Source organism: Chrysemys picta, chromosome 9, assembly GCF_011386835.1.
Source record: "Chrysemys picta bellii isolate R12L10 chromosome 9, ASM1138683v2, whole genome shotgun sequence".
NCBI lineage: Eukaryota > Metazoa > Chordata > Testudines > Emydidae > Chrysemys > Chrysemys picta.
Window position 1 is genome coordinate 27,490,840 of NC_088799.1, and position 123,369 is coordinate 27,614,208.

Consider the following 123,369-nt stretch of genomic DNA (forward strand, 5'->3'; position numbering starts at 1 on the left):
GAACGGGGGCAGGGGTGCTTGGGGGGACAGTCAGGAAGGAGAGGGGGGGTTGGATGGGGTGACGGGGGGGTCCGGGGGCGGTCAGGGGACAGAGAGCAGGGGGGGTTGTATGGGGTAGGAGTCCCAGGGGGGGCTGTCAGGGGGTGAGAAGCACGGGGGGTCAGATAGAGGTCGGGGGCTGGGCCACACCTGGCTGTTTGGGGAGGCACAGCCTCCCCTAACCGGCCCTCCATTCAATTTTGGAAACCCGATGTGGCCCTCAGGCCAAAAAGTTTGCCCGCCCCTGCCCTGGGCCCTGCTATAAAGCAAACGCCTGCTTACAAGATCACTATCCAGTACATGGACTTGGCAAGAACATGGCTGGTGTTGATAAAACACAGGCACTCCTAAGATGTGCTAGACACTAGGCATTCACATAAACACATTCTGGAAGGGTAGTACTAGATCAGCCCGATACAAAGTTATATAAACACACTGCCCAAAGATGGTACAAGGACACACTGACCCCTCCTAAAGATAAGGACAGGATGACAGGATAATGGATGGAGATGTTTTGTTTGAACCAACAGGTACAAGGTGTAGGGTGATCACTAACCACATCAGAAGGGTACTAATTAACTTGTTTGTATCAGTGTATAAAAGAAGGGGTCAAAGGAGGAGTGACTTTGTATGACCGAAGGGGCAGCGGAGGATCCTGCCACTGACTGAATTGGTCCACTGTCACGAGCATACATGTATTAGTCTCCCTGTAGAGTCTATGGGGTACTGGTACCATGCTTTGTCAGGAATAAACCTGGTCGAGGGCCTTCACCACTGAACCAAGTCTGTAATCTTTCTGGACAGTTCGATCGAGGACTGCTTGGCCAGCAACCTGGCCAGAGCCAGGACAGCACACAGAGAGAACACACAGGCAGCCAACTACTGACAACACTAACCTTTCCTCTCAGCTATTATTGATTACACTGTAAAATCCTAAAAGCCCTGGGGTGTCACACCTGAGTATCAAAACCTGCTAAAAACCTTTAAGAGTTACTTGCACAGAAGCTAAACTATGTTTTTACACTGCTGGCACTGCTGACAGTCTGCAGCTACAGCAGTATAGCAACACAGACCTTTTCAATTTATAAACTAACTAGGCAGTGTTTTGATTATGGAAGCACAGAAAAGCATTTAAAAGCCACAAAACTTGAGTCTCCTGCTATGGTTAATAGGCCCTAAATTATATATCACATACACACATTACAAATACACACACAAATCTGTGTCTTTTTAACAAATGAGAGTGTTTCCAAACAAATGTTCTATTCAAAATAAAAATAAATGAAGATGCAAACACCACAAACAAGCAAATACACATCAGTTCATTCAGGCACAACTCTACAACATCAATTCAGTGTGTGTACCCAAATGAGGAAAAATATTTTGGTAAGAAGAGAGATCCAACCACAAGCAAAAATACACTGTTTTGAAATAATGAAAAATATTTTGCAAGTGAATTCTTAAAAACAAGCAAACTTTAAAATGTTTTAATATATAACATTTTTCTGGATGGACACTTAAAATGTGAGGTTACAGCTAAAATTTAATTTGAGATATAAAATTAAAACCATCTGAACGCTGGGGTTTGTGGTGGAAACTGACAGCTCTCCATATAGCAGCATTCCCATGCTCTCCTATTATGCTGAAGTGTTATGCTTAATTTTAAAACACATTCCTGAGCAAAAGATATTCCAAAAAGGAACCTGATCCTTTCTTATTGAACTCTATGACATAAGAACATAAGAATGGCCATACTGGGTTAGACCAATGGTCCATCTACCCCAGGATCCTGTCTTCCAATAGTAGCCAATGCCAGATGCTTCACAGGGAATGAAAAGAACAGGACAATTTATCAAGTGATTTATCCCGTTGTCCAGTCCCAGGTTCTGGCATTCAGAGGTTAGGGACACCCAGAGCATAGGGTTGCATCCCTGACCATCTTGCCTAACAGCAATTGATGGACCTCTTCACCATGAACGCATCCAATTCTTTTTTGAGCCGTTATATTTTTGACCTTCACAACATCCCCTGGCAACGAATTGCACAGATTGACTGTATGTTGTGTGAAAAAGTATTTCCTTGTTTGTTTTAAACCTACTGCCTATTAATTTCATTGGCTGACCCAGTGGAGGATTAATGATTTTGCCGCCCCTAGGCCCTGAAATAACTGCCGCACCGCCCGCCCCTAACCCCGCCCCAATTCCACCCTTTTCCCGCCCCCATTCCAACCCCTTCCCCAAAGTCCCACCCCAACTTTGCCCCCTCCCTGCCCCTATTGGATCCCTTCCCCAAATCCCCGCCCTGGCCCCGACTCCTCCCCCGTCCCTCCCTGCCCCGCAAAACAGCTGTTTCACGGCGCAAGCACTAGGAGGGAGGGGAGAGAAACAGGACGCGGCGGCGAGCTCATGGAGGAGGTGAGCTAGAGCAGGGTAGCTTCTCCGTGGGTGCTCAAATTTGCCGCCCCTGCAAATTTGTCAGCCTAGGCGATAATATGCCGCTGGGCTGACCCCTGGTTCTTGTGTAATGTGAAGGGGTAATTAACACTTTCTTATTCACTTTCTCCACACCGATCATGATTTTATAGACCTCTATCCTATCCCCCCATAGATGTCTGTTTTCTAAGCTGAACAGTCCCAGTCTTTTTAATCTCTCCTCACATGGAAGCTGTTCTGTACCCCTTATAATTTTTGTTTCTGTTCTCTATACTTTTTCCACTTCTAATATATCTTTTTTGAGATGGGGCAACCAGAACTGCAAGCAGTATTAAAGGTGTGGACATACCGTAGATTTTTATACTGTAATTATGATATTTTGTCTTCTTATTTATCCCTGTCCTAATGGTTCCTACATTCTGCTAGCTTTTATGATTGCTGATGAACACTGAGCTGATGTTTTCAGAGAACTATCCACAATGACTCCAAGATCTCTTTCTTGAGTGGTAACAGCTAATTTAAACTCCATCATTTTGTATGTATAGTTGCGATTGTGTTTTCAATGTGCATTACTTTACATTTATCAACACTGAATTTTAGCTGCCATTGTGTTGCCCAGTCACCCAGTTTGGTGAGATCCCTTTGTAACTTTTGCAGTCAGGTTTGGACTTAACTATCTTGAGCAATTTAGTATCGTCTTTATACTTTGCCACCACACTGTTTACCCCTTTTTCCAGAACATTTCTGAATATGTTGATCAGCACTGGTCCCAATATAGATCCTTGGGGGACCCCATTATTTACTTCTCTTCATTGTGAAAACTGACAATTGATTCCCACCCTTTGTTACTTGTCTTTTAACCACTTACTGATCTATGAGAGGAACCTTCTCTTTTACCCCATCACTGCATACTTTGCTTAAGAGCCTTTGGTGAGGGGGACTTTGTCAGAGGCTGACAGTCCAAGTATATTATATGGGCACTGGATGACCCTGGTCCATGTCTGTTGGCCCCTCAAAGAATTCTAATAGATTGGTGACACATGATTTCCCTTTACAAATACTGTGTTGAGTCTTCCCCAACATACTAAGTTCATCTATGTATCTGATAATTCTATTCTTTATTACAGTTTCAACCATTTGCCTGGTACCAAAGTTAGGCTTTACTGGCCTGTAATTGCCAGGATTGCTTCTGGAGCCTTTTTAAAAAATTGGCATCACATTAGCTATCCTCCAGGCATCTGGTACAGAGACTGATTTAAGTGATAGGTTACATACCACGGATAGTAGTTCTGCAATTTTATTTTTGAGTTCCTTCAGAACTCTTGGGTGAATACCATCTGGTCCAGGTGACTTATTACTGTTTAATTTATCAATTTATTCCAAAACCTCCTCTAATGACACCTCAATCTGGGACAATTCCTCAGATCCATCAGCTAAAAAGAATGGCTCGGATGTGGGAATCTCCCTCACATCCTCTGCAGTGAAGAGCAATGCAAAAATTAATTTAGCTTCACCACAATGGCTGATTCACCACTGATTATTTGGCAGGCTTTCTGCTTCTGATGTACTTTCAAGAAATTGCTAGTTTCTGTGTCTTTTGCCAGTTATTCTTCAAATTATTGTTTGGCCTGCATGATTATACTTTTATTTTTGACTTGCCAGAGTTTATGTTCCTTTCTATTTTCATCAGTGAAATTTGATTTCCAATTTTTAAAGGATGACTTTTTGCCTCTAACCATCTCTTTTACTCTGTTGTTTAGCCATGGTGGCATTTTTTTTATCCTCTCTTTGTTTGGTTTTTGGGGGGAGGGGTATACATATCGTTTGAGCCTCTATTATGGTGTCTTTAAAAAGTTTCCATGCAGCTTGCAGGCATTTCACTCTTGCGACTGTTCCTTTTCATTTCCATTTAACTAGCCACCTCATTTTTGTGTAGCTCCCCTTTTGGAAGTTAAATGCTACTGCGGTGAGTTTCTTTGGTCCGTCCCCCTCGCCCCCATAAGAATGTTAAATGTAATTACATTATGGTTGCTATTACCAAGCGGTTCAGCTATTTCCACCTCTTGGACCAGATCTTGTGTGCCACTTAATTCTTTGAATTGCCTCTCCCCTTATGGACTAGTTTTACTAGAAGCAGTCATTAATGGTGTCTAGAAATTTTCTCTCTACATCCCATCCTGAGGTAATGCTCCCAATCAATATGGGGATAGTTGAAATCATCCATTATTATTGGGTTTTCTGTTTTTTTAGCCTCTCTAATCTCCCTAGGCATTTCAAAGTCACCATTACCATCCTGGTCAGGTGATTGGTAGAATATTCCTACAGCTATACTCTCTATTATTCAAGCATGGAATCTCTATCCATAAGGATTCAATAGTGCTTTTTGATTTATTTAAGATTTTTTACTGTATTTGACTCTGTACTTTCTTTCACTCCACCCATCAGCATGACCTACTCTATCGTTCCTATATGTTTCGTACCCTGATATTACTGTGTACCATTGATTATCATCATTCCACCAAGTTTCTGTGATGCCTATTGTATCAATATCCTCATTTTACTACCAGGCACTCAAGTTCCCTCATCTTAGCATTTAGACTTCTTGCATTTGTATACAAGCACTTATAAAATTTATCAATATTTAGTTGCCTGCCTTCATGTGATGTAACTGAATGGGACTTTTTTTTTGTTTGGCTTTTTCTCTTCACTTCCTACCTGTACTTTATCAACTTCTATCCTGTCCTCTTTCATAGAATCATAGGACTGGAAGGGACCTCAAGAGATCATCTAGTGCAGTCCCCTGCACTCATGGCAGGACAAAGTATTACCTAGACCATCCCTGATAGGTGTTTGTCTAACCTGCTCTTAAAAATCTCCAATGATGGAGGGTCTAGAGTACTAGGGTATAGAGTATCCCCTTTAATAAATCTTCCCCTAAGGGATGTGCCTGTCCAAACTGTGTGCTACTCCACTCCTGTTAGCTTATCCCCAGCCCTTAGTTTAAAAACTCCTCTACAACCTTTCTAATTTTACATGCCAGCAATCTGGTTCCATTTTGGTTTAGGTGGAGCCCATCCTTCCGGTATAGATTCCTCCTTTCCCCAAAGGTTCCCCATTTCCAAATGAATCTAAATCCCTCCTCCACCATCTCATCCACACGTTGAGTCCCAGGAGTTCTGCCTAACTGACCTTGCATATGGAGTTGGAAGCATTTTGGAAAATGCTACCATGGAGGTCCTGGACTTTAATCTCTCACCTAGCAGTTGAAATTTGGCCAAGATCTCTCGCCTTTCCCTATATCATTTATACCTACACATGCTACGACTACCGGCTCCTCCCCAGCACTGCCCATAAGTCAGTCTAGATGTCTCCAGAGGTCTGCAACCTTTACAGCCAGCAGGCAATTCACCATGTGGTTCTCCCAGTCATCACAAATCCAACTATCAATATTTCTAATAATTGAATCCCCCATTACTATATCCTGTCTCTTCCTAATAACTGGGGTTGCCTCCCTGAGAAGGGTATTCTCAGCACGAGAGGATACTATGTTATCATTTGGAAGAAGGGTCCCAATTATGGAATGATTTCCCTCTGCTCCACCTTGATGTTCTTCCCCAAAACTTCCATCCTCTCTTCAGCAGCACAGAGGCTGTCAGACTGGGGGTGGAACCTCTCTACTGTGTCCTGGAAAGCCTCATCTATGTGCCTCTCTTCTAGGCTCAGCACACAGCCCCACAAACGGACCACACTAGAAACTTCCATCAACCAGGCACATAGCAAGCAAGCACACAACAACAAACCAACTGACAGATAACAAACTCACCCCAGGTGTCACATAGTTGTGCCTCCTTCATCTAGAAAACACCCTTGCAAAACTCAGGTTTGCTGCTCCTATTTACTAGCCAATGGCAATGTTGTCTTCAATGAAAGCAAGCTCTCCCTCAACAATTGCTTAGGGCACTTAATTCACTGAAATTAGGGAAAGTTTTAAGTATTCAAAGAATTCAGGAGAGTGAGGATGGTATTGAAATGAGAGTGTAGAGTGACCTAACACTTCAGTCTTTGCTCCCCCTGACCTCAGTGGGAGCTTTGGCTGTGCAATGAATGCAGGCTTGGGCCCTGTAATTGTAAAGTTGTAGAGTTTTAAATTGATTGAAAAATTCAGAGAAGGAATACTAGTGTAGTCGCAGACATGAAACTGCAAGATCTGAACTATCCACAGTCTTTTTTACTGTTACAGCAATGGCAAGCAATGGCAGCAATGGCTTGCAGTGAAGGGACCTCTCATCTGATGGAGTCAAGGACAGTGAACTTTCAAAAGCCTCAGCCACGTATTTCAAAAACTACCTTATTTCAATTTAAATCTCACTGATCCTGTGTAGTGTGTGGTTGAGTGACATTTTGAGAACATACAGACCATGATCCTTGTAAAAGGCAAAGCCTCTTGACTAAAAAAAGAGAATGAATAATTGCTACTGCCTACCTTGCCCTCTTTGCATTCTTGAGATGATTTCACTAAAAGTATGTCTACACTATGAAGACTATACCAGAAAAACTATGCCAGCCTGGCCCTGCAGCCTACACCAACGGAAGGGGTTTTACTGTCAGTATAGCAACACCTGCATGACGTCAGCTACATCGACAAGGCATTCTTCCACCAACATTACCGTGTCTACACTGGGAGTTATGGTGACATATTTATGTCAGTCAGGGGTGTGATTTTTTCCCCACCCCAGACCGCCATAGCTTTGCCAATATAGCTTTCAAACGAAGACCAAGCCTGAGAAAACATACATCAGAGAAAGTCTGTGATGATCTGAGAATGTCCTGTGGCGATTCTAGCAACCACTGACACCAAGATTAAGGCCATGTCTACACTACCACTTATGTCGTCAAAACTTATGTTGCTGAGGGGTGTGAAAAAGCACCCCACTAAGCGACATTTGTTTTGCCAGCATCGGTGCTTCGCTCCAGTTATTTTACTTGTAGTACTTCAGTTTCTGAACTTTCTGTGCTGACTGCCTTTTATTTGTCTTGCCATGCAGTAATTATCTATTCCTGATACTGTTTAAATGAGAGTTTTATAATTATCTAAATTATTGTAATATTTGGTCAGTCTTTTCTATATTTCTAATAATCAGTGGCTCACCTTAGAGTCATCTGTGACTATAATATAATATTAGCTATCTAATAATATGTTGATTATTTCAGAGTTTTATCATCACAGAAGCACAGGACAGACAGAGGACAAAATACAGTAGTAAGAAAGACATTTTGTTCTTTCTTCACATACCTGGTTATTTTCCTCTATTGCTAGCTACTGTATGGGAAGCTATGAATTTAGCCTATAAAGGCCTCAGAATCAAATCCATGACTTCTTTAGTCACTTTACCAGCCACACTTAAGAATATTCTTCAGGCTATTATACTTCTTAGAAGTTTGATTTGACTCTTTTGAGGAAAAAAATGACTAAAAAACTGTTCAAAAAATCAACTGTTCAGAAAATCAAACAATCAGGGAAAAGTTGGGAAAAGATTTGCAAAGGCACAAATGGGAATTGGGTGGATGGATACCCAATTCCCATTTGTGCTTTTGAAAATTTCCCCCTACATGGTTTTCCCCTATGATATTGCTAATGAATGTCAGATGAAATGCAAGCTCTTTTCACTATGTATTACTGAATTATGCATTATTGAACAGTTTACTGAAATGTTAAAAAAGTAGTAAAGTGCTGTATTGACATTAGAAATGCACGTACTAATGCCAAAAACATGTTTTCTTCTTATCAATTATATGATGTTGTGATTTTACAGGGCAGCTCAGGATTCTCTACGAACATGGCAAAAAAAATGATCTCCAATGCTTGGAACTATGACAATTTCCTTTTAATCTAAATTCTGAACTGATAGTAACTTAATTAAGAATCTTGCTAGTGGCTAAAGTCAAGAATGAGTCATGCAGCTGCTCATACCATAGCAACCTTTCTAATTATACCATTACAGGTGTGGAAGTAGAGAAAGAACTGACAGGGATTTGAAGGGGATTTCAAATCCACGCAGTCCCCTTATGTGAGCAAGAGTCAGGCTAGCTGTAACCCTAATAACGAGAGATTTGTAGAAACGAGGATTGTGTGAGGCGAGTGGGAAAGAACTGTATGAGAAGTTGTTGCGACCTTGTGTTAGATAAGTATGGAATGCAGACTATAGTCTAAATAGAGGTGAGGAAAATAAGATATCAGGAGGACATATGTATAAACAAAATGCAGCTGTTGCCCATTATTGTATGTAACAAAAGGTATAAATGCTTGCTGTAATTGTTTACCTGAAGACCTGTTCTGCTCTCTCCCTCCACGCAATTGCTAGAGAAATAAAGTATCTGACTTGCTGCATCCAACCTGAGAGTGAGAACTCTGTTTTTCTCCGACACACTGAAGGCCTAACAAAAAAAAACCCCAAAAAACAAACAAAACAAAACAACCATGTAAGCTTCCATGAGGTAAGGAACTGTTCCTTTAAGCACAGGTAATCTCAGAGTCAAGTTACAACTCCTCTTTGGAAGCTAGTCTCATTTTGCTGACAAGGCAATGCACACTTGTTATACCACTCCTTCAAGACTAACTGATCGTTATGATGGGTTATGCTGAACATGGGCGCTTGTACATAGGAAGTAGTTCAGTCTTATTTTTAACCTCTACACATGGTCATCAAACAAAAAGACAAACAGACCCATCCTTAAATTTGACTCTTTACTATCATCAAATGTATTCCTTCTTTTTCCTCCATTTCACTCAAATTTTAAAGAGGCACTGTAAGATTATTTTTCCCTACAACCAATGTTTCCTCACTTTCGTAATATTATTAAAACTGAAGGAATTTTGAAAATATCAAATTTGATTTTCTAACTTCACTAGCGTGGACAATGAAAACAACCAAATCAGTTCCACTTTCTGATTCTCATGCACTATAGGAAAATATTAAACGTAAAGCAAAACAACAAAACATTCCACCACCACAAAACTCTGTTTTGTCATTAGTTCTTTTTAGATTTCATGAAAACAGGCCCCAATCCTGCAAACACTAATGTATATAAACAATCCTGTTTACATTTAAACATGAGTAATCCCATTGAAATTTGGGTTACATCCTCATTTGATATATTTTTAATTTATTCATACATGTTGGCAGTTTTTGCTGCATCCACTCCTGAGAATGGATTTCATACAAACAATTTAATTTCAAGCACCAAAATCACAGAGATAACAGTAACAAACTGCCTACTATATTCTTCTACTGGTGTCACAAGGTGTTCCATGCTACAGTCAATACTATACTGCATTTTTCATTCTGGTGTGCAGATGATACAAGTCTATTCTTTTTCTATCCTTCCAGGAACTGCAGCTATTGACTTTCAGAACTGGACTATAACAGACTGGTTCATTATCAGCTGATGCATTACATGGTTAATCAGAGTATATAATGGAAGGATTTTAAGGTAGCTCTTGCTGAATCGGGGCTTAGAGAACCAATTGATGTAGCTGCAATGGCTAAATGGATACAGGAGAAAATGCAGGAGTTTGCAGCTCTCAAAATAATGGGATCAGAGCCTTAGCTTGCAGACAGGGAAATTTTGAGACAATCCAAAAACATAAGCAAAAGTCAATTTCTAAAAAGTACCAAAGATGCATTTCGTCCTTTTTAGTATTACCGTGGCTAAGTGCTTTTAGGTCTTTACCCAGAGTTCCACGGCAACAATAGTCCATAGCCCAGGGAATACTTAAGAGTCACTCTCCTTTAGGCAAGTAAGATCCTTTGATCCCATTTTAATGAGAGGAGATATGCTCTGAAAGGATGCCGTGTAAACAAGATGCAATCAAATAAAATATGAGTAATTTCATTAGGCAGTCTTCTTTAATGCAGATTCAGTAATGTCAGAGTCAATTGGTTTCATGTTCACTGGTTGGACAGAACAAGCAATCTTCCAGCATTTACCTCACCAAATGAAGAACCACTGGATAATACTTAATTACACTTGCTTTGGCCCTGGTCCTGCAAACTCGTAGGCATGTGCATAACTTTAGTCAAGTGATTAGTATCAAAATTATGTATATACGTTAGTGTTTGCAAAACAAGGCTTTCTAACTTTCACATCCCCGATGTTAACTGCAGAAAATATTGAAAAAGCACTCTGAATTTTACATTATCTTAAAATCTGCAAAAGGAATTTTTGAAGTGATTATGTCATGTGTTCATGTAAACTTAGAATATATGGTGTGACTGCTATTCATAAAAGACATATGTAACATGATTTGAGATTAACTTAAATTTTAAGTGTGTTAAATATGCCAGGGGGCATAGCACCAATAATCCATTATGCGGGGAGGATGCCTTTACTCTATTTGCCCTCTCACTCTCTCTCTCTCATACACACACACACTTCCAGCAGACCCAGAATCACAGAACTATAGGTTAGAAGGGACTGCAAGGGTCATCCAGTCTAACCCCCGCCCTTGTCAAGATACAGGATTTGTTGTGTCTAAAGCCCCATCCCACACACACAGTCGTCATCTACGAGCGAAGGGAATGCATGGGAAACATTAGCCTCCGCCCCCCACCTACGTATGCAGTGTGCACTCCAGCAAAGCAGTAAGACGTGGCTTTTACATCAAGCCTCCAGTTGATGAGTCACACATGAGTGAATCTGTTGAACTGCAACCACATTTCACCTAAAAATGAATGAGGTCTCCCACAACGTGCGCTCCTTATCAGGATCAGTCTCTCGCTCACGCACATAGTACACGTGTGTCAAATCAGCAACATACATGTTTCAACGCAAAACATGGGTGGGTGACAGCATTAAAATATGCTGTTGGACTAAATGCATCCCACGGCATGCACGAAATTCCGAAGAGACGGAGACTCGTCACAAAGAAGCCCCCTTTATGCAGCAGGAGCCTTGGTGTAGCCTTACTCTCACAGCCACAGGACATTTTTAGATTAACTACCATAACCGTGCGGTGCAAAAACACTAGCTCCGCCTGCCACCGTGTATCGCAATTAGTCACCCTACCCATGAACATCACCCGCGTGGCAGCCCCTCCACCACCCTTTATTCCTGCAAAGTGCTATAGTGATGGATGCATAATAGATCACAGCTCCCTTGGTGAAAACTCGGTGCTTTCTGTGCCGTTTCACCCACTGGATTGCGCCAGCCATGTTAGCAGTCACGCAGTCCCATGGAGACAGGCAGAGGCGGCCCTCACCCCACCACCCCCGGGCGGTGGAAGGGGGCTCCTACACGTCAGACACGCCAGTGTGGGCCTGCCTCCCCCGGTGGAGTGTTAGCAAATGCCTTCCTCTTCTGCTCGTGCAACTCCTACCCCATTTCCTCGCCCACCCCCGTGTCTCCTCTTCCTTCGCCGCCTCGCCGGGCTGATCCGAGAGCACTGCAGCCTGGGCGGCTGGGGCATGCTCAGTAAGAGCCAGGCACTGGGAGCAGAACCCGCCGGGGAGCAGGCTTCGGCGCTACACCCTCTTCCTGCCTCTCTCGCTTGCGTCAGATCAATGTTGCAGACGCTGAGCTGAAGACCCGCGCGTGGCGCGCTCGGCGGTTGGCGGGGCCCCTCTCGGGCTGGTGGCCAAAGCTCCCCTCGGAACGCTGGGACATCTCTCTGGAACGCTGATACACTTTGGAACGTCCGCGGCGTCCAATCGGCTGGTGGCGGCGGCCAGCTCCCGAGAACGGCCCCGGAGCCGGTTTGTTGCGCGGGTCCCGCCGGGTTTCGGTGAGTGGCCACCCAGGTGCCCGCAGTTCGATGGTTGGTTCGGACCGCGATGAGCCGCCCGTCCTCCGCCGGACCCAGTGCTAACAAACCCTGCGGCAAGCAGCAGCACGCCCCGTCCCCCGCTGCTGCCCCCACTGCCGCCGCCACCATCTCGGCTGCCGGCCCCGGCTCCTCCGCGCTACCCGCCGCGGCCGCCGTGATCTCAGGCCCGGGAGGAGGCGGCGGCGGCGGCGGGCCGGTCTCGCCTCAGCACCACGAGCTGACCTCGCTGTTCGAGTGTCCCGTCTGCTTCGACTATGTGCTGCCCCCGATCCTGCAGTGCCAGGCCGGGCATCTGGTGTGCAATCAATGCCGGCAGAAACTGAGCTGCTGCCCCACGTGCCGGGGATCCCTGACCCCAAGCATCAGGAACCTGGCCATGGAGAAAGTGGCCTCGGCTGTCCTCTTCCCCTGTAAGGTAAGAGCATCCTCCAAGCCCCTTTCCTGCTCTGGACGACACGGCCCCAGGGGTGACCGGATGGAGCTAAACTCCTTGCGCCTCTCTTCATCCCCGGACCGGAATGCTGCTGTCACTTCTGTAGCGCGACAAACCAAAGGCTCCTCCAAGAGCTGCCAGTAGGGAGCCCTTAGGGGATCTGCCCTCTCAACTCCCGAGATGTCACAGATTTTTTCGGAGAGGCGAGATCGTGAAAGTTTCGCTTCTCTTTCCAGATTCCAGTCAACAGGAACATTCTGCACCTCCTCGCCATACCAGAGGGAGGCTCCTGTCCTAGTTATTTATATGGCTATTAAACAAATCCCTGCCCCCTTTTCCCAGCAGAAGCAGGAGAAGCTCCCCACATCAGTATGAGCCCGAGGAACCCCAGTAATAGCCTATCACCCCATTCCAGCAGAAACACAGGGGGCTTCCACTCCCAGCTCTGTCAATACTCTTATGGCCTCGTGCTAGGAGCACAGTTCCTTGCAGGAGAAGGGTGGGGGGAACATGAGCAATAAGAGTACAGAGAATATATATCCTATTGTTCTTTGTCTTAAAGATACCGACAGCGTGGCTCTTCTACATACCTGTTTACAAATTAGTGCTGCTGCCTTGCCTTAATCCTGTTTGATAGCCCTGCTGCTACACAGTGGCATTATGCGTAACTACACCATTAAGGCTTAAACAAGCAACTATGAAAAATTACATAAGCATCTAATTTTTAAAAGTAATATCTCACACGCTTAGATTCTTGCAGAGACCTCTTTCACATTGCAGAGGGTTTAGACCATCCTACTGCATATTCTTCATGCAAGATACTGCTTCTTTTGTTGGACAAATGCCCATCTCTAATTAAATCACTGGAAAGAAGTAGGGGGTTAAGGTTTATATAAGTAGGCCTGTGATTTAATTTGGTGACTAAGAGGGACACAATATATTTTAAAAGTCATGATCACTGAATACATTTTATCTTTTTGTTTAGAACACTATTATAATTCCAAGAGAACAGAGAGAAAAAAATCTGTCCTCTCATTTTCAGTTTGCTTACTTTATGCCTATAGACAGCACTTTGGTATTTAATCAGTTTCACATCTTTCCCTGGGCATGGTCCTCTGTAGTTTGTGTGGGTCTCTCTTACAGTAACAAGGGACAGAAAAATATATTTTAAAAAATAGGTAATTTGATAGACCAAGGGAATCGGACAGACGTAGTACCTGAGACTACTGTTCACTCACTTCTATAATTGATTAGATTTCAAATTGACAGTGCCCTTTTAAATAAAGTGTTGATCACTCCTCCAAGCACAATAAGCCCCAAAGAATACACCTACCCCGATATAACGCGACCCGATATAACATGAATTCGGATATAACGTGGTAAAGCAGCGCTCTGGAGGGGCGGGGCTGCGCACTCCGGCGGATCAAAGCAAGTTCGATATAACGCAGTTTCACCTATAACGCGGTAAGACTTTTTGGCTCCCGAGGACAGCGTTCTATCGGGGTAGAGATGTATTTAGAGAAGTTTCATTTGAATTTAAGAGCTTTGATTTTCTTTGATGTGGCTGTTCATTGAAAGTAGATTGTGTGAAATATATCTTAAAATATTTCCTTATGGAAATAAGCACACAAGGCATACGATATAGATTCTTGCTACACCTAGCAGAACTTTGATTTTTACAAACAACCCCAGATCCTGCCGTTAGGCTGCACGCAAGCTCAGGAGTTCATATTATCACATCTACGTGAAGAACTGGGGCAATAGGAAATATTACAAAAGGAATAGATTGTTTTACTCCATTGTGTTAATCTAGAGGCTTGACTGGAGTTGATGCTTATAGTGAATTTTCCTTCTGGTTGGAAAAAGTGACAGCAGGTCATAATGGCTGTTCATTTTCCACCACCTTGTATGTCCTGTGGTCTACAGCTAAGAGTATTTTTGTTCACTCCGATTTTCCAAATTGAGGCTTGTCCTTAAAACTCCAGTTTGTTTTACATATTCCTTTGTAAGTATTTTTTTTTCTCATGCCCTGCCACTATTTAAGGTTCTGTAGTTTTAGTTTGCAGGGTCACATGACACTACCAGCCAACAGCAGCACTCCAGAAGTGATATTTACCCCAGTTCCTAGTGTCTGTCATCATCTGTTTTTTAAAACATTTTATTCTTACCTAGAATTCTTACTCATTGTGCTCAAATTCTAATGCATAATATGTCCAATCTAAAGTATCCCACCCACCCTTCAAAAAAGTGAGAGCTCTTTTAGACAAGGACCTGGGACTTGATAGCAAGGTACATAAATAAGTGTTACTGATGATGTTTTCTTTCACTAGAGGAGTTAAGTCAATGCTGGGTGGAAAGTCACTAATTCCTGTTCCACCTATGCACTGGTCTCAGTGTAAAATCTAAGGTGGATTCTATGATCACACTCTGTTAGGGTATTCTTAAATCCTGGTTGGGAACATTGAGGGGATATCGCCAGAACATTAGCTGTTACAGCATAAAAGTTGCCTTGTGCTGAGAAGTCTTTCAGGCCAGGTCAGACCCTTCTCTTGGCCAGTGTCTTGCCAGTCAATTCCAAAAAGCTATTAACCAGCTAGAGAAGCTGTGAGGAAGTTGGGATTTTCTGTAATATTTTTATGAAACACATGTGTACTTTGCATTGCTACCCAGAGGAGGAAAAAGAGTTAAGCCAGCTCTTGGGAGCAGCACACAGGACATGAGGTGTGGGTGTTACCTCTCTGTCTGGGCTGCAATGAATAGAGTTGTTGAGGAACTGGTTGGAACCTGCTGAAAGCAACCCCTATTAATGCAGAGTCCAAAAGAGACAATGGAAAGCCTCAGGGGCTGGAACATTGACACCTAGGAAACAATGACCAAGAGGAAGGTGGTTTTCTCCCCACCTCTCAGCAGGGAAGCTGAGCAGAGACCCCAGCTTGAGAACAAAGAACTGATCTGGGACAGGCAGGAGTTAAAGGATTGGCTTCTGGAAGAGGCTGGCTGCTCTCACCTGGGTGAACAAAGAGAGAGAGAGCCTGAGGCCTGGTCCCCACTAAGCCCCCACTTCGGACTAAGGTACGCAAATTCAGCTACGTTAATAACGTAGCTGAATTCGAAGTACCTTAGTCCGAACTTACCGCGGGTCCAGACGCGGCAGGGAGGCTCCCCTGTCGATGCCGCATACTCCTCTCGCCGACCTGGAGTACCGGCGTCGACGGCGAGCACTTCTGGGATCGATCCGGGATCGATTTATCGCGTCTAAACCAGACTCGATAAATCGATCCCAGAACATCGATTGCCTGCTGCCGGACCCTCCAGTAAGTGTAGTCGTACCCTGAGATGGAATCCATTAGATTAGAGCTTGGCTTTCTCATAGCACTTGTTTGACCAGAATTGACAGAACTTTTCTCTCTCTTTGCTAGCCCAAGCACGTTCAGGTTCTGTGTGTCAAGTGACTAATAAATTGTTACCTTCTTTAGAAATGGGTGCCCATATCACAGCAAATGCTCACTGAGACCATTCCGCCCATAGGGTACAAGCCTCCTGCAGGAGTCTGGCTTGACTAGATTCGTTAAAGGGAGCGACAGAGAGAGACAAATACTCAGTCTTGGAGACCAGGGCCTGTCTCTGTGGAACTGTGTGACCCCGGGGGATTTGGTATGCTTAAGAGTCACTCCCAAGGGACTGGTCATAGGCTAGAGAGCAAAGACCAGACCCTATGAATCCGTGAATGAAGCAAGAATGAATGCATGAGTATTTGATTGTGTGACTGTCTCAGCCAACTGCATTTTTTGGAAATCTAAAGTTGTAATAAACATTACTATTGTTGGATTTCCTTAAAGAATGATTTTAAATTGCCAAGGGGAGATTGATGCGCAAGAGGTATGATAATCAGCACTTAATTGAACTATAGTATAAGTGAATTTACATTAAATTTCATTGCTAGCAACACCCAGAGACATGATGGTTTGCAGTTACGGGGGAATTTCCAGGATTTTTCTGAGATTAATCAAAAACAAACAATGGCAGGTTTGTTTGGCAGTTTGTAGAGGTAGATGCTTTGTTGGTTTTCAATTTAAATAATATTTACTGTGAGCTTTTCTTTCTTTCAAGGCCTCCTGAAGTTGTGGGTCTCTGACTGCTGCTCCATGCAATGCCCCAGTGTACACTAAAGAGGTGACATAATTCTCACAGTGGAACTCCACTGCTGGTAAATGCCCTTTGTAGTACAGTGTATGTACGGCTCTGCTAAGTCTCCAGTTCATATTTTTAAAGCTTTGCAAACAGAACACGCACTGTACTAAGAAGAGAGCACTTACCTGACACTCGATAGGCCAGCTACATGCTTCAGCAGTGTGGAGCGTCATCCATCACCAGCATTAAACGAATTTCACTGAATTTTTTTTAAAATATTGATTATTATCATTCTAGTTTGCAGTAAATTGGATGCAGAATGTGTCTCTCGTTCTTAATATTTGGCACAGTCATCCTACAGTTATGAAGTTAGAGTGTTTTCCGAGGTATCTTAATTCTGTTTTTAAAAGAACTATTTAACCATGGGAATGGGGCATCAGTCACATCTCCTCAGCCAATTTTCTGCAGTCCTTGAGAGAGAGTGGGGGGGGAAGGGGAGAGGGGATGAACAAGCTGTCCTGTCACTAATTATAGTTGACATCTTTAGATTAATTCGGAACTTCACAGTTTTTCATGTAGGCAGATTAAATATTCAAATCTTACTGCATTTTTAAACTTTTTTTTTTTTAAACTTAGTGAACTGTGCTGAAGTACATATCTTTTCCAATATAGGTTTTGGAGATGCAATTCTAATTCAATTATTCTTAAACGTTTAGCTAGAGATCCTTTAACCCTTTACACTTTCAAAGTACCTGACAGACAGCTAAGCCTCACAACAATACAAAAAAGGCTGAAGCCAATAGTGGTTGTGACACCGAATGGTGTTGATTCTCTTCGCTGTTGAAGGTAACTTGATAACAAGACGTGAGAGAGAATGCTTGATAACAGAAGCAGGCCGAACATAATGACCCAGGTTGAACAGAACACTTGTTAAGATCGGTGCTCTGATGAAGGGTGCCATGGGATATTTATGGTCATTAATCTGTATAACCTCTGAAAGCCAGGTCCATAGCTGTATAGTGCCCCATAACAATCTACAAGATTCATTACTGACTCAGAGGGAAGAATGACACCTCCTGAATGAATCATCAGTGCCACTTACTGCAGCATTTCAAGTTCAGTGACAGTCAGTCATTGGTTGGGACACCTATTTAGCTTGTGAACTAGATCACAGGACAAGGTGGGATGAGTTTAGGTGTTTTATTGAGTTTTTAAGAATTTAGGAGTTTGTTTCTCTCTGTTCAGTTTTCAAATGAGAATTAATCTCATGATTGTAATAACATGGACTGTAGAACTAAAACACAGCTTTTCTTTTTAAATCCAATATAGGAAGAAGTTCAGAGAGTCAGATGCCTCGCTGTGATGCATTCTTGGCCTAAAAAGAACAAAACATTCCATGCATTCTTTTCAGATATGCTTGCTTGCCTAGTTTTCATTTTTTTTAAAGTGTCCTGTCTTAATCTTCCATGACAGTATTTCCTAGTTGCCCTTAACGAAATCAGTGCATCACCCCCAAAGCAACTATTCTGATCACAATATTACAGTTCATTTTGTATTGAAACTGACTAGAGGTCCCCATCTAGGTTGAAAACCTGTCTGACAGTAGCCATTGCCAGGTTGGACTTATGCTTTATTATTATTGTATCTAATTTATTTATTGCTGCTTTATGATGATTAAAGGAGGCCTGAAAGGGGTGCGTGAATGTAGGTGTTAAATACTGGAAATGTCAAGGCTTGTCTTTTGTTGTTGGAGAGCATCTTGGATGACTCGGAAATGGGCACAGAAAGCTTTCTGAGACCTTAACTGAAAGTATGACACACACCCCCCCCCCCCCATTTCAAAAATACTTACATGTCTCCTAGCCTCACTGCTAGTGGTAGGAAATACTGATAAGCAATTACAAATCTTGATGAAAACAGCTCCCTCTACTCAGGCTTTCCTTTAATCAAGCCATTTTCTCTATTTTATAGTGATATTTTTAGCAAAGCAAATACATTTAACCAGTTCACTTTACAGGATAAAACAAAAGATGGGCTTGTTGATTCTTTAACCAAGTTCTTTTCTCTCCTGTTCTTTAAATAAAAAGGTGTAACCAATAAAACCTAACAAGATTTAAACAGTCTGAATAAAAAGCACCTCATCTCTTTGAGTCAAGTTTCTCCTCTTTGGTATATCTGTTATTAACCTATCAGTTCTCCAGTTGGCCAGAAGCTCTCAGCAGAGACAAACCCTGACTGACTAATGTAAATAAAACCAAGCAGAATTTTTTTTTTTTTTTGCACCATCTTTAAACATCGTAAAGAAGCAAGAAAATATACACACATGCCCTTCCCCACCCCACTCCGTTTGGCAGCTCAGTTATCTTGCTTTGGATAGGATAACTGGAAACATTAAGTACATGGACTTTAATAGTTTAATTGAAAAAAAAACTTTCCTGCAAACTACTACTAATTGTGAGACAGAGACCATATAAAATAAGGAGTGGAAGGAAACAAGCAGAAATCATCTTACTCTCTGTTGGGCACTTATATCCTTCCCCTCTTCTCTAGAATTGTCTCTGACTTTCACTTTGGTCTATTTCTGGGCAATGAGTCCCAGCAGATCCACTGTTGATCTTCAGTGCAGATGCAGGGCAATTCAATTCACAGGAAGTTTCAACCTAATAGTTTAAGTGCTGTGTCAGTATAAATTTGGGAAGGATGCTAGCTATAGTGATTTGAGTCCACATATTCTGTAAAGTGTTCAATCCTTGCTTGAAACATATATGGATGTGTAGATAGCACAAAGTTAATTACAAAGCTTAACTTTGCATTTTGCATTTCCTCAACTGCAACAGAAGTAAACCATTTTTCCAAAATTCTTCCCAATATTACCTTTGCAATTAACTTATCTTGCTTGGTATGTTCTGACCTGCAGGGCTGCTCTGATACCATTGACACTGACTGGGAAAAGGGAAGGGATGTAGCTTAGATTGGAAGATGAAATAATTGAGGGGAAAAAAGGCATGGGGACTGGATAGGTCAGAGACTTATTTGGTGATGGGATTTGGAGCTTTTCATCTCTGGCTTATGAGTTCAAATGTAGTCTGAGTGACTGAACGCTGTTAAAGCTGATAGTTCAGTTGCCTGTGGGAAATAGGCTGGGACCTGATTCTGCATTTCTTTATGCATCCAAATCTCCTGCAGGAGGCCTGCAGGAAACATAGAATTGGGTCATTGCCATATATATATGCACCAGTTAGTACAGGGTCTGAAGAGCATGCCAGAGGTGGATACAAAAGATGGAGTAGCAAGTAACTACTCCTCTATCTTCCCTAACTGTTGGATAATGGGGAGAGTGCTGGGGTTTTCCCAGGCTGATGTTTCTGCTCTTTGCGTAGGAGCTCCATCCTTCGTCCCAGCCTCTGGCTGGTAGGAATCTGCTAAATTGGAAATCCTACTTCCTACTAGCTGTTGGAAAATAGAAGGAGCTTTCTGCCTCTCACTGATAGAAAAGGGGTGGAAATAGTAAGAATCTCTCTTACTTTCGACTCCTCTCTCAACCTCTCTTTTTTATGTGGGAGAGGGGGTTTCTTTCTTTACCATGAGTAATTTCTGTGCTGCTGCACATAGGTCTCCCAAACAGCAACAAAGTGAAATTAACCGGAGTATTTTCCACTGGCATTTGTCTTCCATGCTTAGAAAGCATCTATTTATTGTTTTTGCAGTGCCCCAAAGTGTACAATAGAGAAAACAGCAAGGTTTATAGGAATAGGGTCATGTGGTTTCTTAGTTATGGCCTTAGTTATGTGCCCATCCGGATGGGTTACAAAGGCTTTTTGAAAATATATATAACATATAATTATCTACTTGCTTCTTATGGACATTATGAAAGAAGTAAGTCTTACAGGACTTAGTGTTAAGTCATTGAAATTTTAAAATACTTACGGAATGCTCTAGGCACGCTTTTCACAACTTGAAAAGCACATCATCCTCTGACTCAAAATCCTCGTTAAAGACATACTAAAATATCCTCTTGCTATCTTTCCTCTTTTAAATAAATATGGAATTGAAATGGTTAGTTGGAGAAAAGTGCTGGTTAGTCAGCGAGGCTTTTTTTTATATGGAGTTAGCTTCTCTTGTGGTCTCAGGTGACTTTGTAATGATGCTGTAGACTGGAGAAAATAAACCTTGTGAACTCACAGCTGTGTGAATGGCTATTAAAATCTAATTAATTACACAGTACTTGTGTGAGATTGCAGTAGTTCAGTTGCTTAGGAAGCTGAAACTTGGCAATGTGGCCTAGCTAACTGAGCAGTGCAATGTGCTTTTTTAGATGAACTCTTTATTCAAAAATTTGCAGTGAAATAATTAGAGTTTTAAATGCTGCTGTTTACTTTGAGCTATAAAACCGCAGTGACTTCATATAATTACACATCAACCAATATTTGTGTCTTCTACAATATTTGAGCATTACCTTTCATAGTATTTCCCAAACAGAACCATTCATTCATGCCTGAGTGATCATTGCTGTGGCCACAGAAATGACACAACCCTGCACTCCTGATAGTGTTAAAACTCACGCTACTCCCTGCTTGTGCTTTAGTTTATGATAGAATTTGCTTCAGATTTATACAGCCACAAACTTAGTCCCCTTGTATTAGCTTTGAGGACTCCACTGGAGGGAATGTCTTGTATACATTTGTAGCAAACTTGCTAATGGGCAACTACATGGAATGGGCCCAGTTACATTTAATACGAATATATATTTGAAAACATTTTAGGATTTCCCCCCCATTGCCACATGAATGGGTTCTTAGCGATGTGAGTAATTTGATTTAAGAATACATTTTGCAAATTAGGAAGGAAATAGATTTCTGTATTTTTCATTATTGCATACTTCCCTGAGACTCCTGGAATATAAGTGGCTTGATTTTTTTTTTTCAGGGATTTTAAACCCACATTTCCCAACATCACTGGGAATGGTGGTGCTTGGCACTTTATGAATTTAGACCACAAGTCCATTAGACATAGAGATGTTGTTTCAAGAAATATGCCAGTTGCAGATGTTGCCTTCCAGCTAACTCTACCACCAGATAATCAGATGCTTCTAAGCCCTCTAAAGACAAGTGTACTCATTACAATAAAACCTGATAAACTCACAGTATTGTGTAATTAACTTTTGACTGGAGAAAAAATTTGAATTTCCCTCTGTGCTTCATGGTTACCTCGCAACTTTGTCAGAAGTTTACATAAACAAGGCAAACTAAGTCTGACTGTTAACATACATAGAAAAAATAATCTTTCATTGGTAGACAAATATGCGACCCTTAATTTTAATTGTCCATACCCAAATAACACATCACATAGGGAGGTAGAATGACAGCTTTCCTAGTCAGGTAAATATGCCAGCTGTTTGGCATTTCATATTTATGTGATGTATATTATTTACTCTCTACCCGGTGATCTAGCACTGATTCTGTGTCCCATGACTTCAAACCTTATTTTAAATCTTTCAAAACTAGAAAGGTAAAACAAGCATTCTCTCACTCTCACGTGTATGGTTGGCTGGTTCTTGCTCACATGCTCAGGGTCTAACTGATAGGCATATGTGGGTGAGGTCAGACAGGAATTTCCACCAGGTCAGATTGGCAGGGATGGGGAGGGGGAGGTTTGCCTTCCTCTGCAGCATGTGGGTATGGGGCACTTGCCAGGATTATCTCAATCATTTTACTGCCATTGTAGGCGTCTCAGGCAGTAGTGCATGTCAGTCCCTTCTATTTTCTCACTGTGGTGCATAGTACTTTAGTGTCCTGTAGGCTGTAATACTTAGGTCTAATTTCAGTTGTTGAGGTAGTGTGGGAGTACGGGGTGGTGTTGGTGGCCTATGATATAGATGACTTGGTGGTCTCTTCTGCCCTTACACTTTATGATTCTGATTTGAATTACTTATTACATTTGCCCAAGAGTCTAACATCAGATTATACTTTCTAATTGTAAGGCACAACAGGTTCTTTTAAGGCTTGCAGGTCACAAGGCTGTGAAAGAAGTAGATGATGTTTTGACATTTTTATTAATAGTTCCAATTCCGCTTTCATTCTTTATCTTTTCCTGAAGGATGTTTATTTTCCTAGTATTTACCCTTCTGATATTTTATTGTTCTCATGTTTTGTTTTTTAATGTGTAGACCTCCCTCCTGTAGTGGCGCCCCTCTGCATTGTTTGCACTGGGCTGAATCGACGTTGATCGTTCTGAATGAAGTTACTCGCTCGGTTTTACATAAAATTGTTTGGCGGCTGCCTAGTTTAACAGTAGCAGAAAATGCAGCTTTGCTAGAGAAGCGGAGGTTTGCCAAGGGTGCTGTAGAGCTAAATGCGTCTAACCTAAGAAGCCTGCTAATTAAGGAAATCATCTGCAAACACTTGGAAGGTGGTAAGGTGATAGGGAACAGCCAGCATGGATTTGTGAAAAACAAATCATGTCAAACCAATCTGATAGCTTTCTTTGATAGGATAACGAGCCTTGTGGATAAGGGTGAAGCGGTGGATGTGGTATACCTAGACTTTAGTAAGGCATTTGATACGGTCTCGCATGATATTCTTATCGATAAACTAGGCAAATACAAATTAGATGGGGCTACTATAAGGTGGGTGCATAACTGGCTGGATAACCGTACTCAGAGAGTTGTTGTTAATGGTTCCCAATCCTGCTGGAAAGGCGTAACGAGTGGGGTACCGCAGGGGTCTGTTTTGGGACCGGCTCTGTTCAATATCTTCATCAACGACTTAGATATTGGCATAGAAAGTACGCTTATTAAGTTTGCGGATGATACCAAACTGGGAGGGATTGCAACTACTTTGGAGGACAGGGTCATAATTCAAAATGATCTGGACAAATTGGAGAAATGGTCTGAGTTAAACAGGATGAAGTTTAACAAAGACAAATGCAAAGTGCTCCACTTAGGAAGGAAAAATCAATTTCACACATACAGAATAGGAAAAGACTGTCTAGGAAGGAGTACGGCAGAAAGGGATCTAGGGGTTATAGTGGACCACAAGCTAAATATGAGTCAACAGTTTGATGCTGTTGCAAAAAAAGCAAACATGATTCTGGGATGCATTAACAGGTGTGTTGTGAGCAAGACACGAGAAGTCATTCTTCCGCTCTACTCTGCTCTGGTTAGGCCTCAGCTGGAGTATTGTGTCCAGTTCTGGGCGCCGCATTTTAAAAAAGATGTGGAGAAATTGGAAAGGGTCCAAAGAAGAGCAACAAGAATGATTAAAGGTCTTGAGAACATGACCTATGAAGGAAGGCTGAAAGAACTGGGTTTGTTTAGTTTGGAAAAGAGAAGACTGAGAGGGGACATGATAGCAGTTTTCAGGTATCTAAAAGGGTGTCATAAGGAGGAGGGAGAGAACTTATTCACCTTATCCTCTAAGGATAGAACCAGAAACAATGGGTTTAAAGTGCAGCAAGGGAGGTCTAGGTTGGACATTAGGAAAAAGTTCCTAACTGTCAGGGTGGTTAAACACTGGAACAAATTGCCTAGGGAGGTTGTGGAATCTCCATCTCTGGAGATATTTAAGAGTAGGTTAGATAAATGTCTATCAGGGATGGTCTAGACAGTATTTGGTCCTGCCATGCGGGCAGGGGACTGGACTCGATGACCTCTCGAGGTCCCTTCCAGTCCTATAATCTATGAATCTATGAAAACAAATGGAAGGTACTGGAGTATACAAGAGACTTTTGGGATTCAGGGCTGTGACACCCTATTTAACAGGCTTTACTCACCTACGGTGAGAAAAATATCATTGTGGGTTGGGCATCGAAATCTATATTTAACTGAATGCTTCACGTGGCAGGGATGAGGTCAGAAGCTAAAGCAGCACTCTCACATACCATATAATTTTGGGCAAGGCTTATCCACATCACCAGAGCTCACACTTTTCAAATACCAACATTCATCAGGAAACTCCTATTTAACCCTTTGGGGGACTGTCCTTAAATGACAAGTAAGAGTGTTATGCCACGAGAGCAGCTTTCCAGCAACAAAGCACAGTGGTTGGGGGCTGTTCAAAGTTGGTTTTTAAAAAACATGGTAAGTGATAGGCTATGTTTTTTAAAAGAAATGTAAAGTACTTACAGCGATGGTTCTTCTAACAAAACCACTGCCCCTTCACTGGTCTTTCTCTAAAATACTGCCTTTTCTGTGCCATGAGCACAAATATAACTGAACTTTAGTTCTCTCTCGCATTCTGTTTTGTTTTAACTTCCAAACAAGTGTGTCACTATCATAAAGACTTATTTGCACCATGAGCCGCAATCAGGTTAAAATCTTTTCCTGGGAAGAATGCTTAGGCTAAAGACTGACTTGTTTCATGTCTGCCTGCACCTATCACTGTGTGTCTGGAACAATCTGCTGTTGTATGCATGCGTGTGCAAACAGCAGTGCAGCAATCCTGACAAATTGCAGCATTTGGCCTCAATTGTGGCTGTGCCCTTTGACGCAAGGACCCCTTCTTTCTGCTGTCACTGTGGTGGTGCAGAACTCATGGCTTGTCTGCTCACTGGGCACACCTAAACAAATCTCTTAGCAGAGGATTAAACAGTGGGGGGAGGGGCGGATACAGTAAATGCAGAGCTTCATTAACTCTTTAGTGACATCTGAAACAGAAGTCTGTGCTCTGGTGTTCTTCCATTATACATGTTAGCAGCATGATAGGTAGAATAACTGAGATGACATTGAATCTAAGCCCTTGTTTCTCAGGCATTTAACCCTCGGAACTGAAATTCCTTTTGCTTGTTCTGACTGAGAAATAGCTGTTTAAAAATAAACATTTGGGAAAATTGCATTTAACCTTGATTTTTTAAAAATTGGTCAGATAATTATTAAGAAACAACCCCTTTTTTACTTGTTTATATCACCAGAAACTCTCTCCAGACTTGTTGGTATTTTTGTATTTGGTATTTAATTCAGCTTCTAGATGACTGAGTTTGCCATTCTTACACCTAAAGCTGGTAGCTTAGTCCTAGGTCCCATTCCTTGGGAAAGAGACCATGTTTTTTTGTTTTAGTTTGGGTTTTTTGTGCTTCATTTTGGTATCACCTCTTAACTCCAATGATTAGGAAACATTTTGGATAAAGGGTATTGTGTTAAAGATTCAATTCACCTGTCCTGTTAGCATGTAAGATCTTGTAATAAACATCTAAGGTCCTCCATCAAATCTTGACATTCCTGATACTGCTAATAAATAAAAATACCCTTTGGGACCTTCTTTGTATAATGTATAAACAAAGGGTGTAAACCCAATTTAAAAAACAAAACAAATTTTTGCAGGTCCGCATTGACCTTGTTCATTGTGAATCTTCCCTGATCAGCTATTTCTATTCCTTATGCGAAGTTCCTCTTACCATGTGTCTTTGAATGTATGATTTCTAGAGTTCTGATTGCACAGCCAAGTATATTTTTCTCTTCCTTCTGAAGAAAGTGTAACCATTCCCCCTCCACACACACACAAAAACCACCACACGGCACATCAGTGGAAACACTTGATGATACAAAGTCAGGAAACTCCAAGTTGCACTTTTCATGAGGCCCTTACACAAGGGCCAAGTACTGGTTGCTATGAAAACGGTCACCTGACATTTCCTGTGTTGCATATAAACTTAATATATAACATTGTGTATCCCAGCAAAATGACTCAGCTTATTTGGTAGTGGTTGTTTTGGGCTGGTCCCTAAATAGAGACTGGGAATAAAATGATTGTAAATAAATCAGTGCATGAAAAAGATAAGGGATGAGGTTGAGAAAGGAAGTTTGCCTCCCCTGTTATGCTCCCGTCTGAGACATATTAATTAGCCAGGTGGAGAGTGAAAACTCTTGCTTAATCCATTTTCTTTTGAATTATAGATATACATATTGTGGAGGGCTTATAGCTGTCAGTGTAGAAAGTGCTCTGGCTTGTCTCACAGCTGTGACAATGGTGATATTCAGGTTCTTGGCTGAAAGGGAAAAGCTTTCCCATTAAGGGACTGTTGCTGTGTAAGGGTGAAGAAATATGTGCTTTGTTTAAGGAATGTTGAATTTGCTATAAGAATGTAAAGGTGCACTTTCTGGTTTAAAACAAATAAATACATGTCCTTACCTGTGTGGCTCAGGGACTATTAAAACAGAGAGTTTTAAACAAAAATCTCACTTATTAGGCTTTCGCCTTACTTGTATGGTGAAAATAGTCAGTTTCACTCTCTTTGATTCTCATGCAGTGGCTGAGTGAGACTGCAAACATTTAAATTAAAATAAAATCTTTCATTGAATGGGACACAAATTCTAGTAAGGCTGCACTTCCTAAGAGTGTGTTCTAATAGAATATTGGTGTTTATCTAAGGGCTTGCAATTCCCATTGAAAAGCATATGAAGCAGGAATCGATTTGGGAGTAAAATAAAGCTCAGCTCTGAATCCAGAGCACTTAAAAATATATAATGTAAAATTTAGAATGAAATGAGGGCTCTTACTGATTCTGCATTTTGCAGTTCACAGCTGGGAGCTTTAGAACATTAACTCTGGATGTATATCTTGATGGCCTGTGTTTTGTCTCCTTCCAGTACGCCACTACAGGCTGTTCCCTGACACTCCACCATACAGAAAAGCCAGAGCATGAAGACATCTGTGAATACCGTCCCTACTCCTGTCCATGTCCTGGCGCCTCCTGTAAATGGCAGGGCTCTTTGGAAGCCGTGATGTCCCACCTCATGCACGCCCACAAAAGCATTACCACCCTTCAGGGAGAAGACATAGTCTTTCTCGCCACGGACATTAACCTGCCAGGAGCTGTCGACTGGGTCATGATGCAGTCTTGCTTTGGTCACCATTTCATGCTGGTGTTGGAGAAACAGGAGAAGTACGAGGGTCACCAGCAGTTTTTTGCTATTGTGTTGCTCATTGGCACTCGCAAACAAGCAGAGAACTTTGCATACCGACTAGAGCTGAATGGTAACCGGCGCAGGCTGACCTGGGAGGCAACGCCCCGCTCTATTCACGATGGGGTGGCTGCTGCCATCATGAACAGCGACTGTCTAGTTTTCGATACAGCTATAGCACATCTTTTTGCAGACAATGGAAATCTTGGCATCAATGTGACTATTTCTACGTGTTGTCCGTGATTATATCCGTGTCGTAAGTGAAACCGAGGGTTGTCTGGGCATAGTGCTTTACATTCTTAAGGGTTTTTTAAAATGATCTTCAACTATGTCTTCATATATATCTCTTAGGATTCCTAATTTAGCCAACATTTTGTAACAACTTTCTCTGTGGTTTTAAGTCCTGGCTAACCAGACAAGATGAGCGAGTGTCCTGTCAATAATCTGAACAGGAAAAGGGTTTTTTTAGAATTCTTGGATGCTTTTTGAAGATTTTTTACCACTTTTTAAAAACAACAGAGCTTCCATTAGACATATGTCTTTAATAGACTTAAGGGTCTATTTTTCTCTTTGAAGTGCACCCAAAGCTTCCCTTAAGAGGAGTTATCCAAGGGGAAAACAGGCACCTCTTGACTTACTCCCCTGTTGGGCTTTTAAAAAGAGAATAAACAAATAGCTTCAAGTGTGGTACCCATGAGAAGTTATTGTGACTCAGAGAGGAACAAAAGGTACTTTGCTATAGGTTCCCTTGCTGCTCTGATTCCCTCTTCTTTATTTAAAAAAAAAAAAAAGGAAAGAAAAGAAAAAAAAACAGTTATATTGGCTCATTTGCTGTTTCTTTAAAAATGAACCAGGCCTGATCCTGCAAAACGTTGAGCATCTTCTGCTCCCATTCACTTTGTTTAAAGTTGAGTATGTCTGGAACATTTTACAAGGGCCCTGGATCAGGTGCTAATAAAGCAAGAGGCGCATATCTAATAGTTCTCAAACAGCTAGAAGTTGATCATATAGCGGTGCATTCAGGTTGTTTACATATGGCTTCCCCTGGAGACATACTTGATTATTGATATTGTCAGAGACTGATTAGAATAATATAGTGAAAGCTTTATGGCCAGTGTCATGTCATTTGCTATTTAAGTTTTTGTTGCCATATTTACTTTAGTTTTTTAATAAATATTTTGCAAAAACAACATTGTGTGGCATGTTTCATTGATGGAGGTGCCCACATATCATTAAAGTTTAATTGTGTGAATTTATGGTGGCAGCTGTTGTTTTCAAGATGTTTTACTCTCTGTGTATGTAAATTTTCCCTCGTGCTACTGTGAATTGAGACTACATCCTCGCTCTTAACTGTCATTTACATCAACTTTTAATCTGAATCAAATCAAAGGAAAGGATACCACATTATGGCCTGATTCTGTAAGCTCTCCACAGGCAGAACTTCCATAGACATCAGTGAGAGTTCCACATGTAAAAGGTTTGTAGGATTGGGACTACAGTTTTATTATCCAGTTAGGTTATCTAGAGAAAAAACAGAAAATAAGCAGATTTAGGTCTTTACACATGCTGCTTCTTCCTCCAGAAAGGGTCTGAGCTCTAGCAAATCACCTTCTTAGAGAATAGTAGAAATCTGGCTTCCCTCTAATAGCATAGCAGTGTCTGTGACCATATAGGACAATATACTCTGTGCTCCAAAATGGAAGAAGAATCTGATATTCCAGGCCAAATGTTTCCTTCCTTTCGGTGATCTAGTTCATATGGGGAGGGGGGCCCCTGTACAACTTCTTGAGAATGCAAGATTGTACTCCCAAATACTTGCCCGCATTATAATCCACCAGAACCAATAGTAGGAAATGGATTAGTTTGTTTTGTGGTTGAGGGTTTGTGAGATCATGCAAAGAACTCCCTGGAACTATTATCTAATGACACGCTATAGTTCAAGATCCTGTTGGTGGATCTCACTAGCAGAACTCCAATGACTTCCACTGAGTGAAGACCTGATTAACGCTGGTGTCGCAAGATCAGACTTAGGCTTTGGGTCTTCAGAAGGTAATGCCTATGCTCTGCATAGGACCAGTTAATCAAGAATTGTCAAGAGCAATTCACATTCCAATAGCCTAGCAATGCTTACAATGAAAAATGACAAGTTTTCCGAATTTTGCTGCAGAAGGCCTTTCAGTTAAGCATGACAGAATCACAACATTAATTTAACCAGAACTAAAATGTACAGTGAAAACGAAGTCCTGGTTCGTAACAGTATTCATGAATCCTGATTACATTTCCCTAACACTGTAAGTCGCACTGCACAATTCATGTTAGATGATTTAACACCTCTGAAGGAGAAATTAAGGTTCACTGGAATTAAGTTTATTTTATTCAGACTTGGTATACCAATTTACTCACATAGTTAAGACCTGAGACAACATTTAGTTCTTGTTAAATTAGTTGTGGGGGAGGTCCTTTCACTCTGGATTTTACAGTGCCTGGTTTTGCTGTATCTATTGCTTTGAATACAGAATATGTAACCCCTGCTGCCAAGAAGTTAGAAGTGTAATCCATTTAGACAAACTCGGGTAGTTGATACTTGATCCAAAAATCAGATTAACTTCTTAAGGAAGCAAACCTGAAACATATTCTTGGAGACCGTTTTACCAGTGTGACTCTCTGATGGCTATAGCTCAGGGTTACAAAAAGAACACCCTAGCCATGCAGTAGTGCATCAAGGAAAAAGAAAGTAGCACAGGTGCAAGGTCATGTCCTGTTCTGGAGTATACTGGATAACCCCACGGAAGCCAAGTGAACTTTTTATTAAAGAAGTGACTGATAAGAAGAGAAGCCATGTAGTATGGAATTGGAAACAAGTCCTAGAACCACATCTTAGGGACGTCTCTGATCATACTTCTTGTTTATCCAGTATTTTGACAACTGACAGAGAAATACTTTACAGACCAACAAAACTGGTCACACTTGCTTCTCTGCTATGGCATATTCTTAAAGAGTTAGTTAATTCCAGCAACAGAAGATAAATACTCTGTTACCAGTATTATCTGCTTATGAAGTTTTTTTTTTTTTTTTTTTTTTTTTTTAGTTTCTTAACCCCTATCCTGCTGGCAACTCCCCCTGAAATGGAATTATTTCCATTTTAAAGACAAAATGAGTTGAAAAGACTTGTAGGGATTGACTTCCCACTACAAACTTGTAGAGGCTAAAGCAGTAAACAGGGAGCCAGAATTCTATGGTCCATTCTTGGTTGTGCCATGGATGTGCTGTGTGCACACAGGCAAGTCATTTAGCCTCCCTATGCCTCGGTTTCCCCATCTTTAAATAGGAATAATGCTTGCATATTTTTGTTATGGGGCTTAAGTAGTGTTTGTAAAGCAATTAATAATCATATGAAAGGTGCTTCCTAAAAACAAATAATGGTTACTTTTATAAATATTTAAACGCGGGGTGGCCAACCTGAGCCTGAGAAGGAGCCAGAATTTACCAATGTACATTGCTAAAGAGCCACAGTAATACATCAGCAGCTTCTGCTCCCAGCGCCTCCCACCCACCAGCAGCCCCGCCAATCAGTGCCTCCCCCTCTCTCCCCGCACCTCCCAATCAGCTGTTCTGTGGCGTGCGGGAGGCTCTAGTCGGAAGGGGGGAGGAGCAAGCGCAGGGGAGGGGGCGGGAATGGGTGGAGTGGGGGCGGGGCCTGTGGCAGAGCCAGGGGTTGAGCAGTGAGCACCCCCTGGCACATTGGAAAGTTGGTGCCTGTAGCTCCAGCCCTGGAGTCAGTGCCTATATAAGGAGCCGCATGTGGCTCCAGAGCCACAAGTTGGCCACCCCGATTTAAACAGTCTTAAATTACTAATACACTTACATTTCAAAACCCTATAATTTTAAAAGTAGTTTTCATTCACTTACTTGCCAAGTTCTGAATTCAGTTTCTTTGGTATCTCCTGTTGGAGCTGATCCTATCGCAGCCACCTAAAACAATAGATAAAGAGATGTCAGATAGCTGTAACCAGTCAGCTTTTAGAGGATGAATAACAGTTAAATTCATGTAAAACTTTTCATACCGTGTTTTTATTTGTAACAAGTCAACATATATAATGTGTCTAATATTTAGCATATATATGGGCTTGTCTTCACTGCATTGTTAGCTTGAGCTATAAATCAAGTTTTGTAGCAACCCATTTCCCATCCACACACAAATCTCTAGTTCAAGAGATTTAAGATCCAGCTATCTGGCCTGTGGAAGAGGGGAGATTGAAACTCAAGTACTGCTGACACTAGATAGAGTGACTGTGCATCCCCATTGCATTACTGTGTAGGCTAAGTGTTGTTTTGCAGTCTGATCATTCACTCCAGCGAGGCTAGTTCAAGTGGAGTAAGTCGAGTTAACTGACAACTGTTGCAATGAAACTCATCATGCTGTACAAACCTCTAATCCTCAACTCTTCTCGGTGTTGTATTCTGTTACTGAAGAGTTCATGAACAGTTTATTTTTTAAAGCATGGTCTTCTAAGTGCTTTTTCAGCTTGGTTAGTGGCCATTTCCATATCCAGGAGACTGATTATTTTGTGAGAAAATGCATGTTCCATTTATATTGAACCTAACAATACATTATCTGAACATGGAATTTGGCATCATTAGCAGAATGCATATTGATAATAGTGAATTTAAGGCATTGCAGTGATTCAATAATTATCAAATTGATCAAAATAATGACCCTAAGGCCATGAAGGCATCCCTAATTAGGCTGAATAAAAAGTAACTGCTGGTAATTGTTACTACTTCACTACTGTAACCATTGCTTCCAAGGAAGGAGCTCTAAATGAGCAGTGGTTTTCTAGGCCGTGCCTCTCTAGGGAGAATCTCTTGCAGGTTTGATTCTATTTTACCCTTAAGGTTGCCTTAATGCCAATAAGGTATCAAAGTAAACTTTGCATTAGTGACTTTATTTATAGAACTTTTAGGCTCCCTAATGGGATTTCCTAGTGGAATTGTCTCTATTCAATACCCACCATAAGCAAGGGGTAAGTGTTACCTTTGCATGCACACATCAGAAAAGTACCTCCCCTCTGCTATCATAAATTCCCCTTGTAATCCATAATTCCCCCCCATAAATGTGTGCCATTTCCAAATTGCTAGCACAGCTGCCATGCCCCCTCCAATTTTCCTCATATTCCTCCATACTACCTCATCCCTCCCCCCCAATAGGTCTCCCCTACCCCATATCACAGTTCCTTCATCTTGAACCAATAAAATAGCCTTAATCCCAATTATAATTACCAATGTGTACTCCAGAACCTGTAATTTCTACATCTACCAAATTTACAACATGCATAGATCACCCGTTCACATAAGTTTTCCTAAACATTACAGGAAAACCACTGGCAACCGCTGTTTGCAATCTGACACCACAACATCGCTGTATAGAAGAGTACAGAACACAGTAATGTCTAACCAATACACATGGTCAGAGTTAAGGCTGCATGTCTGTTTATGATGAGGGTGGGCTGTGGTTGCAAGGGAGGTGTGGTGGAGGTTTAGAAGGGGAACAAATGAATGGAGTGCAGATGGAGTTTTAAATGATGTAACTGCTTGGACATCATACCTAATGTAAAAAGCAAAGAACTAACAACCTTAACTCTAAATAAGCACAATTTTGTGTATGGATACTGGTTTAAACTTACACGATTTAGCACTCTCAAATTGAAGCAATACTTAGATGTCACTTAGGGCCTGCCTACCTTGGGGACATTTTCTAAGTGGTTTAAAACTAGTTCTAGATACATTTGGATAAAAAAGAAGAGATCACTCAAAGAATACTAGACCTACATTCCACCTAACCCTGCCTCTTTTCCCCTCCTTATTCATGTATGCCTATTTTATTACTATTACCCCCACCCTAACATGTCTGTGTAGTGTTGTCTTACAACTTGTCAAAGCTGCAAGACCAAACTTTGTAATTCTATTAGCAACCCTGTGAAGCATGTGGTATTTGGAAACCTAGACAAGCTGTAGGTTATTTACAGTTTTGTGTTTTTCCATTATCTGTTTCCTTATGAAAAACCAATAAAAAAAAAAAATAAAAAAACCACCTGATTCAGCTACCCAGATCTCAAAGCTGGTTAGAATTGTTGTGTAGACCTTTTTATACTGAATTGGCTTTGAGACCCCTAGGTTCAGTAAAAACGTGATGCTGCCTTAAACCGCCCCTCCTAAAACTAGGGTGACCAGACAGCAAGTGTGAAAAATCGGGACGGGGGTCAGGGGTAATAGGAGCCTATATAAGAAAAAGACCCAAAAATCGGGACTGTCCCTATAAAATCGGGACATCTGATCACCCTACCTAAAACTGGGTCTACACTAACAGATTTTCAGAACCACATGGGAATTGGATGTCCAAATCTCCTATTGAAATTAATGGGAATTGGGCATCCTAGAGAGCTTTAAAAAAATCTCAGCCTATGCCCCTAACTGATTTTTAAATGAGTTTAGCTGAGCTAATTGCAAGTCAGGCCCTCAAGGGAAGACTGAATTTCTTTGTTTTGGTTACTCGGAGTCCAACCATTAAATGGTGCTGGGTTGTAGGGGACAAGGGGTTGGGATTTGTTTTAAGGTTTTTTGGCCTCTCAGAAGAAAATCCTTTTTTATTTAGTAGGCAACCATTCCCCTGCCCCATATTTCTAATTGTTATGTATTGTTTGTATTACAATAGTATCAAGAGACTTCAGCCAGGATCAAGGCCCCACTATACTAAGTGCAGCAAACAAAGTGCAGAACCTGCCCCAAGGTATTTACATAAGCAGAAAGAAATAGGGATCCAATTTATCTCTGACATTGCGCCAGCATCACTTGTATGGTCTGTGAAGCTGTGCATAGGCCTGAAACTAGCTTTTAGGGATATTAGTTGTTTTTGCTGTATTTACAAAAGTGGGCTTTATGGGCCTGAATTACTGGACAGGATCTTTGATCGCTATACTTAAACATACTTATTTTAATTAAGTCAAGAAGTTTTTTAATTCCGATGGTCTGGATTGTGTGAATTTTCTTTACTTGTCTTCCATCGTGGCTCTGGGGGAAGGCTTTATGCAGAGTTACTTTTCACAGCACTTCAGTCTCCAGGTGCCTCTCATCAAATCATTCTCACTGCCAACTCTGTACTCACAACCCAAATGCAGACCTCACATGAGGGGAGGGAAAGGGGGAGGGAAAATGACTGAGAAATGCCTGCTTACACCAACCCATCTAGACTATGACAGTTGAGTCCTTAGCAAGTCATTTATCTGATTTGATAAGCAGTGTGATTTTAAAACAGGAAAATGTGGATACACTTACATAATCTGACAACACTGCTCATGCTCTTAATGCTGTTCCGAATTGTTCACATGATACAAATAGCAGAGATTGAATAGCAACTGTGCACAGCCACTAATGATTCCAAAGCAGCTGCTGTCAACAGTCACACAGAATGTCCTAGCAAGTGGTCCCTCTGGATTGTACCTGTCCTTCTTAGTCAGTTCCCAGGATGGTGTTTCTACATCTCTCTGGGGACACTTACACTGAGGTGCCAATGGACATGCATTACCTTTTGATCATATCATGGAAGTTGCTCCTTTAATGACAACTGAGTGCAACCTACTACTTGGGCAAGGAATTTTGCAGCTTCCTCATCAATGACACATGTGGATGGGAATTTAAACTATCTGAGCAGAGGAGGAAAACAGCTAGGCCTACAGAGGGGTTCCAAACACTTTCCTCAGTGCAAGTTGTGAACCCAGGGTTAATAAAGTGTCTGTTCTTGGAATGGTATTTGGTTTCCCACTTGTGATTTTTCTGAAGTCCACTGTAATAAGATAGGTTATGAACTGCCCCCTCCAAACATAGTCTCTGGGACACTGTAGGAGACTGAACACTTCATTTCTCAGTGTTTATTTGGAAAAGCCTGGGGTGGTGGTCAGGGCCAGATTAAGGCAATCCAGAAGGGTCTTTCACACCATGAAATGCCCCCATGGCTCCACCTCCACTTGGAATGCCCACAACCTCCCAGAAAGGCAGAGATAGCACGATGGGGCCTCCTCTCTCCCTTGGAGAAATGGGGTAACAGGAGAGTAGCTTCCAAATACCCCAGCAGCTGTGGTGTAAGTATCTGCATGGGTAGGCTGTCCTGCTACACTGTCCTCCTGCTGCACAAAGTCCTGGGCTGGGGTGGTGTTGGTGGAACCTCCTGCTGCAGTGGGTCATGGAGTTAACTTACCCGAAGATGGTCCTGTTCATCTCTCTCAGTGCTGTTGTTTCATGCTATCTAGAACCATGCATCAGTTACATTTGGGTCACCTTTTCAAGCTTTTCTTCACAACCATGAGGGGTAGAGGTTAGGTTTCATTTTTCAAAATGAAAGCTAAGATTCTCATGTGATCACCTAATTCCAGGAGCTGACACCCTACACATGGGTCTATAGTTCTAATGTCTTATTCTGACCCTCGTAGTGATGGGGAATTACCGTCAGCTTCACTGGGCAAAGGGGTGGTGGTCATCAGATACATAGTGGCACTGTACCGAGGGTTCCTAAGCAACAGAGGGAGCCTGAGAAAGTGGGGAAATTGACAAGTGGGAGAAAGTGTGGCGAACTGGGGCAAGTGGAGGCAGCAGGTTGCCAAGGCCAAGCTTATGAGACATCAGCACGCAGAAAATGAGCAAGGGATTGAGAAGTGTGCTGGCCAGGAGAAAGTACAGCTGACCAAGGGAAGAGAGTAGCTTACAGAAGAGGAGTTGACTGGGGTGGAGTTGCACTGTGCCTGCTGTTATGAGAGTAACAGGAGGGGTACTGGAGTACTGCAAACTTGTGGGGACAATAGGTCATTAGATCTAGCCTTCTGATATTCCCAGTAAGGAATTCACCAGCATAAACTCTATTACTTGGGTCCAGCTAACTCATACACAGACTTGCTGGATTACCTTTGACGTCACTTGGTTAGGTTGCTATACTAATAAAGGTAATGAGGTAACCCCAAAATAGCACAGCTCCATTGAAGTTGCTCTTTTACGACAATGAGCTAATGTAGAGGAATACTGTGTGCCAGTGTTTAAATTCGCATTCATTTTCCAGCAGAAGCCAAAGGCTTTTAAATGAAAACTGATTACTTATATCTGTGTACCATATGCAAAGTGTTTGGCGTTAGTAAAGCTTTCTACAGAGCAAGTGGAGTGATCACACATGGATTTCAAGGGATAGCTCTGCCTCAGTAATGCATGTTGTGTAATCAATGCTGTAACTCAATTCCTAGGCCAGGGTTGACTGTGATAGAGAAGTGTTAATGGGATATATCCTGGACATTTTTTGCAGTGGCAGCAACAGCCCTTGGTAAACATTCAATTGCATTTTTAAAACTGCTCACCTCTGAATCTTTGATGTGACTAGTTATCTGGGTGCCTGTGCAAGAAAGACACACACATCCAATGCATATTGGTGAAAAAATGAACAAAAAATAAGCCATCTTTCAGATCAATGAATTGTGGGGGCTGAAACTAGGGGTGCTGTCAAACCCCCTGGCTTGAAGTGGTTTCCAATATATCCAGGGTTTACAGTTTGGTCCAATGTTTCTCAGCTCCCCCACTATAAAAATTGTTCCAGCAGCCCTGCAAGTGAACTGGAGTAGGATGACAGCAAGTCAATCAGATTGGGATCAGTGACCTACCCACAAACCATAAAACATGACTTGTGAAAAAACCAACCCTCATTGCCACTGAGTCTCCAATCAGGGCAGGATGTCAGAATGATTATCTTCCTCTCTGTAAGAATGCTGAGTGGTGTGGAGGCCCATCAAATTAGCCCATAAAACATTTCATAGGACAGGTCTACACTAGAAACTTGCTAGTATGATAGTGTCGGGGGCTGTTGGGGGGGTTTTTGGTTGTTGGTTTTTTAACGTTATAAAGCTTTTGTTGATATGCCTCCGCACTATCACTTACTTTGTTTAGGGAACTTGTATAAGCTATACAATTAAAAAAAAAAAAAAAAAAAAAAAAAAAGCATCTTTCTGCTGGTAGAAACTGTCTATATTAGCTACACCAGCAAATCTTTTCTAGTGTAGACTAAGCCTTAGTCTCCATAAACTGCAAACAGAGAAATTATTGGAGATGCATTCTAATGGTACTTGCTATTGCTGACCTAGTACATCATGACACCACCACTATAAACTGTTTTTCAGGGTTGCAAGAAAATGCAGCCTAGTGCATGCCAATAACTAAGGACATAATATACACCAAGGATCGGCAATGTTTGGCACGCGGCTCGCCAGGGTAAGCACCCTGGCGGGCCAGGCCAGTTTATTGACCTGCTGACGCAGCAGATTCGGCCGATCGCGGCCCCCACTGACCGCGGTTCGCCGTCCCGGGCCAACGGGGGCAGCAGGAAGCAGCGCGGGCGAGCGATGTGCTGGCTGCGGCTTCTCGCCGTCCCCATTGGCCCGGGACGGCGAACCGCAGCCAGTGGGGGCCGCGATCAGCTGAACCTGCCGCGTCAGCAAGTAAATAAACTGGCCCAGCCCGCCAGGGTGCTTACCCTGGCGAGCCGCGTGCCAAACGTTGCCGACCCCTGATATACACATTAACATTGTGACCCACCCACACGACACAGATTGGCAAAAGAGTTATGAAGTATAACATCTTCAAAGGACCCATTATTGTTTAGTAGGGGGAAGAGGTTACTTCTTTAAAATGACTTAATATAGATTTACATTTTAAACCTCAAAAGGACACCAACCAAACAAAATATCACCTTCCTAATCCAAAAATATGTTAATTTAAAAAAAAATGTAAAAAGCTGATCCTGCTAGGATATTTTAAATAAACATTGATATCCATAGCTAATGTCCATATTTAACCAAATAAGAGACTTAGCTATACATTTAAAAAAGAGGGGTTGGGATAGAAAGATAAGATAAACGAGAAACATGTTATATATAACAACATGCATGAATGTTCCTAATAATACTGAAGAGTCCACTATATAGTTCAATTATCCATCAGTCCGGAAGAAGACTGTTAGGTAATCACACGCACCAACACTCAGTGCCACAGATAAACTGGTGTCTAAGTGCTCCCTATACATACAGAGGACTAAGCAAGCAAAATGTACTTATAGATACAATAAATGTAATTTACTTTGCTTTCCAATCTATTCTTTAATATATAATATGTGTTTGTGCTCGCATATAAGAGAGAGAGAGAAGTTTCAAGAGTTCAACTTCACACAGTCAGTCCCAGTTATAGTATGCTGAGGAGTTATTACCTTAGTGTGGGAGAAAGAGAATGTTAGCCTTTCTATGAAGGGATTTCGCTCTTATGTACTTATAGTGCCCTATCACCATAGTCTCTGCAGTGCTCACAGTCTTTACAGTATTTATCCTCACAACACCCCCATAAAGAAAGGAAATGTTATTAGCCCCATTTTACAGAAAAACTGAGGCACAAAAAGACTAAAAGACACTGATTTTTAGAGGCACTTAGGCACTGCTCCAGTCTGCGTTGCAAGGCCTAACTGACAGAGGGTATGTTTACAGCAAGTCTCAAACCCCAGGACCAACAGATTCAAACTCATGTTATGGTGCTAAAAATAGGTATGTACAGGTTCAGGCTGAGGCTCTTACATGCCTAAATATCTTTAAAAATCTGGACCTAAATGACTTTCCCAGGGACAAACAAAAAGCGTGTGGCAGAGCGGGGAATTGAACTGGGGTCTCCCATAACCTGGCTAGTGTTTTAACCATTTGGAACATCCTTCCTCTAAGAGTGTTAACTAGAGCTGGTTGAAAACTTGTGGAATTTTTAGATTGGGAAAATGGGGGTGAATTTTTCACAAGAACATTTGAGACAAGTTTCATTTTTCAACCAGCTCTAGTTGTAAGACTGTAATGCACTCCCTTTGAGACTGTTTTTCCGCTCCCCTCAATCAGTATGGTATCTCCCTCTCCTTCAGAAGTTGCCTCCCACCCCAAGACTAACAATTAGGCAGCATTCTCAGAGACTGAGAGGGAGTGCAAAAGAGCAGTGCAGACCGCATTGTTGTCCACACCCAAGGAAGTTTAACAGCATTACCCAACAATGCCAGTCAGAGCAGAGTTCTGCATTACAGCATTCTCACACACAACTCCATTGACTTCTGTGGAGTTACACCAAGGATGAATTTAGTCCTAGAGGTTGAACAAAACAGTCTGACAAAAGATTATTCAACATCTCCCTCTAGTCACCACCTATAGCATGACATCCTATTGCAGACTAGAATTTCTGTATTTTTTTTATCTTCAAATTTGACAACCCAAAGCCATTTTAAGAAGCCGAGTTAGTGTAAACTGAAGTGAAATTATATCTGCTTAATTTTACCTGCCACATTAGATTGAGTACAGATTACAGTAGATTGTGTTGTACTGAACTGTTTTTAAACTCCCAGCTGAGTCTCTTAAAACAAAAACCCCTGCCTGTATCTCATGAGGCTAGAATATTGACTATTTAGATTTTTTCCCATACCTTTGGAGCTTTTCAAAATGAATATTGAAGTCATATGGCTCCAATTGCCAGAGAAAACCCTCAAGTAACCTTTCAAACACCCCCCCCCCAGATTACTAATCCATAACCCCCCCCCCCCCCGCAAAATGCTGGGCATACTGCAAAGCCCACAAATTTTATAAATCCGGGCTCTCGTGGACACTTTGAAGCACTTACAAACGTCACACACACTTGTACAGCACCACTGAGAAGCCGCCACTTCTAGGGGAAAGGGTGGTAAACAGGTGACAACAATCCAGAGATCTCTTACAGAAAATGCAAATATCAGAGGGGAAGCCGTGTTAGTCTGGATCTGTAAAAGCAGCATTCACCCACGAAAGCTCATGCTCCAATACGTCTGTTAGTCTATAAGGTGTCACAGGACTCTTTGCTGCTTTTACAGAAAATGCAAAGGGATCTTTAATGGCCTAAGACCTACTTCATTATTGGTTCTTTTGGCGGAAACACCGATGGGGCGGGTGCAGCGAAGCAGCTGGTTACCGGGTTAGGGAGCCGGTGGAAAACAGGGACTGCCACCGCTTTCAGAAATGCGAGATCACCTCGACCCCGCGCCATTGGGACAGCGAAGGAGGAGATACATCCCCTCGCCCCGCGACCAAACACCTCCACTGCCCAACCCCAGAATAAGTCAGACCCCTGTGCACGTGCATTCAGCCCAGGGGCTGTGCCCGATAGCCGGCCTGCGGGCACACGCGGCGTGGCGCTGCTCTCCAGTCGGGTGGGGAGTTTGCACCCCAAGGGCTGGGAGCGGCCGGCCCCTTTAAATCTCGGGGCGGGGCGGGCTCTGAGCGCCCCTTTCCGCCACGCCACGCCACGCCGTCTCCCTAGCGATTAGAACGCACAACAGTTGGCGTCACAAGGACCCGGGAAGGGGCGCCCCCGCGTGTTAAAGGGGCCGCAGCCCCGCAGGTAGCAGCGCACCATGGAGGGAGCCGGCAGTGCGGGGCGGGAGCGTGATGGGTGCGCCGAGCCCGGCGAGCAGCCAGCCTCGCGGGGAACAGGGAAGGGTACGTGGGCCCCGGGTCACGGGGATGATGTGGCCCAGCGTGACACTTCTCACTGGGACTGCCGGCGGGTTGTGTCTGGAGGTGGCCGTAGCGGAATTAGGGCGCTGGTCTCTGGGGCAGGCGTCACAAGCCAACAGGGCTTCCCAGCAGAAGCAGATTTTTAAAGGCGTTTAGTTACAGCTGCTCCTTGAGCTACTCTAGATCCAGTAACCTCTGCGCTTGACAACCCCGCCTGACGCAGTGTGGATTCCCTTGTTGAACCGGCAGAGGGGAGATTCGCTTTTCCCATTTTCTAGCTGCATCTCCCCTTTACCAACATCATCTCACTTGTAAGACTGAGACAGTTTCCCTTTGTTTACACCCTAGTCTCATAAAGAGCCTGGCTCATTCTTTCAGCTGCATCAGTTAGGCGGAAATGTAGCCGTGGGTGCCATCAGCCCACTGCAGCAATATCTCCTCATTAACACTTCCAATAGTCATAGAGACAGTGATATTTACAAAAAAAAACTCAGAGTACCCTGGCTCACAGAGAGTCCTGTGGCTGGAAGAGCGGTTTTGTAAAACTACCCCTTAGGACTTTCCCCAAAGATCCCTACTAGCAACTGCAGCGGTGCCAGGAAAACCTCATGGTCACAAGTTTCGAGGATTTTGAGAATTTAAGAGAGCACCGTGGATATTCAGTCTTTATCCATTGCTAGGAAAGCCACAGAAACAAGTGCAGAGAGTTGTAGATTTGGGCCTGTTACAGCATCAGCTGCCTCCTGAGCACCCCCTTGTGGTCAGGGGTGACTGTCACACCCTGTCTCTGCTTCCCTGTTTGGTTATCTCAATAACTTACAGAAAGACTTTTCTCTGTTCAGTAACTAGCTTAGGGACTAGTTTTATTGGCATAAAAATAAACACAAAAAAATCTTATCCTGGACACAGCCCTCCTCCCTGAGTATAGTCTCAAAACTCCTCTGGTTTCTCAGGATCTTCCCTGTAGGAGCCTTACTTCCAGGCCTTCCTGCTTAGGCCTTGGCTACACTTACCTGCTAGTTCGGCGGCTGGCAATCGAACTTCTGGGTTCGACTTATCGCGTCTAGTCTGGACGCGATAAGTCGAACCCGGAAGTGCTCACCGTCGACTGCGGTACTCCAGCTCGGCGAGAGGAGTACCGCGGAGTCGACGGGGGAGCCTGCCTGCCGAGTGTGGACCAAGGTAAGTTCGAACTAAGGTACTTCGAACTTCAGCTACGTTATTCACGTAGCTGAAGTTGCGTACCTTAGTTCGAATTAGGGGGGTAGTGTAGACCTGGCCTTAGAAACTTATCTGGTGTCTCAGCATCTTCCCTACTTTAGCAGGCCACTCTCAGCCCAGCCTAGCTGAAGCAACTCCTCTAGTTTGAGGGTCTGTCCCTGCAGGTTCTCTATAGCTTGCTCTGGCTTTCTGGTCCAAACACTTCCCCTTGGTCAACGGTATCCTGCATACTGATTTATACCTGCCTCTGGAGATTTCCATTACTTGCTTCTGAAGAAGTGAGGTTCTTACCCACGAAAGCTTATGCTCCCAATACTTCTGTTAGTCTCAAAGGTGCCACAGGACCCTCTGTTGCTTTTTACAGATTCAGACTAACACAGCTACCCCTCTGATACCAGTATCCTGCAGAAGCCTTCAACTCATTACAGCCTCTATCAGAGAGTCCTCGCTCCTCTGGCTCTTTACAGAGACCAGTTCCCCTCTGTCATACCCAATCAAGAGACTGTTAATGAGGCATAGGTGGGCTGGAGTAGTGTCCTCTTAAAAGGGCCCAGTCCAGTCTGTAACAGGGTCTAAAGTGTGATAGACTAAGATAATGAAATATGAGAACTGCAGAAAGTACCGGAGTTGCCCTGCCACCTCCTTTTCAATTATCTCCCCAAACAGAAAAATGAGATACAAGTCAATGGTTAGCAAAAGCCTCCTTAAGGACTCCTGGCACTCTGTATTCCTCTCCTTGTAGGAAAATGACAGTCTCAACCAACAAGCCCAGTACTTCCCATAGGCCTTCTGCCCAGCCAAGAAGAATGTGTACAGGTTGTGACCCAAAGCAAACCCTCGTCATCTGAAACTCAAGAAGAAAGCACTCAGCATTTGTCCCCTCAAGACACCACTCCGTCGCCACAGAAGCAGACCTCTCAGTCCAGAGCCAAGCTGTTACCTGCAAAGTAATTTGAAATTCCTTCACGGAGAAGAAAATCCTAACTCTGTAACTGAGTGGTGGCAGCTGAGATTAACAATATTATCATCTATCCTGATCAGTCCTGCTGTGTGATACTGTTGATGCCAGGGTGGAGAAAAATAAATGTTTTGCTTTTTGCACAGCAAAATCTTGGCACAAGATTTCTGCCACTGGTGCTCTAGCCATTTCCTCATTTGTTTTATCACTTATGACATCATCTAGAGGGGGAGCTGGTTGGAAATTTCACTTGTGATGAAATGTTCTGAGCACCTCTAGAGTATAGCATGGTGACTGGAGAGTGAATTGGGAGAAAGCACATGTTGGGGCCACGCTGTTGATAGCTGAAGCCAAAGAGTTATAAGAACCTGGCTTCTTGGCAAAACTTTGTCCCTCCGAGTCCTTTACATGGAGTAGCCTTTCCATTTACTGCTGTGGGGACAATAAAAATAATGGGAGACGCTGTATATACAGCCTTAATACCTTACCTTAAAATTCTTTACCTTTCCTCTAGTCCAGCTCACATACTAGGGGGGTTACGCTTGCATGTTCGGATGCATATCTTGCAGTCCAACTAGTCTGTATATATTTGTATTCAACAGATGCCAAGGAAAATAGAAAAGAAACTTCATCTTCATCCTACGAGGGACGAAGCAGGTAAGCAAATGGAAATATAACTTTGATTTGCTTTATTCTGGGCTGAGCAGTGTTATGCAGTTGCCATACATGATCTTAGAGCTAGCAATACAATATTCAGCCCAATATTCTACTTGGGAATCTTCTTTGCTTTCACTGTCTTCCCTCATCTCCCACCCATCCTTACTTATATCACCTTAGAAACATTGGGTATTTATGCGGTACTCCAGTGGGTCATCTAGTCCATCATTCCTTGCATCATGGCAATATTGAGGTTTTTCCCCCAAACCATCCTTGATAGGAAGATGTCTAGCATCTAATGTAGCCAAGATGATTTTGTAACCTATGTTGTACCTACCAAATGGCCTGTATAACTTTCTTAGCATAGCACTTTACATCTAGTATGACTTGTTCTGTCCTCATTGAGTATCTCCTTATCTTTAGTTACTGTCCTCCTCCCTCCAGTTCCCCACTCCCAGATTGAATAAACATAGCTGTATCCATTTTTCCTACGTTCGCCTTATTTCAGTCTTCATGCTTATTCAGTCCTTGAACCTCTGCTGAGAGGATCAGCAGAGGTGCCAGTGGAGGAGGAGGGACTGTATGAATATGTCTACTAGGAACTAGACAGAGTACAGTAATGTTCTTCCTAATGTGGCATTTTCTTTGTGCAAGGAGAGGGAAATTGAATTCCTTTAGACTGAGATAAGGCCATCTATTATAAACAGTGGTCATTAGTGAGACAATAATGCTATGCAGAGATGTGTCTTTCCCCTGTAAGCTGAACATACTGTCTTTTCAACTTGCTTAGCTCATCTGAAGACAGGAGTTCCTCAGAGGTGGAATCAGAGAGCAGCCTCCAGGATGGGGTCACAGAACAGCCAGCTCCAGGCCCAGGTACAACTATGATGTAATTCCATCCTTGCTAGAGTCTGGGGTTGTAGTGCATTGGGCGTACAGAGGAAAGGAAAAATCAGTGCACACAAAAAGGGAGGAGGCAGTGATCTGGAGCATGTAGGAAAAGGAAGTAAATACCTTGGGGCAAGAAGGAGAGGTGCACTGAAAAATGGGGTATAGGGTCAGAGCAATATTTTCAGTTTTAGATGCCTAAACTTTGACACCTAAATCTATATTTACGCTCCTAAATATGTAGCCTGATTTTCCAGAGGTGCTGAGCACACACATTCTCTATTAACTTCATTTAGGTACCTAGCTACAGATTTAGGTGCCTAGCTATAGACAGAGCCATCCCGTCCATAGGACAGACTGGAGCAACCGCCCCAGCCCTGCGCTTTAGGGGGCCCCATGCTTCGGGATGTGGGGTCCTGGGGAACTAGCGGGAGGCCTGGCGCCAGCGGCAGTGAGCAACCCACCCCACCCCACCAGCTCCCAGTGTCGCTCAGGGGAGGGGGCAGAAGCCAGAAAGAGGCGGGGCGGGGTTTGGGGGAAGAGGTGGAGCAGGGAAGAGAAGAGGCAGGAACTTGGGGGAAGGAGTGGAGTGGGGGCGGGGCCTGGGCCAGAGGGGTGGGGGTTGTCCTGGGCCCCGCACCCCACTATGGATGGCCCTGGCTATAGACACCCAAATTTGAGCACTTTTGCCTCAATAATCTGGACCATAAAATCACTGGTCAGGTGGGGAAGGGAAGGTGGTCACCCTTATCTGAAGCCAGGAAAAGGAGTTTACTCTCATTCTCATTTAAGACAGGGCATTTGCTCTGTTGGTTGTATTTAATTCAGTAAAGAACAAGTTTTGTTTTTAATTTACATTCGTGTCAACATACAATTCTTTAGTCTTCTAGGACAGGTCAGAATTATGCTTATTACTAGTTTACAGAAACAATCTAGTATAAATATTAGTGATTTTTGTATGTTACAGGTTCCAAAGTACTAGGAGGAATTAGAAGAGAAATTTCCACATCATTAGATACTTTAAGCCGGTAAGGAAGGACTCACTTCAATTCCCATTTGAACTTAGTGGAATTATTTGCATTGATTTCAATGGGAGTTAGAGTAGGCTGTAGCTGAATTATTACTTCAACATAAAAGTTAATTTGTTTGTATTATTGTCTGAGCTGTGGCATGCTGTAACCATTCCTGACATGGGGACTGTACAACCAGATAGTCAATACAATCAGTACAATTAACTGTCTTCTTTGCTCTCACTCTTCTCCAGATGTTGGCCCTTAGTTATATTATGATCATTTGGTTGGAAAGAACCATGATCCATTGTCATGTAGATTTCTCTAACCCTAATTTCACAGCAAAATTGGTTATTCATCAAGAGGGGTACCTACATCTTAATATTCCCAGTGATGATGATTCCATAGCTTTCCTTACTCACATATTCCATTGTGAAACTGAAATTCTGTCCCTGATAACTTATGTGCAACTCTCCTTGCCTTTAGTGAAAGTTCTGTACATGTATCACAGGGCAGAATTAGGCCCTTATACAAGAAATATTTTTCTAATATTTAACTGAAGTTTTCCCTGCTACAGTATAAGCCTATTACTGTGTGTTCTGTTCTTGTTGATTAATGAGGATAGTCATGGTGCTGTTATAATATGGGTACATATCCAGTAGGAACTACATTAAGAGTACCCATTTATTTCATATAAGCCAATAAACAGCCAGCTAAGTGTAGCATTTTGTCTTTGGCAACAGGGAATCTAAATTCCTTAGGAGATCGCAAGCCATGGGTATTAGTAAGGCACTATGGGTAAAAAGCCCTTCCCCTAAAGTCTGATCATATTGCCTTTCACCTGCTTAGGTCACCTCAAGACAAGAGTTCAGCAGGAAAATCTGATGGGACCACAGAACCCAGAACCGAGACCAGCCTCCAGAAGAGCACCACAAAGCAACCAGCTCCCAACACAGGTATTATAGAACCAAATAAAGATAGGACTGGAAGGGACCTCAAGAAATTAATGAGTCCAGCCCCCTGCACTGACGCAAGACCAAGTAAACTTAGACCATCCTGACAGCATTAGTGGCGCGTGAGCCCCCCCTTCGGGGAGGCTAGCCACACAGCCCTGCCCCTTCTTCCCAAGGCTCCGCCCCTACCCCATGTCCACAGGAGCCCTGAGCGCTTGCCCCACCCAGTCCACCAGAGCCCTAAGTGCTTCCTCTTCCCCCGCGGCCAGAGGAGCCCTGGCCGAACTGCCCCGGGCCACCAGGCTGCCCACTAGTGCCAGCCCGCTGGCCTCCGGCTGGTGGTGCAGCTGAGCTCCTGCTGGCTTGGGTACCGGCTTGGGGGAGAGGGCAGAGCATGAGCAGGGCCAGGGCTTGGTTTAGAGGAGGCTTAGGGGAGGCTTATGCCCACTGCCCATGCCTGACAGGTGTTTGTCCAAACTGTTTTTAAAAACCTCCAATGATGGGCATTCCACAACTTCCCCGGAAGCCTATTCCAGAGGATAACTCCAACTATCAGGGTAAAGTTTTTCCTGATATCTAACCTAAATCTCCCTTGCTACAGATTAAGACCATTACTACTTCTCCTACCTTCAATGGACATGGAGAACAATTGATCATAATCCTCTTTATTGCAACCCTTAACATATTTGAAGACTATTATTAGGTCTCCTGTCAGTCTTCTTTTCTCAAGACTAAACATACCCCATTTTTTAACCTTTCTACATAAGTCAGGTTTTCTAAACCTTTTATCATTTTTGTTGCTCTCCTCTGAACTCCAATTTCTCCACATCTTTCCTAAAGTGTGGTGCCCTTGAATTGAACACGGTGCTCCAGCTGAGGCCTCCTGAGTGCCAAATAGAGTGGGACACTTGCCTCCCATATCTTACATACTCTTGTTAATACACCCCAGAATGATATTAGCCTTTTTTGCAGCTGCATCACAGTGAAGACTCATATTCAGTATTATCCACTATAACCCCAGATCCTTTTCAGAAGTACTATCCTCTATCCAGTTATTCCCCATTCTATAGCTGTGCATTTGATTTTTTTCCTCCTACGTATAGTACTTAACACTTGTCTTTATTGAATTTCATCTTGTTGATTTCAGACCAATTCTGATTTGTCACAGTAATTTTGAATTCTAATCCTGTCCTCCAGAGTGCTTGCAACCCCTGCTAGTTTGATTTCATCTACAGATTTTATAAGCATACTCCCCACTCCATTATCCAAGTCACTAATGAAAATACAGTATTGACTAGTACTGGACCCAGGACTGACCTGTGCCCTCCCAGTTGGAAAGTGAAACATTGATAACTACTCTTTGAGTACAGTGTTTCAACTAGTTGTGCACCTACCTTTTAGTAATTTCATCTAGGCTACATATCCCTAATTTTCTTATGAGAATGTGGTGTGGAACTATGACAAAAGCAGGCCCACTGACAGCAATTCTGGCCCCAGGACAGAACAATCAATGGGTCCTCACGCATGCACAAGCCACACCTGCGCGGACGCAGACCACCTAACACTTGGGCGGTGCTGCACCTACGCTGGCTGGTGCCCAGCGAGTTTCTGGCTGCACTGCTGGGCGCACTCTTCCAGCAGGCCAGGGCTTCGGCAGGCCCGCCTGGTAGGGTTGCCAACTGTCTAATTGCGCAAACCCAAAGACCCTTGCCCCATCCCCTGCCCCTTCACTGAGACCATGCAGGCTCTGGGAGGGAGTTTGGGTGCAGGAAGGGGTGCAGGGTACGGAGTCTAGGTTGGGGCAGGGGGTTGGGGTACACGAGGGGGGCAGGGGATCGGCTCCCAAAAGCAACAGGCACGGCCCTTTAGCAGTGGCTCCGAGGTGGGGGGCCCAGGGGTCTCTGTGCACTGCTGCCCACAGGCACCGCCCCCACAGCTCCCGTTGGCCGCAGTTCCCGGCCAATGGGAGCTGCAGCGTCAGTGCTGGGGACAGTGCGCGGAGACCACCTTCCCTCCAGGGGCTGCAGGGATGTGCCAACTGCTTCCGGGAGCGGTGCGGAGTGAGGGTGGGCAGGAAGCTTGCCTTAGCCCCACTGTGCTGCCGCTGGCAGCGGCCAGGCCACCCTTTGTCCCCCCACCCCCTTTCAGCGGGCCTGATCCAAAAAGCCTTACTAAAAATCAAGATAGATCATATCTACTGCTTCCCTCCTATCCACTGTACCAATAACCCTCTCAGAAAAGGAAATTAAGTTGCTTTGGCATGATTTGTTCTTGACAAATCCATGTTGGCTATTCCTGCTAACCCTATTATCCTCCAGGTGCTTACAAATTCATTGTTTAATAATTTGTTTCAGTATCTTTCCAAGTATCAAATTTAGACTGACCGGTCTATAATTCATGGGGTCATCTTTGTTCCTCTTTTCAAAGCTAGGTACTATGTTTGCACTTTTCTAGTCTTCTGGGACATCACCCATCCTCCAGGAGTTCTCAAAGATAATTGCTAACGGTTCAGAGATTACTTCATTAAGTACCCTAAGATGAATTTCATCGGGCCTTGCCAACTTGACTATCCCTAATTTATCTAAATATTCTTTAATCTGTTCTTTCCCTGCTTTGAATTCCTTCCCCTTTGTTGTTAATATTAATTGTGTTGAGTAGCTGGTCACCATTAACCTTTTTAGTGAAGACTGAAGCAAAATAGGCATTAAACACCTCAGCTTTCTTCATGTCATCAGTTATTAGCTTTCTTTCTCCACTAAGTAGAGGACCGACACTTTCCTTTGTCTTTCTTTTGCTCCTAATGTACTTAAAGAACAACTTCTTATTGCCTTTTATTTCCCTTGCTAAATGTAACTCATTTTGTGCCTTAGCCTCTCTGATTTGTCCCTACGTGCTTTTCTATCCTTTTGTACTCCTTAGCAATTTGCCCAGGTTTCCCCTTTTTTTAGGATTGCTTTTTTATTTTCAGGTCATTAAAAAGCTCCTGCAGCCATATTTGACTCTTACTGTCCTTCCTATCTTTCCTTAGAATCAGGATAGTGTGCAGTTATGCCTTTAATATTGCCACCTTGAGAAACTGCCAGCTCTCCTGAACTCTTTTCCCGTAGATTTTCTTCCCATGGGACCTTAACCTATCAGTTCTCTGAATTTGTTAAAGTCTGCTTTTTTGAAGTCCACTGTCCTTATTCTAGTGCTCTCACTTCTTCCTTTCCTTAGAATCATACTGAAAGCTGGCACATCATCTTGAAAAAGCACAGTATGACCCAAAACTGGCAGTATCAAAGTGCATCATTTTTTCCTAGCATAGAAAGGATTAAGAATAAGCATTGCTCAGAGAATGAAAGCCAGACACATATTACATATGCACAGTGTAACTACTGGATTTCCCACCCTTCACAATCTGGTTCCAGAGAGAAGTGTCCTGCCTGTCTCGTTATCTGCCTTCTGAAAGGTGGTGTCTCATTAGATAGTTGGAAAATCTAATACAATTGCAACCTTAAAAAGAACAGTGTTCCTCTCTTCCACAGTGACTTCAGGTGGAACTAGGCTAGTCAGTTTAATAGTAACCCTATTTTATGTCGTTTATAAGGTCCCCTGCAAAGTATCTGCTCCCCACTTAGAACAAAAACACTTTCTAGTGTAGGCACAGCTTATACTAGCAAAAGAGCTTTTTTACTGCTATAGCTTATCATAGTTCCCCAAAGAAAACAAGCTATGCCAGCAAAAACATATTTTTCCCTAATATAAATCATGTCCAGACTAGGGCTTTTACTGATATAAAAATGTAATAAAAAACCGCAAATCCCTAAGTGACATTACTATACTGGAGAAAGTTTCTAGTGTCGACCAGGCCTAAACTAAAAGCCATCTGGATACAGCCCGATAGGAGATCAGATTAGATGATCACAGTGGTTTCTTCTGGCCTTGGAATCTATGAAAGTGGAGATCTAATAATCTTCAGGCAAGCACCCATCAACAAAAGGGATCAGTGTCCCACCTGTATAAATAAAGGGGATGTTGCATTAATTGTGATGTAGTATATGGGCCCAACAAGTTAAAGGCATTAGCATAACCTGTAATTGTTCCACATTAAACAGTTCTAAACAAGGTTTGGTATATGAGACCTTACCCAGCTTAGTACCATGGAAAACACACTAGGAAATTCATACCAAAGGTCAGAAATTTATTGATTTGAAACACAAAAAAAGGAAAAGAATTAAAAGACGGCAAAAAAACCCACTGAAACTGAGTGATTATGCAAAACAAAGTTAAAGTCTTTTTAGAGAGGGAATATGGGTTCGAATGCTGTTGCCTGGGATGTAGGCAGTCTGGTCTAGTAATCAGAGCAGGAATCAGGTCTAGTGGCCTAGCAGGGACCCAGGTTGGGGAAACAAAGCCAAGGGTCAGCACCAGGGTCAACTGCTAATTACCAGAGGCAGGGGTCAAGTCAGAGTCAGGAATCAAAGCTGAGGGTCAGAGCTGAGATCAGAAACCAAATGCCAGAGCTAGGGGTCAAGCCAGAGTCAGAAGTCAAAGACAGGACAGGTAAGTGATGGTGGAAGCAAGGTAAGGGCAGGAAATGGAGGAAAGGCAAGGATCAAACACAATGCATGAGCCTAGTGGGAACAGGAGCAAAGGCAGGGGTGAGGTAGAAGCCAGGAGCAAAGCAGGAATTGGGAACAGGGTTGGGTGCAAGAAGCCAGGTCCCAGGGAGCTGCAACAGGAAATCACCTTGTTGCTCATACAACTTCCTGTACCGCCGTCTGGCTTAAATAGTGGGGTTGGACCAATCGGTGGAGACTGGGTACTCCTCCAATCAGCTTCTTAGCCCACCAGGTTTCAGCAAACATGAGGTAGAGGCCAGGGTGCAACAGTTGTCTGGGAACTTCAAGGCCTGAGACACCACAGTGAGTCTTATTCCATCAAACAGTCCTCCTTGATGAGGAAGAAAGTGACTAGTTCTGTTTAACCCTGAGTCAGGAATGATGGTCTCTTTCCTGCTTTTGACAAAATAGATGGACCCAGAAGGGAGAGAAGAGAGATAAGATAGTAAAAATGGAGAAATACAGCTTTTGTTGATGTTCTCAGGAAACAGGGCTAGTCAGTCATAAATAGGTGCTTTGGGCTGGCACATCACGCACCTGTTGCTCTGGACCCTGGCTTGCCTCCCCGGTCAGGGACATCTGGTTTGGTCAGGTCCTTCTCAGGCTGAGCAGAACTGGGTGGGCTGTCTCATCTGATTGTGCTAGTGCTGTGCAGCACAGTATTTTTTAGGCTCAAGTGAAAAGCGACACGAGTGGGGGATGGAAAGAGAGACACAAGGGAGGGGAAGACAGAGCAGGATCTCTCATGTAGCAGGCAAGGGTCCTTGCTGGTGCAGCGGTGATGGTCACGTGTTCCCACTATGTGCCAACATCTGGGTGTCACGATGGAAAGTCCCATAGCAGTGGCTGTAGCAGTGGCGGTATTAGTCTTTCCCTGCCCTCCCAAAGGCTGTTTTTAAGGGCCCCCAAAAGGGGTGATTGGCTGAAATAGCTCCTCCCCTCATTATTTTGTCCAGCAATTAGGCCTAATTTCCAATTCCACATTCCCCTTGTTTACTAAGCATGATCTTAACATAGTCCTTCAGTTTTATCAATAGGCCTTCTTGTTTGGTTTAATTTAGTCTGTCTTCCTTTTGTACATTTCCCCACAAATAGATTGTTATAGGTTATTATAATATTTAATGACCTTTCAGTTACTTTTCCACAGGTAAGCTCACAAAGTTGTAGGCTCAATTATTACAAAAGAGAGCAAGAGGGGAAGGGTTAGTAAATCCAATAAACAAGCAGGGGGCAAACTATCAAGAACTAGCCAACCACAATGAATGTGTCTTACAATGTGTCCTAAGGCAGCTAAGGAAGAAATTTTGTCCACCTCTTCCAAGAGTTAGTTCCTCAACTAAGTCTTTCACTGAGAAACTTGTGCTCTATGATCAACCAGAAAGAACATGGGATGAGAGCAGGCCCAACACACCCAAGGAGGGGCTTAGGGCAAAAGCTGATCATTGAAGTATTTACGTCCTAGATTTGGATGGACTTTATAAACAGAAACATAGCATATTGGCAGGCAGGGCACTTCGAGAAGGGTGGGCATAAGTGACTCTTAGTGCTAGACAAAAGGAGCACCTGAGCAGCTGAATTCTGCTGGGATTGAAACCTCCAGGTCAATAGCCTGGGAAGCCTAGTGAGGATAGTGTTACTGTAGGTTAGTTAGTTAGACTCAGGGCTGGCTCCAAGCACCAGCGGAGGAAGCACGTGCCTGGGGTGGCGCATGCTAAGGGGTGGCATTTTTTTTTTCCCTTCGGCAGTTTGAGTGGCTTTTTGGGGAGGGGCTTGGGGGGGGCAAAAGTGGTAGCGCCGGCCCTGGTTAGACTGCATGCAGCAATAATAATCCCTCAAAAGAGATTCAGGAGTTAGTCCTGAACACGTCATCTTTTTGAACGAAGTAGAAAATTTCTGCTCTTAAGAAGCACCTTGCTATGGAACTACCATTTAAAAAGTAGCACGTATTTTAGTTTGGATTTTAACAAATACAGTTCTCTCTCATGAACCTAGACCAGCAGCTGCAGTGAAGAGTCTGTGTGTTTAATCATTTAGTATTGTTTGAATTGCATGCATAGACTAGTTTGTTGTGTTCAACAGGTACAAAAGGCCTTCCTACAATCTTAGGTGGAATTAGAAGAGAAACTTGCTCTCCCTCATTACACAAATTAAGCAGGTAAGCACATGCAAAATTACCACAAAACTTAATATGACTTGTCAAACAGGATCATAAGCTGGGAAACTTAGAACCAGTGAGGAAAGCTATTTACAAATCTCCATTGCTTTCATTGTTTTTCCTGAATATAGTTCAAGCTTGCTTTTAAGATATAGGCCTTGTCAAAGGTGTTTGACAGCCACAGAGACTGCTGTCTTCTATTTATCTACAAAGCTGGTACAGCATGGGCAATGGTAGCATGGGCTATTCTTTGAATAAACTTCAACCTGGATTTGGAGGGAAAGTATCTGTGAGTGAAAGGGTAGTTCATTCTCTATGTCCATCCTGTTTTGGCTTCTAGTTAAATAACCAACAGGGGTGCCGATTATTTGTGCTATGTCTGTCTGGTGGTTGTTTTTGCGATGCCTGTTCGCTAGGATCTGTACTAGGACCACCAACATATTTCATATACATTACTTGCTCATAGCTTTGAGCAAGCTAAAGCTTTCAACTCAACTGTTGAAGTCACCTCTCCAAGGTAGTAGGACAGCTGCACTGTGTAGTGGAAAAGGGAAGAGCTCTATGATGCTTTCAGTCTGTAAGGAACATCTACACTTAAAATGCTACAGTGGTGCAGCTGTGCCGCTATGGCACTTCAGTGTGGACCAGTGGTTCTCAACTCATGGCTCGTGGGCCTCTTGCAGCCCAATCAGTACACAGCTGGGGCCCATGTGACATCCTCAGGGCCATACAGGTAGTATATATATTGTGTGGATGCAGCCCATATACCGCATAGAGAGCTGCATATGCAGCCCACAATGGTAAATAGGCTGAGAATCACTGGTGTAGACACTTACTGCAGCAAGGAGTAAGTTCTCCCATCCCTGTAGTAAATCCATTTCCCTAAGAGGCGGTAACTAGGTTAATGGAAGAATTGTTCTATCAACCTAGCATGGCCTACATGGGGACTTAGGACAGTTTACCTATGTCACTCAGGGGATGGGAGGATGGATTTTTCACACCCGAGCAACGTTGCTGGGTCGATCTAATTTTCTAGTGTAGATCAGCCCTAATTTTAGATTTCATGTTATGCTTTAACTATAAATTGGATGATATAGCTGAGGTGGATTGTAATCTTCTGCATATGAAAGGTGTTGGAAATTAAGGAGATACGCAAGTGGATTTGCAAATTTTAACTCAGTGCTGTTTAAAATAGACTATACTTAAAGTTGATAACGTTTCACCTACTGAACATTTTTTCCTTCACCATGCCTGCATCTATTATTTTGTTGTTTTTTAAGTTTGCTCATGAGTCTTGGGCCCTTGGATTTGATTTATAAATCAAAAAGCCATAGATACTTAACAGGGTCTTTGTGATCAGACACAAGAAGAGAAAAGTCAAATATTAGAACAGTCAACCTTGATGGTTGAGCACAGGAATTTTAAATGCTGGTTTATTAATCCTGGTTTCCCAGACTTGACATCTTTCATCTCAGTTCTTACCATGGAAGACAAGAATTTTTGTTTTAAAGTATAAAACAAACCTAATGTTCATTTATTTGCTTCTTAATGCTTTGAGAGAGAAACCAATCTGAGATTTTCATAGTTTAATCTCAAATGTCACTTAAGGACATTTTCGTTGTCTAGTCCATTGGAGACCTTCAAAGACTGACTTGATTGAGCGTAAGTCTATAAATCTTACAGATAGCAAAAATAAGTTTCTAGGCCTTTAGTCCTACATACATGTGTTACTCTAAATTCTAATAGTGTATTAAACACTCAAGTTGGAAAAACCTCCTGCTTGAATAGATTTTCAAAAGCAACTTCTTTGCATCTACCATACATGATTAATTTGCAATTTGTGTTTTACATGTAGGGAAAGAAAAACATCTTATAATGTTGATTACTCAACTCAAGAGAAACCTTTAGGAATTTCAGTGTCAATGCAGACGGAAACAAGCTGGATTTATGAACATATGTACAGAAAAACCAGTAAGAAATGGCTTTGCTAGTTCAAGTATCTGTTGCTTACTGTATAAGAGCCAACTTGTGTAGTAGTAATTGCACATTTATAGCATTTTTCTTCTAAGGTGCCTAGTAACCAAGGGTTTGTGTAATTCCTTATTTTACACGAGGGTAAACTTGACACAGAAGTCAAGTGACTTTCCCCAAGGTTCTACCGCAAGTCAATGTCAGAGTTGGGAACAGAACCTAGGAGAGCTCCTTGTTATAACCACTTAGGGTGACCAGATGTCCCGATTGTATAGGGAGAGTCCCGATTTTGGGGTCTTTTTCTTATATAGACTCCTATTACTCCCCCACCCCCATCCTGATTTTTCACACTTGCTGTCTGGTCACCCTATAGCCACTAGATAGCACTTCTTCTAAATACAACTATTATTAAACATGTGACAGAATGTTCAGCTAGTAAGAAGAAAACCCAGCAGTCTGTGGGGGAATGCTCAGCAGATAAAAGACCTAGTTGTGTACCATATCCCTATGGAAAATAACTTTCAAAGCCTCTAAATAGAGTTGAAAATATATGGCCTCTTTGCTTCTGCTGCTCAACTGAGTCATCCAAATTGGACCAAATGTTAGAGAGGTGCATGACTGGGAGAATATCTTTTATTGGACCAACTCCTGTTGGTGAGAGAGACAAGTTCTTCTTCAGATCTGGGAAAGATACTCAGAGCATCACAGCTAAATGCAAGGTGGACAAGATTGTTTAGCATAAATAGTTAGCACATATTGTAAGGGACCATTCAAGGGAGAGTGGCCCATTAACACCTCTGCAGTCACAGGACAAAAAGAGGGGGTTAGTGGATTACAGATCTCTGTTTAGTCCATGAAAGGTTTCAGAGTAGCAGCCGTGTTAGTCTGTATCCGCAAAAAGAAGAACAGGAGGACTTGTGGCACCTTAGAGACTAACAAATTTATTAGAGCATAAGCTTTCGTGGACTATAGCCCACTTCTTCGGATGCATATGCATATGCATCCGAAGAAGTGGGCTATAGTCCACGAAAGCTTATGCTCTAATAAATTTGTTAGTCTCTAAGGTGCCACAAGTCCTCCTGTTCTTCTTTTTGTTTAGTCCATGATTTTTAGTGTCTGAAGTAATGAATTTAAGCTCCCAGGCTCATCTTTTGAAAGTGGATGAGGACTGATAGGTCATATATAGAGCGATCACTGTGTGAAAAGTGTGATAGGATGTTTTTATCATTTTCCTATTTCAATTAATTCGAGAGCATAGTGATTGTCTGGTTTTACTCACGTAGTTATTGGGACATTTAGTGCACCAGATGAGATACACCATATGTTGTGACAGGCATGTGCAGGATCCATGGATCTTGAAAGGTGTGTTGTGGGGAATATTGATCATAGCTGTGGAGATATGTCTGCAGGTTTTGCATCTGTTGTTCTGGCAGGGTCTGGTGCTGCTTTGAATTGGTGTGTCCTGGTCTGACAATAAGTTTGGAGAGGTGGGGGCATTTGAAGGCCAGAAATCAGGGTTCAGAAAAGATTTCTTTCAGGATGGGGTCCCCATCAAATATTGGTTGTAGTTATTTGATGATATCCCATATAGGTTCCAGTCTGAGGTGTAGGCAATAACTAGGGGTGTGCAGTTGGAGGGGATTTCTGTAGTGCAGGGCCGGCTTTAGGCCGATTCAGCTGAATTGGGCCCCGCGCCAAGAGGGCCCCGCGCTGCAGCTGTCCGCCCCGCCCCCAGCTCACTTCCCCCTCCTCCCCTCCCCTGAACGCTCCGCCCCCTCCCCTGCTTCCCGCGAATCAGAGATTCGGGTCCCCCCGTCCCCCCCCCGCGGCGCGGCTCGGGTCCCCCCGCGGCGCAGCTCGGGTCGTCCCCGCGGCGCGGCTCGGGTCCCCCCATCCCGTCCCCCCCCGCGGCGCGGCTCGGGTCCCCCCGTCCCATCCCCCCCCGCGGCTCGGGTCGTCCCCCCCCGCGGCTCGGGTCCCCCCATCCCCCATCCCCCCGCGGCGGGGCTCGGGTCCCCCCGTCCCCCCGCGGCGTGGCTCGGGTCCCCCCGTCTCCCCCCCCCCCCGCGGCGCGGCTCGGGTCCCCCATCTCCCCCCCCCGCGGCGCGGCTCGGGTCCTGGGGGCAGGGCTTGCAGCAAGCCCCGCCCCCAGGAATCGGGCCCCGCTCTTGCTAAAGCCGGCCCTGCTGTAGTGAAGCAGGTTCTCTTGAGGTATTTGGGTGGCCCATTCCATGATCGAATCTACTTCTCTGGTGGAGTGTCCTTGTTTGGTGAAGGAGGTTTTGAGTGTGTTAAGGTGTATATCCCAGACTTTCTCCTCGGAGCATATTCTGTGGTATCTGAGTGTCTGGCTGAAGATAGATTTCTTGTTTGGGATAATTATTGCATCTGTGAAGGTAGGTGGGATGATGTGTGGGTTTCTTGTATAGAGACATCTGTAGGATTCCATTGTTGAAGCTGATTGTGGTGTCCATGAAGCTGATGCTGGTGTGGGAGTGTTCTAGAGAGAGTTTAATGGATGGGTGGTGGTTGTTGAAGTTGTGATGGAAATCTATGAGGGAGTTCAAGCCATCTGTCCAGAGGATCAAAATATCAATGTGTCTCAGGAATATCATTGGTTTTGTGGTGCATTTGTCCAGAAATTCTTCTTTAAGGTGGCCAATGAGGAGGTTGGCACATTGGGGAGACATCCTAGTACCAATGGCTGTTCTCATGGTTTGGACAAAGTGTTTGTTGTTGAATATAAAAATATTATGGAGGAGGATGAAATGGACGAGTTTGGCAATGTGTTTGGGGTGGATATCTGAGGGTTGTCCATTGTCTTGTAAATATTTGAGGCAGGCAGCTCTGCCGTCATTGTGAGGGATGTTGGTGTATAGGGAAGTGACATCCATGGTGGCAAGGATGGTGTTCTGAGGCAGGTGGTTAATGTTGCAGAGTTTGTAGAAAAAGTTGGTTGTTTCCTGAAGGAAACTGGCTCAAAGGCTTGTCTCTAAATAAAAGGCGTGTCTCTAATATCCTGGGACCGACACGGCTACAACTACACTGCATCATCCAAATGCTATCTGCAGTGTTATTGTAGCTGTGTTGGTCCCAGGATGTGAGAGAGACAAGGTGGCTGAGCTAATACCTTTTACTGGACAACCACTGTTGATTGGGATATCCTGTACAAAAGGGCTGCTCAATTAGACTTTAATGGATACTTATTTGTAAAATCCAATACAAGCACACTGCAAGAGGAAATACTGGAGACAAGATGGAGTATCGAATGCCTGGGGCCTGTAGTCTCATGGCACCACGCCACTATATTAAAGAGAGGCCCGTCCACAGTGTAGCAATGTATTTTGGTCTCCCTCTCTTGTGTTTCCTCTCCTCCAGCTCAGCATTCCCTGCAGCTCTTTTCTTTGACGAGATCAAACACCTTGTCAAAGCTTGGCCACTGCCTATGTTGACTGTGTATTTTAATTCTAGTTCAGAGAAAGACTGAAGAGCTCAAGAAAGACAGCATTCACATCGCTACTGCTGCTGGAAATGGTAAACTGATACCCAGAGGAGCTGCTTCTGCTTTCCCTCTTGGAGGGCTGCATTCAATTCTGGACACACTAATACCTATTGGATAGTGACAAAGGGCAGGGAACTCAGAAAAGAGCAACAAAAATGGTTTGGGATTAGAAGGATTGGCCAGATTAAAAGAACTAGAAGTGTGGCTTCTCTGAGCCATAACTGGGGGAATATGACTTGTTGCAAGATTGTGAAGGATGTAAATAGTAAGGTAGAAGGTGAATTATAAGGGGTGGCACAAGGAAATATAACTGAGTAATGGGATTCGTTGTGACTGGATGTCAGGAAAAGCTTCCTGCCAACCATTTTTACTGGATTGGGAATAGCTGTCTGAGGAGAGTGGTGGAAACCCCTTAATTTCGGATATTTATGTGTAGACTAAGGGCTTGTCTACACAGGCAACGTTAAATCGCTGCTGTGGCACAGCACTGGGAGAGAGCTCTCCCACTGCTCTAAAAACAACAAAAAACCACCTCTACAAGGAGAGTAGCTACCAGCTCTGGGAGCCGTGCTGTCCAGTGCTGGTGCACTGTCTATGCTGACACGTTACAGCGCTAAAACTTGCTGCGCTCAGGGGTGTGTTTTTTCACATCCCTGAGCGAGAAAGTTGCAGCACTGTCAAGTACCAGTGTAGACAAGCCCAAAATATAGGAAACAGTCTTGCACTGGTAGGGGATGGATTAGAAGACTTAATAGGAGTTTCCCCATCTCTAGCTTCCAGTCTCTTGCTTCTCAAGACAGCAGAGGTGGGAACTGCTTTAGACACTATAGCCCTGATCCAACACTTTACTTAAGTGCTTAGATTTAAGCAGTGAGCAGTCCTGTTGACTTCAATGGGACTATTCCTTGTTTAAAATTAAGCCCATGCTTTACTGCACATGCTTAAATACTGTATGGGATAAAGGCCTATATGTCCTTTCCCCGACCAAAGCAGGGAAGGGCTCCACACTGATGGACAGCAACCCTACCAATGGTTTAGGAGCAGTGTGTTGATAAGCTCCAAAGATGTTCCAGCTAGGTGGCATGTGTTAAGGAAGGGGAGGGGAGAGAAGGGGTGTTGAAAAGCCAGGGAGGGAATTCCTCCCAAGATGCTAGGAAGAAATGCTCTCCTAGAACACAACGCCTTCCCTAATTAATTTTCATTGCTGCTATTCAGATATACATGCAGTGCTGTCACAAGACCTCAGCAGTTTAGGCATTTTGTGCGACATGGAGGTATGGTTCTCCAGTCCCTACAATTATACATTTTATTCTTAACAATTTTCCCTCTGAAAAAGAGCTGACTCTACATTGAATTTGCTGTTTTCAAATTTAAGTTTAATGAAGACTTCATAAGGCTGTTTGAGGAATCTCTGCGCACACTGTCCCATATTGGGCCACCAACTATTCTAGCATATAGGCCAGAATCATCAAGAGAAGGCCTGGAGATACAGGTGATGTTTCTTTCTGCTACATGGTAGTGTGTTTGTATTAACCCCCAAGAGCCGCAGGAAGGAAAAATGAAGTCTGTGGAAGATGCTGCCATCTGTCAAATTCAACTTGCAAGGGTTTCATTAGCAGTGAGGTGGTCATTCACTAGGGCACTGAAATGTCTAATCCACGTACCAAAATACATTAGACTGTGCAAGCATCCCACACTATTTTATGCTGAGGATATGTTTCTAGGGCAAAATCTAGTTCTTTCACTAAAACTAAGATATACAATCTTATTTTGGTTTATGCATAATGATGCATGCACAATACATAGTTCTGGGTACCCAAAGTGGTATATGTTTATCTAATAGAGACATCACTGCTTCAAAAATAAGACAATGGCCAAGCAATCTAAATATCATTCTGTAAGGGCTGGGAGCTGGAAGCAGACAGTGTTCCACTGACCAGAGCTGCTCTTTAAACACACCTGATCATTTATCTGAATTTGATCCAGGGCACTGGGACTAAGAAACGCCTTGTAAAATAAATAAATAAATAAGCAAGCAAGCCACAGGGGAAGGAGGAAAAACGGTCTCTGAAAATACTTTTTGCCAGGAACCCAGGCAACAAAAAATTTGCAACACTGCTCAGGCTCCTCTATCACCAACTTTGCAGGATCCCTAATGAAATAAATTGGCTAACTTACAGTGCTTGGCAATCTCCTTAGAAAGTAAAAGGGAGCCATAGTCTTCAAACTGTCCTGCTAATCAGCTCAGAAGCTTGGTTGTGCATGCATAGACTGAAGTAAAGGACTTTAAAACATGGCGTTTTTGAAGGTGCCTCCTTTTCCTAGAATAGGAGGATTATAGAAACATCACATCACCATGCAAATCCTTGTTTTCCTCTCCCACGCCCCCATTGTAGATAGAAGAGGAATCTACTGCAACATGTGAGTACTGTGGCAGCTTGCTGAAATTATTTCCTTCCTATGAAGATCTTGACCCAACCTCTGAAGATTATGAATCAGTAAGCGATTGGAAAGAGTTAACAGAGCTTCTCCATGAATCACCCCCTACTGGAGTAACACCACTGCTTTGCTTTTCAGTTTTTCTGTTGTGAGCAAAATCAGGATCTCTATGAGTACATCATTACTGAAAAAAAGAATTATGAGAACGCTAGAAATGAGTCAATCTCCATTGACCCTCATGCAGCCCACGGCAGTGAAGTGGACAGGCAGCAAGCAAGGGAGAAAGAATATCAAAGGTACCATTTGCTGGTAAAATATAGCGAACTGTGCAGTTAGTTTTTTTCGGGAACAACATTCTAACCTGGGGGAGACAATGCGGAGAAATTCAAAATATAGCAAATGGGAGTAAAAAGAGAATCTGCACCAAACAGGAGGAATATATGTCAGGAAAAGTCCAGAGAGGGCCTGCTCAGCATGTGTTAGTATATGCCCCACTTGCACTGTCTTCTAACTTATATTAGTGACATCTTTGGCTTTAGTAATCTCCAGAAAGTAAATGAAGCCAGACTCATAATCGCAAACTGACAGTGTTTAGGGCCTAAGTCTTGCCCCAAATGCTTAAGCCACATTTTTCAGAGACAGAGGGTCCTGTGGCACCTTTGAGACTAACAAGTATTGGGAACATAAGCTTTCGTGAGTAAGAACCTCACTTCTTCAGATGCAAGTCTTGCATCTGAAGAAGTGAGGTTCTTACCCACGAAAGCTTATGCTCCCAATACTTCTGTTAGTCTCAAAGGTGCCACAGGACCCTCTGTTGCTTTTTACAGATTCAGACTAACACGGCTACCCCTCTGATATTTTTCAGAGAGATACTGACTTTGGATGCCTTTGGTTTTGGGGTAACCAAACTGAGATACTTCGAACCCACTGGTGAGCGGTGCTGAATACTCGCAAAATTGACATGTATTTGGGTTGTGAGTGCTCAGCACTTCTTAAAAGTTATATTTGGGGTGTGTGTGTGTGTGTGTGTATGTAATGTGTATATATCAGGTCAGTCCTTGGTGTCAAGGTGGCAGTGAAGATCAATGGCAACTGTCCTGCAATTCCACATTATTACTACTTCGAGAGGTCTGTTTAGAGGGATTTATTAGATTGTTTTAGCATCAAGTGATACTTCTAGCAGTAGCAATACAGAAAAAAGGCCAAACCTTTCAGGTATGCAAGACAGCAAGATAATGAGAAAATAGTAAAAGGTTTGTCTGTTCTCTCCAAACTCCATCTCTACCTACAGTAGCAACACTATCCTGTACCATTAATCAAATGAAATGGTGACTTTATAGAAATCTCTCCTTCCTTAAAGAAAGAGAAAAGCAAAATAGGATGGAGCTGCAGAGAGAGGTAGAAATAGGCTAATGCCAGTACTCAGCGGTACAAATGTAATTCTTAGAGAAGGCGTTGGTAGAGCCTTTTTCTTGTCCAAGCTGAAAGATGATAACCAGATAAATGAATTCTAACCCTCTGCACAACTAATGAGTAATAAAAAGAGATTAGCTGGATAGTGATATCCCCACTGCAGTATGAACCGGTCATCCATTTTACTGCATATCTTACTGTGCATGTCCAGTTTCTCAGCCCTTAAAAGGAAGCCAAAAGCCAGTGCAAATATCTGGGCCTACTCCATAAACTTAAAGAACAAAAATAAAGTGCCAGGGGAAATGTTAAGAACATTTCTATCCCTAAACGCTGAGTTACAGTAGGAGTTCCATGTACTCCTATAATTTATGTACTCCTATAATGTAAGTATATTGCACTATGTACCAAATTTATAATGTATTTGGCTTAATTTTAAACTTGGATAAAGAGAATAACATCACAGAATAGCATTAAATAACAGCCCCCAATTATCGGTTTTGTTTCTTCCTAATCTATTCTTGCCATGGCTTGCCCAGCATTGGTTATTAGGACAGATTCTTGAGCAGACTTTAGAAGTATGTTTAGCCAGCATAACATACCTGAAGCTGTGCTGGATACAAAACTGCAAGAGAGAGGCCATTATTTTCTGTATTAAGAAATCTGTGTAGTGTGGATAAATTCCAGTCATTCCATCTTGAAATCCAGTATGCCCACTGCCCTAGCTGTTTAAAAAGATGTTGCACATTATTTAAAGGCTGGGTCAGCTTGTCAAGATAACGCATGGCAGTGTAGAAGTCTTCACCGTGAAATAAAAATCTGTCACATAGTCTGTTAATTTAGGGCTCATGAGACTTCACAGACATTCAGCGCAAAATAAAACCAGATCTTCTGACTCAATCTTTTATCGGACCCCAGCAGTTCTGAGCTTAGGAATTCTTCCTTTGTTTTCCAGCTCATCAGCATTACTGGCAGAATTTTTGTTATCATTTTATCACCACACTGAATATCCTCAGAAGCAAGAGAGAAAATTTCCAGCTCTGCCACCATAACACCATATTCTGTACTTTCCCTTATGTTCTGAATATCAGTTACAAAATATCAATTAAAGAATCTTGCAAGATGTCAAATCTCTTCTGTACAAGATGCATATTTACTAATGAGCTAAAAACTGTAATGTATGCAGAGTTGGTCAAACAATCAAGTAACAGTCAAATTTTACATCATACAGTAATCTATAAAAGGGCCCAATTCTCCTTTTGTGCACAGATTTCATAGTGGCATCATTTTACTGTAGCCAATGGAGTTACTTGCAGTTGCAGAAGTAAGAGGAGAATCAGGCCCAAATAGCTGTCAAACAGCAGCTCACTTGCATTACTGCTGCAAAGACATTTGAATTGCACTTGTACCTTTCGAAGCAAGACGTTTGGAATTTATGTCCTGTATGTTTTTGCTTTATAGGCAACAGGAAAGACAAATAGCAAAACAGTTTGCATTCATGGCAGCAGAGCAGGCCAGCTTCGTTGAATGTGAGTTGGATTTTTTTTATTGTTACAATGAACTTCAACTGAAAATTTGTGCCAGAGTTGGAACGGGCTCTCTCACTGGATGTGGATTTCAATGCCTGCTCTCTAATTTATTATCAAGTGTGCCCTGCCTTTTACGTTAAGATGGCTCCTAACGTGAAAAAAGAAAGAGGCACAGTTGTGTTACACACTTACACAGGGTGGCGTCTCTCATTCAGACTTCAAAGGCTTATGCTTGAACTGTTTGCTTTAATATGCAATTTTACACACACACAAGCTACCTTAATAGAACATGAAGGTTGCAAAGTCAAGCCCTGAAAAGTTAGGAAATGCCAGAATTAAGGTTGCCTGTGCAATCTTCAGTTGGCCTCTTTGTACATATGCATTATGACAGTCTGTAATTACAATTTTTCACAGGACCATGCTTCATTCAGTGCACAGGATGGGTGGTGCTCAGTTCATGAGAAGCTATTTGCACATTTTGTTTTATCCTCATTGTTCAATGTGTGGTCCTGAGCCTTATTTGCTGCACATTATTCAGAGTCTCTCCTGAAGTGAGAATTATTAATTTTCTCATGGGCTCATCACTGTAGTGTCTAAGTGCTTCACAAATATTAACTTATCTTCAAAAAACTCCAGTGACATGAGGGTTGGTATTATCCCCATTTTACGGCTGAAGAACTGAGGCACCGAGATTAAGGTAAAAAGTATATACTTATTTGGGCACCCAATTTGAGATGCTTAGGACCTGGTTTTTCAGTGTACTTATTATGTAGCACTTTATGTATTCAAGCACAACTCCCATTGACTTCAGTTGCAGTTGTGAGTGCTCAGCACTTCTGCAAATTGAGCCCTGTGGTCTCAGGCCGAAAGGAAGAACACACAATTAGTGATCAACTGTGAAAAGTTTGATTTAAGTGACTTGCCCAGCATCACCTAGGAACCCTGTGGCAGAGGCAGGGATATAATCCAATTATCCAGGACCACATTCAGCTGCCTTAATCATGAGACCATCCTTCCTCTTCCTGCAATCCCCAGCCTCATTCACTAGACAGCTTCCAATTTTGGAGGGGTGGGGGGGATGGAGGGGTCCTACAAAAAACAGTCTCCTTCACTGCATAGCCCTGATTTAGCCTCAAAGCAGATCTAACCTGTGCACTGAATGAGACAGGGGTCCTGTGTGGGTGGGGGGGAGAATGTGATCATGTAATTAAAGACTGTATCATAATACATATACACCAGGGGGGCAAATTAAGGGAGCAAAGTAACCTTAACTCTGGCATTTCCTAACTTTGTAGTGCTTGACTTTGCAATCTTAATAATGTTCTTTTAATATAGGTTGTGTGTATAATGTCCTAGGATTTGAAAAAAGCAAACTGAAAAACATTCCTTCATGTGGCATCATATTGTCACCCATATGGGTCATCAGCAGGGTTGGAACCTTTGGATTCACTGCACAGACCTCTGTCACTTGAGTTGAGTAACTGATAGCATTAGAAATTTGTCATCCTCTATGCAAACCAGCACAGAAGGGTGCAAGATATAGCCATTAAAAGTGGGTTTCACAGAAATTTGTTGACAGAGGAATGGTGAGATTAAAGAATCCTTATTTTCATTCTGGGCTCTGAAAGTGACTGTGCACTAGTGTGCACAGACCCTTATGCCCTCTGCCCCTGTCTTCTCTTCCCCACCAGTGATTCCTTGTCCCAGTCCCATTCTCCTTTCCTACCCAGTCCTACTCTCCATTCCTCTGGTCCATCATCTCAGTTTGGAAAGGACTGGCTGGGCAAGAAGACAATCTGTCTCTCCCCTTAAATGATAATTGGGAATCATTTAAGAACACCTTAGTAGGTGCCCAAAATATCAAAATTGAGGAAGGAGGCCATGCTGGTAAAAAAACTGACTTGGTTTAGAGGGGAAGTAAAGACAGCTAAAAAAAAGTTATATGTAACAAAGAAAGGGAAGTAGATAGGAATTAAATAAAATCAGAAGTTAGGAATTGTAGAAATTTGATAAGGGAAGCAAACAGACACAAGGAGAAATCTGTGGCCAGAAGAGTAGAGTTAAGGACAATAAGAAGGAGTTTTTAAAATGTTAGGAACAAAAAGAATCCTGACAATGGTATTGGTCCATTACTAGATGGAAATGGAAGAATTATCAATAATAATGCAGAAAAGGCAGAAGTATTCAATAAATATTTCTGTTCTGGACTTGAGGAAAAAAAAGATGATTTAATCATATCCGGTGATAACACTCTTTCCATTCCACTTGTATTTCTGGAGCATGATAAACAGAAGCTACTAAAGTTAGGTCCAGATAGCTAGCTCTTTTAAAATTCCTGGATGCATGTTGAGAGCTCACAAGATCATTAATATTGCTTTTCAATAAGTGTTGGAGCACTGGGGAAGTTCCAGAAGACTGGAAGAAAGCTAATGTGCCATTTTTGAAAAGGGTAAACCGGATGACCTGGGAATTATAGGTCTGTCAATATTGATCCCAGGCAAAATAATGGGAGACGCTGATCATTAAAAGAGGGTGGGTAATGTAGTAAATGCAAATCAACATGCATTTATGGAAAATAGATCCTGTCAAACTATCTTGATATATGTTTTTGATGAGATTACAATTTGGGTGATAAAGGGAATAGCATTGCTGTAATAGACTTCTGTAAGACGTTTGACTAGGTATTGCATGATATTTTGATTAAAACTAGAATGATATGAAATTAACACAGCACACATTGAATAGATTAAAGACTGGCTAATTGTTAGGTCTCAAAATGTAATTATAAATGGCGAATTTTCATTGAGTGAGTGTGTTTCTAGTGTGATCCCGCAGGGATCTGTTCTGGGCCCTACACTATAACATTTTTATCAATGATCTGGAAGAAAGCTTGCAGAAGACACAGAAATTGTGGGAGTGGTAAATAAGGAAGAGGACAGCTCTGAGAGGAGGGAGCATGCCCAGTGAGGACAGAATTTTCAGAGATTTTAGCTGTTAAGCTTTAGCAAGTCTCTACAGAGACTGAATTTTTCAAATGCTTATAACTTGGCCAAATTTGGGCAGATTTCCACAGGTATGGCAAAATCCACATCCTTGACACAAAGGCCACCCCTCAAGTGCCTGCTGCAAAGGAAGTAGGCGCCAGAGCATTTCAGAGAAAAGGTCTCAAGAATTCAACAACTTATTTTTCCATAGCCGCCTTCTCTGAAATGGCCAATCTGTTTTGGCTGAAATATTCCAAAAAATTTTCAAGCCATGGCAGACACCCAGCATGGAAAATTTATGTGCAAACGGTTGAAGTTTGCAAGTTATAAGCAACTGAAAACAGGGTCTTCTAATGAGAAATGTTGGGCAAACTTAATAATATGTGGTGCTACTAGCACCCCACCTATAAATATGTAACTCTTTTCTTTTCTCTTTAGATTCAAAGCAACTCAAAACCATTTCCTACCAGCTCTCCCGTGAGCCACCTTCCCCTGGAGGCTGGACTCTCATGCCTTATGAGACAGTTGAGAGACTAGAGAAAGAGGAAATTAACTATAGTATTACTTGCTGTGACTTTACCATTGCAGGTGGAAAGGTAACAGCACCTGTACTTTCTCTGTGCTAGATCCCCACTCTTGGGTCTGACCCTTCCAGGGTGACATTCACCTCTGTGCACAAGGCCTTAAGAAGGGCCTTAGTGGGACATAAATGATGTGTTGGCCTTTCACTGCCTCTGGTCATTGGGGTGAGTTTCACTCCCAGTGTGCAAGAGGCCAGGAACTCACAACACTGAGGAATTTAGAGAGCTGCTCCCTCCACCATGGTCTGACCCACAGTTCTGTGTCAGTTCCTTTATCAGAGAGACCATGGCCAGCAAAGGAGCTTCATCCATTTGCTGCTTTGCCAGCAGCCATTGGGACAGTTTTAGTGACTTAAGCTTTTAGTGTTTCTTGACGGTCAGAGTCTTGCTAATTTCCTTTTCTTTTTGCCTTTACCTGGTAGTCCTCTCCATTTTAGCTTGTGTCTGAAGTGGGAATACAGTGCAGTCCTTCTGTTGAGGAACAAAATGAGCTGTAACACGTAGCAGGGGAACATGATCTAGTAATGAAAGCACTAGGCCAGCAGTTCAGGAGATCTGTGTTCTAATCCTAGAACTTCAAACCTCTCTGTGCCCGTCTAAAGTAATTGTATGGCCACCATTACCACAGGCATCTTATAGACTTTGGAGATGTCTACACTAGCAAGCTTACAGCCACACAGCTATACCGAAGCAGCTGCGCCGCTGTAAGATCGCTTGTGTAGCCACTCTACGTTGATGGGAGAGAGCTCTCCTGTCAACATAATAAAACCACCTCCATGAGCACTGGTAGCTGTGTTGGCGGGAGAAGGTCTCCCACTGACATAGCGCTGTGCACACCGGCATGTCTGTCGGTGTAACTTATGTCACTCGGGGGTGTTTTTTTCCACACCCCTGAGCAACATAAGTTATAAAGACAAAAGTGGTAGTGTAGACATGGCCTTCGATCAGGGGTGGGCAAATTTTTTGGCCCGAGGGCCACATCTGGGTATGGAAATTGTATGGTGGGCCATGAATGCTCACGAAATTAGGGGTTGGGGTGTGGGAGGGGGTGAGGGTGAGGGCTCCAGCTGGGGGTGCGGGCTCTGGGGTAGGGCCAGAAATGAGGAGTTCAGGGTGCAGGAGGGGGCTCCGGGCTGGGGGATGTGAGGGCTGCAGCTGGCAGGGCGGGCTCTGGAGTGCATGAGGCTGGTACTGAGGGGTTTGGAGAGGGTCAGGGGTGCAGGCTCTGGACAGTGCTTACCTCAAGCAGCTCCCAGAAGCAGCGGCATGTCCCCCCTCTGGCTCCTACGTGCAGGTGTGGCCAAGCAGCTCTGCACGCTGCCCCGTCCACAGGCACTGCCCCTGCAGCTCCCATCGGCCTTGGTTCCAGCCAATGGGAGCTGCGGGGGGCGGGCACTTGGGTCAGGGTCAGTGTGCGGAGCCCCCTGGATGCCTCTACGTGTAGGAGCTGGAAGGAGGACATAGTGCTGCTTCCAGGAGCTGTGCGGAGTGGGGCAAGCCCTAGACCCCACTCCCCAGCAGAAGCTCGAGGGCCAGATTAAAACATCTGAAAGGCTGGATGCAGCCCCCGGGCTGTAGTTTGCCCACCCCTGCCTTAGATTGTAAAGTCTTCAGGCCACAGATCCAAGTAACATGTGGAGGGTGAGTGAGAGGGGGGGAAAAAATCAACATCAAGTTTTTTTAACTCCAAGCTAAGAGCCAGGCTTTCCTGAAGTGGGTGTAATAAGGCACTAAGCCCTTAAGAAGATAAACACATGAACAATTGGGAGATTGTGCCTTTAATAGTGAGGTTTATGTGAAGATCCAACTCATCATTTTTTTTCTTCTTTTTAATATGTAGCTAGTGAAGCGACAGTTCTTGGAAAAATACTACAAACACGGAGGAAAGTTCCTTACCATATTTCCAGACGGTACAGCACAATTATTGTATCCTTCACAAGGCTCATTTACCTGAGCAGTCCAGAAATTTGATCACATTTTAAAAGATTAGTTCCTTTTACCTCAGAATAACTTGATGTATCACTCACATTTGCTACCGCAGCCCAAAAAATGCTAATTTTAAAAAATTGATTTAGATTTTCAAGACCAACTAGTGACACCTTCAATGGCCCCTGATTTTCAGGAAGGACTGAACATCTGCCCTGTGAAAGTCAGATCCCTTCCTAATGTCTCAGGTTAGGCACCCAAAAATTACTGCTCACTTGACAATTTAGGGTTTAAATCTTAACTAGTATTTTATGATGATAAAGGCATGTTCTACAAACGATGCTAGTCTCAATCTTAGAAGTTCTATTCCTGATGACCAGAATAACTCCTCTTTTCTCCAAGGAACTGCAGCTGCTGTAGAAGTACTGAGTGTTACTGCTGTGATAGGTTCAAGATTTGAATGCTGTGCAATCTTAACTGAGCATTGCCTGGTAATATTTCATGACAAGAGGATGTTTGTTTGGAGAACTAGATTGGATTTCTATGTGAGAGGGTGGCAGGGTAACACTAGGATTACCATACTTAAAAAATAAAAAAAGAGGACATTCCACGGGGCCCTGGCCCCGCCCCTTTTCCACCCCCGGCCCTGCCGCAACTCCACCCCTTCCCCGCCCAACTCTGCCCATTCCCCAAAGTCCCCGCCCTAACTCCCCCTCCTCCCTCCCAGCCATGCAAACAGGGCTGCCCAAGCGCTACCGGCTTCACGGTTTGCCGGGCAGCCTCCAGACCCTCCCCCAGGAGGGGAAGCGCCCAGCCAGGGGCACAGGGTCTGGAGGCTGCCCGGCAAACCGTGAAGCCGGTAGCGCTCGGGCTTCGGGCAGCCCCCTTGCCTCCGGACCCTGCGCCCCCGGCCGGGCACTGGCTGCTCTGCTCCTCCCCTGACTCTTCGGCTCTGTTTAAGAGCCAAGCTGCCCGAGCCAGCGCTACGGGCTTCGGGCAGCCCCCTTGCCTCCGGACCCTGCGCCGTCGGAGCAGAGCAGCTGGAGCCGGGGAGGAGAAGTGCCCGGCCGGCGGCTGGGGTCCGGTAGCACTGGCTCGGGCAGCTTGGCTCTTAAACAGAGCCGAAGGCTGAGTCGGGGAGGAGCAGAGCAGCCGCGGGAGAGGAAGTGCCCGTCTGTATTTTTCCCAGACATGTTCGTCTTTTTGGCAATTCCCCCCCGGACGGGGGTTTGATTGCCGAAAAGCCGGACATGTCCGGGAAAAACCGGACGTATGGTAACCCTAGGTAACACAAGAATAGGAGCCACTTATTTGCCAACCCCCCGCCCTGCAGTAACAGAAGGCTCAGACATACTAACTTAGAATCAATGGGGGGAGGGAGAAGCAAAGCTTCCCCAAACCTGGGAATGGCAAAGGATAAAACCTACCCTGAAGTCTTAGCTGTCACGGTGGTGATTGCTACAGAGATTTAAGAACAGCCACCGTAAGCTCCACAACCTTAATGATAGTGGGGTTACTGCCGCATTGTGATGAAACTGGCTTGCATCAGGGCAGACTCCATTTTGAAGCATATGCATTCAAAACGGAACAGAGCTTGGTTTGAAATAACAAATACCTTTAATACCCTTAAGTATCCTAGAGCACTTGGCAAAGCCACAAGCTGGACACTGGTAGTGCTGCACTGATGCTCCCAGTGTGCGCCCTGCAGCATGTCACACACAGGCTCAGCTCTTAGAACCTTTGTGCTGTACTGACTTGGCCAGGGCACCAGGTAGATCTGTCACTCTTTTGGAAAGAGCACTGGGAGTTCATTTACCTGCAGTTGGCGCTTCAGTTTAACACCTCAAATGGAGCTGCACCTCTCACAGTGCAACAGCCTCCCCTGCCCCAGTGTAGCACTGGAGTGTCAATCACTGGGAGCAACTATGTGGCCAAGTTCACCCACAAGCTTCTTCAGGAGACGCAAGCACTTTAGAACCTGAGCTATGCTGATATACCCCCAGCCATGGGTGTCCATTCTTGAAAATGACTTTCAAATGGGTAGATCTAAGATTAACCTTTTGAGAAGTGTCCTGTGTTTAAGAAGGAGCATGTAAAAGATACTAGGGACAGATACAAGTCATGAATTTACAAGACATCAAGAGCTGTTTAAACCCAACAGAAATAGAACATCTCCAAGTGACTCTGTAGTCCTGAAACTAGCTTTACCATTGTCCATTGCAACACTAAGATCCTCTTGTTGTTTTTCCTTTGCAGCGACGTTTTTCTGACTCAGTGACACACCAGACAGGACTTATTGAAATATTGCTCCCAAAATGAACATGGGTTTGAAATAGCTTCCCTGCTTTTGCTATCAACCCCCACCCCTACTCAGTTCCAGAGATAGAGCTATTAATTAGTATTGTCAAATTACAAGATGCCATAAATGTGCATGACGCATGTTAAATCAAGTCTACCAGAGATAACTTATCCCTGGGCTCAAAAGATATTTCTGAAGAGCAAATGTTTTGCTTTTCAGATTGCACCAAGTGTTTGGGTTTGTTGGGTTTTTGTTGCTTGGGGTTTTTGTTTTTTTATTTGCGTTATGATTTCCATGGGGACGATACATCCAGCCCCAGATTTCCTTATAGGGTTTCACTGCTCCCATTACAATTACACAAGTTGATTCAATATACCCAGAACATTTTTCCAGATATGTGTCCATAGGTGCTGACTTTTATTTTTCCCTGGGGGTGCTCCAGCCCTTCTGCCCTTCCCCATCCCCCAAGACCCTGCCCTCACTCTGCCTCTTTTCACCCCTGCTGCACCCCCTCCCCAAGGCCCTGTCCATCTGCCACTCACTGCTCTCCACCCTGCCGCAAACCCCTCCCTAAGCTGCTGATCAGCTGTTTGGTGGTGCCCCTGGCCTAGCTGATTGGGGGTGCTGCCAAACAACTGTGGCTGGTGGGTGTTGAGCACCCACTATTTTTTTGGAGCACCCATGGAGTCAGCGCCTATGTATGTGTCTTTAGTGTACATTGGCTAAGTGGCGTTACCTACCTCTTTGGTTACTATTGTAAGGAATCATTTCTGTTTAAATGGGAGAACACGTTAATAGAGTCCTCCATCCCTCACCACTTACTGCTGGTTGCATACAGACCACCTGTACACACAGCTCCTCACAGGCTACAATGAAACATCTTTTTGGAAACCTGTAAGCCAGGGGTGGCCAACCTGTGGCTCCGGAGCCACATGCGGCTCTTCAGAAGTTAATATGCGGCTCCTTGTATAGGCACCGACTCTGGGGCTGGAGCTACAGGCACCAATTTTCCAGTGTGCCAGGGGGTGTGCTCACTGCTCAACCCCTGGCTCTGCCACAGACCCTGCCCCCACTCCACCCCTTCTCACCGCCTCCTCTGAGCCTGCAGTGCCCTCACTCCTTCCCCCTCCCCTCCCAGAGCTTCCTGCACACCATGAAACAGCTGATCAGGAGGTGCTGGGAGGGAAGGGGAGGTGCTGATCGGGGAGCTGCCGGTGGGTGGGAGGGAGGTCCTGGGAGCGGGGTGTGGGAGCTGCTGATATATTACTGTGACTCTTTGACAATGTACATTGGTAAATTCTGGCTCCTTCTCAGGCTCAGGTTGGCCACCCCTGCTGTAAGGGATTACTCTTACCATCATTCATCCTCTGACATCAAGATACATTGTTGGAAGGGACTTGGCCTCTAACACCCCCTGGTGGCCATTTCCTTGGCCCCAAAATGGTCTGTCTCTGTCATAGTCTTCCTAACCTGGCCACTTAAAAGTTCAGTCCTCTCCCAGGGTGATATAAGGTCCAACTATAGTTCCAAATAAATATTGAAACTAATAATTCTTCTGCCCCAGTTGGGCTAAACTGTAGTTCTCTTCTTGGCCCCTAAGCCCAGGTCCTGCAAAGCATCTCCTAGGCTGGCTTCCTCCCAGTAGGTTTTCCCTCTACTCCCTCTCTTCCCTGGGGAGTCTGGTAGCTTCCCTCAAGGACATCCCTGCTCTAACAGACCCTGCCCCCACAGGAGCCTTACCTTTTCCATGGGGCTCTCTTCCAACCTGACTCCTCCAGGCCCTTCCAAGAGAGAAAACACCTCTCCTACATCTCCCCCTACTGAGTTACCAGTTCTGTGTAAGCAGTTGTCTCTGACCTCCCTGCAGCTGGGGTCAGTCATTCTAATTAAGTCGCTATCACACACAGCTGGGGGATAGCTGCCAGGACCCAGGGTGTGGCTAAGCCTGAGACAGAGCCCCTTGGTTAAAATATTGGCAGCTCAGTCTCAGGGGCTTTAAACAATATTCTAGCTGTTGTGACAACTTTTGTATTATAAAACACTTACCAAACTATTGAATGCTTGATAATAGGGCAGTTCTACTAGCCAAACAATGAGGCTTTGAACACCTTATCTGAACACAGCTATCCATCTGGCAATCTGGCCGTTATCATTGTGCAAAAGAGGAGAGGTTATATTTGTATAGTACAGGAAGACAAGCCAAATAATGCAACAATCCAAGCAGTGTTTGAGTCCAGTGGCAAAGGTACTTGCTATCATCCAAACGGAATTGTATGGTATGTCCATGTAAAGCAAATCACCCTGGTTTTCTGTTTAGCATGTGCTGACACATTTGTAGCTCAGAAGGGTTATTTTCCCCCTTTGTTTAAAAATTAGCATTTTAATAGCATCTTTTAAATAAATTCAAATGCCAAGCTCTAGCCTAGGTCGGGTGCTTTCCAACTTACAGTTTTATTTATGTTCTGAGGCCATGATCCTGCAGCCAGTTAATCGTGTGCATAAGCAAGCCCATTGAGGTGAATGGAACCACTCTTATGCTTAAGCGCATATGAAATGTTTGCGGGATCAGGGCCCATTGTTGTAAAACATACAAAGCCAACCTAAATCACAGGTGAAGACGTCAGATGAAAACCATAAATCCCTCTGAACTAGACATGGAACAACCCTTGAACTGTACAGTATTTGCAGAGCTGTGTTTTGTGCACCGGGGACTCCTCCTTGGAAGCTGAGAAGCCTGGGAGTGGGATGATGTATGGGGAAAACTGTTAACAGTAATTCCACTTTTTACTCCCCACCCACACAAGCAATAAATTTGCCTAAAATACCATACAGCAAAGTCAGTAAATGTAAAGTCCTGGAAACTGTGCAGCGAATTAAAGAGAAGAAAACACAGTGGGGTGAAAGCCTCTCATTTTTCTACTTCTGGTTATTTAGGGTTCAATTCTGCAAGGGACCAAACCCCTTTAGCAGCTTTTGACTTCACTAGGAGTTGAGCATCTCCTAGAGGTGCTACTTTCAATACTGTGTGAAGTCAAGCCCTTAGGGCCCAGGTTTATGACCTACCTCAGCAGAAGAAAGACTCCCTCTATGACTAGGTTTAGACATGTAAGGGCCCAGTCCTCCAGACCCTTACTCATGAGTAGTCCCTTTGATTGCAGGACAGTAAAAGTTTGCAGGAGTGGGCCTACATTGTATTAGTAACAGCAAGGCATGATCTGTTATGGAAAGCACTAATTTTATTAATTTATTCCCTACTTGTTTAGGATAAACATAAATATTCAGGGAGGACATTATTCAGACCAAGCAGGCAACAGGGTGCGAATGTGGACCTGGCCAAGTAATTTGATGGACTCTGGACCCCGCATTTCATTTAAACCCATCTTTATATCCTTGAACCAATATGTTGGTGTCAGGATAGTTGGACAAGACAAGATTGCGGTTTCTTTTCTTGCCATGGGCCAACAAGCCAAATTCAATGTGGGAACAAAAGTGCAGGTACTTAAGCGCGCGCACGCACACACCCCAGCCCTCCCCCCCCATTGGATCAACCGCACGTCTCCTTGCCATTAAACTTCCCTCCTTTTGTTTGGCCACAGGCAGCTTATGCATTTTTTGTAAAATGTTTAGCTATTTTCCCCAAACCTCGCTGGTATCATCGTGGTCAGTTTGTTCGTTGTCCAACCTCCGTAGAACCTCATCCTTAGGTCCAAATCTGGATATAGGTTGAGACTTAAGCGCCCCTGCAACTCCCCCCCCCCCCCCAGTCCATATTATTGGTCTGCAGCAGCCAAACACAGCTCCTGTATACAGATTATTCCTTCCAGAAGCACCAGTAATCTGCACTGGGTGATGTTTAGATTGTAGAGGCCAAGGAATGGATTAAATTACGCAGAGCACCCTTGTTTGTTGGAGTCAGGAAAGATGCAGGCAGAGGGGCATTTCCAAATTAATTTGTTTCAAATATTTTATTTCAATCACTGAGCATTTTACATGGTTCACATTGTTTCTAATATCACAAGCCAGCAATGAGAACAGCAAATTAAGTCTTTAATTAGCAGGAGTACCGGACAAGCAACCTGCCCTGAGAGAGAAAGAGCGCTTCCCCCTCACAGGTTTGGGGGGGGGGGGCAGGCTTATGCTCCCATTGCTGGGCATAGCTTTGCTGTTTTGCTCTCATGTTTCTCTCTGCTTCTGTGAGTTTTGATCCTCCAGGAACTGTTGATTGCTGTTCTAAACATAAACATTTTATAACTCTCCACCCCCTACACCTTCTTTCTTTCAAAGGTAAGGCAGCCTGGTAAACTTCCACCACCAAAACATGTATGCGAAGAAGACCTGCTGCTGTTTGCCTGCAAAATAAAGATTCAGCGTCTGTTTGATAGACTACATGGATGTTTAAACTTCCCATCTACTGAGCAGTGGGACAAAATCAAACCCCCTTCCTACCTTGCAACACAGGCTTTAAAATTAATGTACCTTTGTAAGAATTCCGACATAAGTGATGATGTTGACTGTTCAATAAGAGCTATAATAAATGCACCTGTCTGACTAGCAGTGTGTGTGTTGCATAAAGACAATATTCGTTTAATTATTCTGAGGAATATTTGCAGCTGTGTGTGTACTGAAGAATTGCATTGTTTATACTCATTTTAAAAAAGTAGCTTAAAGGAATCATATACAGTAGGTTGAATTTAAGGACAGCTCTTTTTTCCTTCTCTTACTTCAAAACCTATCCAGGAGGCCAGTAACCCACCTGCCACCAAAGACTGTGCTTTCTACCTTTAGTAGTCCCACTAAGATGAGTGTGATTATTCATGAATTATACCTAGTGGTAAGTGGTAGTGGAATGATGCCCTTCGGAATGCACTGATTTATGTTAACTGTGTCAAAACATGCACTATTCGGGCATGAGTCAGAGATGCTGCCTTTGCTCATAGTGGTTGAGAGTAGAACCATTTGACCTGTATTTAAAAAAAGAACCCCCCAACTACAAAAATATTGTTTTTAATCATTTTCAGAAATGTAAAATTCCAGTGTGTGTGTAGCCTATACAAGAATAAATAGTATATTTAATGTTAAATCACCACTAGAAGGATGTGTGCAAACAATACAGTGTATGTTTAAGGTTGTGACTAGTTAACACCAGTACTAATAGAGAGGAGCACATAACTGTTCCTGACAGAGCTCATGTGCTGTATTGAGTAGGAATTACACTCACCTTGTGTTAAAAAGAGAAAAGTTGGGCAGGGGCTAGATGTCTTGTTTGTTTTGTGCCCTCTTCACTGTAGCAGCTGAGCCCACACAAGGATTTTATGGACTTATCTTCACACCCCTATCACCGGCATGCAGAAGGGAAGCATTAATATCCCCATTTTACAGCTGGGGAACGAGGCACAGAGAGACTAAGTGACTTGACCAAGATCTCTCATACACAAAATGTCAGTGAAAGAGCAAGGAACTGAATTCAGCTCTCCCAAGTTCCAATCCAGTGCCTTAACCACATTCTCTGCACACCAGTAGCAACAGTGCAGGCTTTCCCATTTTGTCCTTCAAGTGCATTCCTACCCCTAACTAGGAGGGATTTCTTATAGGGATGGTTCACGCTCCATACCCACCTGATCCTTGCCCCCACTGCTAAGATTGCCAAATGGTGTTCTTTATGGTGGCATGTGTGATATGGACCACCAATCCACTGAGCACTATGTGGCTGAAGCCACATAAACCATCAGCCAGTCACTAGATAGGTGGCCGCAACTTTTGGCCACTGCCCTCTGACCACCGCTATATTTTAAAAGCTCAGGAAAATATATTTACATATGGTAAAGCAGAATTGTGTTTACCTACTGCACAATATATTTTGATACAGAGCCTGACCTCATTTTAACTTGGTAACAGACAACAGCTGGGTAGGATGACAGGTTCACTCATTCACAGAATGTGGCTGGCACAGGAAGATACGAAAGGACTTCACCAAACAAAGTAAAGATAAAGTAATAACCTGCTGCCACTGGGTTTCTAAAGAAGTGCAAATAGAGTCTCTCTGGCCCACACAGGAAATGATCCTATGCGTAACTGCTCCTGATGAATACATAACTTCAAAAAGGAGTTACTCCTGATTTACCCAGGTCTGAGCAAGAGTGGACAGTGGTTCAGGGCATGTTGAGGTTTATAATACTGGTGGTAAAATATTGCAGAGTTTAGTTGTCCAAACAGAACTGTTACAGGCTATTTTAAAACACCAATACCCCCTCCATTTTTTGACAAAGTTTTGATTTTTTTTTCCCCACCAGCCAGCTCAGCTACCTTTTACACAGAGGAGGACAAAAGGGAAAGTAGTAAATCTGGATACCAGTCAACGTGCTCCAAGTCCAGGTGGTTGGTTGATTGTTATGCTAGAAAACTGTCAGTCTCACATTCCACTTCACTGGTGGTTCATGCAGAGCTGCTCTTCTGCTTTGGATCATGACACTGAGAAGACGATTTTGCAGTGACTAGAACTGTTGAAGAAAGTAGTATTGGGGACTTGAACCTCAGATAAATCGGGTCTCTTAGCCTCCCCATTGGATAAACCATCAAGGGCTTGGATATTAAAGTGAACCACAGCCAGAGGCTTTACTTGGCCTTTCTTCTTGCACATCAGTTTGGGCAGCTGGCTTCTTATATCTTTGCAGTACAGAGCATAGATGAGGGGGTTGATGAGGGAGTTGATTTCTCCCAGCAGGAATAAGACATCCGTTATCGGGTCAGCCAGGTTGCAGGAGTCACAAGTAGCTTGCACAAAGCCTGCCAGGTAATAAGGTCCCCAGCAGATGGTGAAGCCGACAATCATTATAAGTACTGTCCGCAGTGCCTTGAAATGGCGGAGGTGAGCGGTGAGGGGTTCTGTTTGCAGGCAGGTGCGCCAGATTCGCTTGTGCTGTGAGTAGGCAATCCTCCCGACTGAGATGTGCAGGCAGATCATGACCAACAAGGAAGGGATGAAGATCCCAAAGCAGGTCACATACAGGTAGTCACTCTTGGCTGCATACAGGAGCCCACAGTAGCCTGTGTAGTTGCTTTGCTGCAGGGAGGGAGAAATCAAAGGCATGTGCCCAAACAAAATGGAGACGGCCCACAGAATGGCAAGAGAGAAGATGATGGGTTTTTTGTTCAAGAGGGTAGGATAATAAAGGGGAAGCTTCACTGCCAAGTATCTATCCAGGGAAATCAAGAGCAAGGTGAGAATGGAGCCAATGCAAGGTGTCATGCTCATGCAGATCCGCAAGAGACAAAAGGATAAATTCTTGTCAAAGTCTCCATCCAGGATATCATCCAGTGCCTCTGCAATGCACATCACTCCCACCAGCAGGTCTGCAGCAGCCAGGTTAAGGATGAAGATGTAGCTTCTGCCCTGCTTCTTCTTCATTAGTTTGTAGACAACCACAATTACCAGCAGGTTGGCTGAGGGGATGAAGAAGCCCAGGAGAAAATGTAACACTGCATACAAGAAGTGGCTCATCTTCCTTAGGAGATAAGGATGGGAGACACATTGGCTCCAAGAGGTGTAACTGACTTCACAGTCTACACTGACTCCACCACAGAGAAAGCCAAGCTGGAAGGAAATGTGCAGCTGAAGTCTGGACTGAAAGAGCAGGACCCAATGCTTTCTGGGGTTTCAGCAGAAAAAAATTAAGACCTGGTGCCTTTAACTCTTGGCTGATTCTTCAAGAGATAGGTTGTTCTCTTCGAATGTCCATACTCTGTTCTTCAAGCCGCCATCAGTCTGCTGCAGTTTCCAGACCTTTTAGATTTTTCTCTTTGCCCACAGAGATGTGCTGGGAGATGAAAAAAAATCCAAAGTCCTCAGCTGCTGGCAGCAGGAGGCTACTGGCAAAATAAACTCAATGGGGTGGGAAGAGAAAGTGATTGGGGATGTTTGCTTGTTCAATCAGTTCCTGTATGTGTCTTTGACGCAGAAAGATAAGAAAGGTCTTTATCAAATAAAGCAAAGATAAATTATAACCCCTGACAGGTGTCTAGAATAAGTGCAAACTAAGAAGAGTCTCCTGACCCACACGGGAAATGATCCCCCATGTATAACTGCTATTGTTAAACACATAGTGCTAATAATAGAGAGACCAGGATTTGTTCCAGAGAGGGAAATGTATCTCAGTTACTACAGAGAATCACAAAATATGGTCAGTGAGTGCTATGTGCCAAGCACCAGACTAAGGTTATCAGTTAAATGGCTTTCTCAGAAATCTCTCTTCTATTGACTGTGAGAAACTCTTGGAACTATGGCAACCAATGAACAGTAAACACAGTGCTTCTAAATCAAGACACAGCACAAAAATCCCAGCTAAAACACCAAGGACTCAGCAGCCCAGCACCAGGAAGAAGCGCCCAGCCCAGCATATTGTTGTTTCAGATCTTGTATGTAACGCTGACTGGAATGATAAAAAGAAGCTTCCGTGTAAAATAATTCACCTTTATATAGCAGGCTAATTTTAGCCAAGTAACAGGAAAGTGTTATCTAGTGATGCGACTAATCACTAATAATAATAATAATACCTAACTCATCACTAGATCTCAAAGTGCTTTACAAAGGAGATCAATATCATCATCATTTTACTGATGGGGAAACTGAGGCACAAAGAGGGGAAGAGACCCTCAAGGCCACCCAACAGGCCAGTGGCAGAGCCAGGACTAGAACTTAAGTCTCCTGAGGCCCAGGCCAGTGATCGATCAGCGAGGCCGCACTACCATACACTAGGACTCTTGACTTCACCATTTAGGTGCCATTGACATTTTTGCTGACACCTAACCCAATAGGACTCCAGGCACCTAGGTTTCTGCTGATCGCCATTCACAAAGCCATGAAAGTCCTAATGCCCCACATGCCCCTAATCCCACCCCACAGCTGATGGGCAGCACGAAGCCCTAGTTCAAGTGGAAACCATGGAGGCCCCAAAGCAGACTTTTCAAATTAGGATGGGGAACACTTATCTCACCTACCCACAGGCCCTATCCTTTAGGCGTGCTCAGAGCACAGAGATCTGTCAGACCCCATACCCAAAGGCCTGGATGCAGACCACCAATGGGGAGTGTGACATGTCATTCCATATTCTTTATGAAAATATGCTTATGATACAAGTATGACATAACAGATATTTTATGCAAGATGGCTCATGTGAGGTATCATTGGAAAGGTTATGATTTACTGAATGCGATTATCCAATTTGTATGCATGTATCATTTCTGTATCTGAAATTAGGAATATTGATTATGTATCTGTATTTCAAATGTGTTACTTTGGGTGACGTCCCCTGCTAACACGTCAGGTACAACAGTGAAAAGCAGTGCTGATGACCCGTCAGCACGAGACAATGGACTGTAAAAGGGCTTAGTCTCCCCATGAACCTGTGGGTCAGCCTGTGAAGAATGGTTACAGATACCCTACAGAGGCATGTGACCATGTCACCTGATACCGGAACCCATCTTGAATTCCATACTTTTCCACAAGAAGCTGGGTGTGTGTGTGTCAGACTAGGAAACAAAGGGCTCCCGCCTTATGCAAATCCTATTTAAGGGTGGGGAGTGAGGTAATTCAGGTCATCAGTTCTTCCCTGTTACTCCACCCAAGATGACTGCTGGAAACAACTAAGACCTTCACTATGAGGGGTGGTGAAGCACTGGAATGGGTTACCTAGGGAGGTGGTGGAATCTCCATCCTTAGAGGTTTTTAAGGCCCGGCTTGACAAAGCCCTGGCTGGGATGATTTAGTTGGTGTTGGTCCTGCTTTGAGCAGGGGATTAGACTAGATGACCGCCTGAGGTCTCTTCCAACCCGGATATTCTATGATTCTAAAGAACTGGACCCAGGCTGGAAGGGCATCTGGCCTGTGAAGAAGATTATTAGAACCACATTTAGGATGAGAACTTGCATGTAACCAGTTTCTTGAATGTATTAAGCTTAGTTTGTGTGCTCTATTTTCTTAGTAATCTGCCTTGTTTTGTCTGCTACCTCCTTAACTACTTAAAATACTCCTGTTATAGTTAATAAATTTATTTCTGGTTTACAATATAACCCAGTTTATATGATTTCTAACTGGGGGGAGGGGGAGAGAGGGCAAGAAGTTGTGCATACTCTCCTCCTCCACATTGACGGAAGAGGCGAATTTCATATAATTTTGGGTTTGTACTCCAAGTGTGTGTGTGGGGGAACGGATGACATCTGGGTGCTGTGGCAGGCCCCTTAAGCTGAGCCTCGTCAGAGCGGATCTCTGTCTCTGTGCAGCTGGGTGTGGCCGTGCCTGTGTGCTTGGCTGGAAAAGGCCAGGGAGCCTAGCCCAGCAAGACCAGGTAAAAGGGGGCCCAGGCTGGCCGAATAGTCTGCCTCAGTGGCATCCCAGCCCACCAGGTGACATCCCAGGGGGTCCAACCCATCACAGGGACAGTCCAGCACTCGCACAAAAGCCCACAGTAGGCACAGGAAAATGTAGGGCAAGCATGAGAAAGGTATTGAGTGGGATCAGGAGATAGACTATTTCAACTGCTAGGACATGTGCTATCTAAAGTGTCTGACCTAGCTTAGGTGCCTAATTCCAGGAGAGGGTTTACAGCTAAGGATCTTGAGCAGAGGGTATCAGGCAGGTGCACTAGGTTAGGCGCTTAGGCTCCAATTGCTAGTGAAGGCAGGGGACTGGACTCAATGACCTTTCAACGTCCCTTCCAGTTCTAGGAGATAGGATATCTCCATTAATTTAATTCCCCTCTCCTTGGCATTTAGCTCCTGGCTCGCTTTGGCAGTTCCCCACTTGGCTTGCTGGCATCTGAGGATCCCTTTCTCACTCTCCCCCCATGTTGTATGAGGAGCCTAGGTGGCTAACTCAGGACTGAAGATTCCTACAGGTGGCAGGAGGAAAGAAAGCCTCTAAAAGTGACCTAATATATCTTCTCTGTACATTCAAGTGTCATGATTTCAGAGTTTGATATGTTGGTACCTTCTAGTGCTAGAAGACAATGCCGAGTCTCGCTTTAAACACAAAGTTCACATTTCTAGTCCAGGGTCATGAGGTATTGGGCATTAAACCCGTCATAGGCACAAGCCTGAGTAGTGCCCACCCTCGCTATCAGGCACCTGTCATTTGTGAGAGGGGAATTCCACAACTGGAGGGGAAGAGAAAGCATTTCTGTGACACCTGCTCAGAGGGGCTGATTGGTAAAATCATTGCTAGGGGAGAAGAGTTGGTAGCCAGAGTGCAGGAGCAGTGATTAAAAGAACAGGATAAATAGTGGAATGAGGTGATAAATACCTATCACAACTATCACCAGCACACCACATCTGGTGATTTATCCCCTAACTAAATCAGAACTAACATATGAATAGTCATGGTTATATATAGATGCAAGCAAGGAAACAGCATTATGTATCGCCTGCACTAAAATTATGTATATTAACTATAAAACCAATGAACCGAAGCCAAATTGTCCTCATTTTCTCTGATAAGATGTTTTTGCATAGTGAAATTACAGAAAATGACCTTATTTATAGGGAAATAACTCAGAAGAGGAGGAAATTAAACAAATATCCCCTCCAGTGAAGTTAAGATATAAAAGCATTTTGAAATCTCCTTGAAAACATATGGCATTTTGGCCTGACACAAGGAATGGGCCATATGGCTGATACCATGTCACACCTGCAACACATGTACCATTTACAGAAACCCTTTTGCCCCATGGCTCAAGCAAACATTGTCAGCACATGTACTGCATAACCCTGGCAGCTGGTTTTGTTTACAGCTTTCCTGACTCTGGTCCACACACTTGAACACTCCAAATTCACAGTATTTCGATTCACCTTCAGAATTCAGGACAAGAAATGTGGCTGCAGGATGCTCTGGGTCATCCCATAGTTAACCAAACCTTGTTTTCTTTTTGTACAGGAAAAGATCCACATTTTTATTGAGCCCCAAATTGCTATGCTTCCTCTGGCCCAGTAAATTAATCAGCCACAGCACCTCTCTTCCTAGGACTCTCATTGCCTAAATCATTGGTTTCAGATCTGCATTGCTATCACAGCATCATGCATTAAGCTAGGATTAGAACAGCTGAGAGTATTATGATGTAGTATTTGTATTACTGTAGTGCCTAGGAGCCCATGTCATGGACCAGGATTCCATAGTTCTAGATGCTGTACAAATACAGAACAAAAGGATGGTTCCTGCTATCTGTCCCCAGAAATTAGAAGCATTCCTGTTTGGTTCTTACATAAACTAGTATTTTGTAATACTGGAGTCTGGTCTGCAGTCTGGCCATGTAAGGGAAGAAAGTGATGGATGAGGACATATGTGCCTGAATGAAACCTGTGTGAAAACCTTCCTTTCCTTCCTTCCCCTCTGCATGAGATACTCTGGTTAAAGTACATGTGCAGAATTGGGTGGCAGGAAAGATCCCTGAGGGAGATGGAATTGGTGAAAGAAGGGATACAACTTCCCCATCTGCCGGAACTTGCCCAAGCTACACCTCTGATCCTGTGTGTGCCCAACCTCAGAGGGGTCTGGTTTTCACTCTGGTTGATGTAGCTGGCAGCAATCATGGATCACAGATGGACTTTGGTCTAGATACCAGAGGGCTTAATTACAAGAACAGCAGGGGCAAGAGATAGAGCATGGGAAGGAACTGGACCCAGTCCTATGACTATCTAGCTACCATACATCTGTGACATTAGGTGAAGGTATCTTTAATCTTTGCAGGGGGCATTCGAAGCAGTATCAAGCTGTTTGCGCATATCCATGCACTGAAGCAATAACCACATGTGGAAGTTTCTAAATATGGTAGAGACTAGGAGAAGAAAATGGGGAGTATTCATTTATAATAGGGCAGGGGACAAGTACAGGTGTGCTCCCATGGCTGGTTGAAGGACTATTAGCAATTTGGTAGAGTTGATTATTTGTGGTGTTCATTAAGGTTGTGGCCTCATTTACTGAAGAACAGTTTGCACTTGTCAAATGAGGTATATGAGGTTCCTATCTTGTTATGGATTAGAAATCATTTTATATATAGTCATTTTCACTTCTGTATGCCTGTACCTCACCTTCACAGAGTGAACTGGTTCACCTAAAAATAAATCCAATAATTCATCAACTTAGCCTCTTGACAAACATTCTATAATCATTTAGCTCGCATTTATTACAGATTTTGATTCTAAGTCAACCAATCCAAGTAAGATATTACTTTCAGCCTCTTGTTAATGACCAGTATGAGAGCGCCACTAATAGCTTTGCAAACATCGTTTTAAAGGGATTTGTACCATTCCATTTTAGCTAGGCAGTTCACATACAACATTTAGCAACCTTTTAGGGACTAAAGCTTTTATCTATCTTGAGAAAATAGTTTAACCATGGAAAAGCAATACTAAGAGTATTGTTCATGTTCAATAAACTAAGATAAAGGGTCTGATTTGGATTCATTTGCAATGATGTAAATCAGGAGAAACTACTGAAGTAATGGAAGTAAATCCAAATTTTCAGCAGTTTAATTGAGATATGAATCTGAGTCAAATATTTATCTACCATGTAATCCATACAGCACCATCACATACTAAAAGCAGTAGAAGTGGCTTACCTGATACAGCATCAGGATGCATCCACTCACAGTTCCTCCTTCTCTTGGTGGTTGGGTAATTTTAGTACTTTAGCTACAGCAAAAATCCCCCATTTTCAGGGTAATAAGAGTCCCAAAAGCAAAATACATCCTTTACCCTCCTCAGGCCACAGAACTATCTCTGTGGCTTCACCAATTGCTTCCACCAGGCTAAACAGTTGCTTGGCCTTTCCCAGGTTAGACAGACCCTTGTTCTTTTATTCCTCAGTGCTAGCATCATAACCCCTTCTCCTCTGAGTTACAGGGGTTCCACACCAACCCTCAAAATGGCATTATAGTCCTCCCTCTGTTACAGATTGCAGCTCTGGGACCCTAAACTCTTAAGGGCTGCCAACCTTCTTCTCAAAATCTGTGGCTTCCTGTTTCACAGGGTAACACTCTGCCACCCTCCCACCCCCGTGGGGGTGGGAATCTATATTGAGGCCTTCTCCCTAACCACTTTACACTAGTCTTTTGCCCAGGTCACCCTACAGAGCCAAGTCAGGCCTCAGGTCTTCTCTCACCCCCAATCTCTCCTCTCTGAGGTAATTGCTTTCACACCAGGCCCGGTGATCAGACTCCAATCACATAATCTATCTCAGTCACTTACTCCCTCGGGCGATTATCGCTCCCATGATTTGGGCAAAAACCAGGCACAGGTAAGAATTGGGATGGAAATGTATTTAAAGGCACAAAAGGCTTTTCAGAAAGCCTTTGACAAGGTCCATCACCAAAGACTCTTAAGTAAAGTAAGCTGTCATGGGATGAGAGGGAAGGTCCTCTCATGGACTGGTAACTGGTTAAAAGAAAGGAAACAGTGTAGGAATAAATGGTCAGTTTTCAAAATGGAGAGAGGTAAATAGTGGTGTCCCTCAGGGGTCTGTACTGGGACTTACAAAACAACTCAAGATAGTTTACTGCAAATTTTGCCACCTCACTGTTTACCCGTTTTTCCAGATCATTTATGAATATGGAACACTGTACAATGATGAACATATTCATAAATGATCTGGAAAAACGGGTAAACAGTGAGGTGGCAAAATTTGCAGTAAACTATCTTGAGTTGTTTTGTAAGTCCCAGGCAGACTGTGAAGAGCTGCAAAAGGATCACTCAAAACTGGGTAACAAAATGGCAGATGAAATTCAGTGTTGATAAATGCAAAGTAATGCACATTAGAAAACATAATCCCAACTATACATATAAAATGATGGGGTCTAAATTAGCTGTTACCACTCAAGAAAAAGATCTTGGAAATCATTGTGGATAATTCCACAATGGCAGTCAAAAAAGCGAACAGAATGTTGAGAATCATTAAGAAAGGGATAGATAATAAAACAGAAACAGAAAATATCATACTACCTCTATCTAAATCCATGGTACACCCACATCTTGAATACTGCATGCAAATGTGGTAGCCCCATATATATATTGGAATTGGAAAAGGTTCATGTAAATACCTTTGAAAATCTGGGCCTTTGTGTTTCAGAGTCAGAAAAAGATTCCACTCACACCACTGCAACTTTGACTTTAGTGGATTTACTCCTGATTTACACCATTGTGAGATGAGAATGAGACTCAATCTGTACCTCAAGCAGCTTACACAAGAAGTGCCAGCTTCTGATATCATTCATACTGGTATAAACCCAGAGTAACTCCCATAACAGTCAGGGGAGCTACATCCACATAACATTAGAATAAATGGGCCTGATTCGCCACTATATAGCATTCTGTATCATTTACACTTGTGCTAAGTGAACACTGAGTAAAAATGTTACCAAATTAGAATTTGCCTCTTATACTGCTATTAGAATTCTACACACACTTTGCATGTGGGTTCATGATAACGGATAAAGATTTCTAAGAGAACTAAAAATTAGATCCTATAAAATGGAACATTTCGGAGAAACGTTACGTCAGAATAGCCGGTTTCACATGAAAGATGAACTAAAACTGTAGTTCCAATGTTAGGATAACGCATAGATAAACTATATTGAGAGTTCATGTTTCTGTCAGAAAATAATTAGGATCTTTATGGGGAAAAATCCTGCAAAAACCACCACAAAAACTGAAGATATATGATCAAAATTTAGAACTGTTTCACAGAACTGCCTATCTTCTGAGTAAAACAAGTCACCCTGATTAAGTACTACAAACTATTAAGTATTCAATTAACACTGTACAACTGGCTCTTAAGAGGGTGTGCAATCAATCTTTTTCTGATTAAAAACATTCTACAGAATTACTGTTTAATAGGTTTCAGTATAAATCATAAAAACAAGATGTGATGAACCCTGTGACCCAGAATTACATACAGGATTGAGGCAATGGAAAAGCTGTCTCTCCATAACAAAAGCCAATAAAAGAAGGTTATACTCTTTGCATATTTAATGAACACCAGCATAGTTACCCATACACTTTACCTAACATATTGTATATAGTCTTGATCTGATAAGAAAGAACTGCTGAGCTCTAAGATTCTCTTTGGAAAGAGATCAACAATTATTTTAATATCAAAGTGGGAAGGCTAGGTAAATATCAGTAGGATATTTTGCTTGATAACAGTATATGGAAATTCATAGCCTAGCAACACATCTAAACAGTCATATACATAGACAGAAAACAAGTAATTTCACCTAACTTGGCTGTATGTAAGTAATGATACTAGAAAACATTTTGATTCATCTATTTCACATGAAATTGTGTTGCACATGGGATGCTATGGGGAGGTCATGTTAACAGATCAAAAATAAATAGCTATCCTTTGAACAGCAAGCAAGGAGAATTTCAAATTTAGGTTATTGTATGCTTAAATATATGCATGTGGTTTCACTGAGGAATGGCTGGGTGGAATGTCTTGATGTTACTGCATTCAAATTAGTACCTAAAAATCTTTGAGAAAGGGCCTACAGTAATTCCTATTCAGGGTGACAGATGCCTCCAGCATGCCTTCAGTTGATTATGGAACTCACTTTGTTTCTATTCAGACTGCCAAAACATTAAATAGTGTAAGAAGCACTAGGACTTATGGTAACATATGAAGGCAACAGGACCAGCAGGTGCTCAGCACTCTGGGAGTTAGATGTCCAATTTTAAGCACCCAAGTTTGACCATTCTGGACATTGGGATTTGACAAGGGCCAGGCACATTACTGAACTTCTGCATCTTTGTAGCCAGTAGTTTCACACACAGCTCAGCACTGGAGATAGGGTGACCAGACAACAACTGAAAAATCGGGACGGGGGTGGAGGGGTAATAGGCACCAATATAAGACAAAGCCCCAACTATCAGGACTGTCCCTATAAAATCGGGACATCTGGTCACCCTAACTGGAGATAACTGCCTTCCTGTGACTGAGCTAAGGAGGAAATAATGGCCCTAAAGCCATCAAAAGGAGGGTTGGGGCATTACTCTCTATAGCTATGAAGTGATCTGGGGTCTTCCCAAAGCTCAAAGGGATCTACAGTTATGTTTGGTCCAGATCCCAAAGGCCAGCCCCCATATGTAGACTAGTCTTGAAGGCAAACTCTGGTGATCTAGAATGTCACCTGGAAAAAACCCTTAGATAAATCTCTCTCAGGAAGTGCACTGAGCACAAAAAAGTGAGAGCCTCTTGACCCCTAAATTTCCCTCCTAAAAGAACTCCATTCCAGAATGTGGGGAGAGCACTATTTGAATAAACCTTCCTCCCACTTCCTAGCCTTCTCCCCACACCTGTTATGACCATTTGAAGAGGTCTCCCATGTAGCTAGCCAACACTTGTTAAGAGCTTTCTTGGTCTTTTATGTACTGCTTGCTCTGGACTTTATGCACTGGAATTCATGGCCATATGCCACTACCCCATCCTCAGTCAGGATTCTGCAACTAGTGCAGGTGCTGGTATCCAGTGGTCACTGAGACTGTCAGCTAAGGAAGGGAGTGGCTCCTGAGACAAGCAAACAGAAAACACAGGACTCACTTCAGGTAGAAGTGGTCATGTTGCAATAGCTATAATGCTACCTGTCTCCTCAGCATGGTACCCAAAGAACCTTGGAATTGGCTTATCATCCACTTATATCTAACTGAGAACATCCGCAACTTTACCTAGTCTGAATTCACATTGTCAGCATTCACAGAACTCTTGATTGGGCATACAGTCCTTTGCACTGGTCGTTTCCATACGACATCAGAACTATTGCATGTCTTTTTTGTTAAACTGCACCTGTTTTCTGAAATCCGTATCTTACAATATGCCCAATAACTTTTTCTGACGACTGTGACCCTGCATTCTCTCTCCCCTTTCCTATATGCCTCATATGTACAAAATGTCAAGAAAACATAGCACTCAGCAATTAAAAAAAACCATATTACAGTACAAACTTCCCAAGGCTACGTTAAATGTATTTGGATAACAGTCTTGTATCTTTGAGAATTCACTGAGATGGAATAGTAACAAGTCAATACAAGATGAATAGTGCTCCTGTGAAGTGTACTTCTTCTAGGTTGGTTTTCAGCTCTAACTGGAAGAATCCAGTTTGATTATTCTTCGTGGTCATACTTTCACAAGCAATAAAAGTACACCAATACTTCACACAGTAAATGAAAACTCTTTATTTAAATTAATTTGCTTAGTTTATATTTAGGACATATAAAGGCCCAGCTTTTCAATTCTATAGACTGGTCAAGGGAAAACTCTTGAGCTGGCCAATACAATTTGAGAAGCAGTTGGTCTTTTAGTTTTTCCTGAAATCACAAAAGTGGTAATTACTCTGCATATAGCTTTGTTCATATAATTTATAATGCACTGTTCACTCTGCAATATATTTTGAAAAATATACAAACCTGACATAACCAAATTAGAGATGTTTGATAGGAAACTGTCTCTTTAAAACAGTTTAGGAATAAATCAGTATTCCTATAATTCCATTTTAATCTACAAAAAGAACATTCATATAAAATTACAACAGATTAGACAAACTTTTTCCAAGAAAAAAAGATAACTCAATCTTCCATTGTGTGACACATGAATATAAAACAAAAGTTACAGTTAGTAATGCCTGCATTGTTTAGCTATGAACTGGTTGACTTAACTCTTAAAAAAACTATACAGAATTATTGCACTCCATGACTGTGCAGTATTTGGAAACATGCCAGCACTGAAAGATGTCTTGCATTAAGGTTTTTTCAGGAGGTACAACATGACTGAAAAGAGTGCATCCAGTCTGCACTAACAGCTTGCTGTCTTCAGTACAGGCCTTCATAGGTTTCAGTCACGCTGCCTTTGGGAAAGTGTCACTTAATGGCTGAAAATACAGTGAGAAAAAACACTGTATCAGTGGACAATTAGGTCAAAACAATAAAAACAATGGCAAGTTGTTTTCATGATGCACTTGTACACACTGTTGCAAGTCTGAACATCTTCAATCCTGAACTATGGAGAAAACCTATGTGACTCCAGAGCCTACTCAACCAATATTAGAAATACATGTGTATAATTCAGTTAAGTGACAAAATGGTGTGAGGGGGACATTGTCCACAAATATATGATAAATGTAAACACTAAAAAGGGAAAGGAACTACACAGGAAGGTACAGGGGATATAACTAGGAGTACTGGGATTAAGTTGAGGAAAGGAAAAATTAAGGCTGAAAAATCAGAAAAGTCTTTCTAACAGAGGAACTTACTGCAGAATCATCTCCAGAGGGTAGTTATGGAAGACCTTTAATTGGGACATTTAACCAAAATCTAGTTAAAGAACAAGAAAAAGTGTATAGCCAGAAACAGTATAGTACAATAAAACCTACCTTCGGCCTGGTCTACACGACAGCCTTAGATTGATGCAAGATAGCTTACATCGACCTATGTAAGTCTACACTACAATGGTGCTCCTGCTGATGCAAGTCACCCACTATATCGACCTAATAACTCCACCTTTGTGAGAAACATAGTGCTTAGGTCAATGTAGCTAAGGTGACACAGTGTCTGTGTAGATACTGCGTTACTTACGTCACCTATTAGCTGACATCTGGGAGCTCTGCTGCCACCTCCCAGTGAAGGATTGGGGGGCAGTGATGAAGGAGCCTGAGCTCAGAGGCAGGGCTCCCAACTGTCAACCCACGCCCGCCATACCCCAGGGCTGAAGACCCGAGCCCCCAGCCCAGCACACATTCACAGCGGGAACCCTCCCCTTCCCAAGGGCTGACAGAACCAGCAGCAGCCAATTTTACAGCATGGAGCCTACCAGCCCTGAAATTTCTTTGTCAGTTTCAGGGCTGCTATTATTTCACATTTGGTCTCTGGCTCCAGCTCTCATCCAGGAGGCTCAAGCTGTGAGCCCCTCCCAGGCTGGACCCAGAGAGGAAATGTGAAAGAGCAGCAACCGTTAAACTGACAAGAATGTCATTTTCATGGCTGGTAGGCTCCTTGCTGTGAAATTGAGCCTAGTGCCTGGCTCACAGTTAGGGTGGTCAACCCTGGTGTGAGGGGAGTCCAGCTGTGAGTGCCTCAGAATGCCCCACTTCTGTCGGTGCAAGCACTTCTGGTGAGGAGATGCACCAGTGGCAGAAGGAAGGTAGTGTTGACACTACAGCGGATTTAATCACTGCAGTAGCTGTAGGCCAACCTAACTTAAGTCGAGCTAATTTTGTAGTGTAGACAAGCCCTTGGGGACCATCTTTAAAGAGAGACCACTTGCAAAGACCATGGATCACCAGATTAGCGTTGGTGTGCAAACCTTTGAAGAGCCATCACCTCTTACAAGCAACCACTTTTGCTAACCCCCCCACGAGTGGTCGTTCTTGGGAGGTTTTACTATATTATCAGATTTAGAATCTCGTTATGTTAAATCAACTCAAAGAAAAAATTCTAGGCTATTCCACAATGAAATTTTACAATCTATGTTGCCAGCAGTAAGAGAGAAAACATTTTCCAGAATCCTGCAGCACATATCCAATATGCAAAACATTATAAGAGGGTTAAGATGTGTCTCTGAACAATGTGGAAGATATGATATTTTTTAAGATTCTGTATTCCTCTGATGGTTATTGTGTTGCTTGCTAAAGGATAAGTATGGGTTAAAATCAGGCTTAAGTGGTTTTGCAGATCCTAAATCAATGGCTTCATATAAAGAATACAGGTGTCAATCCCTTTGAAGTTTGATCTCCACCATGATCTGATCAACAGGCTGGCTGGCAGGATTAGGGTGACCAGATATGAGGAAGAAAATATCGGGACACATATGGGGGGGGAGGTAGAGGGTTGCCAGCGGAGCAAAACAAAAAAAGGGTGGAGTGCCACGAAATATTGGTCGGGACACGGGACAAACACCTAAATATCGGGACAGTCCCAATTTTTTCAGGACATCAGGTCACCCTAGGCAGGATTCACTCAGTGCAATGGCAAGAGGAGATGGAGTTGGCCTGGGTCAACCACCAAACAGAATGAGTGCTAGGTACTCTCTAAAGCTTTTGGTAATAGACTGACATGAAAATCATTGTCCATTTAAAGGGCAACATTTCCTGAGTGTGTGATTTCCTTCATTTTACAGGATTTTTTGTGCATAGTAGAATCAACTAAGGGTTTTTTGTTCAATCACAGAAAGCTGTTCATGTTACAGAAATAGGAGAATTTCCTTCTTATTGTCATAATGCAAGCTAAAGATTTATCTTATCATGAAGTGTTATGTAAAAGTTATATTACACTAAAATGTAGGGCTGTCCATTAATCGCAGTTAACTCACACCGATTAACTAAAAAAAAAAAAAAAGTAATCACGATTAATCGCAGTGTTAAACAGAATACCAACTAAAATGTATTAAATATTTTTGGATGTTTTTCTACATTTTCAAATATATTGATTTCAGTTACAACACAGAATAAAAATGTACACTGCTCAGATATTTACACTGCAAAAACAATAAAAGAAACAGTATTTTTCAATTCACTTCATACAAGTACTGTAGTGCAATCTCTTTATCGTGAAAGTGCAACTTACAAATGTAAGGGTTTTTTTGTTACATAACTGCACTAACAAAATGATGCAAAAAAACGTACAAGTCCACTAAGTCTTACTTCATGTTCAGCCAATCGCTAAGACAAACAAGATTGTTTACTTTTACGGGAGATACTGCTGCTTGCTTATTTACAATGTCACCAGAAAGTGAGAACAGGCATTCGCATGGCACTTTTGTAGCTGCCATTGCAAGGTATTTACGTGCCAGATATGCTAAACATTCATATGCCCCTTCATACTTTGGCCACCATTTCAGAGGACATGTTTCCACGCAGATGATGCTCATTAAAAAATAACATGTTAATTAAATTTGTGACTGAACTCCGTAGGGAAGAATTGTATGTTTCCGGCTCTATTTTACCCACATTCTGCCATATATCTCATGTTATAGTAGTCTCAGATGATGACTCAGCACATGTTGTTCATTTTAAGAACACTTTCACTGCAGATTTGACAAAACGCAAAGAAGGTACCAAGGTTTAACAATCTGAAGTGCCGTCCAAAGTGCCATCCAAAATCTGAGAGAGATGAGGTGTGGAGCATGAGTTCAGAAGTTTTAAAAGAGCAGTACTCCAATGCTGAAACTACAGAACCCAAACCACCAAAAATGAAAATCAACCTTCTGCCAGTGGCATCCGACTCAGATGATGAAAATGAACATGCGTCGGTCTGCACTACTTTAGATTGTTATCGAGCAGAACCTGTCATCAGCATGGATGCATGAATGGTGGTTGAAGTATGAAGGGACATATGAATCTTTAGCTCATCTGGCATGTAAATATCTTGCGACGCTGGCTACAACAATGCCATGAGAACACCTGTTCTCACTTTCAGGTGATGTGAACAAGAAGCAGGCAGCATTATCTCCTGCAAATGTAAACAAACTTGTTTGTCTGAACGATTGGCTGAAGAAATAGGACTGAGTGGACTTGTAAGCTCTCAAGTTTTACATGGTTGTATTTTTGAATGCAGTTATTTTTTCATACATGATTACATTTGTAAGTTCAACTTTCATGACAAAGAGATTGTACAACAGTACTTGTATTAGGTGAATTGAAATATACTTTTTTTTTTTTAAACAGCACAAATATTTGTAACCAAAAATATAAAGTGAGCACTGTACACTTTGTATTATGTGTTATAATTGAAATCAATATATTTGAAAATGTAGAAAACACCCAAAAATATTTAAATAAATGGTATTCTATTTAATCGCATGATTAAATGTGATTCATTTTTTAATCGCTTCACAGCTCTACTTAAATGCTAAATTACAACTCACCTGAATAGTTTTTGGATCGGAAACTCCTGAACAGTGACCTGACTATTCTGCTCAATAGGATCTTTGGCTTGAACAGTCATTTACCATACAATCCTTTGCACTGTTAATTAATCAGGTAGCTAGTGACTGTAGCACACACACAAAAACAAAACAAAAACCCACCACACCCACCACTACCCACTCACTTACAAGAAGTTTTCAGTGCTGCTAGATGGGGCTATGATCGATGATGGTGCATTGACTCCATGTGCACATTGAGTTTCATTTCATTATCAAGAATTTGGACCAGCTGCTGCATGGAAGGAAGGTGACCAGACTCCAGCTTAGACCACACTGGAACATCTAACACAAAAAAGGAAAATGCACACAATTAATTAGAAGTAGTAGGAAAACCCGTAGTAATCTAATAAAGAGCCAGGAAATTTAGCAACAGTTTGGTCTTATATTCAGGAACTTATCTAGAACAAGAATTGCTGCAAGCCTTTGGACGTATTAAAATAAAAGTAAACACCCTGCATCCCAAATGATTAAGGGTAAGCACTAGGCTCCTTGCTTAAAAAGGTACCATAAGGATTCAAAGTCAAAAATATCCATACCCTTGCTGTTCTCAGCTACTAATAGATTCCCTCCCTCCCCTGGACATGGGTGCAATTTAGATTTTTGGGTCTTTCAACCATAGCTGAGGCTTAAATCTTGTTGGTCTGATCAACTTTCAACTCATTTCTGTACACCTATAATCTGTTTAAGGTTGAACGAAAAGGCTTGTACTTGCCAGGAGCAAGACGGAAGGCTGTTTATCCTGTAACACTTCGCACATTTCCTGAATAGTTTTAGTGGTCAGTAATGCCATCAGATATTTACTCCTGGGGGAATTCTGCACCACTGCGTGTGTGCAGAATTCACGTTCCCCGCAGATTTCTTTACTTCCTCATAGAAAAATGACTTTCTGACAGGGAGGCTACAAGAGCAGTCAGCACCACTCCCTAGCAGTGCAGATACCAGAGCACCCAGCGGAGAGGTAAATCACCGCAGGGCTGGGGACGCCCCAGCCAGTGGCTCCTACCCTGAGCCGGGATCAGCTGCTAATAGCTCAGCATCCTCCCCTGCTTCCTGCCCCCCATCACGCCTCAGCTGTGGGGGGAGGGGTCACTGTACAGGGAGCTGCTCCCCCCATCCACCCAACCCCTGTGCATCTGGACCTCCCATACCAGACACCCCTGCCAAACCTCACCCAGTACATCCAGAATCCCCCTAGCCCTCCATACCCAAACCCCACCCCACTGATTCTCAACCCCTGCATCTGCAGCCCCCCTGCATCCAGACCCCCACCCCCGCACCCAGACCACCACCCACTGAGCTCCCTGCACTCAAACTCCAACCCTCAGCCACCCCACGCCACTGACCGCCAACTAGCTGCACCCAGACCCCCCGCTGAGACCTCCACACCCAGACAATCCACTGAGCCCCAACAACCTTCACCTGGAAGTCCCTGCAGAGTCCCATTGCCCCTGCACCTGGAACCCCCCCCCCCCCAAGCCTCTGTGCATCCAGATTCCCCCCCCCGCACATGTAGATCCCCCACTGGGCTGCCTGCACCCAGATTATTCCGCACAGAATCCTCTCACCCCACACCTTAATCCCTCCACACTGAGCCCCTCAACACATGGATCCTGCCTGGTTGAGCCGACCTGCCCCACACCTGGTGCACCCGGCACAGAGGGTGTTTCTGGGACAGGGACAGGCCTTGTGCTGTGTCAGGGATGGGTGAAGCCTCACCACTGAGTCCATGTCCTGGGGTGGGGGGGCTGCAGGGTGATCTCCCACGTTTGTGTAGCCAGTAGCCTGTGCTCCCCACTGCCACGCTGGAGCCTCTGCATTTATTTATTGACAAATAAAACTTGCGGAATTTTAAAATATTATGAAGAGAATTTTAATTTTTTTTGGCGCAGAACGCCCTCAGGAGTAGCTATTTTAGGATAAACACAACTTTCAGCTCTGGTGTTGGCAGGTTTTTGTTCATTTACTCACTCAACTATTTTTATGGCACTCATCACATTAGCACCTGGCCACCTTACAGTTAAAAATACAATTTATCGGCTATATAAATCAGTAATGATCACTCCCACACCTAATAGTAATAAGTCAAAAGCCTGACTGAACAAAGGTGAAGATCCTTTCCCATGAAGGCTCTGCCACCAGTATTAATGCAAAAACTGACAGGAATAGTACAGTCAATTTTAGCGATCATGATGCAACATTACATGCAAGCAGTTTCAAGTAGAAATTTTCCAGTGCACTCAAATAACCATGAACTTCATTCTGATGCAGTTATGAAGCCAGTATAAAATCTCACAGCCTTGGCATTACGTGTGTATTATAGTGGCCAGATCCACAAAAGAAACAGGCTACTGAATTCTGCACGGCATTAAGCTTGTGGCAGGTCTGCAATGGCAGTTGTCAGTAGAATGTCACCTCCTGGTTGGATTAATGCAATAGAAAGGAATAGATAATTATTTGGAGGTCCAAATCAGAAAGGAAAGATTGCAAGCTCCAGGACTGCTGCAGATGAAAATGGGCACTATTAATCCAGTAGTAGTTGCTGAGAATCCAGAAGCAGAAATAGCTCAGGTTTGAGACATATTTGCAAAGAGAAGAGACATGAACCCACAGAAGAGAAAGCAGACAACTCCCTCCCCATTTCTTCCCTGGCTAACCAGTATCACCTATGTTTCATCACACAGTGCTTGTGTAAGAAAAGAGCACTCACCAGTCCCAAAGGGGATTTTAGAGTAATGACTCACCACTAAAGGAAAGCTTAAGTTTTTATTATTGTGTTTTTAAATACGCAGTTTTAAGTTGACATGTATGTCTTGTTAGTAATCTAGTATCTCTCTTCTTTATGTTTAGTTATAAGCAGCATTTAGTTCACTTTTAATAATGAGTTTCCCCCAGGTAAGCTTCAAGATGACAGGCAAATAAGAACCATCTTATACAACCTACAGACAGTAGTTATTCAATATGTTAAAGATTTAAGATCCACAAATTTCACAGGCAACTGCTTTATCTGATTTGCTCCATCATTACTTCATTTAGGAGGGACAGGAGAGGCTGGTAGCCTTGGAGAATTCTTGTATTATATAGCATAATGTATAGTGTACACAAAGCAATTCCTTCAAACACTCAAAACTCACCATTCAAAGTTATTTCAAATGCACCTGTTGACATACACTGGTTCTCAATCATATTGCTCAGGAAGAAAACCATCATACAAGCATAGACCTAGAACCAATAAAGAATTAATGTGAATTTCAGAGACAATGAGGTCTTGTGAACCATGCTACATCTTTACAAACTAAAACCTTTTCAACTGTGACCAAAACCTTTTCAGCTGTTCATTTGCACTCTCTCAAACAAGTTTAAAGTCACATAGCTGTTTATTATCTTCCTTGCTTCCTAATCTAAATAATAGTTTGTAAAACATTTTCTTGCTACTCTGGAAGTTCAATATTGAAGTAATATTGAACCACTTGATTCTTAAGGTTTCATTTTCAAGTGTACTATAAACTAAGATGTACCCACTTTAAGAAAATCATTCACATTCTGCAGAGCCAGAAGGTAGATGTACAATTTTAACAGCGTTTACACGAAAAACCAGTGAAAGGTTTTATAGAAGTGTTCTTCACAATAATCTGAGTAGCCAGAAACAAATATTCTGTGCCTAAATATACGATACCTTTGATAGATAAAACAGTAGTGGTGTAAGTTAGTGATTGAATTTTTTTTTAAGCAAACCCTTCTAGCATTGTTCCTTCCACACAATTCTTTTAAATTCTATTTTGGCATTATACACCAAGGATCAAATGATGCAATCTTCAGCAACACAGCATTGGGAGATGTCATAGCTAGTGTATTTATTTACAGTTTTAACTTTTCATATTAAGTATTAAACACCAGTCTGTTCACACTGGTAACCAGGAACCAATGGACTTAGCACATGAGAAATATTCAGACCAATAAAACACCCAGTAATTTCTTGGTGAAGCCATTACCAAGGTCAGGCTATTGTGCAGGACAGCTGAATCCACTATTGTATTGGTTCCACTTGTTTTGTCAATCAATCAATGATTCTATTTAGTTGGGAATTGGTCCTGCTTTGAGCAGGGGGATGGACTAGATGACCGCCTGAGGTCCCTTCCAACCCTGATATTCTATGATTCTAAATATTCTAGTATTTCCATATGTTCAACTGACTGCTAATTCATACCTACTTCATAGATAGTTAAGTTTGAGGTTTGCTGCACCATAATTAACTCAATATTTAAAGATGTGTCAAATTACAACAGCTTTAGGGCTTGTCTACACTGACAATTTATAGCACTGCAACTTTCTCGCTCAGGGGTGTGAAAAAACACACCCCTGAGCCCAGCAAGTTTCAGCGCTGTAAAGCGCCAGGGTAGACAGTGCACCAGCGCTGGGAGCTACACCTCTTGTGGAGGTGGTTTTTTCAGAGCATTGGGAGAGCTCTCTCCCTGCACTCTACCGTGACTACACAAGCCACGTTAAAGCGCTGCCCTTAAAGTAGAACACAGATTAAGTTGCTCAATTTTTTTTTTTTTTTTTTAAATTAGAGGGACTCTTTAGAGTTGGAGTTAATCACTTTCAAGAACGGCCAGTTTAAGAAAGAACTATTATGAAAAGAACAGTGTCATTTTAGGATTGATTCTGAGGGATATTCATCTAATCAGTAATGGAAGTTTCCCTTAAAGCATTCAGGGCATTTTCTACAAAAGAAGAAAGAATATTCTGAAGTTCAAATAGAGGTCTCGCTTTTCTAAAAAATGAATAAAAGTGTTAATAAGAACTAACTAACAAATAGCCAGGAGTCAATGCTAAAGGAAAAACAGGAGCAACACCTTAAAAAAATTAATCCATATATTTTAAAACTGATTCTACTTGCAGTGACTATGTAAAAATTACTCCTTACTGACTGGTAAAGACTCCCTTTGTAACCAGTCAATACTACATCTTTATCTTTAGGTGCTCCTTTTACCATATCATCAGTCTAGGAAGCAAAAGATCAGAAATCAAATCTGGATCTATGACAACAAAACCAAGCACCATTGATAGGGCCCTACCAAATTCATGGTCCATTTTGGTCAATAGTCATAGGATTTTTAAAATTGTAATTTTCATGTTTTCACCTATTTAAATCTGAAATTTCACGGGGTTGAAATTGTAGGGGTCCTGACCCAAAAAGGAGTGTGAGGGGAGGGGGAGTCACAAGGTTATCGGGGGGGGTGCCCCCACGGTACTGCTACTCTTACTTCTATGTTGCTGCTGGTGGCGGTGCTGCCTTCAGAGCAGAGCAGCTGGAGAGCAGTGGCTGCTGGCTGGGAGCCGAGATCTGAAGGCAGAGCCACCGGCAGTAGCAGCACAGAATGATGGCATGGTACGGTATTGCCACCCTTTCTTCTGCACTGCTGCCTGCAGAGCTGAGCCCTCAGTCAGCAGCCACTGTTCTCCAGCCACCCAGCTTTGAAGGCAGTGCAGAAGTAAGGGTGGCAACTCCACGACCCCCCTAAAATATTCTTGTGACCCCCCTGCAATTCCCTTTTGGGTCAGGGCCCTCAATTTCAGAAACACTGGTCTCCCCTATGAAATCTGTATAGTAAGGGATAAAAGCACACAGAAGACCAGATTTCACAGTCTGTGACACATTTTTCATGGCCGTGAATTTGGTAGGGCCCTAACCATTGTTAAGAGCAATTAGAATATCCTTCCATTTGTCAAGTAAATGTAGATACGCCCCAATAAAGATTTTAGATATTTGTATCTTAAACACCTGTAGTGTACAAACAAGCTGAATACAGATATTGCAACAGTTTCCAAGCACTTCCATACAAGTCACACTAAAGTCAGCCTCTACCACGAGAAAGTTGCTTTTAAAGAAAAGGAAATGATGTACCTTATTTTCTTGGCCCCACTGCCAGATACTTGGAGCTTGCATGCCAAAGAAAGCGAAGGGATCCTTGCCGACAATTATTAAGCCTATTAATACTAGTTTGAAGACTGACAGGAAGGATGCTATGTGTCTATCAAAAGGAAAGACAACAGTCACTAAGGAGATTTTTAGTTAATACTTGGCCACTTTAGAGTTGAAATCACTCCAATTAGAATTATTTTCATAGTGTATAACCAGAAATTTTATAGAAAGTAATGCCACACCCATTTGTAAAATATATAGCTTTTAAGATCACCCAGAAGAGCAAAATTAGAATGTTTTTCATTTATTAAAAAAAAAAAAAAAAAAAAAAAAACTTGATATAGCATACCATCTGGGTGCCATTTTAAAGATGGAGTATATTTAATAAAGTACAAGGATAAATACAACTGATATTTGTATTTGACAGTTTGCCTAATATCTTACACTGGCAAATGTACTCAGTCTTCTATCATATTTCAGAAGAATGTCTTCAATGACCCAAGCTCAAATACATCCACTTGAACTGTGTTCTCTCAATGAGTACATAAAACCCTATAATTCACCACGATGGGGTTAAACCCACATCCAGAGAACAATGTAACTTTAAAATTCTGCCTGTAAAGTCACTAAAGATTTTTAAAATCTTCTGCAATATTTATTTTGCCTCATTACAACTGGTAACATTTCTGCAAAAGGCAATTGGACATGTAAGTGGTCCAGTAATCACTGCAATACCTTTACACCAACATTCGTTTTCTAGTCTGTAAACAACTGAATAAAAAAAATAAGAATCATTTTCATTTATTTCCTCAACCCTCATCACCAGGTTTTAAATTATGTTTAAAGAAATTCTCCTGTTTATGATAAAGTCACAAGAAAACTAATTTTAAAATCTACTTCTCCATTCCCAGTGTAGCCTGATATGTATATTATGCAACATTATGTAAATATGTACAAACAGGTGAGCTACAAATGAGAGAGATGTGAACTAATGTCCAGGGACATCATCGTGGAGCAAAGATGAATTTTGGCTACAATTAATTTAATCTGCCCTCAAGTATTATGGTACAGGCAGATGTAATTTTTTTTTTGTCCAATATTCACACAAGGATCATCTGCCAAGGGAGACTATATCCCAGTTTCTTTTCTTTAAATCTGATTTAGAAATGAAAGGGGAAATACCTTCATATGGAAAGTGAAAGACTTTACAAGAGACTATTTTAATACCTTAAAAAATTAACCCACACTTTTTAAAACTGTTTTACTTTGAGAGATATGTACACAAATTGTACATACAGCCATTACAGGTTCATTCTGCTAGTTTATAAGTTATATACTTACCTATATATAGGTTGCGGAAGGTAGTTTTCCCCTTCAATGCGGATGTCTGGGTACCGCTGGCTAATAACCCGCATGTATTCCTCAAACACCCGCCTGTAACCTCAGGAAACACTGGGGGGGGGGGGGGGGAAGAGAGGAAACACATTATTAACCGTGTAAATTTGGACAAATGTTGATACTGACAGATGGTGGGGCATATATACACACACACAAAAACTTTTCACAAGTTCTCGTGATCATTTAGAGTGAAATACTACTTTAACAATTTTTGACCACTTAGACTGTGTCCCAGCAAAAAAAGATATTTACACCTTACAAGTGAACTCAGAAATAGATATTTTTAAACGTTCACTTAAGAGCCTTATACTGGATCACCCTCATCAGACAGTCATGCCAATCAAGACAATTATCATTCATTCAGCTGAGGCTACAGCAAAATCCTAAATTGATATTGATACTTTATCCTGCTCTCATTAGTCAATTTAAGCAGAAATATGTTAAAAGTGGTTAAGTAAGACAAAGATTGTTTTCTATTTTCAGATTTCAGCCAAAAATCTTGAATGAAGACTTCAGTAAAAAGCTGTCTAGCTATTTAATATTACAGTCTCTAACAGTCATGAGCCTCACACTACCCGCATAAAGAGGAGAATGTCCTTTGCTGAAGTACAAACAAGCAACTTTTTTTTTTTTTGCGACTGACAGTACTTGGAGGAAAGTGATCTCAAGAAAGTTTCTTTTTGTAACAAGTGTACTACAATCATGGTCATTAAATCTCAAACACTGTTGGCAAATTCACTGCACAGCTGATATTGACAATACATTCCCAAATAATTTATGAATGTTCTGAATTAGAAAACTAATATCCATTGTACCAAGAAAAAATAAAGTGGTTTGTGATTAAACCAAACTGATTATTTTGGAAGTTCAGACACTGATTTCCCATGCCATGCCTATTTTCAACGTACTGTGCTATTATACTCAGGATAGGCCAACATGAGTTTAATATTAAGAGATTTCAGGGTCAATTAACAATTCTACATTTTTACAACAGCATCACTGCAATCTGATTTCCTCCCAGCTTCCAACGCATGACAGCTTCCTATGTAAGAAGTCTGTTAGATACCTTTAATGCTGTGAGATATACACTCAAATGTGCCACACTGGAAAGCAATTTGGAAATTGGCTGAAGGGGTCATGGTATAATGAAGAGAATGCTTCCAATGACAAGGGGACAGAATTTGTAGCAGCATGACCTGATGTGATGTCTCCAGAACTCTGAGACAAAATAACATAATAAATCAGTAGTACTTTGCCACTAACTTATACAGCAACTCCTCATTTAAAGTCGTCCTGGTTAACATTGTTTCGTTGTTACCTTGCTGATCAATTAGGAAACATGCTTGTTTAAATTGCGCAATGCTCCCTTATAACGTTGTTTGGCAGCCGCCTGCTTTGTCCACTGCTTGCAGGAAGAACAGCCCATTGCAGCTAGTTGGTGAGGGCTTGGAACCAGGGTGGACCGGCAGCCTCCCTATGAGTTCCCCACTCCCTTAAGTTCCCTGTGTGGCAGCCGCCCAGCAGGCTATCAATTGCGGGCAGTTCAGCTGTCCCTCCCCCCCACTGCCATGTGCTGCTCCTGCCCTCTGCCTTGGAGCTGCTCCCGGAAGCCTCCTGATTGCTGTGCAGGATTCGGGGGGGAAAGACGAGGGCTAATGTCAGAGTGTCCCTCCTCCCCTGTCCCCCGCTTACCCCTTCTCCATATAGAGCAGCGTGGGGACATGAGAGGGCTCAGGATGGAGAGAGCTTGCTGGCCACAGCTGCTGTCTCAACTTCCTGATCTTTTTAAAGGCAATGTACTTAGAGTGGGGTCAGCGCATCTCTCTTTCTCTCAGACACACACACACAGGGTGTGTGTCTCTGTCTGCCATACTGTCTCCCCGCCCTCCATTTGTGCTGCCTTGTAGAGTATGAGGCTACATTAACAACGTGTTAACCCTTGAGGGCTCGGCCGAATGCTAGTTCATCATTTAGCAGTAGGGCACGCCCTGGGAAATATCCCACCCTCTGACTTCACCGCCTCAACCAAGCTTCACAATCATCATAGCTGTGTACAGTATTAAATTGTTTGTTTAACATTTATACTGTATATATATATATATAAATAAAATAGGTTCCAGGAAAAAAAATTTCACCAGACAAAAAACTAACATCCCTCCCGCCCCCCTTACATTCATTCTTATGGGGAAACTGGATTCGCTTAACATCGTTTAGCTTAAAGTCGCATTTTTCAGGAACATAACTACAGCGTTAAGCGAGGAGTTACTGTACGTTGAATTGCCTGATCTTATCCTTCTCTTGCTTCTTTAAGATGTAGAACAGAGGCTAAGAATTCAACAGAAAGGACATTGTTTTGTTATTGTCTTGGACAGTCCAGCCTGTTATAAACAGCTGTACCTTCTACAAATGAAAGTATCTATGCTCAGACACAGCAGTGAAAATGAAGATAACAGACGGGGGTGGGGGGAGGGAGAGAAGAGGAGAGAGCTCTGGAAAAAAGACGTTTTTAGCAGTGAACTGCCAACAAAATACAAAAATTACATCAACTTCAGTAACATGCAATGAATGCTCCCTTACCAAACAGTAAGGGAATTATTTAGCACAAATGAAGACACCCCACCCCCACTTTAGAGTCTTTCATGTTTGTTTTTGTTCACTGGAACACTCCAAAGCACACATCTGAGACACCACAGGTGCCAAGAAATCCTCTTGTTGGAGCACAGAGTTAACCCATAAGGAGTCAGAAGTTCCTTTTAAAAAAATATGCAGTGCCGCATGTTTACACTAAGTTTTCCCATTTTATGTCCTTTGAAATAAATAAATGTTACAACACTATGAAATATATTAAAGAGGATCTTTTCTAAATCTAGCACCAAGCTTGGAGTTGGGGAAGCTTCCATAGTAGTTGTCACAGACATTCTGAACTGTCACAGCACAGCTGGAGCCACTGTAAAAGAGTCACAGGACCCACGTAGAAAACAAGCCTCTATTTTTACTTGTATGGAATACCCCAATCATTGGCTAGCAGGAGCATTCAAAACACGTTATTGAAATAACAATAATTTTAAATATTTTGAACAGCTATTTGGCCTCGAGACATATATAAGCTAAGTCTAATGGTATTTGCTTCATAAAACTAAATAACTATTTAAAATAGCTTAAAAAGACAAACTATTTGTTTGACAAACCAAGAAAATTTGTCGTGACAGGAAAATTGTATTTGCATGCACACGATTTTACTCAGATTTTACTTGGAACAAAAGAACTTTCCTATAAAACTGTGATACACTGTTGCATTTCCAGTAGTTTCAACTAAGCACAATGTTTCACAGACTGTCAAGGATAGGTAATTTTAGTTATAGCATTCTAAAAGTGAATAGAGACTGATGTTGAAACAACTGTCCACTAAAAATCATTATGGAGAGAAGAATTTAGATAATGAATACAGGGTCAAACATGCTACTTTAGTCTAGTAAACCAGTGCTTCTCAAAGTCAGGCCGCCGCTTGTTCAGGGAAAGCCCTGGCGGTCTGGGCTGGTTTGTTTACCTGCTATGTCTGAAAGTTTGGCCGATCGCAGCTCCCACTGGCTGTGGTTCACCGTTCCAGATCGGCCAAACCTGCGGACATGGCAGGTAAACAAACCGGCCCGGACCGCCAGGGGCTTTCCCTGAACAAGCGGCGGCCCGACTTTGAGAAGCACTGTAATAAACTATGAAGATGCACACCTATGTCACAACGTAAAAGCAGTTTCAGGTAAAATCTGATTGCACGTCTCATTAATATATGAAAATACATGAGAAATAGTAAGAAAATTAAGAAGAGCTATATTAATTTGACTAAAGTTTGTTACTTGTAGAGTTTTATAGAATCACTAATACCAATATGAAACGACTCCATTAATTTTTAAGGGCTTGGGGTGCACATTCTTACTCCAACATGGAATTTTTTCCTTCTGCTGAAATGGCATTGCATGCCTCAGTCAGGCAGTAGTCCCCAAGCTGTGGGGCACACTCCCACAGAGGACTATTGGGGTGGTGTGGTGGGGTCTAGGCCAGCCCCCATGATGGGGCAGGAAGACAGTGCCACCCAGCCCCACTCTGCGCCCAGCTGCGGCCTTGGCTCTGCCCCCAGCCCCCACTCCGGTCCCAGCAGCGCAAAAGGAAAAGTTTGGGGACCACTGCCCAGTACGGAATGCTAGCATGCTAATGACAGCAGATGTCTACTGCTCTGAACACTGTTTACAAAGACTGGTAGCACTTGAGGATAACTAGTTCTGATAAAACTTATGACACGTAGCTACATGCATCTTCTCCTACCAGAGATGATCAATACTACACGAAGGTAAGGTATACTCTTTCCTGCGTATTTTTGGCGATGATGTAGGATAGCTCTCTTTCTGATCCCTAGTATAGCTTTTGTTTGGGTTTGAAAAACTATGGAACACATCAGTCTGGAATACTGTATTTAATATATGTATCTGTTATTTAAATGATACATGAAGTACTATTTCTGTTACTAACCCTTTGCTGATTTGTGGGAAACTATTTTGTATGCTGATAAAAAAGTATCTTTCGCAAAGTTGTTCTCTACATACAAACTTAGATATTTCACACCTGTTTTAAAACCAAGTATTTCAAAACTACTACTTCACTTACATCTTGTCAAGACATGTTTTCCCTTTCAGCAGCTACCACCTTTACAAATACTTAGATATCACAATTTCATGTTAAAATTAAGTCTAAATATTCTGTTAATTATGTGACTTAAAAAAAAAAAAAAGAAGTTTGGCTAGAAACTTGTCTGCTCATCAAGATGCAATTGATGACATGTCCCTACTATGTACAAAAAAAGCCATAGGATAAAAGTTAGTTTTAAAGGTGGAAATCTTATTTTTTGGAAATGGGTAAATTCCTTCTTCAAATTATTGTCTATGGGCATTAGTATTAAATATATGCTATATACTACCATCAATTAACAACAGAGCTCCTAATAACAAGCCCAAATGTAGAATATGTCCTTTATGTAGTTACTAAACTTTTAGCTATTTGGTAAACCTTCTTCAACATCACTCAGAAGGAAAATATGCTCACCTTCAGGACCACCACTGTTCTGCCCTTTCTCTACCTTCCTGATCCTCACATTTCTCCCCATTCCCTATTTTTATGTCCCCCCCTCCTTTCTTCACTCAGCATTTTCTCTCCTGCATCAACTCACAATTCTCACCTCCCTGTCAGATAAAATGATCAGCAATTAGATAGTTACTAAAATGAAGGGTCATCATTAATCTTTAGAGCCTACATCCCAATAAGAATAGAATAATTGAGCCAGGTAAGTGCACACATCAGAGTCATTGTCTGTAGACTCAAGACAAAACCACAGATGTCTAAACTCTGTTCATATTTGAAAGGTTTTCTCCACAATCATGAGGGTTAATAACTTACTTTTTTTAAATTAAAGCTCAGATCCTGCAGAATCCAGTTATGCCCTACAGAGGACAACCAGGAAGTTGGGCTGAATTCTGCCCTTGAGGTGGTTGTTTAATACCTCTGTTTTAATCTTACAGTGCTCTATGAACCCTTTCTAGAGAAATGTCTCTTCTATTAAACCAAAAGTTAACTATTACATAAATTCAAATGCATAGGTAACTTCCAAACTATTGTTCAATTTCTATCAAGGACTAGAGAGAGAAAGATATTTTCTCTGTTCAATATTAACTTATAATTTATAAAGTTCCAGCAATAGCATTAAAAAACTGAAAGTGCCTCTATGTTATTTTAAAACACTAAGGCAGCAGGGAAGGGGTTTTTTTGGTTGTTGTTTAATTATTTACTGTTCTGTCTCTGAGTCCCAGTTGTGATGGGTTGCTATGCTGATGTAACCACAGTACACAAGAGCAGCTTAAAAACAGTCCTGAAAAGCAGAAACATTTTTTTTAATTAACACTTGCTGTGAAAGGGGTTAAGAGACTACTATTAAAGATTAACCCCCAAAGCTCCACATTAAAATATACCAGAGATTCATGTAACAAGGAAGAACTCATATCTTTTAAAGAAGCAGAGATCATAAAGGTAAGGACAAAAATTTATTCAACACGGATTCAGCTATCAGAAGAATTCATCATTAAACATATAATGTTCAAAAGAGGTACTGCTAAGGTTTCAGACCTAGAGTATTAACTGCTTCTCTATAGTCTTCAGATTTCTTCTAGGTATCACTTACCCAAATCCATGATTTAAACCCTGATTAAAGAAATGCAAGTCATTCTGGGTCCCAACACAAACTATACTGCATACGTAGAGGATCTCAACTTTATTCATGTTCTGATCTAAACCCAGTTATTATTTGTCTCACTACTGTAAAGATCAATTACAAAGAGAATAGCTACGCGCAAACGCAAGTTAAAATATTACACAATTCAGCTATTCTCTTTACTCTGTAGAACTCCTCAGCGCGGAGCTCATAACCCCCCTCTCTCCAAACACAAGACAGACTGAGTCCGTGCTGTTTGACTAGCCCCCGCCTGGCAAACCGTCCCAGCAGCAGGCTGGCCACCGAAAAAGCTTAGAAATCCCTCGCTGACAGCTACCTCCCCGTGCAGTCTGCAGCCTCTTAGAGCCGCAGCGAGCAGGGCTTCTCCGGCCAGCAGCCTTCGGGACTGGCGCTAAACCACCGGGTCCTGGGCTCCGCGGGAACCGGGGAACACTCGGGGAGGCCCAATCGCCGCCCCCGCTCGCCCTCAGCAGGTCTCGGGCTTGGCACAGGGACCCTCGCCCGTGTACAGCGCGGAGGAGCTGGGGAAGAAGCGGCTGGAGGCCCCTGCCCCAGCGCGTACCGCCAAGCCCCGCGGAGGAGCTTGGCTCCTCCAAGGCCGCTCGCTGCCCCGGGCGGGGCCCCGACATTCCCGGCAGCACGCGCCAGTGGCGACCGCTGGAGCGGCCCAGCCGGAGCCGGGCCCGGGCGGGGGGACGCTACCGGCCGCAGCCCGAGCGAGCGAGCGAGCGCGCACTTACCAGATCTGGAACTTGAGCAGCGGCCCCGTGGTGTAGGCCATGCGCAGCTTCTTAGCCGGCAGGGCCCCCTGCTCCGTCGCGGCCCGGCCGAGCCCCGCCGCCAGGAGGAACAGCAGCACCAGCGTCCGCATCGTCCCTCAGCACCGGCAAATGGAGGCTGAGCACGCGCCGGCCGCGAGGCGAGCGAACCCCCACAGCAAGGTCACGGGAGCAGGAAACGCAGCGCGCACGCGCAGGGCGGGTCACGTGACGTGAGGTGATCGTCACCGAACTCCCCCTTTCTCTTACACACGCGCCAGTGGGCGCGAGACCCTGTCCGCGCGGGGGCGCGCGCGAGGGGCGTGTTCTGCGCACAGAGCTGGGACAGGGCTGGCTGAGCCACTGCTGGATGGGGGGGCGGGGGGTAGTGGGGTGGGACTAGCATGTGCATGTCTGGTACATAAACAATGGCCCTACCAAAATCACAGCCATGAAAAATGCCCCATGGACTATGAAATCTGGTGGCCGCCCCCCTCTCCCCAGATTCCCTGTGAAATCTGGATAGAGTTGTGTGCTTTTACATTATAGTATACAGATTTCACAGGTTTCAGAGTAGCAGCCGTGTTAGTCTGTATCCGCAAAAAGAAGAACAGGAGGACTTGTGGCACCTTAGAGACTAACAAATTTCACAGGAGAAACCAGCATTTCTAAAATTGGGGATCCTGACCCAAAAGGGAGTTGCAGGGGGGCATAAGGTTATTTTAGGGGGGAGTCGCGGTGTTGCCACCCTTATTTCTATGCTGCCTTCAGAGCTGGGCAGCTGGAGAGCAACAGCTGTTGGCCAGGCGCCCAGCTCTGAAGGCAGCAGCCTGCCCGCAGCAGCACAGAAGGGTGGCAATACCGTACCATGCCATCCTTACTTCTGCGCTGCTGACTTCAGAGCTGGGTGGCCGGAGAGTGACAGCTGCTGGCTGAGGGCCCCGCTGTGCAGGCAGCAGCATAGAAGAAAGGATGGCAATACCATACCATGCTATCCTTATTTCTGCACTGCTGCTGGGTGCAGCTCTGCCTTCAGAGCTGGGCTCCCAGCCAACACCGCCACTCTCCAGCTGCCCATCTCTGAAAGCAGCGCCACCGCCAGCAGCAGCACAGAAGTAAGTGTAGCATACTGCAACCCCCCACTATAATAAGCTTGTGACCCCCCCTGACGCTTTTTGGGTCAGGACCCGTACAATTACAACACCGTGAAATTTCAGATTTAAATAGCTGAAATCATGAAATTTATTATTTTTAAAATCCTATGACCACAAAATTGACCAAAATGGACTGTGAATTTGGTAGGGCCCTAACAATGACCCAGCAGCAGGGGCGGCTCTAGGCACCAGCAAAGCAAGCACATGCTTGGGGCAGCCCATTTGCAGGGGCGGCAGGGATCCAGCATGGGAGCTGAGAACCAACAGGGGGCCCTGGGAGCTGTAGTTTCTTGGAGCAGGGAAAGAACTACATTTCCCAGCATTCCCTTGGCCACTACCAACAGGAAAGGGGAGGGAGTGAGGTAGCTGAGATCTCATGCTGCAGCCTGCTATGAATGGAGAACTGCACTGTGAGTAGGGATTCCATATTTTAACATTAAAAAAATAGGACACTCCACAGGGAGGGAGGGTAGCCCCACCCTGCCCCCATCCACTCCCTCCAACTGCCCCCCACAGAAACCCCAACCTATCCAACCCCCCTTGCTCCCTGTCCCCTGATCACCCCTGCCCCTAACTGCCCCCAGGACCCCACTCCCTATCTAAGCGCCGCTGCTCCCTGTCCCCTGATCACCCCCTCCCGGGACCCCTGCCCCTAACTGCCCCTTGGGACCCCATCTAAGCCTCCCTTCTCCTTGTCCCCAACTGCCCCCTCCTGAGACCCCCCCCAACTTCTGCCCTGGGACCCCACCCCCTACCTGTCCCCTGACAAACCCCCGGGACTCCCATGCCTATCCAACCGCTGCCTGTCCCCTGACCGCCCCCCCCATCCCCCTGACCCATATAATCCCCCCTTCTCCCTGCCCCTGACTGCCCCCCCGAACCTCCGCCCCATCCAACCCCCCTTACCGTGCCACTCAGACCAGAATGTCTGGCTCTGCGCAGCGCCAGACACACTGCTGCATACATGCTGCCGTGCTCCCCCGCGGAGCCACAGCCCCCCCCCCCAGCACCTGCCTTCCAGATTTGAACATCTCAAAATTCAGAGTGCTCAAGCTCAATTTGGGCAGCTGTTACTTCATTTCTCCCAAATCAAATATACTGATCCACTGTAACTTGCTGTAGAAAAAGTAGGATAAAATTGAGCAAGGAATGCTTCCCAGTGGTTATTAGGACTGGAATTGCTATTTTCAACAGCCATTGCCTTTTTGTTTGTTTGTTTGTTTGTTTGTGTAGAAGGAAGACAGTGATATTGCATTGGCAAATTCCCCATAGAAAGAAAGAGTGGAACAAAAGAATAATAAAGGCACCTCAACTTTTCCTCATTTATGTAGGACAGTCTTATAATATGCATCCAGATATCCTCCAATCACACAAGCTGAAAATTGTTCCACTTTACTGCAGTTCTGTAACTGTATGGGAACCAATCCTGTCTGTGTTCTGTACACATCTAAAATTCCTGCTGAATGACCTGCCGTGGGAGCGAGTTACCAGTGACCCAGGGCTGCGGCGGAAGGAGGGTGCAGGTGTGGGGGGGAGAGAGCCCAGGGCTGGGGCGGCAGGAGGTGTGAGTGGGGGGCAATGGTGGGGAGGAATGAGGGAGCCCAGAGCTGGGGCGGCAGGGGATGTGGGTGGGGGGGAGAGCCCAGGGCTGGGGCAGCAGGGGGGTGCGGCGAGGAGCCCAGGGCTGGGACGGGGGGGCAGCCAACATTTTTTTTGCTTGGGGCGGCAAAAAACCTAGAGCCGGCCCTGCCCAGCAGCACCTTCCGCTGCTTGCCAGCAGCCCTGGAGCAGGCCTGCCCAGGAGATAGTCGCAGCAGAGCTGAGCGCTGCCCCCTGGCGCTTCAGGGCGGGATTGGTTATTATTGCTGTGGATTGGGGTAGTGGCTGGTGGCCCCAGTGTGCCACGCCCCAGCCACACACCCAACAAAAAGATGGTGCGTGGCACACTGGGGCCACCAGCCACTACCCCAATCCACAGCAATAATAACCAATCCCGCCCTGAAGCGCCAGGGGGCAGCGCTCAGCCCTGCTGCGACTATCTCCTGGGCAGGCCTGCTCCAGGGCTGCTGGCAAGCAGCGGAAGGTGCTAGGCAATGAAGCTAAAGAGCCTACAATCGAAACCAAGACACAACAGGCGACTGCAGCAGCCAGGCAGGGAACAATGAGTCTACACTGCAGTGCTCAGCATTAAGAGCAATGGTCACAGCACATCAGCTGTCTGCCCACTCTCACATTTTTTTGTAGGCATCAAAAACTGAGCTTGGACTGGCACTCTGATAATCTCCAATTTTCTATCTAGAAGTGGTGTCAGGGGATAAGATTGCATCGGGCTCCTATGTGATCTTAGTTCACCTGTGGGTATCTTTGTGATGGAAAATTACACTAAAGAATATCAGTATAGCTAAAACTGCAAACCCTTTCTAATGTAGACAGTGCCTTAAGGCTTAAACTGTATGATAGTAGGGCAAGAGCTAGTCCTGCATCTCAAGCCTAGGAAGCAGCACAGTATTAGGCTAGGTCTACATTGGGAGGAGGGGTCGATTTAAGATACACAAATTCGACGTAGCCAATCCGACTTACTCCGCTGTGAGGACGGCGGCAAATCGACCGCCACGGCTCCCCCGTCGACGGCGCTTACTCCTACCTGGGCTGGTGGAGTACGCGCGTCAATTCGGGGATCGATTGTCGCGTCCCAACGAGACGCGATAATTCGATCCCCGAGAGATCGATTTCTACCCGCCGATCCAGGCGGGTAGTGAAGACAAGCCCTCAGATGCTGCCTGAATCTGTTTGCACAGGAAAATGCTCCAGCAAATTCCACTCCTTTCAGTGGCAGACCTGATTAATGGCATTTCTGTGCCTAAGGGGCATAAAATGCTGAGGGATCTTAGATGTTAATGTACCCTCACTCTTACAGATCTACAGGATCTGTGCTTCCCCCAGCTTTTATACAGAACATAAGAATAGCCATACTGGGTCAGACCAATGGTCCGTCTAGCCCAGCATCCTGTCTTCTGACAGTGGCCAATGCCAGATGCTTCAGAGGGAATGAACAGAACAGGCAATTTATCAAATGATACATTCCTTGTTGTCCAGTCCCAGCTTTTGGCAATCAGAGCTCTGCGGACACCCAGAGCATGTGGTTGAACTATCTTGGCTAAGCCATTGATAGACCTATCCTCCATAAACCTAATTCTTTTTTGAACCCAGTTATACCTTTTGCCTCCACAACATCCCCTAGTAATGAGTGCCACAGGTTGATTGTGCATGGGTGAAGAAATACTTCCTTATGTTTGTTTAAACCTCCTGCCTAATAATTTCATTGAGTGACCCCTGATTTTTGTGCTATGTGAACAGGTAAATAACACTCCCTTATTCTCTGTCTTCACACCAGTCATGATTTCATAGACTTCTATCATATCCCTCCTTAGGCCTGGTCTACACTAGGAAATGAGGTTGGTATAACTACGTTGCTCAGAGTGTGAAAAATCCAGTTAAACTGGCCTAACCTCTGGTTGATGGAAGAATTCTTGGGGAGGTGGATTACCTATGTCGAGGTGAGAAACCCCCGGTCACCATAGGTAGTATCTTCATTGAAATGCCACAGCGGTGCTGCTGCAGCAATGCAGCTATGCCACTGCAGTGTTTTAAGTGTAGACTAGCCCTCAGTCATCATTTTTCTAAACTGAACAGTCCCAGTCTTTTTAATCGCTCTTCATGTGGCAGCTGTTCCATATACCTAATTTTTGTGTTGCCCTTCTCTGTACTATTTCCAATTATAATATATCTTTTTTTGAGATGGAGCATGGATGCAGTATTCAAGATGTGGGCGTACTATGTATTATATACAGGGATGGTGATATTTTCTGTTTTATTATCTATTCCTTTCCGAATGGTTCCTAACATTCTGCTAGTTTTTTTGACTGTTGCTGCACATTGAACAGATATTTTCAGAGAACTATCCATAATGACTCCAAGATCTCTTTCTTGAGTGGTAACAGCTAACATAGATCCCATCATTTTGTGTATATAGCTGGGATTGTTTTCCAATATGCAGTACTTTACATTTATTGATATTGAATTTCAGCTGCCATTTTGTTGCCTAGTCACCCAGTTTTGTGAGATGCCGTTGTAACTCTTTGCAGTCAGCTTTGGACTGAACTATCTTGAGTAATTTTGTATCATCTGAAAACTTTGTCATCTCAGTGTTTATCCTCTTTTCCAGATCTTTGAATACGTTCTGAATACGTTCCCAATAATGGTCCCAGTAATGATCTTTGCGGACCCTGCTATTTAGCTCTCTCCACTGTGAAAACTGACTGTTTATTCCTACCATTTGTTTCCTATCTTTTAACCAGTTATTGATCCATGAGAGGACCTTCAAAGGACCTTGTCAAAGGCTTTCTGAAAGTCCAAGTACACTATATGGGCACTGGATCACCACTGTCAATATGTTTATTGACTCCCTCAAACAATTCTAATAGATTGGTGGTGCATGATTTCCCTTTCCAGAAGCCATATTGATTCTTCCCCAACATATCGTATTCCTCTATGTGTTTGACAGTTTTGTTCTGTGCTATAGTTTCAACCACTTTGCCTGGTACTGAAGTTAGGTTTACTGGCCTGTAATTGCCAGAATTGCCTCTGGAGCCTTTTTTAAAAATTGGCCTTACATTAGCTATCCTTCAGTCATTTGGTTCAGAGGCTCATTTAAGCAATAGGTTACATACCACAGTTAGAAGTTCTGCAGTTTCATATTTGAGTTCCTTCAGAATGCTTGGGTGAATACCATCTGGTCCTAGTGACTTATTATTGTTTAGTTTATCAATTTGTTTAAAACCTCCTCTGTTGATGCCTCAATCTGGGACAATTCCTCAGATTTATAACCTAAAAAGAATGGCTCAGGTGTGGGAGTCTCCTTCACATCCTCTGCAGTGAAGACTGATGTAAGAATTAATTTAGCTTCTCCGCAATAGTCTTTAACAGCTCAATTGTCCAGTGGCCCCACTGATTGCTTGGCAGGCTTCCTACTTCTGATGTTTGTTAGTTAATTGCTGTTAGTTTTTATGTCTCTTGTGCATTGTTCTTCAAATTCTTTTCTGGACTGCCTAGTTATACTTTTCCACTTGACTTGCCAGCATTTATGCTCCTTTCTATTTTCCTTAGTAGGATTTGACTTTCCATTTTAAAAGATGTCTCTTTGTCTCTAACCATCGCTTTTGCTCTGTTGTTTAGCCATGATGGTGTGGGACTTCAATTTGGTTCTCTTATTGGTTTATATATATATATATATATATATATATATATATATATATATATATATAGTTTGAGCCTTTATTATGGTGGTTTTTTAAAGTTTCTATGCAGCTTGCAGGCATTTCACTGTTGTGACTATTCCTTTTAATTTCCTTTTAACTAGCCTCCTCACTTTTGTGTCATTCACCTTTTTGATATTAAATACTACTGTGTTGGGTTTCTTTGGTATTTTCCCTCGTGTAAGGATGTTAAATTTAATTATATTATGGTCGCTATTACCAAGCAGTTCAGCAATATTCACCTCTTGGACCAGATCCTGTGCGCTGCTTAGGACTAAATCAAGAATTGTCTCTCCCCTTGTGGGTTCCAGGACTAGCTGTTCCAAGAAGAAGGCATTAATGGTGTCTACAAATTTAATCTCTGCATCCCATCCTAAGGGGACATGTTCCCACCCAATATGGGGATAGTTGAAATCCCCCATTATTATTTATTAGTTTTCTGTTTTTGTTGCCTCTCTAATCTCCCTAGGCATTCCACAGTCACCGTCACACTCATCATCCTGGTCAGGTGATCAGTAGTATATTCCCACTGCCATACAGTTATATTCAAGCATGGAATTTCTATCCATAGAGATTCTATGGTACTGTTTGATTCATTTGGATTTTTACTGTATTGACTCTATCCTTTCTTTCACATATAGTGCCATTCTGCACCCCACCCTATCATGACCTGCTCTGTCATTCCTATATATTTCGTTCCCTGGTTTTACTGTGGGCCTTTGATCATCATTGTTCCACCAAGTTTCTGTGATGCCTATTACATCATTATCCTCATTTAATACCAGGCACTCAAGTTCACCCATCTTAATGTTTAGACTTCTTGTATTTGTATGCAAGCACAATAAAATTTTTCAATATTTAGTTGTCTTGGAGGAACAGTTTCTTAGGGGAACCTCTGCAGTGTAGCAGACCCCCAAGGAGTCTCACTCATCCATCAGGATAAGGCCACACAGCCTCGCTGCCTCCTAGACTGAGCTTCTGCACTCCACCAGTCTTATTTCACACTGTGTGCTCTGTCCAGTGAATCCAAAAAATTAATGGAGATATCCTATCTCCTAGAACTGGAAGGGACCCTGAAAGGTCATTAAATCCAGCCCCCTGCCTTCACTAGCAGGACCAAGTACTGATTTTGCCCCAGATCCCTAAATGGCCCCTCTCAAGGATTGAGCTCACAACCCTAGGTTTAGCAGGCCAGTGCTCAAACCACTGAGCTATCCTTCCCCCATATACAGCACTGCTGTAGCTATCCCTCTCCCATATCCAGTTAAGACAGACTTGCTGATTAGAGACTTAAATGCTCTTCAGGGACTAATGCATCCCAGCAACTATTTATGATGACACTATACTGCCTTTTCAAAACTGAGTAGGATTTAGTCAACTGGAATGCAGCATTGGAAGTCCTTAAATTAGCATAGAGAAATAAAGGTTAAAGCATAATCCATTCTGGTCAAGCCAGCACAATTCACCAACCAAGCTGCAGTGAATTCCATATTAGACTTCATCTCTCTCTGATCTCTTTAGTCAGTCCCAGGAGACAATAGACAACTTCCTCCAGGAGCCCACACTTTATACCGACTGGTCATGTCTCAGTCCTTTGTTCTCCAGACAGTGCCATCCTGAGTTCACAACCCCTCTTGCCAGAGATTCCAGAGTGTTGAGTGATGAGTTGTTGGAGCTTGCATTGTTTCTCTGGACCTCTTGTAGATCTGGGTCAGTTTCCACCAGTCCCTTAAGGACCCTATTCATTCCGCCAGCCAGGTGACACACACACCTGTGTCTCCTATACTGTTCCAGGGGCAGTATTAACCCTTTTGCTCCCACTGGCAAATTACAGAGGGAAACCGAAGCACACACAGCATTATATATTATAGAAAATTCCCACTTTGTCACTCAACACAATCTTCATACTCTCCTGAGAGTAGTCAGACTAAGCAGAAGACAAGTAATCCTTTGGTCCAGCAGATACCAAATCCCTCACATTATTTACCTTCTCCTAATCTCCTGGCTGCTTCTCTGTATCAAGACTTGGGTTTGTTTAGAGGAAAAAAATACACAAGATGGAGGATGGGGGTTTTAACAAAATAAGCCTCTCTCAGGTGGCGTTATGCCACTCAAGGTCAGATTAACATATAAGCAGATTTCATTTCCATAATTTCTACAAAAAAAGTTAAATAGCAGCATTAAAATAATTGCTGAAGGCGCAAATCACCTATTCAGATATTTCAAGGCACCTGTTGGTTGTTCAGGATGATGCTAGAGATATTCTGGTATTGAGTAGGGTTGTCAGGCATCTGGTTTTTGACTGGAACACCCAGTCGAAAAGGGACCTGGCAGCTCCAGCCAGCACCACCGACCGGGCCGTTAAAAGTCTGGTCGGCAGTGCAGCGGGGGCCTGGGGCTAAGGCAGACTCCCTGCCTCCCCTGCTCCACGTGACGCCTGGAAGCAACCACCAGGTCCCTGCAGCTCCTAGGCACATGGGTGACCAGGGAGGCTCTACCCACTGCCCCCACCTTGAGTGCTGGCTCCGCAGCTCCCATTGGCTGGGAATTGCAACCAACGAGAGCTGCGGGGACGGTGCCTGTGGGTGCGAGGGCAGCATGTGGAGCCTCCCTGGCCACCCATGCGCCTAGGGGCTACAGGGACCTGGCAGCCACTTCCTGGGAGCCATGGTAAGTGCCACCGGGACCCTGCACCCCAAACCCACTCCTGCATGCCAACCCCCTGTTCCAGCCCGGAGTCCCCTCCTGCACCCCAAACCCTCATCCCCGGACCCACCCCAGAGCCCACCTCCCCAGCCGGAGCCCTCACCCCCTCCCGCACTCCAACCCCCTGCCCCAGCCGGAGCCCTCACCCCCGCCCCCCCGCACTTCAACCTCTGCCCCAGCCTGGAGCCCCCTTCTGCACCCCACCCCAGAGCCCGCAACCCCAGCCAGAGCCCACACCCGCTCCCGCACTCCAAACCCCTCAGGCACAACCTCTCTTACACCCCATCCCTCTCATCCCTGGTTCCACCCCAGAGTCCACACTGTTGATTGGATTTTATATCTTGGCCAGGGGAACCAGTCTGAGGTTCGTCTCCCTACCCCATGCCTATCAACGGATTTGTCTTTACCCCAAAGAAAACTTACAAGGGAGAAGGTGCTAAAAAGGGACAGATTTATTAACATGCAACAGTTAAACAAGTAAGATAAACAAGGTAAATAACATAGGTAAAACACTAAGGACTCCTGGTTGAAACAGAAAAAGGGATCAAATATGACAGGCTTTAGCTATAACGAGAACAAATGGATATAAACTGGCCGTGGGGAAGTTTAGGCTTGAAATTAGACGAAGGTTTCTAACCGTCAGAGGGGTGAAATATTGGAACAGCCTTCCGAGGGAAACGGTGGGGGCGAAGGACCTGTCTGGCTTTAAGATTAAGCTAGATAAGTTTATGGAGGGAATGGTTTAATGGGATAACATGATTTTAGTCAAATAAACAGCGTGCCATCGGTGGTAAATAGTATCAGTGGCCAATGAGGGTCTGGCTGGAGAATCTTACCTACATGCTCGGGGTTCTACTGATCGCCATATTTGGGGTCGGGAAGGAATTTTCCTCCAGGGTAGATTGGCAGAGGCCCTGGAGGTTTTTCGCCTTCCTCCGCAGCATGGGGCAGGGGTCGCTAGCTGGAGGATTCTCTGCTACTTGAAGTCTCTAAACCACAGGATTTGGGGACTTCAACAGCAGAGTCAAGGGAAAGGGGTTGGGACGGCTTTGTGGCCTGCATCATGCGGGAGGTCAGACTAGATGATCATAATGGTCCCTTCTGACCTTAAAGTCTATGAATCTATGAGAACAAGGTAGAGGCCTAACCCAAGAATAAACCCAGATCAGGTCCAGTAAAGAACAAGATGTTGCTTCTTTACCATCTCTTGCAGCTTGAGGACAGCTCGCTCCGTCATGACTGGCTGACCTCTGGATCCAGGTGACACCGGCAGGTACTGGAAGCAGGAATTCGGACAGGTAGATGATCACTCTGTCTTCTTCCTTTATAGGTCTTCCTCCCTGCATCGTCATGGGTGGATGTGAGCTGAAGAATCAGGACAGCAGATGGCAGCTGTCCTCAGGGGTGAAAGTAACTTACAGGACTTACCGGTACTGCCAGAGTCCTGAGGGGACGTGGCCTCATTCGAAAGAGGGGTGACCTCAACCAGAAGAGGTGGGGCCTCTTGAGATTTAAAGGCCCTGGGGCACCGGCTGTGGCTGGGAGCCCCAGGGCCTTTAAATCAACCCGGGGCTCCCAGCTGCAGAGGTGGCTGGGAGCCCCCGGGGGCTCCGGCCGCCGCAGAGCTCCGAGCCCTTTAAATCCCCACCGCAGCTCCGGCTACCGGAGCAGCAGGCAGGATTTAAAGAGCCCAGAGCCCCCACAGCTGCGGGGAGCCCCGAGCCTTGCCGGTCTGGGGCAGGGATTTAAAGGGCCTGGAGCTCCTGCCCCTGTGGGGAGCCCCGAGCCCTTTAAATCCCGGCCCCAGCCTGGCTGCTGGAGCTGTGGATGGGATTTAAAGGGCTCTGGGCTCCCTGCAACGGCGGGGAGCTCCGAGCCCTTTAAATCCCCGCCGCGGAAGCCAGTGCGATCCGGCACAGTGTACTGGCTCTTGCTGGTACACCATACCAGCTTACTTTCACCTCTGGCTGTCCTCATGTGCAAGGTAAGCTACCCTCCCAACAATCCTAGTGTGATGCTATGGCGGGGCGGGCAAACTTTTTGGCCTGAGGGCCGCATCAGATTTTGTAAATTGTATGGAGGGCCGATTAGGGGAGGGAGTCGTGGCCTGGCCCCCACCTCCTATCTGCCCCCCCCGGGACTCCTGCCCCATCCAACCCCCCCGTTCCCTGATGGCCCCTCTGGGACCCCTACCTCATCCACACAGCCCCGCTCCCTGTCCCCTGATGACCCCCGCTGCCCCATCCAACACCTCCTCTCCTCCCTGATGGCCCCCCCGGGACCCCTGCCCCATCCAACCACCCCTTCTCCCTGTCCCCTGACTGCCCCCTGGAACCCCTGCCCCTGACTGCCCCCTGCCGCCCCATCCAACCTTCCCTCCTTCCTGACCGCCCCCCGGGACCCCTGCCCCCATTCAACCCCGTTTCCCCCCCCAACCACAATCCATGCCCCCACCCCCTGACCACCACCCCAAACTCCCCTGCTCTCTATCCAATCCCCCTGCTCCCTGCCCCCTTACTGTGCTGCCTGGAGCACTGGTGGCTGGTGGCGCTACAGTCGCCCTGCCCGGCTGCAGCCAGGCCACGCCGCCGCCACCACACAGCACAGAGCACCGGGTCAGGCCCCGGCTCTGCAGCTGTGCTGCCCCAGGAGCTCACAGCCCTGCCGCCCAGAGCATTGCGCCGGCGGCGGAGCGAGCGAGCTGAGGCTGCGGGGGAAGGGGAACAGCAGGGGAGGAACCCTGGGCCAGGAGCTCGGGGGCCGGCCAGGACGGTCCCGCAGGCCGTAGTTTGCCCACCCCTGTGCTATGGCCTACCTATGATGCAGACAGCAGCATTAGCTATTTTCTAGAACAGCAGCACACACTATCTCCAAGATAGACAGCCCTGCTTGCCTGACAACCTAGACCTATGTACTGTCCAGTTGCTGGGCAGATTACCAGTCAGGGACCTGACAGTTTCCCACCTCTGAGGGAAAAGAGCGCCAAACCAAACAGGAGGAGGGGGAAGAAGGGTACCAAACATGGATTCCAGGTGGTTGTTACAGAAAATCCAAGATGGGCTAACATAGGGGCTAATATGAGATGACAGGAAAACCCCCCTACAGCACCCCTAGCCGGAGCCCTCAACCCCCCCCCCCCCCGGCACCCTAACCCCCTGCCCCAGCCCAGAGCCCTCTCCCACACCCCAAACCCCTCATTTCTGGCCCCAGCCGGAACCCGCACTCCCAGCCCAGAGCCTGTACCCCCTCCCATGCCCCAACCCCCTGAACCAGCCCAGTGAAAATGAGTGAGGGTGAGGAAGAGTGAGCGATGGAGTGAGCAGGGGGTGGGGTCTCATGAAAGGGGCAGGGCAAGGGTGTTCAGTTTTGTGCAATTAGAAAGTTGGTAACCCTAGTATTGAGAAGGAGGTAGTTGTGGTTGAAAAGAGGAACTGATGAGTGGAAGGATGGGGGTGCTGATTGTTGATTTGCTTTTTATTATTGTTTGGGTTGTTTGGATATGAAGTCCAGCAACTGTAGCTCAAAATTAACCAGGGGAGAGAGGGGGAGCGGGGGAGCTTACGTGGGAATATATACAGAAACATCACCAGAGGGAGCTCTCTCACACTATGGAACCTCCCTGCCTTACACTCAAAGGTTTTCCTTTTGAGCTTCTGAAGCAGATCAGTCTTTTCCCTGAAGAGACTGGCCTGCTGTGGAGCAGTCAGTCATTGCCTGGTAGGCTTTATGTAGCTCAGGCGGTCACGAACATTTTCTGCAGTGCACAAGCCCTTAGTTATTTTTTTATTGTCAAACATAAGCAAAATTTAATTTAGCCAAGCCTGGAATCTGTCAGTTTTGCCCCCATCAGCAGATTACATTACTCTCAATAAATCATGTGTGTGGGAAGTGACTGGAACATGAGCATAATGCACTCACGAAAAATAGAGTAGGAATTAGTTATCGTCTATTTGCTAATAAGATGAAAAGTGACAGAAGGCTCTGTTACTACATCCCCTTCCAAACGGTTTGCTACCCACCCCTACTTCCCATCTACTTCTACAGATTTGGGCCAGATACTGCAACTGCATGCACAAAGGCAGATCTTGCATACTTGCAGAGCTGCAGTGATTTCAATAGGCTCTGCGTGGGAACAGGAACGCCATACAGACAGGCGAGCCAATCCACAATGCTCCAGTGGCAGGATTTGACTCCTATTTGGATTTCATGGTGTCTAAATAAATCCATATATTCCCACCTTATAAAAAACAGAAAAGGCAAAGTTAAGGCTGAGATGTTGAATTCATATTTACATCTCTGATGTTAAAGAACACTCAGGACCTTATCATGTAAAGACTTATGTATGTGAATAGTCCTATTTAACTCAATCTCTTCATAGGAATACTCATATGCATAAAGCAACAGAGGGGCCTGTGGCACCTTAGAGACTAACAGAAGTATTGGGAGCATAAGCTTTTGTGGGTAA

General features: G+C 43.7%; 3 protein-coding genes and 1 long non-coding RNA gene across 9 annotated transcripts; 2 read left to right on the forward strand and 2 right to left on the reverse strand.

Moving 5' to 3' along the window:
• The first annotated feature begins 11,606 nt into the window (after nucleotides 1–11,606).
• Nucleotides 11,607–28,606, forward strand: SIAH2 (siah E3 ubiquitin protein ligase 2). The gene is made up of 2 exons (XM_005286922.5): nucleotides 11,607–12,709; nucleotides 27,441–28,606. Exons 1-2 carry the CDS (start codon nucleotides 12,302–12,304, stop codon nucleotides 27,996–27,998), a joined length of 966 nt encoding a protein of 321 aa, XP_005286979.2. The 5' UTR covers nucleotides 11,607–12,301; the 3' UTR covers nucleotides 27,999–28,606.
• Nucleotides 18,313–41,074, reverse strand: LOC103305868 (uncharacterized). Of its 5 annotated transcripts, none has more exons than XR_010590351.1 (5): nucleotides 40,735–41,072; nucleotides 31,665–31,727; nucleotides 29,156–29,276; nucleotides 26,008–26,081; nucleotides 18,313–20,049 (listed from the first exon to the last, which is right to left on the reverse strand). It is a non-coding gene; the product is annotated as an uncharacterized LOC103305868 (long non-coding RNA). The 5 variants fall into 5 exon arrangements; XR_010590352.1 differs by lacking the exon at nucleotides 18,313–20,049 and adding an exon at nucleotides 21,738–21,954 and having other exon boundaries at nucleotides 26,008–26,078; nucleotides 40,735–41,074; XR_006175255.2 differs by lacking the exon at nucleotides 18,313–20,049 and adding an exon at nucleotides 21,738–21,954 and having other exon boundaries at nucleotides 40,735–41,073.
• A 36-nt stretch (nucleotides 41,075–41,110) lies between these two features.
• On the forward strand, nucleotides 41,111–77,002 carry ERICH6 (glutamate rich 6). The gene is made up of 18 exons (XM_005286919.3): nucleotides 41,111–41,323; nucleotides 44,123–44,177; nucleotides 44,968–45,053; nucleotides 46,033–46,093; nucleotides 46,925–47,031; nucleotides 53,712–53,787; nucleotides 55,643–55,758; nucleotides 59,230–59,292; nucleotides 60,476–60,534; nucleotides 60,636–60,752; nucleotides 61,657–61,758; nucleotides 61,838–61,995; nucleotides 64,571–64,638; nucleotides 68,061–68,218; nucleotides 70,044–70,129; nucleotides 74,552–74,704; nucleotides 75,692–75,923; nucleotides 76,713–77,002. The coding sequence occupies exons 1-18, from the start codon at nucleotides 41,239–41,241 to the stop codon at nucleotides 76,974–76,976; spliced, it is 2,046 nt and encodes a 681-aa protein (XP_005286976.2). The 5' UTR covers nucleotides 41,111–41,238; the 3' UTR covers nucleotides 76,977–77,002.
• Nucleotides 77,003–77,080: 78 nt separating this feature from the next.
• SELENOT (selenoprotein T) lies at nucleotides 77,081–110,003 on the reverse strand. 2 transcript variants are annotated; one of them, XM_005286918.5, is made up of 6 exons: nucleotides 109,712–110,003; nucleotides 102,644–102,754; nucleotides 101,285–101,411; nucleotides 98,511–98,598; nucleotides 95,509–95,661; nucleotides 90,619–91,330 (listed from the first exon to the last, which is right to left on the reverse strand). In XM_005286918.5, the coding sequence occupies exons 1-5, from the start codon at nucleotides 109,840–109,842 to the stop codon at nucleotides 95,537–95,539; spliced, it is 582 nt and encodes a 193-aa protein (XP_005286975.2). In that variant the 5' UTR covers nucleotides 109,843–110,003; the 3' UTR covers nucleotides 90,619–91,330; nucleotides 95,509–95,536. The 2 variants fall into 2 exon arrangements, with proteins under 2 accessions (XP_065412972.1, XP_005286975.2); XM_065556900.1 differs by lacking the exons at nucleotides 98,511–98,598; nucleotides 101,285–101,411; nucleotides 102,644–102,754; nucleotides 109,712–110,003 and having other exon boundaries at nucleotides 77,081–91,330; nucleotides 95,509–95,533.
• Nucleotides 110,004–123,369: the final 13,366 nt, after the last annotated feature.

Coding starts and splice junctions, on each gene's coding strand:
- ERICH6 (XM_005286919.3), top strand. CDS start 41,239: ATGGAGGGAGCCGGCAGTGCGGGGCGGGAGCGTGATGGGTGCGCCGAG. Junction 41,324..44,122: donor CTCGCGGGGAACAGGGAAGG/GTACGTGGGCCC, acceptor TGTATTCAACAG/ATGCCAAGGAAAATAGAAAA. Junction 44,178..44,967: donor TCCTACGAGGGACGAAGCAG/GTAAGCAAATGG, acceptor CAACTTGCTTAG/CTCATCTGAAGACAGGAGTT.
- SIAH2 (XM_005286922.5), top strand. CDS start 12,302: ATGAGCCGCCCGTCCTCCGCCGGACCCAGTGCTAACAAACCCTGCGGC. Junction 12,710..27,440: donor CTGTCCTCTTCCCCTGTAAG/GTAAGAGCATCC, acceptor GTCTCCTTCCAG/TACGCCACTACAGGCTGTTC.
- SELENOT (XM_065556900.1), bottom strand. CDS start 79,926: ATGAGCCACTTCTTGTATGCAGTGTTACATTTTCTCCTGGGCTTCTTC.